We start from the raw sequence: 127,708 nt of genomic DNA, 5'->3' as shown, positions 1-127,708 counted from the left end.
CAGAATCTGAACGGCTTAGACATTGAATATTACAAACGTCCTCAGATAGTTATGGAGTTTGAAGAGTGTATTCAACGTGCGATCGAGAAGTCCCTGATTGATAGCATACATGCAAGTGACGTCATCGGTATAATGTTGGATGAGACTTGTGTTGTGACATTTCATTCATAAGAAACTTGCAATATATGTTCGATATATTCAGAATGGCGAGGCGAATTTTTCTTTCCTCTGTAACCAGCAAATTACAGATGCCACTGCTGCAGAGATTGAAAACGCCTTGATTGAATTTTGACTAGGAAAGAAATCTGTGACGCAGCCGTAGACAAAATATATGGACTAGGAACAGACGGGGCGGCCGTAATGACCGGCCGTTTGAACGGGTTGGGTGCAAAATTAAAAGCCAGAAATCCCAACCTTGTTCAAGTGCATTGTGTTGCACATTGATTGAATCTTGCTGCTTCCCAAGCAGGCAGAGATATTGAATATTGCAAAGAATATCATAATATAATCCATTCATTGTATAAATACTTCATGACTCTAGTGTGAGATATGACAAACTTAGGGAAATTCAAACTCTGTTGAATGGAAAGCAAAACAAATTACTGAGCTACATCTGTTCGCTGGCTGTCGGTCGAATCAGCTGTCAAGATGTTTTCATCAGTTTTGAGCCAATTGCCTTGGCACTTGCAAGTGACAAAAAAGGGGGAAAGGCTGATGAGCTGTTGAAATTATCTCTAATTCATTGTGTCTGCTATTCACTGCCTTATTGATTGATGTTCTTACTGTCATTGGAATTTTGAGCCTTACATTTCAGAAAGATTCTGTCACCTCTTATATCAAAAAAAGTGTTCAGTCTACTAGGGACACATTGAATAGAATGACTAATGATTCACACACTGTCAGAGACGTCTTTAATGATTTGGGTGATGTTCCTGGCAATGGTCAGAAAAACACATACAAAAACATTCAAAATACTGACAATCAGCCACTCAGACAGAGGTTCTGTGATGCAAGAGAAAATTATATCAACAAACTGCTGCAGAATTTAGATAGCAGATTTCCAGATGATGAGATGAATATTCTGGAGTGTTTTGATGTGATTCTCAACCCACACAGATATCCTGAAATGTGGCCAACCTACCTGACTATGGGGTCAACCAGCTTGATCAACTGTTGATTCATTATAACAATACACCAGGTATTGATGCTGATAGAGCTAGGGCACACTTCCTTGTTTACAAACACTTCACAAGATCTCATAGGGAGGCACTGAATTTTGATATGTATATCAAGCTGTTGCTAACTGATTTTACAGAGGAGTATCCTGATTTTGCCATTCTTGCTAAAATTGCTCTTGTCATACCAGTGTCCTCTGCCCCATGTGAAAGGGGCTTTTCAGTACAAAATGCCATCAAACAGAGGGCACGAAATAGACTCAATCCTCAAAGGCTTAATAGACTAATGTTCATCAAACTGGTTGGCCCCATCATAGATGATTTTGACTTCATGAACACTGCTACTGTAGGTTATTTGCTGAAGGAGCTGCTGGCAGAGTGTGAACTCAACCTACTGGACTTGCTAGGTGTATGCCATTTCAGAGTATGAAATTACTTAGCTTCTTGTCAATTTGACAAATTTGAATATTTGTTCAAATTTCACGTTGTGAACTTGTCATTAAAGTTATGAGATAATATCATGAATAATGTTCTTTGAATTGATCAATGAGGGCCCTCAGTATGAACCAGAATTTTCATGTACGAATTATTTAAGAAATATGCAACTATTTGCTGTGTGTTTTAATACTAATTGAACACAGTGAAGACCATGGCATTGATAAACTATAAAATATTTTTGTGAAATAAATTGGGACCCCCATATTTTGATGTAGGACTCCCATTTTCTAACACCAGGAGTCCCAGGGACTCTCAAAAGTAAAAGTGATGTAAAACCCTGATTTTTGTCAAAAAAATTGTATTGCTAAGTTATCCCTATATACCAAAAATCAGACCTCTAGCTCTATTGGCTCGCTCAAAATTAGATATGCGCATAATTAATGAGGTACAATATGTGGCGTCATAAGGTGTCCCATATACCATACATGAAGGCTGTAGCACTTGTGGTTACTGAGTTATGGACAAATATGTATATTTGAGGTCAAAGGTCACCGAGGTCACGTGACATTTTGTCAAAAAAATTGTATTGCTAAGTTATCCCTATATACCAAAAATCAGACCTCTAGCTCTATTGGCTCGCTCAAAATTAGATATGTGCATAATTAATGAGGTACAAATCCGAGATATATGCGTGAACGGATGGACTCACGGATGGACGAACAGACGGACATGACCCAATCTATAAGCTCACTGGACTTCATCCATGGGGACTAAAAATTGTGTCACTGCATCCTTTTTGCAATATGAATACGATGAGAAACTAAATTTTTATTTTTCGTGGCCTTATACATGGGAGTCTATGGAGATCTGCCTTATACATGGGAGTCTATGGACGTGTAAACTAAAAATATGCAAATTTCACCACGATTTGCCCAAATTTGGGAAAGGTCACTCCTATGCACTTCCATACCAAGTTTCAAATCAATCGGACTTGTGGTTTCAGAGCAGGAGATTTTTGACCAAAAATGGGAGAAATTACAAAAAAATTCATGAAAAATAGCAAGTCCAAGATACTGACTGACCCAAGATGTGCACAATCATTTCATGTCAGCCCAAAGTACTTACATGCTAATTTTTCATGTAATCTGCTCAGTGGTTATTGAGTTTTTTCAATTTTGACTGTTTTTTACATTTTTTCACTTAATTTGCATATTTTTGGCAATGACAACTTCATTTGAACAAAATCTCATCTACAGCCCATCATCCATGTACACACCAAATATCAAGATGAAATGTACAGCGGTTTTGGAGTTTTTGATGTTGACGGACAGACATACAGACATACAGACATACAGACATAGACACACAGACATACAGACATACATACATACATACAGACATTTCCCTAGCCTATAAGAATAGCTTCCCTTGCCATATATACATATGGCTATGGGAGCTAAAAAATGAGGAAACTGCATAGGAATGTTTTGTTGAATTTCCATGGTTAGTGTTTGACAATGAGAAGAAAGTTTTCATAAAGAAGAGTCAGGCGGCCAGACAGGACAATATATAGGCCTATATATATTTACATCCGGTTGGCGATCAGACATTCCAAAGAAGGACAATTTCACGAACCTGAGAAAACATCAGGACATGACTTGCCATGAATGCACTGCAAGCAGCCGAGATATGAGTCAGTTCAATTTGATAAACATCCTTGACAAATAAACGTAAGACAGAAAACGTTGACACACTGTTGAGAATAGCTAGAGAAGGCCCATCCATAGAGCAGTTTTATTTTGAAATAAATGATAGTAAATGTTTGGACTACCAATAGAGCCAGGAGGCTGTTTACACCTAGTTACAAAATGTAATAACAGTACACTTCTCAAAGTGAACAATCGGTACAGAAATTAAACTCTGTGATTGGAGAAGTAAAAGCACTTGATGGCTATCATGTGGCAGAGGCAATGGATCTTTCAAGTTGATATCTGAAGTTAATTGCTGCAACACTTGTGATACAGAAGTTACATAAGTGTGAAACAACAGGGAAATAAAGTTTGTTGTGAATGTTGCAAGTGATAAAGAAAGCAGTTTGTTAAGTAAAAGTTGTTCTTAACTTGTTTTGTAATTTTTGCTACAGTACTATAGCAGCTGATAGGACCCACCTGAGTGGGTCATTAAATATTCAACTGTCAGTGGTCCAAAATCACACATGCCGAACATGTAAATTTTGATGGCTAGTTCTGGCTAATCAATTTTGGTCCCAATTAGCCAGAATGGCTAACAGGTAATTTTAGCCAGAGGAAACACTGCTTAGTAAGGATGTACTAAATTTTTACAGTTAAGGTAGCGGTAAAGGCTAGAGCGTCAGTTATAAACTTCAATAAAACTATTAAAACATGAAAGAAGTCAACATTCTCTGTGGAATAAAAAAAACTAGACATTTGGGGTCATAAGCATTGCAGAGTTATAGCCCATTGAAACTTCTGAAAAACTGACTAAATAAGAGGAAGTTGGGGAGTCCTTAGTGTATTAAGTATGGTAGAGGTCCCCTAGCTTTTAAAAAAATGTTTGAAAAGGGAAAGTCATTTTTTACTGTTTTTAGGAAAGTTTGACAAGGCAGTGCTTGCATTCAGAATGCGTGACTGCTATTATAAATGCATTTTTAGATTCTTTGAGTGTCAAAGAGGTGTCAAAAGTGAGATTAACCAAAAAGACTGCTCTTTGACTTCAAAAGAGGGGTGCAAATATGGCTTGTTTTCAACAATTTTAACAGAATAACAGTTTTCCTACATAATTTTATACCAATTAAATCCAACCTTTGAAATGAGATATGGACATGGAATTTTTACAGCCTATTAACAAGGTTACAGATAAGATTTGTACGGCATAATTTTCCTGTATCTGAAGTACTTTTTGAAAAATCACATTTTGAAATTTCAAAGAATTTTTAATAATTTTTTGATATATAAACCCATGTAAAATCATAAAAACAAATTTTTTTACAAATCCTGCCGTACAAATCTTACAATTAATAGTGTCAACATATTTATAACTAATTTGGTAATATTAATTTATTATCAAATTCAAAGATGTAAAAAAATATGAAAAATTAAATTTTAATATTGATTGGTATCATATTTCAAAATCCTGGCTACAAACATACAATTTTTATATTCTTTGGAGAAAGTATTAACTAAGGGAGTTATCCTGAAAATTTGAACTAAATATCTTGATTCTAACACTTTGAAACTTGACATTAACTCTGAGAAAAGAATTGGTGCAAAAATAGCCTTTACCGCTACCTTAAACTGTAGTGCATAGTGTGTTATTAGCAATATTTGGTCAAAATATGTAAATATTATGCAAATGATTATGTAAATATACTGCAAATGATTATGTAAATTAGCCACCCACTTAATTTTTTTATTTGTGGAGAACACTGCAAATACATGCTAAGGGTCAGAAAAATACAGAAATAATAGCCTTGAAAATGTACCGATGAAAATTTCAGTCATCAAAAACAAGTCATCCCTTGGAAAGTACTTGGTGCAGGTCGGAGGTATGTGACCAGTTGTGAAGAAATAGTGAACTCTACAGCATGTGGAGGGGTCGCAGTCAAAAAAATTGCAACAACTATAAGCATGGTTATTGAACCAATCTTTTTTGAGAGTGGGGATTTTGAAGGGTGGTTTAGTCTGTGGCTTCTCCACTAGGTGACTGGGTGCCGTGCGTGGTGGATTTGAGCCCGATTGAAAACACTGTATTACCACATTTAAGAAACAGTCGGTATACAAGAAAGCAAATACTGCTCACAATGAACAATTCACATTTAGATTACCTGATATATCAACAAACTACCAAAGCAATTTTGTAGTTTTAGTAACTTTTAAACTTTTGCCTCAATTTGCCACAATTATTGGTTTTCACAAAGCCACTTGTCACATATACAGTGCACAGCTTGGACCCTTTGGCATTACATGAACTTGACATGTATTGTCAAAATTGAGGTGTTGCCAACACTGTCAGGTGTAATTATCAGCTAAGCGGTAATACTAGTCAATCACAGAGAAATCAACTCTGCCACAGTCAAAACATTGTCTTGCAAGAGGTCAGACATAGTCCCAACAACTACACCTGAAAGAAAGTGATAAGTCTTGGACAGTTAGTGGGCTGTATGTGGAAGTGTGTGGTGGTCTTGTTTTGACTACGTCTGACCTCTTGCTAGACGAAGTTCAAACTTTCGCACAGTTGAATGCCTTGTGTCTGATATTACCGATTAGCTGACAGTTACACCTGGCAGTGTTGACAACGCCTCAATTTAGACAGTATGTTCAGTTCCGTCTATTGCCAATAGGTTCACGCAAACCACTGTAATACACTTTCATACCAAACACTAAGGTCATACAAAACTCTTCAGTGCAATGGACAAACATCAATTCACATAATAAACTAGAAATGATCAGAACAACATATACATTACTACATGGTGTGTACAACAGACTTACCATTTAAATCTGAACTTTCTATTCTAAGAAGAGCCATATCTGACCAGAATATTTTCTCAGTATGGTAATCAATTGCCAAGGCTCCAGGATTACCAAGTCCAGTGGCTACAATAACTTGTCTGTCACCCCCATCCATTGCAGCTTTCTCAATGCGTGGATTCTCAACAAGATTAGTCCAGTACATGTACCTACATCAAAAATACAAAATAATCAATATATGTAATATCACTAGGCAATGTTTATGATCTCCACTTATCTAGAAATCACGAATAAAGGCAGCAATTGTCTTTTCAATGTTATTTAGAGAATTTTGTTAGAGGGCGCCATAAAAACTGCTGATCACGACGACTGGAAGAAAAATGCTGTCATTCACCACAGTACACTTTTAGACAATATTTGATCAATCAGTAACAGATTTCACTTTTGCCATGTAGTAATTTAGTGATCTTCTACGATATTGTAATTATTTCATCACTTTTCTTTTATTTACTTAAAGAACTATTTGTTATTGTTATCATGAGCCCCCTTTGCTAACTCTGTTTTTTCAGACAAGCTACCATGACGGGGTTTGGGCTAGACTAGCTGTAAGCTATTTCCCGACTCCCCATTTACCCTCTACTTTGTTATTTTCTCCCTCTCGAGTTCATGTGTCATGTAATTGACTTTTTTTTCAAATCAGGTAAATAATTCAATTTTTTTACACAGAGGTCGCGCTAGGAGTTTTGGCTGCGCGTATTTTTGACGCATCCATAGAAAATGTTGCATCAAAACATCAAAATCATGCGTCAACTGGAGTAATTCATTTGGACACTGACCTCACTCTTATTGGTTCACATGTCAGTCACTACACACCTCACTCTCATTGGTTCACATGTCAGTCATCACTGACCTCACTCTCATTGGTTCACATGTCAGTAATCACTGACCTCACTCTCATTGGTTCATATGTCAGTCATCACTGACCTCACTCTCATTGGCTCACGTCAGTCATCACTGACCTCACCTCATTGGTTCATATGTCAGTCATCACTGACCTCACTCTCATTGGTTCAATTGTCAGTCATCACTGACCTCACTCTCATTGGTTCATACGTCAGTCATCACTGACCTCACTCTCATTGGTTCACATGTCAGTCATCATTGACCTCACACCTCATTGGTTCACATGTCAGTCGTCACAGACCTCGCTCTCATTGGTTCACATGTCAGTCATCACTGACCTCACTCTCATTGGTTCACATGTCAGTCATCACTGACCTCACTCTCATTGGTTCATATGTCAGTCATCACTGACCTCACTCTCATTGGTTCATATGTCAGTCATCACTGACCTCACTCTCATTGGTTCACATGTCAGTCATCACTGACCTCACTCTCATTGGTTCACATGTCAGTCATCACTGACCTCACTCTCATTGGTTCACATGTCAGTCATCACTGACCTCACTCTCATTGGTTCATATGTCAGTCATCACTGACCTCACTCTCATTGGTTCAATTGTCAGTCATCACTGACCTCACTCTCATTGGTTCACATGTCAGTCATCACTGACCTACACTCTCATTGGTTCACATGTCAGTCATCACTGACCTCACTCTCATTGGTTCACATGTCAGTCATCACTGACCTCACTCTCATTGGTTCACATGTCAGTCATCACTGACCTCACTCTCATTGGTTCACATGTCAGTCATTACTGACCTCACTCTCATTGGTTCACATGTCAGTCATCACTGACCTCACTCTCATTGGTTCACATGTCAGTCATCACTGACCTCACTCTCATTGGTTCACATGTCAGTCATCACTGACCTCACTCTCATTGGTTCACATGTCAGTCATCACTGACCTCACTCTCATTGGTTCACATGTCATTCATCACTGACCTCACTCTCATTGGTTCACATGTCAGTCATCACTGTCCTCACTCTCATTGGTTCACATGTCAGTCATCACTGTCCTCACTCTCATTGGTTCACATGTCAGTCATCACTGTACCTCACTCTCATTGGTTCACATGTCAGTCATCACTGACCTACTCTCATTGGTTCACATGTCAGTCATCACTGACCTCACTCTCATTGGTTCACATGTCAGTCATCACTGACCTCACTCTCATTGGTTCACATGTCAGTCATCACTGACCTCACTCTCATTGGTTCAATGTCAGTCATCACTGACCTCACTCTCATTGGTTCACATGTCAGTCATCACTGACCTCACTCTCATTGGTTCACATGTCAGTCATCACTGCCTCACTCTCATTGGTTCATATGTCAGTCATCACTGACCTCACTCTCATTGGTTCACATGTCAGTCATCACTGACCTCACTCTCATTGGCTCACATGTCAGTCATCACTGACCTCACTCTCATTGGTTCACATGTCAGTCATCACTGACCTCACTCTCATTGGTTCACTTTTCAAAATCCAAAACACAGGCAAAATCAACATTTGCAGACAATGTGTTGTCTGGAACTGCCAACCTAGTAATGTTAGTCATAGAACAAAAGATATGTACATACACAGTCACTTACCCTTTGGCTGGATGAAGTACAATAGATCTCGGTTTTTCATTATCACCATCAACAACTACACCTATTGATGTCATGTCCAACCTTGTTACATTGATAACATTGTTTTGTGAACATGTCCAGTACAAATGACGACTATATGCATCAATTGCAATGTCATAGGGATGAATCTGGTTACCACTGGGATTAGTCAGAAATGTCTCCGGCTGTTGGCATAAACACCAAAATGAAAAGTTATTCACAATGTAAATACCTTTGGCTAATTTTTGTATCATCAACCTGAACAATGATCAAACTATTCATCATCAAGCAACTAGGTATACATCATTTTAAACATGACAACATGTCAATACATCTAGAATGATATGGCGACTGAGAGTAAATTGCATGTGTACACTATTAGGAATCAGTCAAACCGGCAGAGACATATGCAAATCATCTTGTATTTGATTTGCAACCCAAATCTATAACAACATTACAATAACTAGTAACACTAGAATGATGATTCAAAGTCGTTGACTGTATCTGGAAATATAAAAAGATAACTACAATATTGAACAAGGTAACTGATAGCGGCATGAACCTGAACTATAATAAACAATGCCATAGGCAAGCCAACATGCATTGTGACACATGACTGATCACGTGCTTGTCTTTTTTCGATAGCTGGGCCACGGAGGGCGGGTTGCATTATGTCTCTGTTTGATTGATTCCTATTATACTAACATTTATCAGTTGATACAGGCATAGCCCTATGCAATATGGAGAAAAGTCATACAAATTTTCTTGCATGTGTGCACTTATTTTTGTACTTTGAATAGGGGGGTCGCGCGCTCAACTAAATTTCCTTCACTGGGTGTGCTCATTGAATACGTATGAAAAAGTGCCATCATGAAGAAGGTGAAGTCGTCGTTCAAGAAAAAAAAAAACGTGTAATAAAATAAAACTATTTACAAACTTTGTGTGTGTTCTTTTCTGTTCTTTAATTTTTATTTTGAGCAATGGTTTTCTCCGCTGAAAAGTCAGCGAAATTTGGTTCAGGCTGGCGCGCGCTAAAAAACGGCGCGTTGCCGTAACTTTGAGACAAAACCCGGAGGCCGTCTTTCTAGGTAGAAAAATCCTATATGTGTCATTTTATAGACCAGAATTCGACCTATATGATGGTGGTTACGTATCGAAAATCGGCCAAATGACAGCAAAAATACACCAAAATAAAGATTTAAAACTTAATTTTCCTTTTTTTCTTCCGTATGATTCATATTATACGGAGCCAGTTCATAAATATTTGAAATTTCAGCTTTCTAATGATATGAAAATTGTACGGATTCGAGTGAACATGGTCTCCGGAAATTACAAATACTTTCTGTGACAGAGCGTATATAGCGCAAGCTGTCATCATGGGGGGTCATCTGAACAATGACGCCGACCCGGCGCTCAAGAGTTTACTATGGAGCTTCTAACGGATTCATATGCAAATATTTCAAGTTCTCACAAAGATAAAATTTCGGGAAAGTTTTCAGGTAAGTCAAAATAAGCCTTTTGAAGTTGTTTTTGTGTCGATCTGATTTTTAGTCGAAATTAGAATGTTCATTCTTTTCTGTACTTGTTGCCATGTTACGATCTTTTTCAGTTTGTTGACGTCGCGTTGTCGATCGAATCGAACGATTTTAAATTCTCCCTACTTGTGGTGGTGTGCTGAAGTCCCGGGACTTCGATCAGCGTACAAATGATCGTCATACATGTTTGAAAGTTATAAAATGTTCAATAAATTGTTGTGTCCAATTTCCGTTGTAGCTGTTGTGTGTTCGTCCACTAGACGGCAAAATTTGCGATTCGCGTTTCCCGTGTACCGTCAATTTGATCCCGGAAGTACCGGTACACAGGTTGCGGTCCGAGCGAGCGTTCAGAATAGGGAATGTAAAATCTATGTAACTGCGATTTTCGTCATGATTTCACTTTAAAAGGAGTTCCAATCGGCAAAAATACTATTGAAGAATTTGAAATTCTCGTTTGCTAAACCGCGAAAATGAAATTTACCGTGACTGAATTATGAATGAGAATGTAAACATGAATGATTGATGGCACGGCCTTGTCGCAATACAGTTTAGGGACCGTGGTTTACATTGTGGACGGTAACATCGCAACTGCAGATTTACTTTCTGGAACTAAATTTCCAGTACCGAGCAGTTCAGTTTACACTTCTTACCGTTTATTAAATTCCGTCGATGTCAGATAAACGTACGTAAAGCTACTAAATTTCGGAGCTGGAAGACAGATCAAGTTAGCATGAATCAGCTGAGCGATCTAAAAATAGCTACTGTAGACGTCTGTGCGGAACTTCCGGTTTATACATCCGTGGTGTTGCAATGCGAACGCTCGGTGTTTTTTCATTTCTAAATGATAAAATTCAACACTATGAAGCAGTAACGAAATGATCGAGCAGTATTTAATATTTTGCTGACGTAAAATCGAATTCATGACGATCTTGTATCGCTTATAACATGAAGACAGACCATTGGTCATGCTTGCATTGTGCTTATGCCCTCTGTGGGTCATTGAGTTTTAGTGTTTACTATGTATTGCGTCTATTACTCACTGCTGTACTGATGAATATGAAGTTAGCATTCAGATTTTTTATTTGTAATAGTTATCCTGTTTGTAAATACTACTACTACCACTACTACTAATAATAATAACAATGATGATGATGAATTGTGATGATGATGATGATGATGATGATGATGATGATGACAACAAAAAATATTCATTTCTATAAAAAAAGTCTGGTAATTTCTGATTATTACCAATCTCTGATGGCATGATGCAATCTACAAAATGACTTCATTTGAAATATAGTAATCATTAAGAGTTTTGAAAGATAAAAATATGATCTATTTTTTATTTTTGCTTTAAGGTCATGACAAAGATAAATCAAGAAAAATATATGTAATTGGAGAAGAGTGTGACCGAAAGGGGATAACAAGAGAGATACTGGAAGGAAATGGTGTTTATGCTGTAGAAAATATAACTGAAATGGTTGTAGCTGAGCTAGAAATTTATAGAGCCAAACAAGGGATAGAGTGGAAGAGAATCTGCAATTGGATTGACAATTTGTATGGAGAGAGAAACATCCTTCAACAGTCACTGCGAACTTCTTTCCAAAGTATGACGGCAAAAAGAGACAAAGCAAAAAGAAACCATAATATTGCATGTATAGAGCAGATGAAACAACAAAAATACTGTCTACCAATTAAAAGAGATATGTCATCCACGCAAGAAACATGTACTGTACAATAATTTGTTTATTTTATTACACTGTCATACTTCTTGGACAAGTTTCATGTATTTTCAAAAGAACTTCATGATGGCTGACCCAGTAAAGGAACTTTGAAAATCTTCACAGCTTCTTGTTTATTAGCGCAACACACGTGTAGGTCACACAGAATACTGAAAAGAAATACTGTCAGAGCACCATTAACTAATCTTTTAAGGTTTTGTTTCACTATTTTGATTGAGTGTGTGTCAGTTGTTCGATCTTGTTCTACTTCCAAAGCATGTTGACGCAAACACTAATTATCTTATCAGTCAGACACACTGTTATTGTTGACATTTCAATTGTAGTCTCTACTAGAATTCACTGTAAACAAAAACAACACAGATAACACTCTCACATGATAAATAGATAATGTGAACCTGTGCAACTTACCATGCTTTAGGGAGTAGTTAAAGAATCTACAATAGGTAAAACGGGGAATTCTAAGGCGCGCATGCTTACAGTAACCATTGTACAAACAAACCTATGTGGCCTAAAGTGACCATAGAAATATGTGTATTCCTGTGTACATGCTCACTCACAATGTTTTTTGTTTGTACTCTATCACATGACTTATTCCACGTTCATTTTCCATGGAACACTACAGTAGTCTGCACACAACATTTTTATTCCAGAGTAGGCCCACTGACACTCACAACAACAGTTAAGAAATCACTGACAAATGGCAAATACTATGGCTTTCTAATAATGTCATTTCTGTTGTCATGGTGATAAGAAACACCTATAATTACATAAAAATATTCTCTCAATGATATTCAAGCAAAATAACTTAATTGAACATTGTTTTTGCTTTTAATATGGATATTTGAAAGTTTTACGTCAAACCAGTATTTGTTGCCATGGAAACCAATTCATAATATAACGTTTCCATAGAAATCATATAATTTGGCATTTTTGACAAATTCTGATACCACCAGTGTAAAGAGCACCCTAAGAAACCTATTTGTGTGGAAAATCTTCTGTTTTGGTTTAAATATGAAGAAACTATAAAGAATTTTAAATTGACCAATGGCAAGTCACCATATCCTAAGTTTTCAGCATTTGACCATGGTGGGGTTTTATCAATTTTTATGAATTTAACAGTTTTTTAACGAGAAAACTGTGTCTCATTGAACAAATTTCATTTTGGAAAGTGATAGTATGGAGAAAATTGAATGTAATTTTTATGTTAAATCAGAAATTTTTAAATTCCTTTCAAAACGAGAGCGGCCTAAATATGTTAATTTATGCAAATTGGCATTTTTACTACACTTTACTCAAAATAATTCACAAATTTTTTCACTTTCAATTGGCGATATCTCGGCCATTTCTGGGTCAATTTTGATCAAACAAAAAGCTTTCTGTTTCTTTTTGTAAGATCTAACAGGAAATACCATTGCAATATGCACATCTAACTTCATGTGACCCCCTACTTGGAATGGACACTGAAGAACTCATGCAGACTACAAAAGCTATATTCAATACAGCAATTTTAATCTCTATATCTCACCTCTATATCCATTGTCTTTTGATCTTTTGACTGTTTTTGTTTTCCATCCACCCAGTATGACTTTTTTGGTTCTGTAGTCATAGTCAATATCTCTGATATTTCTGAGTCCATGGATTGGTAAAATCACATCAGGACAGTCCGTCAAAGCTGACAGTCATACGACTCACAGATTCTTTTGACTGAACAACAAGAAAGATTCTGGAGCTGAGGGAAGAAACAAACAACAGAAATGGTCTGTGACATTAATATTTCTACAAGTTGTTCTACATCAGCAGTAAATTGTACGTAACTAATGACATTCCAGATTTTGTGCAAAATCAGAACGTTTCAAATGTGTATCCAAGGACTGACGTCACTTTATGCAGGATACCTTTAAAAGTGATTTTCCTGATTTTAATCTTCACTTTTGAATCACTATGGCAGTGATCTTTCAGCCATGTGGACTTTCTATGGGGATATTTCAAGTTGAAGTTTTAACTACATTATTCATATAAATTACAATGTCAATTACTGTGTGTGCCAATTCTCCCTTATCTTAACAGTAATCACTTTGGCTGACAATTTTGTAAGACCTAAGTGGACACCAAGTGCATAAAGAGTCGGATTTCTTGTTCACAGAAAAGACTTTACCATGGACTAAGAGTATTCAAAGGCTTGAAAAAAATACCAATGTTTTGATTGTTACCCGTAAACACTATGAAGTACCAAATGACATAAAACCTTAACAATTAACTGTATCTGTTGTTGACAACATACACATGATTGACATATTAATTTTGTGCCTTGAGATACAGCCAACTGTACAAATTCATTAATTATGCAAATTACCATTCATTAAATGATTCATTAATGAAGATCAAATCAGATCTTGATCTTCCCATGATTATGCTACATACCAAATTGCATAACATGCTGACCAATGGTTTAAATTGTGACTGGTACAAAATCTTACCAATGATCGATGGACACACACACACAAAGACATGGTAGCAACATTGGACACCGTTGAGGTCTGCAGCCTACATGTTCAAAAAGGCGTGCACAAAAACATTATAACAACTAAAATCAATCAGTAGACAACAGAGAAATATTTGACATACCAGTGCAAGTTTTACCATCACTGTTCAGAGTGTAGTGTGTTGGACATGAACAGTGAGATCTACTTTCCTCCTCCACTGGTTCTGGATCAGCAAAACACAGGTATTCACAGCCACCATTGGACACTGCACATGGATTCCAACCTGAAAAAATAAAATATATTTCATGTCATAAAACACAGACATACCACTATTTTGACTTTGCTATATTTGACCATTTCAGCAAAAAAAAAAGGGGCAGGATACAGTTTAAGTTTTAAGATTCACTAGGCTTTACAGATATTGACAAAAATGGTAAAATGGATATTTGTTGACATGAAAATAAAAATATCTAGAAAGTAATATGTGTATTACAATAACACTAACCTGATTGTCTTGAAGCATGAAAAACTAAGATATCCATGACATACTGTAGATCACCCTGTATTCTAGTTCTGTTTTCACCGCTGGTTTTATTGGCTCTTTCAATGCTATGTGTATTCCAATCTGCCCAGTATATGTAATCTTGATACTGTGTTAGACCAAACGGATTCGGCAGCTTATCCTCTATCACTGGTCGCCGATTACCACCTGGTTACAGATGTTACAAAAATTAACACAAGCAATAAACTGGAAAGTTGCAAGTATATTTGTTTCAAACACATTTGACAGATGTACATCAATAATTTTTCCGTGGGGACTAACAAGCTCCCCAATCCAGCTAGGTATACTACATGCTGAGGTAGGGGACTTAGTTCCAGTAAGGTATAACAAAGAAAATAAATGGAAGTGGTAGAGTTGTCTATGAAGTCATCACTTGTATATACTGACTTCCCACTTAAAAGCCCAATAGCTGTATCTTACAGCATTAAAGTGATTTTACTTCCAAACTAAAGCAAGTTCGTGGGAATGTACTCATTGAGCGGTGTTTATACAAGTATAATAAACTGTCCACTGGAACTGCATGTGAAACTTTGATCAAGATAAATAATAAACGTTTTCCCCAAATGTAAAATGGTGCCCTCATGCAAATAAAGCAAAAACACTATACATCTTGCATATCTGCATTGGAATCTTCACAGAAACAACAGAGCAGTAATTCAATATAATGCATAGTGCTGAATGTTTTCAACTGGGACATCATATGGTTTGTTTTCTTTGTAATATTACCAGTTTTTAAAAATGGCGGGAAATCAAAATAACGGTTAAAATTTAAATTTACTTGTCTAATTTTTCAGTAGTAAAAGACTATATCCTTTAAATTTGTAGAAAGAAAAGAAAAAAATGAAATGATTCACCTTATAAGCTCTCTTTGGTGTACCAAATGAGAGCTAAAAATAGAAAGCCTTTTCCAGGTCAACAAATTTCAAGAGTTACAGCTACAGGGGCTTTAAGGGAAAGCTGCATGGTGTAGAATCCTTGATTAATTTGTGGGAAAGAGTTATTGTGTCTGGAAGAAGGTTCTTTATCCATACGGAAAGAGCTGTGGTGTCTGGAAGAAGGTGATTAATCTACAGGAAAAGGGCCATGGTGTCTGGAAAAAGGTGATTTTATTATGCTATAAACCCAGGTGGTTCAATACACACAAACTTTCTTATTATTATTGAATCTGCTTACCTAACAAATCAGCTGATTCGATCATATTTGTGTCTAGATCTGCCCAATACATCCTCCTTTCTTTGTAGTCTATGGTAAGGTCCATTGGCACGTTCCGATATCTTTGATCAATGTCTTTCTATTTGAACCATCTAAATTTGCTCTTTCTATCATCGGCCTGTCTTTCCAATCACTCCAGTACATGTACCTGAAAGCAGAAAATCTGTCTGATCAGAACTGTGGGCTTCGTTTGAGAACAGTGACAGGATATATTTGATAAAGAACTGTGATACATTGCAGACTTTACAATGAAGTAAGGGATCATTTTTGGGTTCCCTCTATCACTATTTCATTGTGGGACTTACACAAAGAGCACAGCATTTTGAGATAATTTTACTCAAACTTTATCCTGCCGAACAGTATCACTTTCGCATCTGTTTAAGTCCATAAAAATTGTACGATCAAAACCACGCATTTCAACTTCTTGGCATGGTATTATGTAGACTTGGTTCAAGTCTGTGATTTGTGAATGTTTGAGTGGAGTGAACGCAATGATTTGTATTCTGCTTTCATGTGAAACGCGCGCGTGAGTGGACGCGATGAGTAGGGTGAACGCGATGAGTGGAGTGAACGCTATACAGCGGAGTTTCACCCGGAATCACAGACTTGGCTTTCTTGCACGATCTGCGTTGCTATAAATTATTCATGAGATGACGTTTTCTTTACTCATATATTATTCATAAGATGACATCACTAAATTTTACACATTGGGAGGAGTTACCAATTGACCCAAACGAGACGTGCATAAAACTCACATGGCGTTGTTGACAAAATGTCGAGTGCGATCACTCCCACAAAAGTCAGCACGACCTCTGTTGTATCACCGAAAACGCGTGAAAATATCTGTGTTGTTTGTGGGGCCCATGTTGCAAAATGCGAAAATCGTCGCCGGTTATTCAAGGATGGAAAAAGACACCGTCCTTACAGTTGTAGCCTGTTCTCTTACGTGCCCAAAAGCGATGGAAATCAAAACAATGTGGGGCGACTTCGTATGTCAGTGATTTTCCGCTGCCGGTTGGTGCGCAGACGAACACATCTTTTCCCTCAATGTAACTCTCAACAAGCTTTCTTTGGTAATCTCGCATGATTAGCGATGGTCGACCGATCAGTTGTAAAACGCGGTTGATGTACGAACTTGATGCCATTATTCGCCCAGATATAAAACGTACTCGATGTCTAGCTTTGCACGGAGATGACAACAAACTTTTAATGCATGCAGAGGTTATTAGCGGTTCTTCTTATTGGCCAGAATAACGGCGGGGCTGTCAATCATTTTGTATTTGCTCTACGTCACTGTGTACACAGTCCGTCTCACCGCCTGTACTTTGCAAGAAGTCCAAGTCGGTGAATCCGGCAGAAACTAACTCACTACTGCGCAGACTCAAACGTGACGCATTCAATCGCTGGGAAAACCTGGCGTGAGCTGCCAAATTCCGGATAGGTTTGTACGAAATAGGAGAGACACAAGAGAAACTATTATAAATGATTTTATTTTTTTTTTAATTCACCGACTTGAACCAAGTCTAGGTATTTGTAGTAGTTTACCAGTGAAATCTTTGTACAAGTGTTATTGAAGGTCAACAAATGGGCCATGTTATGTGCTTCACTAGTTTTAGACAACTTAACTTGATGGTGACATTTGAACTTGACAGGACAAAAGTCAATGTCAACAAGACAAAATACCGTCAAGGACAAACTGCTCACATTTGGTTTGAATTGGTTCATTCAAGAAATATTTAAACCAGAAAAACAAGAATGACAAAAGCAAATAAGGTCTCCAACTTAGGTACTGGAGGTCATCTTTAGGAACATGCATATCAACTTCTATAGCATAGGACAAGCAGATCCTAAATACATAAGCAAATGTAAACACAAAAAATTAGCCAGAGAAGGCTTGATAAAAAGAAAAGGTGGGAGTGGGGAAAAAAATGTACAAGGGATCTGGTAAAAAAGTAATGCTACCTCATCAATCTTCTAGACCCTACCCCCTCCTGAATATCAAATGTTCCACCCCTTGGTACTGACCCATGTTATACAATGGCCAGACGGCAGGAAATGTAAAGTATATGTACTATTTACAACCTTGGATTTTTTAATATGCTATGAGTGTTATCATTCTAATGTAAACAGCACTTAAGTTAGTTACAGATAGTGAAATGCCTTCCACTGTGGTGGGTGATTACGACATCTGGAATTATCCTGGATCCAAATTTCTCATCAGTTCTTGTGTGTCTTACATAGAAAAGTTGCAAAAATTGGTCTGCAATGAAAAAATTAACCTAGCTTGTTTTCTGGATCAATTTTACTACAAATTGATACAAATATGACAAAATTATGTTCACAGCCTTCAAAACGTCTCACAACATATCCTGGGTTGGTAGTAGGTCATTTAAGGTCACAACTGAGAAAATTACCTAAAATATACAAATTTGGGGTTTTCCAACACTTTGAGCAGAAATTTATCTAATAACATCCTCGGGACTTTTATACCAAATTACAAAGCTATCAAACAAGTATTTTTGAGAACAAGTTTTCTTGACCAAAAATGACAATATTGTCTTAAAAATACAAATTTGTATATTTCAGGACAATTTCCACATATCTAACTATTGTCATCCTGTGGCATCTGTACCAAATATAAAAGCTGTCTGTCCAGGATTTTAAAGAAAGAATTACTGTTTAAGATTTTTTGACCAAAAATGCAAAAATTGCCCAAAACAGTAATTTTTCCAATTTTGTCATAATTTCAACAAATTAGAAGGGTAACACCCTTGCAAACATCCAACCCAAATTTGAGAGCAATTGGGCTGGCGTTTCAGAGAAGAAATTTTACTGAACATGAGAAAATAATCAAAAAATTCAGCAAAAATACAAAATTCAAGATATCTTCACATATACATACAACTGTATAAGGTCCACCTAAGGTACTTGCACACTAATTTTCAAAGCAATCAAAATAGCAGTTCTTGAGTTATTAATTTTTGACCATTTTCACATTTTTAAAGCTCATTTGCATAATTTGGGCAATGCAAACTTCATCTGAACAAAATCCCATCTATAGCCAGGATGCATCCACACACCAAATACCAAGCTAAAAGTGCAGCGGTTTGCGAGTTTTGATGTTGACGGACATACTATATGTACATACATACAAACATAGATATAGAAGCGCCACGACTTCAGCTTATACGATACCTCACATTGGTACACCAATATGAGCTAAAAACTACGATGACTACACTGGCTACATCTCTAACCTCTTTCTTTACAAAACTGCAGGCAATACAATAACACAATGAGAATTTTAAATTACTTTGGTCCTTGTTAAAATCACAGCAATAGAGTTTGTCTGTACACTGTGTCATTTCTGAAAAATATGCAGAATTTGACACTTTTTTTGTGACACCATACTAGTCTGGTTATTTTCAGTACAAGCATGGAGGTTTTTAAAAGAGAGGGAATCACAACCTTCCTCAGTAATATTAGGAGTTTTTCTTTGTAGTCAAATGATTCAGATCAATTCCTCCTGCCTTTGTGATCAGATCCTTTGGTAGAGAATGTGTTACTGCTGGCAATAGAGGGCGCTTGCCTACGTCAGATTGGTAGACTTTGACCCTGTCAGAAATCCGATGTTTAGTCAAGGTCAAAAGTAATAAGACATGCAAACACCATCCATTAATGAGAATATATTTCCTACACACCTGTACAACTGAATTTACAAGATTATTTCTTCATGAAAATAAGCTTACCCCTCCTTGGGATCCAACACCAGGGCTCTTGGGTTTTCAATGTTTTGCCACAGCAACACTCTCCTTGCTGAGCCATCTAACTTGGCAACTTCAATTCGACGTGTTCCTGAATCTCCCCAATAAATGTTATGAGCAACCCAATCTACTGCCATACCTTCTGGATATTCAAGACCAAATTCTATCACATGCTCCAAAGCACTGCCATTCATAAAGGCACGACTTATTGACTGAAACAAAACAGCAAATCATTGCAGTGGTCAGCTATTGTGTAATTATTAGACACAAATAGTAACTGTCTTGATCAGATGGTTGCTGTAAAATATAAATTACATACCAAGTGTTGTCCTTAGTTTTTAAAGTAGGAGTGTAAATGACAAAAGTATAAGTGGGTATTGCTACAGCGAGCAAGCAACGAGTTAGTGCAGCAAAAGAGGGGAGAGCATGAAAGGGAGTGTTCTCATCTTTCGTATGATGAAAATTGAGATTCACAAGTGACAATGGAGTTCTCTGGTGACAGCTGAGTGTAAATTTTACTGACACTCAGTGGGAATATCTTCTAAGGTAATGAGAATACACAAAGTATCTGAAGACTGAACTGATAAATCAACCTAAAGCCAGTTTCATGTAGCTATGAGTCCATAGCTGTGGTGTTTTACGACTTTTAACCCCTCTATTTTATGAGCACACAAGATATTAAAGAAATAATGGAAATACTTAGAGATACACTTAAATCTTGTTTATTCTGGAAGACACTGTGCTCCAGACTGTACAACATGTCACAAGGTCAACAATTCAGAATAATCTGCAAAATGTAAATGTTGTTAACAAAACCCATGACAATTATGCGTTTCTCAATGTCAAAGTTTACTTCACATGACTATCGACTTTCAATAGCTAATAGCTTAAAAATCAACAATTAAATTTAGATGTTTGTCAAAATCCTCATAAATTTCTCCATCTCCTGTGTTGTTAGCGAAAAAAATATGACTTCTCAAAAAGTAAATCCAGTTCTAAACTGTGCGTGAGCAAATCATTGGTTGTGTACAAATACATATTCAGACATGGCATTTAGTGCAGGTTTGGTGTGTACGAATATATTGTAGGCACAGTGCCATTAAGGGTTTAGTTATTCCACATTTATAATGTGCTTTGAGAATTTAAGAAATAAGCCAGTGATATTTACGACAGAGACTTGTTTTTTGTGTGTCCCTCTATTGTCAAGTCTGAAACTGCATATCCTCCTGCTGATGTGTAACATTGAATAAGCTCTTTCTCTGAATAGTCCATTGTCACTATTCACAGAGACTTAGGGAGTCTATTTGTATTGTTTTAATTATATTGGTAAGATTCAGCTACCCAATTGGATAACAGCTTATTCAACACTGCACATTAGCCCATATCCTGTGCTGTTCACTATCAAATTTAATGCACATTATATGCAAATTGTATGCAAATTGGCTGAACTCTTATTTTCTCTGCTGATGCGCAACATGCTAATAAGGTTATCTCTGAATGGTCCATTGTCACTATTCACAGCGACTTAGGGAGTCTATTTATATTGTTTTAATTATATTGGTAAGATTCAGCTACCAAATTGGATAACAGCTTATTCACAATGCTGCACATTAGCCCTATTTTCTCTATCCATTGAGAACTCTACAGGTTCTGACAACTCATTCACAGTCAAACCTGACTCATCTTAAGGTTCAGACTAACAATAACCCTTTACAAACAACCCTGAACCTTCTTCACTGTTTTGACTTCTTTATCAAATGCTTTATTCTTCTCAGTTAGATAGATAAATTCACATAATGGACTTACCTTGACAGATGTATCTGACCAATAAATTCTGTTATCATTAATATCAAAGTCCAAAGCATGAGCAGCTTTGACACCAGACAGTGGAATTACCACATCATTATTGTTCGTTTCCAGGGAAATCCGCCGTATATCATCACGTCTTGAAAATAAAAGAAATGCCTCTGGAACAATGCATGTTTTCTGATCCTGAATCAGTTCCAAGCCAATAGGACAGGCACAAAGTACTCCATTTGGTCGATACAGGCAGAGATGACTACAGCCTCCATTGTCTTCGACACAAGGATTATAACCTTGGATAAAATAGAATACATGACAGTTATAGACTATACTTTATAAACAAATAAACAAACTATAGGCAACATACATCTTGCAATACTATTATTTTTACAAATTAAGAAGTTGTTACTTGAGTGTCATGTTACAGGCAAGATTTACTGCCATCGCGATAATTGTTGGTACACCCAAGCCCCAATATACTTAGGGAAACCGCTGGGAATATCCCTATATCGCAAATTAATTAGCCAACAGTATTGCTAGTGCATCAGATCATCTTGCAGTTTGTTTATCGAAAACACTGCGGGGTGCGTATGCGGTGTCCCCTAGACAAAACACTATAGCAGAGGCCGTTCATTTAGCGTGAACGATGGTACAATAAAGGATTAACTTTTACAAGTAAAGTTACATTGCTTTTGCCAGTTTTTGTTGAATTGCTGTGGTAAATTCCATTGCCTAGGGAACATGTTGAAGCAACCAAATTCGACAGACTTTCCCTGAAGAAAAAGTGCAGGAGAGAAAACGGTAGGTACTGTCATGAAGGTATAAATGCTATCGTTTGACCTCGTTTCGTTGTACAGGCGTTGTCATCATAAATGCCGTCATTACCACTGTCTCACAAAAACTGTAATTTGCGTCCAGCATTGAGGTGAAATCCGTATTTTTAACTGTTATTTTTATAAAGTGATCGGTTTACGTCGAGGTTTACAATGTGCGTAGTTTTTCTATATGATGTACAACATGAACCTTTTCACGTTTTACACCCATCGCGCGATATGTCATCTTACCTCAAGCATGTACTTCGACAATTTTCCATCAAACGGACGGCTTCCTTGAGTGAAATTCAAAGTCTCTAAATTTATAATCTCGTTTCGGAGAAACCGATTTGCCGACCGCTTTAAAGTAGATGCGTATTCTTACCGGTAGAGTGACAGTGAGAATAGACAGTTGTGTAAATAACCCGTATTTTATCGGCCGTGCACCGATGTAGTTTCTAAAAAGTTACTACTTGTAAAACTTCCAGGCTTCGAGGTTCTGTTATCCGACATGTCGTAGCGAAATTCTGTGAGAACTACAAGTAATACAGACAAAGTTTGGGTTTCTGACGGTTTCCGTGTATGAGCTGATTATCAAGTTGAAATTACTGCGTGAATAGTCGTTGCTGCTGGGAATTTGTCACGTACAAACATTCTTAAACTGTCAGCCATAACCTCTACAGTTTTCATCGACGGCTTTCGTGGTTTTGAAGAAGACCTTTTTTTCTCGGATATATTTCTGACAACCTCGGCTTAGAGGCAAAGTCGCTGTCGTCTCGTACACCCTGTACGAGTCTCGGCCTTGACATGACACAAGCAGACATATTCACTGTTTAGTCACATTTATTTGGGTGCGTCATACGGATAATATCATTATTCATAGGGGTATCAGACTAAAGTGGGCACATAGTAGAGTTTTCTCAAGAAATGTAAAACGGAAAAGGACAGTCATATCATCAATTTCAAAGAATGCTGAAATGCATAGTTTTTAATCGTTAATCGATGGCAAAGTTTGTATTTTGACCTCAACGTATCCAATCGAGAAAGTAAACTTGGCATGACCCAAAGTTTGAAAATGTGTTGTCTTGTCTCCCGCGGCCTGGCATGGCCCGGAGGCAGTGACGTTTCGTACTTCGAATTCTGAGAGCTATCAAATCGTCACGATCAGCGGACACGAAATTACTATTTTCAAATTGCCATCACTGAAAAAATACAGAGAAATGAGAAAACACGGTGAGAAAAAGGCATTTCATCGATGCTGTTGATAACCTTCCTTTCGCTTCTAATCTACCCAGTGCAAAACGGGTACCTTTTCAAACCACTCGTGACTCAGAACCCAACTCATTCCAACTGGCCCGATACAACTGGCCCGAATTCAATTTGTTGGGAAGGCAACAATAGCTTTTCCTGCAAACGTAGACAGACCTGCAGTGTGCACTGAAAGGAATAGTTGGCGACATCTTTTCGAAACTCTGAAAATATAGCTAAAGAAGGAGCCATCTCTCAGTCAGTACGGCTGAGGCAAACCTTAGCGTTCACACCGACTATGGGGACAGAGCATTTTCAAACGAAACGGAAATGTCAAGGAAAGGCGATGACTTATTTTCTAAAGTTGAAGAAAATGCTTAAAATTTGACTGTGTTAGTCAATCAATCGAAATATTTTTGTTCCAATAAAATCAAACAGTCTCGATTCTACCCTCTACTAGACTAAATCGACAACGGAGGGTGCATAGGTACGCGGTAGAACGTGTAAATCTCAAACAACGGGCGAATTGGTTTCGGGCGAGTTGATTCTGGGCTGTTCAAGTTGGAGAAAGTGCGAGTTAATTGTCATTCGTGCAAAACGGTCAAGAAAACTTCAGGAAAATAGGAAATCAATGAAATTTACCGCAGACGTGGTGATACACACAGGCAAAAGCAATTTACTAGTAACTTCATAGAAAGTCAATGCTTTTCTTCAGTAATTTATCGGTCATGCAAAATGAACGGCCTCTACCTTATGAGACACCCAACGGTGTTTTCATAATCAGACTGAAAGATGATCTGCCAAACTTCATGCACATAGCGATAGTGCTGCCAGCTAATCTCTTTGCGATGTAAGTATATTCCCAGCGGTTTCCCTAAGTATATTGGGGCCTGGGTGTACCAGAAATTATCGCGATGGCAATAAAAGTCTGCTTTGTTTTCATCAGATTGTCCTCACATCAAAAGTACACAACATTTGAAGTCATTAAGCATGAACACATAGCAGACAACAGGTAGATAAATGTTGTCAGTACACATCTTTGCAGAGAATTTCAGTACTTCTTCTATTTTTTGGCGTACCGTCCCATGAGCTGATGTATCAGGGAAAGTCACATCTACAAATGCATAAGATATCATGCTCTACAATCACACGGCAATTCCTGATGCTTCTAACTCTCACGAGTTACGCAGTTTTCTCCACAACAAAATCATGTATGAGGGTTCTTAACTTGATTAACTTCAGCTTTTTTCAACTCTTTGATGCTTTGATCCTATCTACATCTGTAAACTCCACTAATGGTAACTGTTCGGTAAATACAACGGGCAAAAGGCTGACTTACCTTGTATTTGTTTAACATTAATTGCTTTAAGTCCCATTAAGTCTGGCAATTGATCAATGATGACTTCTCTATCTTGTCCATTGTATTTATTTACTCTTTCGATAGATCTCCGTTGCCAGTCTGTCCAGTAAATGTAATCACCTGTAATGGTCATTAAAATATTGACACCAGAATTAACATTAAACAGCAATTCATGGCCTAAATCAAACTCAGAGGTCTGTATGTCAAGCATCATTTGAGCGATCTACTAGTCGACATTCATTAACCCTTTCAGTGCCAAAGTCATATTTTTGTTGGCAGTATAAAATATGACCCTAACAATTTTTTTCAAATTTTTACCAAAAGTTTGTTCAAAACTTTTTGAAAGCCTACTTTAATCTTTTGAAGTTTTATTGGAAATGTACAAAACAAAATACAGTTTTAGAATAGTTTTTGAATACTATAAGTTAATTTATAGAACTCTACATTATAAGTAAACAGAAGTATTATCAATTCTGCAGCAAAAGTTGTAGGACTCACTCAATGTGTTACATATCTCTATGTATGACAAAGTGAATCCCTATCCCAAAAGAGGCTCAGATAATCTACAATCCACTGTACCAGCATCTAAGTAGCCTTTACCAATCAAAGGTAGCAAAATCTCAAACAAGGGTTGACCTAGCCTAAAAACCTGGTATCATTACCAGATTTCTCTGATAATAGGCCCACCCACACATTAACCCAAGAGCGATTATTTTGGAGTGAGCACTTATTTTGGATTTTACTTTTGCTTGATCTTTACCAGTGACATCTCAATTTGCCTCACCCGTACAATAAATTATCAATGGGCAGTCATAAAATGACTGTTGTGTGGCAAAAAAATAAAAACATTGCGGTTTCTGACTTCCTGACTGCAGCCATTTACATCAGACACCCCTACTGTACTGAAAATAACTGCAAATGGAATGATCCTGAGATACACATTGAGACATTACCCCTTTTCCTGCCAAGTCCATATTTCACCATCAGGTCAAGATGGTTAAAATTAATGAAACACAACATATTCCATGGGGTGTATTTTAACATAATACTGTATATTTGAAAGCTGTTGAAAACATAAATACTGTAAACTCGATTTTTTTGGACTAAAGATACTATAACAGACCAGGCCAAGTGGGTGAAAATACGTTATGTTTAGGCTCAATACCGCTTTTTACTGACTTGGCTGATGGGGAAGTGATACTGTCTGGCAGGAAAAGGGCTAAAGCAGTTTATCACTAGACATCTTTTTGTATTGTACTGTAGGTTCAGTTGTTCTTTTATGGGTGCGTGTATGTGTAGCAGTGTTCTCCCGGAAATTTTTGTCAGAGTGGAGGCTAATTAGCATAATAATTTGCATATTAATTTACATATGTTAACTTATGACCTGCAGTAGGTTGAAAGATTACTGTCAATACTTTCAAAATGCAGCATAATACAGTGTTATCAGTAACATGCAACAGCCTTCCACATATCCATAGACTAAAGGCCAGTTCGATGGAATCATGTTAATAAAGTAGTTGCCTTTCTGTCAGAACAAGTCATCGTTGATGACACAGTCCCCACTTGTTAATGGGTGCTTTGATTACAGGTCCTCAGAGAGGATAGAGTCCTCTTCATTAGGTCTGTGATAAAAATACTTTTGAATAAATTCGCTTGATACATGTCTGAGTTGTAGTTCAGGAGATGAAAAAATCGTAATAAAATGGCCACATGGTGGCCATATTGGATCGAATCACAAAACAAATCAATGTGCATATGTATGACATAGGTCAATGTCCTTGTACCAAGTTTGAATAAAATTGGTTGAGATATGCCTGAGTTATGGCTCTGTACATGAAAAAATCGTAACAAAATGGCCGCATGGCGGCCATATTGGATCGTATCACAAAACAAATTGATGTGTATAGCTATGACATTGGTCAATGTCCTTGTACCAACTTTGAATAAAATCTGTAGAAACATGCCTGAGTTATGACTCTGTACATGAAAAAATCGTAATAAAATGGCCGCCTGCTGGCGGCCATATTGGATCGTATCACAAAACAAATCAATGTGCATATGTATGACATAGGTCAATGTCCTTGTACCAATTTTGAATGAAATTGGTTGAGATATGCCTGAGTTATGGCTCTGTACATGAAACAATCGTAACAAAATGGCCGCCTGGCGGCCATATTGGATCGTATCACAAAACAAATTGATGTGCATAGCTATGACATTGGTCAATGTCCTTGTACCAACTTTGAATAAAATCTGTAGAAACATGCCTGAGTTATGGCTCTGTACATGAAAAAATCGTAATAAAATGGCCGCCTGGCGGCCATATTGGATCGTATCACAAAACAAATTGACGTGCATATGTATGACATAGGTCAATGTCCTTGTACCAATTTTGAATGAAATTGGTTGAGATATGCCTGAGTTATGGCTCTGTACATGAAACAATCGTAACAAAATGGCCGCCTGGCGGCCATATTGGATCGTATCACAAAACAAATTGATGTGCTTAGCTATGACATTGGTCAATATCCTTGTACCAACTTTGAATAAAATCTGTAGAAACATGCCTGAGTTATGGCTCTGTACATGAAAAATCGTAATAAAATGGCCGCCTGGCAGCCATATTGGATCGTATCACAAAACAAATTGATGTGCATATGTATGACATAGGTCAATGTCCTTGTACCAATTTTGAATGAAATTGGTTGAGATATACCTGAGTTATGGCTCTGTACATGAAAAAATCTTAACAAAATGGCCGCACGGCGGCCATATTGGATCGTATCACAAAAAGAATCGACGTGCATATCTATGACACTGGTAATGTCCTTGTACCAACTTTGAATAAAATCAGTTGAAACATGCCTGAATTATGGCTCTGTACATGAAAAAATCGTAATAAAATGGCCGCCTGGCAGCCATATTGGATCGTATCACAAAACAAATCGACGTGCATCTGTATGACATATGAAGTAATCCTTGTACCAAGTTTGAATGAAATCGCTTCAGGCATCTCTGAGATATCTGCGTGAACGGACGGACGGACGCACGCACGCACACACGCACGCACGCACGGACGCACGCACACACGCACGGACATGACCAAACCTATAAGTCCCCCCGGACGGTGTCCGTGGGGAGCTAAAAAATCAGGTAAAAAGGGACCCCACCACCAGAACCAATGTTGGTAAGATTATTCAGATGTTGTTATCAGGATGAATGAGGACTGCAAATTACTTCAAAACAATCATCTTTATTTTTTTTAATGTATTCTCTAACAATTGAACAAAGACATAAGTAATATCTTTCTCTCAACTTGCTGAGTCCGCTTGACTGTTTATGATCAAAGACAAATGAACCTTCCGATCTTCAAAGTCTGAGCGTGGACGTACGGTAGACCATGGACGTCCATGGGTAGACAAACGCATGTACCCCGGGCATGTATCCCATCGTCGGCCGATTTGCAAACAGTTGGAAAGAGTAATGGAAAGGGCTATATGTACAGCTAAAACCATCTTTATACAATTCTGGTCACTGTATCATGGAGCTTATACCGAGTGAGAGTTGAATTGTGGTACCGGTGAACTCCTACATCGCAAATGTAGTATACGGAGCTGTGCACAACTTTCCAACACGGAAACCATATCTCCCGCCCCACACATGGTTATTCAGAAAAGCCTACAGCGATTTCACAGTTTTGCATGCATTAGCATTTCAAACCACACCATCTCCTACCTAGTCTGCGTAAGCTGAATATCTAGTGCTAAACAATATGCACGGATCGGACCGCTATCGATAGCCGCGACGGCAGCTAACTTGAAACAGCCGCCATTTTTGACATCTCTGTACAGCTTATAGGGAGAGTACCTTTGTCCGATAGAAAGGTATATTTCATAGCGGAAGTACGCTCAGCAACGAAGCCTTAGCATAATGAGCATAGACAAATATTTCCGTATAGTATAAGATTGCTGATTGGCTAAAACTGGAAGATTCCTTTTAGGAGGGACTGCTGGAGTCAAAGCGAGACCCAGTAATAACTTTCGATTGATCATGGATAGCATGGCAGTTCGCTGTGAGAGTTTCGTGTACGCTGTAGAAAAACTTTGTTGTGCACCAGCAAATTGCGTCTATATTAACACCTTCGAAGTTCAAATCCTTTGAAATTGCACTACTGTAGACTTTGCTGAGTCCCCCAGCGTGCACGTAGCAGAACAGGACATAAGCAATGATTTTTTGGATACACGTGTTTGATAAGATCAGTACTTTGACAGACTCCTGCTTCAAAAAAATACCGCAATTATACAGTGTCGCTCAAATTTGATCGGAATTGGTACATACCAAAGATCAACAATAAGTGTTGTTTCTATCTGTTCAGTGCAGGAAAATTTTACGTTGCTGTTATGACAATGATTTCTGCACAGTACAACCAAAAAAAAACAAGAAATATTTAAACCAGAAAAACAAGAAGACAAAAGTAACACAGTCATCGTTGATGACACAGTCCCCACTTGTTAATGGGTATTTTGATTACAGGTCCTCAGAGAGGATAGAGTCCTCTTCATTTAGGTCTGTGATAAAAATACTTTTGAATGATTCGCTTGATTACATGTCTGAGTTATGGTTCAGGACATGAAAAAATCGTAACAATGGCCGCCGTGCGCCATATTGGATCGTATCACAAAACAAATTGACGTGCATATCTATGACATTGGTCATGTCCTTGTACCAACTTTGAATAAAATCAGTTGAAACATGCCTGAGTTATGGCTCTGTACATGAAAAATAGCGTCAATGACACTGTAGCTCCCATCCTGGACTATTTAGTGTTTGTTCTCTGGTCAGATATTTGAACATGTGTGAAAGGGATAAAGTGCATGAAGTGAAAATACTTAAATGAAATGTACTGGAGACAGTGAAATATGTTTAATGTAATTATTCAGAATATAAAATGGAAAAATACAGAATTAGATATATCGAATACTGTGATACAACCATTAACTCAACAAGTCATTTACAATGACATAGTCCCCACTTGTAATAGGAGTATTAGTCTTGATGGGGCAGGAAAATGTGGTCATTAAGAAGTATCACTGGAGTGTATATGTTGAGATCTATGGGCACATAGGTCTATGTCGTTGTTCCCAATTTGAAACACATGAGGCATGTCTAAGTTATGGTTCTAAATCGGGAAAAAAGATCAGACCTCTAGCAGTATTGGCCAGCCAAGAATACATATGCGCATTATAAATGAGGTACAAGATGTGACATCTTAAGGTCTAATATCCTATCAAAATTGGAGGGTATAGAACTTGTGGTTACTGAAATATGCATATATATATATATAATCAAGGTCAAAGGTCATCGAGGTCACATGACATTTTGAAAAAAAAAATTATATTGCTAATTAATCCCTATATGCCAAAAAATCAGATCTCTAGCTCTATTCGCTTGCCCAGAATTAGATGTGTACATAATTAATGAGGTAAAGCGTGTGTTGTCATAAGGTCTCCCATCCTACTAAATACAAAGGACATAGCACTTGTGGTTACTTATTTATTGACATAAACATATATTTTAGGTAAAAGGTCATCGAGGTCACATGACATTTGGTCAAAAAATTTCTCTCCTATAGTTATCCCTATATACCAAAAATCAGACATCCAGCTCTATTGGCTCGCTCAGAATGAGATATGCGCATAATATTGAGGTACAGTATGTGGCCTCATAAGGTGTCCAATCATACCAAACATGAAGGTGTAGCACTTGTGGTTACCGAGTTATGGAAAAATATGTATATTTGAGGTCAAAGGTCACCGAGGTCACGTGACATTTTGTCAAAAAATTGTATTGCTAAGTTATCCCTATATACCAAAAATCAGACCTCTAGCTCTATTGGCTCGCTCAAAATTAGATATGTGCATAATTAATGAGGTACAATATGTGGCGTCATAAGGTGTCCCATCATACCATACATGAAGGCTGTAGCACTTGTGGTTACTGAGTTATGGACAAATATGTATATTTGAGGTCAAAGGTCACCGAGGTCACGTGACATTTGTCAAAAAAATTGTTTTGCTAAGTTATCCCTATATACCAAAAATCAGACCTCTAGCTCTATTGGCTCGCTCAAAATTAGATATGTGCATAATTAATGAGGTACAATATGTGGCGTCATAAGGTGTCCCATCATACCATACATGAAGGCTGTAGCACTTGTGGTTACTGAGTTATGGACAAATATGTATATTTGAGGTCAAAGGTCACCGAGGTCACGTGACATTTTGTCAAAAAAATTGTTTTGCTAAGTTATCCCTATATACCAAAAATCAGACCTCTAGCTCTATTGGCTCGCCTCAAAATTAGATATGTGCATAATTAATGAGGTACAATATGTGGCGTCACAAGCTGTCCCATCATACCATATATGAAGGGTGGTAGCACTTGTGGTTACTGAGTTATGGACAAATATGTATATTTGAGATCAAAGGTCATCAAGGTCACATGACATTTTGTCAAAATATCCGAGATATCTGCGTGAACGGATGGACTCACGGATGGACGAACAGACGGACATGACCCAATCTATAAGCTCACTGGACTTCATCCGTGGGGACTAAAAATTGTGTCACTGCATCCTTTTTGCAATATGAATACGATGAGAAACTAAATTTTTATTTTTCGTGGCCTTATACATGGGAGTCTATGGAGATCTGCCTTATACATGGGAGTCTATGGACGTGTAAACTAAAATATGCAAATTTCACCACGATTTGCCCAAATTTGGGAAAGGTCACTCCTATGCACTTCCATACCAAGTTTCAAATCAATCGGACTTGTGGTTTCAGAGCAGAGATTTTTTGACCAAAAATGGGAGAAAATTACAAAAAAATTCATGAAAAATAGCAAGTCCAAGATACTGACCCAAGATGTGCACAATCATTTCATGTCAGCCCAAAGTACTTACATGCTAATTTTTCATGTAATCTGCTCAGTGGTTATTGAGTTTTTTCAATTTTGACTGTTTTTTACATTTTTTCACTTAATTTGCATATTTTTGGCAATGACAACTTCATTTGAACAAAATCTCATCTACAGCCCATCATCCATGTACACACCAAATATCAAGATGAAATGTACAGCGGTTTTGGAGTTTTTGATGTTGACGGACAGACAACATACAGACATACAGACATACAGACACACAGACATACAGACATACATACATACAGACATTTCCCTAGCCTATAAGAATAGCTTCCATTGCCATATATACATATGGCTATGGGAGCTAAAAAATGTAATAAAATGGCCGCCTGGCGGCCATATTGGATCGTATCACAAAACAAATTGACGTGCATATCTATGACATTGGTCAATGTCCTTGTACCAACTTTGAATAAAATCGGTTGAAACATGCCTGAGTTATGGCTCTGTACATGAAAAAATCGTAATAAAATGGCCGCCTGGCGGCCATATTGGATCGTATCACAAAACAAATCGACGTGCATCTGTATGACATATGAAGTAATCCTTGTACCAAGTTTGAATGAAATCGCTTCGGGCATCTCTGAGATATCTGCGTGAACGGAACGTACGCACGGACGCACCACGGACCATGACCAAACCTATAAGTCCCCCCGGACGGTCCGTGGGGACTAATAAGGTCTGAAACTTTAGGTACTGGAGGTCAACTTTAGCAACACGCATAGCAGAGAATGTTTCAACCATGGATGTACAAAAATAGACATCCATGGTTTGAGCAGGTCTGTTAAGGTTCCAAGACAAGAAATTTGACCTTTTTAAATCTAATAATTCTCTAACGGTTAATAAGCTCAGAACCCCCGTAAAGTATACATTTTCTGAAAGCCTAGATATAGGGGAACAATTTGGTAACCACAGTGTCACCATTGTTTACATAACAATCACGTGACAAGGTAATTTGCATAACCTTTCAAAAATCGGTTTTCCCTATGTTTTGTCTCAATACTTCAAAATATCCGACTCAAACTTGCTGGAATGCAACCAAACTTTTCAAAACTGTGTCTCAGATTTTTTATATCTTGCTTACTTTTTTTGGAGCACAATTTTAAAGAAATCAACTACGGTTAAATTCACTGCTCTGGAAGTTTTTCTGGCATAAAAACTGTTTAAGAAGGTTTAAAAAAGTTCTGAGACACACTTTTAAAGACCTTTAGGACAGCTTGCACTCACACAAATTTCAGCAACATATCTCAAAGCATTGAAACAAAACATAAGGAAAACCGATTTTTGAAAGGTTATGCAAATTACCTGTCACGTGATAGTTATGTAAACAATGGTGACACAATGGTTACAAAAGTGTTCCCCTATATCTAGGCTTTCCGAAAATATACAACTTACGGGGGTTCTGAGCTTATTAAACACTAGAGAATTGTTAGTTTAAAATGGTCAATTTCTTGTCTTGGAACCTTAATATGTCTCAGTTCATAAACAATGACAGAAAATGACTAATAAGCTGTTTCACTTACTGCCACCACTCCCACACATAATAGGTACCCTGCATACAAATAGGTTAAAGGTCAAAACAGCTTACTCAGATGTGTGGGCTGTTTCAGGTACTACCACCACTCGTGCACATTTACAGGATTTCCCCTTTTTCTTACCTCATTTGCATATTTTTGACACTGACATGTTCATTTGAACAACGTCACATCTCAACCCCTGCATCTACCTGTACACCAAATACTGAGATGGTAGCTTTGGCGGTATGGGAGCCTTTGGATGTGACGGACATACATCCGCACATACATACCCACATACAGACGCCATTGACTCACCATATAAGCTTCTTTTTGGTATTTATATACATACCAAATATGAGCAAAAAGTGTGAAACAATTTCCATTTGCCATGACCAAGTGTCACCGTCAAGATTACGAAGTGTGAACGACCTACCATTTGTATTGTACATTTTAATCACGGCAAGTACGCAAGTTGCTCGCTAACAATTGACAACTACGAGTTTCGTTCCCATCAAAAACAAAGGGGCAGTGTTTCCAATTGCAGGGGCGGCACATTAGCTAGAGGGGCGGTCACCAAAAACAGAGGGGCGGGCCGCCCCTCGAAAACCCCCCGTGGAGAATCCTGCTACGTCTTTCACAGATCAGAGAAAGTGTAACATTGTGTCTTTCTGAAGCACAGGTGGATTTGTCAGAATTTGTCCAGGAAAGATTTGTCAGAATTTGTCCAGGGAAAGATAAAAAAAGAAAAGAACAATCAAGAAGAGCTATTCTGCAACATCTTACTCTTTCTTTGTCACTGTATGAGCTTCAACTCAAATACAAGCTTTTGTGAGTATTTAGTTAGTGGGTGTTGGTTACTCTACCAAATTAACGCTCTGGGCATTTATTAGGCTTCAAGTGTGCCCCTGACAATTTACTGATTTCCTGAATAAAGGCCCTTGGCCCATTATCAGAAATCTCCGGTAAGAGGTGGCATCAAGTTCACTTGAAAAACCATCCAAATCTAAATTAACACATCTTACCAAGTAAACTGAATCCAAAGATATGAGGGAGCTCTTCAGAAACCAGGACTTGTCTTCCAGTGCCATTCATATTTGCCATTTCAATTTTATCAGTTTTGGCATCACCCCAATAGATTTTCCTGTATGTGAAATCAAGGGCCAGTCCATTGGGCCATCCAAGCGACTCACTAATGAGTGTAACTCTACCAGTACCATCTAAATGTGCTCTCTCTATCTTTGGTTGCTTTCCCCAATCCGTCCAGTACATGTATCTGATGAAAGAAGTCAATAATTAACAAGTTGGGAACTTGCTGTCTTAACGCAGTGATGGGATGCTGTGTTACGATTGTTAAAAGACAAAACCCAACAAAATATATCTAAGGCAAGACCAAATCATTCAAAATGACTGGGGATGGATCCAAAGTTATGAAAATTGTCCCCTTTATTTAAAACATACTAAATTTCATTGTCAGGAATCCATTTATCCTGAATTTTGTGTCTTTGTGACCTGATATAGTGACCTTCTCTAATTGTGGAGACTCTAGATATGTAACAATTACTTAAAGCTCCAGTCTACTAGCACATTCCATTGTTTGGCTCATGGCTTGAAGGGTTTTGTAAGTGTAACCACAAACACAAACTCTATAAACATCACACTGGGCCTTATAATCAAGCAATGTGATCAAACTTATAAGGTTATTTACACTAATGTTCAGCAATTCTTGAATATAGGTGGTTTATGGCTGCATTTTGGATCAACATCAATCAATCAATCTATTGATCTACAGATCTATCCAGTTTACTGGATGCCTACATCACCACTGACTCTTTCAGTTCTGCTACAAACTGAAAACATCAAGGGATTTAGATGATCAGTTAGTAAAAATGTAGAAACAAATATATGAGATATTCTCACACTTGACAACTGCCATCAATCTATCTGATGAGCTGTGTTGTTCCCCAGAATTTAAAATATCCTTACTAACTAAATAGTTAACAGAGTCGATGTAAACCATTGGATGGCTAGTTGGAAAGCGTTACCTACTAGATCTCTAGTTGCAAAGATTTACCAACCAGATAGTTAGTTGCAAAGGTTTACCTACCAGAAGGCTAGTTGGAAAGTGTTACCTACCAGATGGTTAGTAGATTGGAAGTGGATTACCCACAAGATGGAATAGACTTACTCAATTCTTGTCTATTAGAACAGACTTAGCCACTAGATAGCTATTAGAACAGACTTACCCACTAGATAGCTGTTGGAACAGACTTACCCACTAGATATTAGAATAGACCTACCCACTAGATAGCTATTAGAATAGACTTACCCACCAGATAGCTGTTGGAATAGACCTACCCACTAGATAGCTGTTGGAACAGACTTACCCACTAGATAGCTGTTGAACAGACTTACCCACTAGAGTATTAGAATAGACCTACCCACTAGATAGCTATTAGAATAGACCTACCCACTAGATAGCTATTAGAACAGACTTACCCACTAGATAGCTGTTAGAACAGACTTACCCACTAGATAGCTATTAGAACAGACTTACCCACTAGATAGCTATTAGAATAGACTTACCCACTAGATAGCTATTAGAATAGACTTACCCACTAGATAGCTGTTGGAACAGACTTACCCACTAGATAGCTGTTGGAACAGACTTACCCACTAGATATTAGAATAGACCTACCCACTAGATAGCTATTAGAATAGACTTACCCACCAGATAGCTGTCAGAATAGACCTACCCACTAGATAGCGGTTGGAACAGACTTACCCACTAGATAGCTGTTGGAACAGACTTACCCACTAGATATTAGAATAGACCTACCCACTAGATAGTTATTAGAATAGACCTATCCACTAGATAGCTATTAGAATAGACCTATCCACTAGATAGCTATTAGAATAGACCTATCCACTAGATAGCTGTCAGAATAGACCTATCCACTGGATAGCTATCAGAATAGTCTTACCCATTAGATAGCTATTAGTATAGACTTACCCACTAGATAACAATTAGAATAGACTCGCCTACTACATAGTTATTAGAATACAGTAGACTTACCCACTAGATGATCTAATGCATGGCACCGCGGTTCATCAAGATCCTCTGATATGAGAAATTTCCGGATGTTCCATTCAGCCTTGCTACTTTCAATCGAATCTGTTCCTGTGTCTGTCCAGTACAAATTTCGACTTATCCAATCCACGCTAAGCCATCTGGATGGTCAACTTCTCTTGAACATGTACTCACCACCTACAAAATGGCAGTAAACATACATGAAAGACGTTACATACAGTGACGTCATACACGAGCGTTCGATCCGCGTAGAGCCATTAACATTCTAATCAATGCTGAAAGCGTACGTGATCGGCAATGCATTGTGGGAAATAGCGCCCCCATTCCTTGGGTGGCGAGAAAAAAATTCAAGTGTGTATCACGTGATTCCTTTGTTATACTGCACTTTGAACCCTTCCCATAGTCACCTGATCACTCCAATGGCGCTATAACAGTGTAACCATCATGCGTGACCTCGCGATCTTTCAAATGACGCAAACCGTTTCAAAATCGGGTAATTACTCGCAGATCTAGACTTTTTTGAACAATTGACCGTTATTTTTTGTAATTTTGACAACATATACAAGAAATTTTGTTGAAAATCTTCAGTTAGGCGGTCAAGTTACGCATGTTTTCGCCTATGTTAGGAAGCAGCTGGTCACACTCTATGAATGGAATGTAAACAACACGTACGTTGCGTTAGTTTTTGATAGTTGTTCGCTGTCTACAGGTACGGTATTGTTTTTCACGTTAAAGACCCCGCCCATCTTTAGAATATTACGTAATATGTTCTGAAAGTCGTATTTTTCAAATTATTTCCCTTATTTTAATGTTCTTCAGTTGTCTTATACGGTACATTACATCAGCGGGTAGCCATTTGCAATACATGTTCTATGATAGGATTGACATACCGATCTTGTAGTATCAAAATCGACCGTATACTTTTCTTGGCATGCACTTCCTGTTTACATAGACTGTGAGTACCTATTTGCTCAACTTAGTTCATAAGTGAATTTTAATAAAAAATGCTTCAAATTTTTGTGTTCATTATTGACTTGACTTTCAAAATTAACTAGAATTTTCTCCATTTCCATTAGTTTTCATTCCAAAAGCTTGGTCTAAAAATACACCTTGAACTAATTTGCATATTGACATGTATTACGTAATGATGGATAGTGTTTCACTCATGATGGCATCAGCAGAAGGGATTCAAGTCTGACAAACGGGAACTGCAACAAACCTTTCTTTTATTGAAATTTACTGATCTGTAGTTATTCTAGCATATTTTGAGCATGTGTTGATGTTTTGTTTAAATGCAAATAAATTTAACAAGGGCAAGAACAAAAATCTGATTGACCAAAACATTCACCAGTACACTCATCAAGTTAGTTTCAAATTTGGGAATTTTTTTGCGTTGAACACAGAAGACAAGACTGTGTAGAAATAGTTTGTCAAATTGTTAAAATTATGTGTACTGGGTACCACACCTGACATCATTTCAAGGGGACACGTACTTGGCCAATTTGCAAGGGGCAGGCCGGGGTAGCCAATAGGTACTAGGTCAACAAAAAGGTGAACTGTCCACGGTCACCTCCTTTATGTGAAACACTGACATCAACAAGCCAATCTTCAAAGTTTAAAATAAATCATACTGCGCACACAAACACACAAGAAAATAACTTTATACACACACACTATATATAATATAAAATATTATATTTCTTTCTGTCTTACCAATTCAGAACATTTCCAAGCAGTTACAGAAACAAACAATCATTTGTTTATTACTCATTGATTGCTGTAGCATAACTCGCTATTGGAGAAAAAGGGACTAGAACGGGTTTTACAAACAAAACACTGTTTTTAGGGCATCTGCAGTGCTAATCTACCTCCCTGGCACTGTCTCGAATTTTGAGAACGAGCGATGAATGCATGTGAAATTGAATCGTATAGACAACGGCGCGTCTGCCCCCCGGCGTCTGCTATGCCAAGCCTGCTGGCGGGTCCTACTAATTACTGCCCGTAACCTTCCAATTACTGTAATCAATCCATATCTCAACACCAAAGACCACTACCCTTTACCACTACTCTTTGTCACAACAAACGAAACAATATTTTCAGATCCGAAAAATGTTGATTTTCGAACGAGTAGCAACGCTAATCGTGTGATCGTGTACATAGATCACCACTGCCACATGGTATGCCCGTCGACGTCCGACCACTGCCCGTAAGGAAATTTACCTTCTGATTACTGTAATCAGTTGATATCTCATATCAAAATCATTACTCGCTCTAGAACAAAACAAAATTGTCGTCCCAGCCCCAAAAAACGTTGATTTGCGAATGAGTTGCAACGCTGATCGTATTGAATGTGCGAACGCTGCCTGTCATAGCTACAGGCCAGGTCGATCACGTTCTACAATTTACTCTACCGCGTTCGATTGTTTGTAACAACTTCCGTTCCTTTCCTCCAATTATTAGATTTCCGAGGCCAACGCTCGTGCATATGGGTTTACATGTGTTGGAGCTTCATCCTCTAATAATGCATATAAGATTACACAAACATAAATTTTTTCCACATTTCAGAATAATTTTGAGTCAAACATGTACACAGGATTTTGCGTTAACAGAATCTCTGATATTAGCTTAAAATAGAATAATCGTGGTAATATTCCAAGCAGACAACTTTCTAACCTGAACCATCCATTGCAGCCCTTCTAATGGCTCTCACTTCATCATCTGTCCAGTATATGTAGCCATCAACAGGATCATAATCTACAGCAATAGTATGGCGGATATCATCTAGTTGTAACACAACATCTGTATAATCTGGTGTGTCCAATGAGATTCGTCTCAGATCAATACGTCTTGCTAATAACAGAATCTCCTCCGCTCCTAAATATGGGCAGAAACAGTAAGGTAAGTTTGACATTTACAGTTGAGCAGAACATTCACTGTTATTATACCATGAACGTTTTGCTGGTCACACTAAAGTCTTTAAGATTCTTTGCTAAATATTTGCAAGATTTCCTTACTTGATAAAGTTGGCACATTCCTATGAGAGTTTGCAGTGTGATCCCCCACTGAGTTCTACGCAAGCACTGGGGCTGGAAAGCTACAATTACAAGGCACAGTGACTGGGTATTGTCAAATACTTGTCTCCTGGTGTATAGTGAGATCCTACACCCCAATGAATTCAATTGAAGTACTGGGCTTGAATGCTATAATGGATCTACTCCGGAATAAAGAGGACACACAGTGTCCTACACATTGTTCATCAAACAGATCAAGTGACAGAAGTGCAAACAAATCAATGGGTACAAAATGCATATGGAAATATACACATTTCTGTGCATGTTTGTCAACATGGTTTTGTTTGGACCTTGATCCATTTGAATTGCTATTGCCAAGGACATTGACGATTTCCAGTATCCCTTTTCCTGCCAAGCGCCCTTGTCCTTTATCCTGCAAAGTCCGTAGAAAACGGCCCCATAATATGTGCCTGCAAAAGATTGGCTCTCCTGCACGTTATCCTGCCAGGCATTTTGGTAGAAACCGCCCATTTTCAAGGTAGTTTTAGCCCTACTTATACGTGTTAGACTTCGATAATTTCTACATGCCCGTAGACAGGGGAAGGTGCTCAAGGGTTACTGCAGAAAAAATTGAGGTCACCGGCTTTGTTTGCCCCAGGGGGTGCGTCATTTTATTGCCGTTTCATGCTTATTTTTTCGGAAATAAACTCCTTCATAATAAACTCCTTCCGCTAGGCACAAACATCACCTACCTCGCTCATCTGTTAGTAAGAGACCCTGGGGGTCGTGCTAGGGTGCAGCAGCACTGGAAAACGTTTCCTGTTTCCCCAGGGTAGGGTCCATTGAATACTACCACCTTCAACGACTTGGCAATGTAGCACAAAAACTACGTTTTTGCGTTGTATTAACCCTTTCCTGCCGAGCGCCCTTGTCCGTTATTCTCCCAAGTCAGTAGAAAACCGCCCCATAATATGTGCCTGCAAAAGATTGGCTCTCCTGCATGTTATCCTGCCAGGCATTTTGGCAGAAATCGCCCATTTTCAGGGTAGTTTTAGCCGTACTTATACGTGTTAGACTTCGATAATTTCTACATGCCCGTAGACAGGGGAAGGAGCTCAAGGGTTGCTGCAGAAAAAAATTGAGGTCACCGGCTTGTTTGCCCTGGGAGTGCGTCATTTTATTGCCGTTTCATGTTTATTTTTTCGGAAATAAACTCCTTCAGTATTACGTACGTCCGCTAGGCACAAACATCACCTCACTCGTCTGTTAGTCAGAGACCCTGAGGGTCGTGCTAGGGGTGCAGAAGCACCGTCAAACCTGTCCTGTTTCCCCAGGGTAGGGTCAATTGAATACGTACCTCCAACGACTTGGCAGTGTAGCACAAAAACTACGTTTTTGCCGTTGTATTAACGACATGGCTGAGCCATTGAAGCACAGCTTTACGTAGTTTTGCCAGCTCAGTTGGGAGTTGGCTTACGAGTGTTACCGTTCATTACTGACTTAATCGAGTGGTCCTCAGTCAGGTACGGGTTTGTACCGACATGGCTTGGGCTGCAGCTAACCAGTGATAACCAGTCACTACGCCCAAGTCTTCAGTTCACTTTTGCGATGCATGGGTGCAACGCAATATGCTTCCATTGTTCTAGCCATCGACGTGTCCACATGCTGGCAGCCATATTGTACTGCTAGCTGGTTTGCATAACAAAAGCAGTCCCTGCAAAATGCAGGCAGTATCCCCGTACATGTAGCATATTGACCTCATGTCACCTTTTGAATTCTCTGTACGCAAACAGCGTACGTAGTTACCAATGCGTCGGCAAGAGGATACGTTTGCCTGCAAACCAGAGCCAATACTTCGGACGATGGAATAAATAAAAATCCAACTTAGCTACGTCCATTGAATGGCACGGCCAAGGCGGTGAAGGACGTTGCCTGGCTTGAACTTGCAGAGCTGAAGCCCAGCTTAGTACGTCGGACACCAGTTTGTAATGGTATTTCCGAGTCGTTCATATCCGTTCCATGGGAGGAACAAGTCGAGCCGTCCCGTCAAAAATACGTTCTCATTTTCAGTCACGCACAACTGAATAAGTGACTTTCGTCTCGCACCATCGGCATATCTGCCAAGTCGTTTGCAAGAGGTAGCCTTCTAGATTAGCATTGCCGAGTTGGTCAAGTTCGGCAGCAATCTCTATAGTGCCAGGCAGCCAAGTACGTCCAACTCCGCCAGAAAACGTCACCATGCTATCCTGCCAAGTCCGCTAAAAAGCGGTAAAAAAAAACCAGCCCCCCTCGGGTGTGGGGGACTGGCGGACAGGTTTCTGCACCTTTCCCTGTCTATCGACTCCCTGCGAACCCATTTCGAGGGGAAAAGGCGTTCCTTGTCAGAAAACCTGTCCTCGGATGACCCCTAAACGCACAGGGGATAGCAAAACGTAGTTCCGTCGACTAGGCAGGAAAGGGGGTACCAAAAAGTAGCCCGATTTCCACCGCCTTAGGAGAATAACGGCCGTGGCTACTCAGCTTCTAGCTACACCGAATTTCAAGCGGATTTTCACCGACTTGGCAGGAAAAGGGTTAACGGCATGGCTGAGCCATGGAAGCACAGCTTTCCACGTAGTTTAGCCAGCTCGTTTGGGAGTTGGCTTACGAGTGTTACCGTTCATTGCCGACTTAATCGAGCAGTCCTCAGTCAGGTACGGGTTTGTACCGACATGGCTTGGGCTGCAGCTAACCAGTGATAAACAGTCACTACCACCCAAAGTCGTCAGTTCACTTTTGCGATGCACGGTACAACGCAATATGCTTCCATTGTTCTAGCCATCAACGTCTCCACATGCCTGGCGGCCATTTTACAGCTAGCTGGTTTGCATAACAAAAGCAGTCCCTGCAGCATTGACCTCATGTCCCCTTTTGAATTCTCCAGTACGCAACAGCGTACGTAGTTACCAATGTGTCGGCAAGAGGATACGTTTGCCTGCAAACCAGAGCCAATACTTCGGATGATGGAATAAATAAAAAAATAGTGACAATATCACTGTTTGCTACCATATAGTTATCAAAACAAGCCAACAATTGTATGAAACAGGACATACATGTACAGACAGACTGACATACACAGACTGGCACAGAGTGATGACATTGACCCCAAGTGTGCCTTGGCCCATGGAGAGTGATAAAGATATAACAAACAGCTGAATGTAATGATAAAATAGTTAAGTATAGGCCTATACAGGCACTGAGAGTGAATATGTTACAGCAATTTGATTAGTTTCTTTTCCTTTTCTACTTCTGTGATAATATTTAAGACAATCAATCTGCAAGGCAGTTTATGTATTGACAAATATGTTATCTTTTACAAGCACACAGTAAACTGTTCTTGATTTTTCATTTACAATATTTGACATAGACTGAAATACATAATATGCAACCAATGTTTACACTTTGCCCATACACCAGATACATGGAGAAATTTCAACATACAATCATCAACTCAGAAACCCTACAGGGAAAAGTAAACATTGTTTTCTTCCAGAACAGCTGGTGCATCCACATCTGGAACAACTTACAAACTTACCCAATTACACAAGGATGATGACACAAGAGATAAAGTTAAACTGTGGTGAACTTGACTATTCCTTTCAAATCCTTACCTAACTTGACATCTTAAACTAAAATACACTGCATGGTTAATTGTGCACAAAAATACATCGGGGTGGACCATTTGATAAGGGATGGTGTCTGGAAGATCGATGAGGTACATTATCTTTTTTATCCGATCCATTGTACATTCTTTTTTCCCCACTCTCCCACCTTTTCTTTTTGTCAAACCTTCTCTGGCTGAATTTTTTATTGGCATTTGTTTGGAATTTTTTCAAAATCTGCCAGGATTTTTTTACCACATTTCAACACCAAATACAGTTTACCATATCAAATGCTTACTAAATCACCACATTATATACTCTTAGTTCTAGTAGGTATAAAATTACAAAAAAAATCTTTAAAATACAAAATGAAAGATATCCCAGTAAAACTGAAAGTTTCGCAAAGTTGCCCCAAAAATTCAAAATTCTGGATTTCAACTTAAATTTCAATATATCTTATTAACAAAAACCCTAAGGACCCGTTTACTAAATATCAAGCGATCAGACTGGTAAATTTTGAGAAACAAATTTTTTGACCAAAAATGAGAAAAATTGCCCCCAAAATACAAAATTGCAGATTTCATCCTAATTTTAAATATATCTAATTAACATAAACCCTAGGAACCTGTACACTAGATATCAAAGCTACCAGATCAGAAGTTTTAGGAGAAAAATTTTTGACCAAAAAAGGCAAAAATTGCCCCAAAAATAAAAAAAAATTGCCAGTTTCAACATACTGTCAATACATTATATTGAGATTAATCTTAGATACCTGTATACCAAATACATGTATCAAAGCTATCATATCATAGTTTTTGGATTAAAAAAGTTTTTATCAAAATTGGGAAAATTGCCCCAAAATTACAAATATGACAATATCAATACAATTTGTACAAGCATGACTGAGGTCATTCTGAGGAACATGAATATTAAGTTTCATAGCAATCAGACGAGCGATTTCAGAAAACAAGATTTTTTGACTAAAAACGGAAAAAATACCCTAAAAATACAAACATGCAAATTTCATCCCAATTTTTGCACACATAATTTAGAATACCTAAAGAAATCTGCATACCAAGTTTCAACCAAATCTGACCAATGCTTACTGAGTATTAGCCATTTGCAGGATTTTTCCTTTTTTCCCCCTCATTTGCATATTTTTGGCACTGACAAGTTCATTTGAACAATTTCAAATCACATCTCCACCCCTAGGTGCACCTGTACACCAAATACTAAGACAGTAGGTGCTACAGTTTAGGAGTTTTTGATGTGGACGGACATACACACCTACAGACGAAATTTTTCCACCTTATACGAATACCTCCTATTTGCATATATACATATGCATCTATGGGAGCGTAAAAATCCAAAGCCACGTCCATTGAATGGCACGGCCAAGGCGGTGAAGGATGTTGCCTGGCTTGAACTTGCAGAGCTGAAGCCCAGCTTAATACGTCGGACACCAGTTTGTAATGGTATTTCTGAGTCGTTCATATCCGTTCCACCGAGGAACAAGACGAGCCGTCCCGTCAAATACGTTCTCATTTTCAGTCACGCACAACTGAAAAAGTGACTTTCATCTCGCACCTCGGCACCATCTGCCAAGTCGTTTTCAAGAGGTAGCCTTCTAGATTAGCATTGCCGAGTTGGTCAAGTTCGGCAGCAATCTCTATAGTGCCAGGCAGCCAAGTAAGTCCAACTCCGCCAGAAAACGTCACCATGCTATCCTGCCAAGTCCGCTAAAAAGCGGTAAAAAAACCCAGCCCCCCTCGGCAGGGTTCGACATTCACGCTGGCCCACTATCCCGAGTCTAGTAACTTTTTTTAAGGACTAGTAAAATTATTTTGTTGCAAGTCCGACGGGATAGTGACTTTTCGATAAGTAGCTTTTGGTTTAAACTGCAAATAAACACGATCTACTGATCGTCAGCAACATCGAAGTGCGCGGCCATTGAAAAACTACTGCGCCGGTGTTTTCACGCAGGTAGTGTACATGGCCGGTGGCAATGCCGGTGGCGCTGTATGGGGTGCGCACTATGCAATGCGCATAGTTCAATGGCGTCGTCCATTCCGTTTGCTCGCAACTACTCGCACGATCTATTTTCAGCTCTGATTTTTTACTAATGATGGAACGTTTTTTGGTTGGCTATACTCCCCCGGCTGTCAAAAAGGCACGATCTACAGTATAGCAGTGCTACGATGATAACGTCCGGGTAGGTGAATTTCAGGAGGCATGGAAAACGAAATACACTTGGCTGTCCTATTTTGTCAGTAATGCCTAATGGTATAAAGGGGAAACTGTACTGCGAGGTTTGTCGAAAATTTGACGCTGTGGGCACCTTTGTGACGGGATGTTCGAATTTTACACTAGATTCTGTTAAGGCACATGCCATCTCAGTTACTCATAGCAGGAATGTTGGTAAGCTGGAAGCCAAGCAGGGAAACCTGGCAAGACTCGGGCCGATAAAATTATTCTATCTTTGAATAAAGAGGTTGTCAGCAGACTGGTTGTTCTCTTCAAAACGTCACATGCTCTCGCTAAACATGGCAGACCATTTTCCGATTTTCCTTGGTTGTGTGACTTAGATGAAGCAAAAGGTTTGAATGTCGGGTCTACGTATAGAAATGACAAAAGGGCACGATAATTTGTTTCTGCTATAGCCGATTGTGAGCGCAGCAAACTATCTTCTATGATTAATTACAGACTTAACCATGCACAGAAAGCATATGCAATGTTTCAGCAAATTTCTATGTCTGATGACTAGTGAACAGTACTGTGGAAACCACAGTTCTACCATGTTTGACATTGACTTTCTTCAGTGGCTAGGATACTAGTCAGCAACAGTTGACTCCTAAATGTAAATGATATGTTTCTGTAAGTGCTGAGAGTTTTGCTTTAATGTGAAATAAAACATTTTTCGAACAACAAGTTATTGCCTATTTATGTCATGAGACTTTCAGACGGACTACCAAATCTTTTGCAGGACCACTGAATTGAACATTTTACTGGTCCTGCGGGATAGTGATCATTTTACACTAATGTCGAACCCTGCTCGGGTGTGGGGGACTGGCGGACAGATTTCTGCACCTTTCCCTGTCTATCGACTCCCTGCGAACCCATTTCGAGGGGAAAAGGTGTTCCTTGTCAGAAAACCTCTCCTCGGATGACCCTAAACGCACAGGGGATAGCAAAACGTAGTGCCGTCGACTTGGCAGGAAAGGGGGTACCCAAAAAGGTTTCTGCACCTTTCCCTGTCTATCTACTCCCTATGAACCCATTTCGAGAGCATACGCCGTTCCTCGCCCGAAACCTGTCCTTGAATGACCCCTAGCGTGAGCAAGGGTTTGCTACACGTAGTGCCATCGACTAGGCAGGGAGGGGGGTACCGAAAAGTAGCCTGATTTCCACCGCCTTGGCAGGATAACGGCCGTGGCTGCTCAGATTCTGGCTACACCGAATTCCGAGCGGATTTTCACTGACTTGGCAGGAAAGCGTTAAACTTGTGTCCAGGGATGCAGCACAAACTCTGTTGAATGTCTACAGGTACATGTGATTTTGGTATGCCATGGTTTGATACCGCTATGCCATAGTTTGATACCGCTATGCCATAGTTTGATACCGCTATGCCATAGTTTGATACCGCTATGCCATAGTTTGATACCGCTATGCCATAGTTTGATACCGCTATGCCATAGTTTGATACCGCTATGCCATAGTTTGATACCGCTATGCCATAGTTTGATACCGCTATGCCATAGTTTTGATACCGCTATGGCATAGTTTGATACCGCTATGGCATGGTTTGATACCGCTATGCCACAGTTTGATACCGCTATGGCATGTTTGATACCGCTATGGCATGGTTTGATACCGCTATGCCACAGTTTGATACCGCTATGCCATAGTTTGATACCGCTATGGCATGGTTTGATCCGCTATGGCATAGTTTGATACCGCTATGGCATAGTTTGATACCGCTATGGCATGGTTTGATACCGCTATGCCATAGTTTGATACCGCTATGGCATAGTTTGATACCGCTATGCATGGTTTGATACCGCTATGCCACAGTTTGATACCGCTATGGCATAGTTTGATACCGCTATGAATAGTTTGATACCGCTATGCCATAGTTTGATACCGCTATGCCACAGTTTGATACCGCTATGCCATAGTTTGATACCGCTATGCCATAGTTTGATACAGGTATGCCATAGTTTGATACAAGTATGCCATAGTTTGATACCGCTATGCCATAGTTTGATACCGCTATGAAATAGTTTGATACAGGTATGCCATAGTTTAATACAAGTATGCCATACTTTGATACAAATTGCCATAAATACATTTGATACAGATATATCCATACTTACCATCTGCACACGTGGCTCCATCCTTTAATAATCTAACACCTGTTGGACAAGCACAAGAATATCCTGGTGGTGTTGGCGACATCAAACATAAATGTGAACATCCTCCATTGTTGGCACCACAAGGACTCACTCCTGAAATATACATTGTTGCATCATTTCATTACAATCACACATTAATCATATGGCATATTCTCCATGGATGGTTAAACTATTTTAAATTGCAGAATAGCAACATCTATACATCGTGCTGTCTCAATTACATGTCGGTTCTTGACAATTCACAAACTAATTAAATTGCTACAAAACTTTTTTCATCAACAGGAGCAAGCAGTACTGTACATTATAAAGACTGGTTGATGGACAGACTTCGCTATTCTACTAAATTTTCAGTAACATGTACTCCATTCCCAAAATCTCCTATAAAAATAGAGTCTATGGATGCTAAAACAGTAACGTGGCAGGTTTCAAGTATGAAGGTCATGATAACTTTGACAGGCAACTGTCCTGATCAGTGCAGTGACTCGGTGAATAACTCATACGTCAGTGCTTATATGTGTACATTGAGTGGTAAAGATGACCAAAAGAAGTATCTTTCACAACACTGTGAGAATGTTACAGGCAGATGTCAACTTTTTTGCCTATTTCAGAATAATTATATGTCAAATACACTGGATTTTGCATGAACAGAACCTCTGGTGCAGTGTGCCCACTAAGCTGATATAACGCGTCATGACACAGGGCAAACCTGCCTGATGCATTCAACTTACAAGTAATTTGGTGCGTCACTGATGCACCTTTAAAAAGCCTATCAATGTAAAGAAATGCTCAGCAGATTCATAATTTACACAGATAACATGTTTCCCTGAAGTTTTTGGTCAAAAAATGGTGATACTATGTGCCTATAATAACTTGCTTTGCCATTCAATCAATGGGGAAGGAAGCAGTCTTGTTGTTTTCATTGCCTTCTTGCAAACTGATGCGAGAGTATGAGGAATCGAGAAAGACATTCGACGACAGAGAGCGCTATACTTACAACTTGCATATCGTTTTGTGCCATGCATTTGGTGATGCACAGCAAGGTTTGTTCAATTTGACTTGATTTCCCCCCCCCCCACCCCCTTGGAGGACACACTTCTCTGATGCTCTACAGCAACCCCACAATTACTTGGTTGATCAATGAAAGTCAAGTGATGTCATGTGTTACTTGAGTACGTAAACTACTGTCAGCATCAGTCAAGGCCAAAAAAGTCTGCATTTCACAATGTCTTGGCAGGATATGGCGTAATACGCCCGAAAGAAAACAAGACATGAAGAACTCACCTGTTGGTTGTCTCACTGATGAAAACACATGGATATCCATCGGCGAAAAAATGTCCTCATGAATATTTTTTTGTCATTTCCTGTCAGTTTATGACAAGAATGAATTGATCTGGTATGCCAGTCAGTCCAAAATAATGTCTCTCCAAAGAGAGTCAATGCAAAAGGATGTGGTAATGATCCTTCTAGAACAGACTGTCTATCAGTTCCATTAAAATTTGAATGATGAATAAAGCTAAGTTTGGCGTCTGCCCAGTAGATTCTCTTAGCTTCATAGTCAATAGTAAGTCCGTTTGGCCAATAAATATTTTCATTTACAATAACTCGTCTCTCAGTTCCATCCATGCCGGCTCTTTCTATTTTGGGAGTTTCTCCCCAATCTGTCCAGTACATCAATCTGAAAGCAAAAGTAAACATTTTTGTTGAGAAAGTGAAAAACTCAGGGGTTATTTAATCTTTACTACAAATTGTTAAATCTGACAAATGTACACTATGCATAACAATTTTGTAATACCTGTGTTAATATTGGTTTGACAACACTTACATCACACACTAAATTGCCAGAGACTAATCTTCAGCATAGTAGAGTGTTGCAAAATCTTAAAATTTCAGTAAGCAGCCAAAAGCCATGGTTCACACTTTGTGTACACCCTTTTGACGATTTTCAATTTCAAATATTCAGGGCTCGACGCAAGGTCAAATCATCCACTAGCCCGAAGGACTAGTAGCAGTTCATTTTTAGTAGTCCTAAATGAAATCTACTAGTCCTGTTCAAGCAAAGCCAAATGTTGCTCTCATGTTGTAAAGAGGTGTATATATGACCATTCTCATATTTTTTGTCACAAAGGTTTTTAAACCCAATAACTAATTTTCATGCAAGACTAGCACATTTGCTTACTGCAAAATGTTTAACTTTGAATCATATATAAACCACAAAAATAACCTGAATGAAATGTCCTGTGTAGGAGGAGAGGTCATGAAAATAGCCTATTACCATCAAGAACAAGTCATTGTCAATGACATAGTCCCCACTTGTAATAGGAGTATTAGTCTTGATGGGGCAGGGAAATGAGGTCATTAAGAAGTATCACTGGAGTGTATATGTTCAGATCTATGGACACATAGGTCTATGTCATTGTTCCCAATTTGAAACAAGAGGCATGTATAAGTTATGGTTCTAAATCAGGAAAAAAGATCAGACCTCTAGTTGTATTGGCCAGCAAGAAATACATATGTGCATAATAAATGAGGTACAAGATGTGACATCTTAAGGTCTATTATCCTATCAAATCAAAGCGTAAAGAACTTGTGGTTACTGAGATATGCATATATATGCATATTGAAGGTCAAAGGTCATCAAGGTCACGTGACATTTTGAAAAAAAAACAAACATTGTATTGCTAATTAATCCATATATGCCAAAATTGAGACCTCCAGCTCTATTGGCTTGGCCACAATTATATATGGGCATAATTAACGAGGTTAAGCATGTGTTGTCATAAGTTCTTCCAACCTACTCAATATAAAGAACATAGCACTTGTGGTTACTTATTTATTGACATTATCGTGTATTAGACATCTTGTACCTCATTTATTATGCACATATGTATTTCTTGGCTGGCCAATACAACTAGAGGTCTGATCTTTTTTCCTGATTTAGAACCATAACTTATACATGCCTCTTGTTTCAAATTGGGAACAATGACATAGACCTATGTGTCCATAGGTTATAGAGGTCACATGACATTTTGTCAAAAAATTTCTATCCTATAGTCTATCCCTATATACTAAATCGTACATTTACCTCTATTGGCTTGCTGAAAATAAGATATGCACATAATTAATGAGGTACAATATGTGGCGTCATAAGGTGTCCCATCATACCAAATATGAAGGGTGTAGCATTAATGGTTCCTGAGTTATGGACAAATATGTATATTTGAGGTCAAAGGTCACCGAGGTCACATGACATTTTGTCAAAAAAATTGTATTGCTAAGTTATCCCTTCATACCAAAAATCATACCTCTAGCTCTATTGGCTCGCTCAAAGTTAGATATGCGCATAATTAATGAGGTACAATATGTGGCGTCATAAGCTGTCCCATCATACCAAATATGAAGGGTCTAGCACTTGTGGTTACTGAGTTATGGACAAATATGTATATTTGAGGTCAAAGGTCACCAAGGTCACGTGACATTTTGTCAAAAAAATTGTATTGCTAAGTTATCCATATATACCAAAAATCAGACCTCTAGCTCTATCGGCTCGCTCAAAATTAGATATGCGCATAATTAATGAGGTACAATATGTGGCGTCATAAGGTGTCCCATCATACCAAATATGAAGGGTGTAGCATTAGTGATTACTGAGTTATGGACAAATATGTATATTTGAGGTCAAAGGTCACCAAGGTCACGTGACATTTGTCAAAGTGTCTGAGATATCTGCGTGAACGGATGGACTCACATGGATGGACTCACGGACTGACATGACCCAATCTATGAGCCCCCTGGACTTTATCTGTGGGGACTAAAAACTGTGTCACTGCATCCTTTTTGCAATATGAATACTATGAGAAACTAAATTTTTATTTTTCTTGGCCTTATACATGGGAGTCTATGGACTGCCTTATACATGGGAGTCTATGGACTGCCTTATACATGGGAGTCTATGGACTTCCTTATACATGGGAGTCTATGGACTGCCTTATACATGGGAGTCTATAGACTGCCTTATACATGGGAGTCTATGGACTGCCTTATACATGGGAGTCTATGGACTGCCTTATACATGGGAGTCTATGGACTGCCTTATACATGGGAGTCTATAGACCGCCTTATACATGGGAGTCTATGGACTGCCTTATACATGGGAGTCTATGGACTGCCTTATACATGGGAGTCTATGGACTGCCTTATACATGGGAGGCTATGGACTGCCTTATACATGGGAGTCTATGGACTGCCTTATACATGGGAGTCTATGGACCGCCTTATACATGGGAGTCTATGGACTGCCTTATACATGGGAGTCTATGGACTTCCTTATACATGGGAGTCTATGGACTGCCTTATACATGGGAGTCTATGCATGGGAGTCTATGGACTGCCTTATACATGGGAGTCTATGGACTTCCTTATACATGGGAGTCTATGGACTTCCTTATACATGGGAGTCTATGGACGGCCTTATACATGGAGTCTATGGACGGCCTTATACATGGGAGTCTATGGACTGACTGCCTTATACATGGGAGTCTATGGAGGTGAAAACTAAAAAGTCCTCTAACACCGCCAAATTTGATCGCATTGTGAAACAAATCGACGTGCATCTGTATGAGGTAGGGTACTATCCTTGTACCAAGTTTGAACGAAATCGCTCCAGGCGTCTCTGAGATATCTGCGTGAACGGACGGACGCACGGACGGACGCACGGACGGACGCACGGACGACGACGCACGGACATGACCAAACCTATAAGTCCCCCCGGACGGTGTCCGTGGGGACTAATAAAATCAGACGTAGGAATGAATTTGTTGGAAAAATTCTTCATAGCTCAGGTAGTGCGCCATTAATTTGCAAAGAACATGTTTGTTCATAATGGGGACAGATTTGTTTCTCCAGATTTGTTAACATGATTTTCTGACAGTCGGCTTCGCTGTGATGTCTTTAGTCTGTTCTGGGCGCTGAAACCACGCTCACATGGCCGCTAGAAACAGGAACAATAGTCGCGATCGAAGCCAGGGTCTTGAAGGCTGGGAAAATATTTCCGTATTCGCAAATGATGATCCGGCAGGCATCAGCCAGGGTGCGTACTCCAGCGATACCGACTATCATTTCTTTAACCATTGGAAATGACTGTAACAACTCGTTGCCATCTAACATCGGCAGAAACTTTTCATCTCCAACTGTTTTTGGCTGTCCGTAAAAGTTGGCGAGTTGTTCAATTGCCGCGATTCCATGGTTACGCAATGCTGCTGCGTCATTTGGATAGTTGTTTGGATTTAAAACAGTGTCTAGACAGTTCAGAATACTGAGAGCGTCATCCCGAAAATGGTCATGTAAACTGTCGATTAGGTGGCTAATGAATGATCGGTGGACAGAGCAGTACGCTGTGACATTTGTCTCCCCAGCGAATGACAAGTGATGACCCCTGAAATGTTGATTATTTTGACGAAACTCAGCCATAAACCGGCGTTCATTGTGGCCAGACATATCCTCATTTCGAAGATTTTCCAAGGAAGCAATTGTCGCGCTGACCATGGGCTTAATCTGAGATAGATTTACGTCATCACGCTGAAAAACCATGTTGAGTCTGTCCATACATGGTAGGACGTCAAGAAGAGTGTGCGTTGTAGCGATAAAGGCAAAAGTCTTTATTTGCTTAAGTAAGCCATCAGCTGTTGCGTTTTTTCGTAAACTGGCGTCTTCATCAAGTTCAAGGACAAGAGCTGGCCAGTTACACCCGATGGATTGTACTGCACGAGAGAGCGACAGCCATCTAACAGCACACGGTTGTTTCAAACTTAGGAAGTCGGAATTGTCAAGCGCTTTGTTCAGTTCTCTCAATCTTTCGTACCTCGACGCAGAATACTCGAAATACAGATACACAGAATTCACAACACTGCGATACTTGGCAATTTCTACCACACCCTTTGTAGCATCTGACGCAGCCAAGGCAACACGGTGTGCAGCACAGTGTACATGAACCACATATGGATTTAGACGCTGTAGACGGACTCCGACACCATTATGACGACCTGTCATAACGCTTGCGCCATCTGACCCTAAACCGACGACTTTGCGAACGTCAATATTTCGCGACTGTAGGGAGGCAAGAACAGCATCAGTAACAGTTTCAGCGTCCCCGGCAACAATCGTCACATTTCCAGCAAAAACGGTTTTGTGACAACCTCCTTTCAAAACACGTAGATAAATTATTAATTTCTTCTGAATGGTGATGTTGACAGTTTCGTCAATGATGATGGATATTACCGAACTATTTTTGATGTCGTCAGCGATATCATCTTTGATAACTTCACACAGCGCATTCTGCATCTCTTCAATGCTGTCATGATGAGTGTACGTATTGGCATCAATGAGAGGAGAACACTGATTGAGCTGTTGCAGCTGAATTAGATTTGCGAATTTGTGGTCGGCAATTTCCGACTTGGCCATGAAATACACGGTTCTCAGCATAGCTGCTTGAGATGACAGCGTTTTGGCGTTTGATTGGCGAACGGCTTCCTCTAAACATCTTTTTTTTGGATGAAATTGGACTGCGGCTTTGTGATCTTCACTGTCTATATGGCATGTGAGAGCAGATCGTTGTAAATCGCCACATCCATTTCAAGTAAACACATTTATTTACCAGAACTCAAACAAATACAACAAAACATTCGCTCAACTTTCTTTGAATCGACAACAACCCATCGTTTCTCCAACCACGGAAAAGCAGCTTCCCATTCTGGCTTGTACTTTCGTGCAATCTTTCGTTTTTCGCTATCAACAGTACCTGCAATCTGAGTTTCCTGCTGACGTGACGGCTCCGCTTGAGTTTCTCCACACACTGCAACCTCCTAAGCATTTCCAGCTATCCGCACACGTGTTGAATTGGGCGATAATCGGCCCGTTTGCTGGTTGCGATTACCATTATGAATAAATTTAAATATACTAGTTTGACGAGACATTTCAATGAGAGTTCAGAAGGTAGAAAGGTTATCGCCAAGAGGTCACTGGACTGGTTTCTCACTGGGCACACTGAATTTTCTCATTCAAACATTCAAACTGAAATCACCAATGGCAACCAAGAAAACATACCCACAAATATACAGACACAGACGCCACTCAGACTCATCATATAAGCTCTTTTTGGTATTTATATATAAAACCAATATGAGCTAAAAAATAACTACAGGAGACTGATATTCTGTCACTCAAAGTAACGTGGTATACAATTAGACTTTTATTATCAACTTTCAACCAATCACACGAATCACAGTGTCATGACTGTGTTGTTTCCATCAAGAGCGTCGAAAATTACCTACTTTGTTGCAACTATTTTTTTAGTCTGTAGTCTGTACTTGGCTACATTTTGTTCAAAGGCTACGGTCGGCTTTCTTCAGTGATGACAATTTCACTTCACCGGCCGGCCTCAAACCTTGTCTCAGAGGGCGCGCAGGCCGAGTTATTTTTAGCACAATGACACTTCTATGAAATACCACTGCGTACGCCTTGCACGTAGTTGTTGGCAATGTTGCCTTGATGTACGCGTCGATTTTGACGCAGTCCATTTATTTTTTGCGTCAAAACAGCTACATTTGCGTCAAATACGCATGAATTTTGCGTTAACGCGACCTCTGGAAAGCCTCTCTTCTTAAATGCAAATCAGTCTAGAAGGTTCAATGTATCTGTTTACATCATAATTCACATTAGTGTAAATAGCAATGGAAGATGCAATGTATCTGTTTTTATCATGATAAATAGCACACAATTGAGATTGAACTTACCTGAAATATGCTAATGTTTTGCTATTTTTGATATAATTGAATATGGATATCGAAAAGAAGGTGAGGTGTAAGACCGGTGGAATAAGAGAGAACAATGTTTTGACCACACAATGGGTACATTTGGGCTAGAGTATTTGCATATGCAATTTCAACATCATTGGAAAAGATTAACCCTTTTCCTGCCAAGTCCATATTTCACCATCAGGTCAAGATGGTTAAAATTAATGAAACACAACATATTCCATACAGTGTATTTTAACATGATATTGAACTTTTGAAGACTGTTGAAACATAAATACTGTAAACTTGATATTTTTGGACAAATGATGCTATAATAGACCAAGCTAAGTGGGTGAAAATACATCATGTTTTGTCTCAATACAGCTTTTTACTGACTTGGCTGATGGTGAAGTGATACTGTCTTGCAGCAAAAGGGTTAACAGTTCACATTCAGGCTATTGAGTTGCACTGATCTGATGACTTGTCACATCAAACAGCATGAATATATGTTTTGCATTCTGCAATTCTATTTGACTTTATTAGTTTTTGAAGTTTTACAAAGTTTGACATTAATCATCATTAGCATGCATAAATTAGCATAATAGTTTGAAACTGATTTGGCTTATGACTTGCTTGATTTGCAACTTATGCAATGCAACTTGTGGAGGAGTTGATTTCCCAACTCATCACAAACTGACCATTCATCTTAATGCAACATGATATTGTAGACTTACCCTACATGAGGATCCAATGCAATCGCTCTCGGCTGATCTAACTCCTTCCAGAATAATACTTTTCGTGAAGTTCCGTCTAAATTACTAACTTCAATGCGATTAGTTTCAGAATCTGTCCAATAAAGTTTCTTTCCAAGCCAATCACAGGCAAGTCCATCGGGTGACACAAGACCTGTTGTGATAATACTTTCCACAATTTTGGGTCCATTTACAAATGTTCTTTTGATCATTTCTTGGCTGACATCTGTCCAAAATACAATTTTTTCCTGGTGAAAAAAGTCTAAAGCAGCAGCATCTTCCAGACCATTAATTACAACTGTATCATTTGGTGGAGTTGTTCCCGCATCTACAATCCGAACATCTCGGCGGTTGGCAAATAGCAATAGGGGATCAGCTGGAAAAATACAGAAAAACTAATTATTAGAGATACATGTACATTTTTCTCTAAGATAAAAACAGTCAAAGATCATGTTGTTACAATCTGTTAATCCTTTCAGGGTGTGATTGTTTCCCACCAAAAATTTAGTGCACAATATTTTCCAATTTTAATGATTTTTCTTTTTTTTTTTGACAATTTTGGACCAAATGGACATCGCTTTTCATTGTTTATAGTTTTTGATCAAAATTTTGGGGAAAATCTTAAAAACATTGTTGAGTTTATATTTGATACAGGTGAGAAAAACTGACTTGGGCGCCTAAATGGGTTAATCAGTGTGCCTCCTTGCTTAAAGGGGAAGGTTACCCAGCAATTATGTGTTCAGCAATACGAAATATATGAAAAACTGGTGCGAAATCTGTCTTTGTTATTAATTTTCACTTACTGATAGCGCAATAGCACCCATTTGAAAACCTTTAATTATAGGTAGAAGTGACATGAGAGCCTAGAGCAGCACTGACACTTGTTGGGCTTCCTCGGCTGTAGACTATGGGGAAGCCCTATAAGTGTCAGTGCAGTCCTTGGTTCTCACGTCACTTCTACCTATAACCTGTGGTTTTCAAATGGGTGCCATCGCGCTATCGGTAAGTGAAAGTTAGTAACAAAGACAGATTTCGCACCATTTTTTCATAGATTTTTTTAATGCTGAACACACAATCCGTGGGTAACCTTCCCCTTTAACCCTTTTCCTGCCAAGTCGGTGAAAATCCGCTTGAAATTCGGTGTAGCCAGAATCTAAGCACTGGTGACCGTTATTCTCCCAACCCGGTGGAAATCGGGCCCTTTTTGGGTACCCCCTTTCCTGCCAAGTCGACGGTACTACGTTTTGCTATCCCCTGTGCGTTTAGGGGTCATCCGAGGAGAGGTTTTCTGACAAGGAACGCCTTTTCCCCTCGAAATGGGTTCGCAGGGAGTCGATAGACAGGGAAAGGTGCAGAAACCTGTCTGCCAGTCCCCCACACCCGAGGGGGGCTGGGTTTTTTTTACCGCTTTTTAGCGGACTTGGCAGGATAGCATGGTGACGTTTTCTGGCGGAGTTGGACGTACTTGGCTGCCTGGCACTATAGAGATTGCTGCCGAACTTGACCAACTCGGCAATGCTAATCTAGAAGGCTACCTCTTGCAAACGACTTGGCAGATATGCCGATGGTGCGAGACGAAAGTCACTTATTCAGTTGTGCGTGACTGAAAATGAGAACGTATTTTTGACGGGACGGCTCGACTTGTTCCTCCGATGGAACGGATATGAACGACTCGGAAATACCATTACAAACTGGTGTCCGAGTACTAAGCTGGGCTTCAGCTCTGCAAGTTCAAGCCAGGTAACGTCCTTCACCGCCTTGGCCGTGCCATTCAATGGACGTAGCTTTGGATTTTTTATTTATTCCATCGTCCGAAGTATTGGCTCTGGTTTGCAGGCAAACGTATCCTCTTGCCGACGCATTAGTAACTACGTACGCTGTTTGCGTACAGAGAATTCAAAAGGTGACATAAGGTCAATATGCTACGGGGATACCGCCTGCAGTTAGCAGGGACTGCTTTTGTTATGCAAACCAGCTAGCAGTACAATATGGCTGCAAGGCATGTGGACACGTCGATGGCTAGAACAATGGAAGCATATTGCGTTGCACCCGTGCATCGCAAAAGTGAACTGAAGACTTGGGTGTAGTGACTGGTTATCACTGGTTGGCTGCAGCCCAAGCCATGTCGGTACAAACCCGTACCTGACTGAGGACCACTCGATTAAGTCAGTAATGAACGGTAACACTCGTAAGCCAACTCCCATATGAGCTGGCTAAACTACGTTGAGCTGTGCTTCAATGGCTCAGCCATGTCGTTAATACAACGGCAAAAACGTAGTTTTTGTGCTACACTGCCAAGTCGTTGAAGGTACGTATTCAATTGACCCTACCCTGGGGAAACAGGACAGGTTTGACGGTGCTTCTGCACCCCTAGCACGACACGACCCTCAGGGTCTCTGACTAACAGACGAGTGAGGTGATGTTTGTGCCTAGCGGACGTGCGTAATACTGAAGGAGTTTATTTCCGAAAAAATAAACATGAAACGGCAATAAAATGACGCACTCCCAGGGGCAAACAAAGCCGGTGACCTCAATTTTTTTCTGCAGCAACCCTTGAGCTCCTTCCCCTGTCTACGGGCATGTAGAAATTATCGAAGTCTAACACGTATAAGTACAGCTAAAACTACCCTGAAAATGGGCGATTTCTGCCAAAATGCCTGGCAGGATAACATGCAGGAGAGCCAATCTTTTGCAGGCACATATTATGGGGCGGTTTTCTACTGACTTGGGAGGATAACGGACAAGGGCGCTCGGCAGGAAAAGGGTTTAAGTGAACATATTTCTCTGCAAGCATGCTCCTCTGACTACGAATTGTAAGTGCAATATTCAGTCCCGTATGAACTTGTCCGTGTGACTGATTTGCCATGGACGTTTTAAAAAAGACATCCATGGTTTTAGAATAGCAATCTGGCTACAGAAAAACATGTACCGGTAGTAACAGAGGATCACATAAAACGTCTGATTTTGAATGTTATCCTAGAAAGAACTGGAAGACTTTGAATGAAAATATGGATGTAATATATGAAGTGCTTAAAGTGCATGAAAGATCTTACTTTATCCTTTTATTGTGGGATTTTTTCTGATGCTATGAAGTGACGTTTGCATTGCATAATTAACATAAAATTTACATAGTTATTGTTATGCAAATTAGCCGATCCTGTTTCAGAAATTTCTGGGGAGAACACTGATATTTCACTAAAGAACACATTAAGACAAGGAACGGTCGATATAGCTCCGCTGTGTTATGTACAAGTAGAGAATATCTATTTGTGACACTTGTTGATAAGCAAGGTGAAATCTTTGGATAGCTCATTTCGGTCACCTGACAAAAAATGGCATAAATAGCTGTACTTACACAATTGAAGATTTATCATAATTTGAACATATCACATTAAGATCATCCCTTAGAACATGTCTACCAAATATCAAAGCTATCAGAATAGCAGTTTTTGAGAAAAAAAAACTTTTGACCAAAATGGCCAAAATTGCCCCCTAAATACAAAATTGTAGATTTCATCACAATTTGAATGAATCACATTTTGATCATCCATATGAACCTGTATATAAAATATCAAATCTATCAGACAAACGGATTTGGTAAAAAAAATTACTAAAAATGATTAAAATTGCCTTAAAATACAAATTCTAATATTTCTGCACAATTTGAACAAATCTGAAAGAGGTCATTCTAAGGACCTATATCCCAAATATCAGAGCTATTTGACCGGCCTCTTCAAAGATTTTCAAAGATTTTTTGACTGAAGATGACAAAATTGCATTAACAATACAAATTTGCATATTTCATCATAATTTGAACAAATCTGAATGAGGTCATCTCTAAGGGTCTGTATACCAAATATTAATAAATATTAAAGCTTTCTGAATAGCTCTTAGGGAGAGGATTTTTGCCCCAAAATAGCAAACAAAGCCCAAGACCTCGTTATTTTTCCTGCACAACCCCACGAGCAGGTGCCCCTCTATACAGGCATGTAAAAATTTTGGAAGTCTAACACGTGTATAGACGGCTAATTGTACCCCGAAAATGCAGTATTTTCCCGCCAAATGCCTGGCAGGAAAGCGTGCAGGAGAGCCAATTTTCCGCAGGCGCCGCAAACGGGCCAGTTTCCAACAACTTGGCAGGACGGCTTGCAGGGAGCTTGGCAGGAAAAGGGTTAAAGACCATGGAGGGCAATCTACGATGCCATATACTTCACTGTTTATTACAGACTGTGGACTAAAATTTACCAAGCTCAGGTTTCACTGTCTATTACAGATCACAAACAGAAATCACTCTCTATTACACTATTATGGGTCACTTTCAGCACACCTCCTGATGGTGAGTTGTGGCTTTTGGTGATTAATTTGCATCAGAGTTGCTACCCCTGAAGTCTGTCACAATGTCTATAACATAGTTTTGTATGCCCCTCTCCATCCTGTCAAGTCTATGAAAATTGCATTGATTTGGAGGGTGTCCAGAAGCTGGCATTCAGACATCGTTATCCTGCACTCCATTCCATCGACTTGGCAGGTTGACATACCATGTATATCATGTAGGCAATGGGATAGGTCATTGACAGGCCAAAGGGGAGCAAGATGTACTGGTATTAAATTCTTCTCAGAAAGAATTATCAGAATTTCAATATTTTTATAAAATTTATTACATGACTTTAGATGAATGAAAATAATGCCGTTTCAGAAGTTTTTGTTTTCATGAGAAATTTATTTTTATGCAAGATAGTTGATACACTGATTTGCATGTAATTGCTCTGAAGGATCCTATATGATTAAAACATGTATCTCACTGTGCTTAACTACTACATACTCCTCTGAATAAAAGAGCCAGGGAAAGAAAATCTGGCAAAATATCATGATTTGAACTTTACAAAACATAAATAATTGCTGGAACAGGTTGATGGCAATTCAATTAACCCTTTTCCTGCCAGACAGAAATAACTGTATCACTTCCCCATCAGCCAAGTCAGTAAAAAGCGGTATCGAGCCAAAACATAATGTATTTTCACCCACTTGGCTTGGTATGTTATAGCATCTTTTGTCCAAAAAAAATCAACTTTACAGTATTCAAAAGCCTTCAAATGTACAGTATTATGTTAAAATACATCATATGGAATATGTTGTGTTTCATTAATTTTAACCATCTTTTTAACCATCAGGAAAAAAGGACTAGATGTACACATCACATCCTGAATCACTTTTCCATCGTGCCTGGATATTTTTCCTCTTACAAACCATGAAGTTTTTGTATTTTCAATACAGTCTTGTAGCATATAAATAAGTACATTTTTTTAACCTGGTGGTGAAATATGGACATGGCAGGAAAAGGGTTAAACAACTGGTAGGTTTTGTGAACACCAAGGACTTTTAAGCAAAAATCAGAACAGTGATTTATATAACAAACAGTGTTCTCCCTGAATAGGTAACAGGGGCGTGGCGCCCTCTTGTAAATTCCGAGCGCCCCCTTGCCAGAAATGAAAAAGATTTATTTTTTTGAAAAATAAAACAATAAAATGTACGGGAAAAAAGTTGACAGTGATTTACAAGCAAAATGCGAGCGTGAGCGTCGATCCTGCAGACTGCAAACGTAATTCTCATCGACCTTGCAAATCTCGCGAGTTTGTGATGTCATCCGAGATCATAAGCCATGTGCAACTCATCGAAGGCAGCCATATTTGCATGGCTCAGTCCGCAACGTTACGTTAGCCACGGTCACTCCATAGGGACCGTGCATTAGGTAACCGACTTGGCTGAGTAAACATGGCAAGGAGCTGGAGGGTAACCAAGGACAGCAGAGTACACTGAAGTTTTATAGGAGGTTAGAATTTCGTTTGTGTATTCCTTCCCAAAGCAAAACAACCTAATTTTAGGCTCGGTCGGACGTGTATCGGGATGAGAACACGTGAGTGTTAATGTGTTATGGTGATAATTTTGACATCGATGATAAATGTATGTCTCTAGACACGCTATGTTTTCGTTTTCAAAAAATGTAATCTTCATTGAAATCCGTGAACTGTAATAAAAGTTATGGAACACTGTTTCAGATCTCTTTTCCTTTGAGTTTTTTATACGAAAAAAAATCTGAAAAAATTCTCCCCAAGCCTGAGTTTTATGGTCACCGTGATAATTTTGACATCGATGATAAATGTATGTCTCTCGCTATGTTTTCGTTTTCAAAAAATGGAATCTTCATAATTGAAATCAGTGAACTGTAATAAAAGTTATGAAACACTGTCTCAGATCTCCTTTCCTTTGAGTTTTTTATACGAAAAAAATACTCCCCAAGTGCCACCAAATAACACAATTTTAATCTCTGTTTTTCAAAAGCTCCAACGGCAGGAGGGGGGACACCCCCCTCCTGACCTCCCCCGCCTGCCGCTAAAGCGGCTGCTTGTGGTGCTTCGCACCACGTCTTCGCCCTCTTCTAAAAAATCCTGGGGAGAACACTGACAAATTTAATAGTTGCGATGTCTATTGTCAACCATGGTATACATTTTATGCAAATTTGCAAAAGATAATTTAAATAGAGCTGATCTCCTTCTTTCCAACATGCAAGGAGGTCAATTTGTCACATACGTCTCAATTATCTACCATCCATAAAGATGTTTAGATCAAGACACTTAATTAAACCCCCTGATGTTGACAGCAGTATGTCTACTATATAGCCTAACTTATGAGTGACAAACATTAACAAGTTAAACTTTTACACCTATCAAAATTTATGGTACAGGTCTTCACAAAGCCGGCACTCAAAATTTGGGTTGCACTTATCTCAGTGCTGGTAGATGACATCAAACATATTCTGAACTCTACCTCCTAAATATGCTATATTATCCTCTTATTCATCATTTTGAATAGTTAAACTTGTAATATTCAACAGTTTGTTGAAAATTACAATGCATTCACTCAAAAATGAACATTAAGTCAGAAGTAGGATATAATTTTCCTGGGTATTAAATTGAGATGATGAAGGGCGACTTGGAAATTACTGATAAAGCATGATAACTGAGTTACTGAACACATACTAAGGAAGTCTGTAACTGTTATTGCATAGTGAGCCCACGGACAAAATCAATTTCCACCAGTCATACAATATTATCCCTTTTCCTGCCGAGCGCCCTTGTCCGTTATTCTCCCAAGTCAGTAGAAAACCGCCCCATAATATGTGCCTGCAAAAGATTGGCTCTCCTGCATGTTATCCTGCAGGCATTTTGGCTGAAATCGCCCATTTTCAGGGTAGTTTTAGCCGTACTTATACGTGTTAGACTTCGATAATTTCTACATGCCCGTAGACAGGGGAAGGAGCTCAAGGGTTGCTGCAGAAAAAAATTGAGGTCACCGGCTTTGTTTGCCCCTGGGAGTGCGTCATTTTATTGCCGTTTCATGTTTATTTTTTCGGAAATAAACTCCTTCAGTATTACGTACGTCCGCTAGGCACAAACATCACCTCACTCGTCTGTTAGTCAGAGACCCTGAGGGTCGTGCTAGGGGTGCAGCAGCACCGTCAAACCTGTCCTGTTTCCCCAGGGTAGGGTCAATTGAATACGTACCTCCAACGACTTGGCAGTGTAGCACAAAAACTACGTTTTTGCCGTTGTATTAACGACATGGCTGAGCCATTGAAGCACAGCTTTACGTAGTTTTGCCAGCTCAGTTGGGAGTTGGCTTACGAGTGTTACCGTTCATTACTGACTTAATCGAGTGGTCCTCAGTCAGGTACGGGTTTGTACCGACATGGCTTGGGCTGCAGCTAACCAGTGATAACCAGTCACTACCCCCAGTCTTCAGTTCACTTTTGCGATGCACGGGTGCAACGCAATATGCTTCCATTGTTCTAGCCATCGACGTGTCCACATGCGGCAGCCATATTGTACTGCTAGCTGGTTTGCATAACAAAAGCAGTCCCTGCTAACTGCAGACGGCATCCCCGTACATGTAGCATATTGACCTCATGTCACCTTTTGAATTCTCTGTACGCAAACAGCGTACGTAGTTACCAATGCGTCGGCAAGAGGATACGTTTGCCTGCAAACCAGAGCCATACTTCGGACGATGGAATAAATAAAAATCCAAAGCTACGTCCATTGAATGGCATGGCCAAGGCGGTGAAGGACGTTGCCTGGCTTGAACTTGCAGAGCTGAAGCCCAGCTTAGTACGTCGGACACCAGTTTGTAATGGTATTTCCGAGTCGTTCATATCCGTTCCATCGGAGGAACAAGTCGAGCCGTCCCGTCAAAAATACGTTCTCATTTTCAGTCACGCACAACTGAATAAGTGACTTTCGTCTCGCACCATCGGCATATCTGCCAAGTCGTTTGCAAGAGGTAGCCTTCTAGATTAGCATTGCCGAGTTGGTCAAGTTCGGCAGCAATCTCTATAGTGCCAGGCAGCCAAGTACGTCCAACTCCGCCAGAAAACGTCACCATGCTATCCTGCCAAGTCCGCTAAAAAGCGGTAAAAAAAAACCAGCCCCCCTCGGGTGTGGGGGACTGGCGGACAGGTTTCTGCACCTTTCCCTGTCTATCGACTCCCTGCGAACCCATTTCGAGGGGAAAAGGCGTTCCTTGTCAGAAAACCTGTCCTCGGATGACCCCTAAACGCACAGGGGTTTGCTACACGTAGTTCCGTCGACTAGGCAGGAAAGGGGGTACCAAAAAGTAGCCCGATTTCCACCGCCTTAGGAGAATAACGGCCGTGGCTGCTCAGCTTCTAGCTACACCGAATTTCAAGCGGATTTTCACCGACTTGGCAGGAAAAGGGTTAAGGATATAAATGCTAGATATAAGAAAGCCCATTACAGCAGTCTTGACTGTGATGTCTTCACTAGGTTACTGGGTGTGAACATAAGGTTGTGAGTTTGAATCCTATAAAATGTAGTCAAGAGTTTACTGAATACACAAATCAAGGCAGGAGTGACTCTTGGCCCGAACCCCTGGAAATCACTTTAATCGCACACTTTCCTTGGAAAAAGTATATAAAATACAACTTTTGGAGGGTTTAGAAAGAGGGTTAGTGTTTAAGTTTTAGGATTAGCATACTTAAATTGTACATCCTACCTAGTAAAAAAAAAGTTTGGGATAGGGAGCCTTAACCCTTTCACCACCATGGTTTGTCCCAAATCCATTGTTTTCTATGGTAAAGTTGGACCTGTATACAGGGAACTGGGGGTGAAAGCCTTAAGGAACTCTTTCCCAAATTACTACACACACAGACACAACTTTTAGCATCTAGATTCAGGAAAAATGCTAATGTACAGACATTTTAGTGGCAGAGCCACATTAATAATCACTAAATTATTTGTTACAGCAACACTAACAGTCCAAATTCAGCATCCTTTGCTATTAACTCAAGGTTCCCATCAAAGTTCACAGTCACATTTTTCGTTTCTTAAAGATCATACTTTACAATTACTACTGATGTAATAACTTGACTTACTCTACAATGCTGCATTTGTAGAGCACACCCTTTTCCATGTAGCACAAGTGTTACAAGTGTTCTGAGAATGTGTGTACATCCCTACCTCCGCACAGGTATCACCGTGCATCATGCCATCGATGGGGCCGTCTCAATACTATTATCATGGTTTCTTTTGACTTGCTCACGGTAAACGAAGATTAAATCGGATCAGAAGTTTAGAATTATTTAACATCTCTATGTGCGTTTTCTACAATTTCATTTAATATCTCTTTGAAAATCAAAAATAGACAATGACACCAAAGAACTGCCTCCATTATCACACCCAAACATTTCTTATGTTGTTGTTTTCGCAGTGAGGTCACGTGACTAACCAGACCTTACATTACATAGAGTACCCCTATAGCAGTCCCTGATTTCTTCGTATAAGCAACCGTAATGTTGATAAGTGACACAACCGATTAAGTATTTTTGACCTATGTCAGTGAAGACGAAAAGGGTTAGGTATTCTGTCGAAGCAGACAGCCTAATTAGGTGACATTCGTGACGAACTGCATGCTAAGAAATTTCCAACATGGCTGACTATCAATTACACAGGCTGTCGGAAACAGAGTTAAATCATGCTCGCAGTTTCAAGTAAATGCTACATTGGAACCCCTAAAGCGACCCTACAGATTCTAGGTACGTTCGGAGAAGACGATGGTCGGATAATTACTAACTGATCGATCTCGGGTGTACTTTGACAGGGTTAAATAGGAAGACTACACTACATATCGACACACAATACAAGATAGACAGCGAGCTTACCCCGAATCACGGTTAAAATACAGCCCAGCGTTAGATACCGCGACAATGCCACCATGTTGACTCGAAATGGGGCCTTCACCGTCCAGACATCAACTATGTAAATTCATGAAGGCGTTTTGGATAAACCCACAAATCCAGAAACTGGTCGATATAACTCCTGATTGTATATTCGTACTATGTAAATTGCTTCGACTCTATTGCACCTGGCGAACTATATATCATAGGAGTTCAACTTATATCAATGCGCGGTCGTTAAATTCTATTCCCACCAAAGACAAGCGGACATTGATCAAAATTGCGTACTTCATAAAATAAGTATCATAAAATGTAACACATACATATTTTTCCTCGTACAATTGTGCAAATAAAGGGGGAAAATAGTGGGACCTTTTACTTGTGGCACCGGCAGAAAAAATCTCTGTTTGTTAGCAGTCGACTTCATGGGTGGCAGTAGAAACCACCTCCTGTGTCAATACTTACCAATTATGCGCCAGTATTTCAGTCACGTGACTAGATCTTTTCAAAGTGATTGACTCTCAGCAACAAAAGCAAGATCTGCTGGGACAGGGGTGCGCTGAGGTTCGCTGGCTGTCACTACATGGCCACAGTCATCCATCCTACAGCGTAGATCGTGTATAAAGACCGTGCACACACAGACCTTAAGGGATGACGTCACCATAGTCTCACTTGATAATTATTCTCGTAGTTTTGTTTTGGTATTGTTTTGTTTTTAAGGCAAGTCTAGAAAAAAGACCGAGGGAATATGAACTTTTCCGTGATTCTGAGTAGGCCTAGGCTACTGCAAAAGTATTAAAACCAGGGTCATCATTTTATGCGTACCGTCCCGGAACAGAACAAGAATTTAGGGAGCCGTCATCGTTCACGTCCCGGAGTCGGAGGAATGTGAGGGGTCACTCAAAGTATTGAAAACTTCAAGAGGGTTGCTCAAAATGTGGAGAGGAAGAAGGTGGCACTCAGTTTTTTGTGCGAAATAAATTGAAACAGCTCTCCGACTGCACCATTGCACACATCAATTTTCTCAAAATTTTCGATGCGAGAGGGGAGTACCTCTCGTACCCCCCTTAGTGCATTCTAACAGTTTTACTAGTAAAAGACAAATTGAAAACACCTCTCAGACTGCACCATTGCACACATCAATTTCTCAAATTTTTCACAGGATCTAGGACAAACTGAACTGTTGTGAATTCACCCTATATTATCACAGAAACATATATTTAATATTCAGGCTGTTCATTAAAAACTGAACGCTGGAGAAATGACACAAGACGTTCACAGATTTTCCATTCCTGCATATTCTTTGGTCTTCAATCTCTAGCAAACTGAGAACTGTTTTTTACAAAATGTATTGCCATTGTTCGGTTGTTTAATATTGTGACTCAAACACTGATCATGCAAAAAATGTAATAAAAATATCAGTGTTCGATGTCATTTTCAAACAGTTTTACTGAGTGCAAAATCAATTGAAACACCTCTCAGATTGCACCATTACACACGTACATCAATATCTCAACATTTTCGATACAAAAGGGGGACCCCCTCTTGTACTCTCCGCCCTTGGGGTGTTCTAACAATTTTACTCAGGAAAAATACAAATAAAAAAACCTCTCAGATTGCACCAGACTGACAATTGCACACAGTTTCTCAAAATCCTCCATGCAAGATAGGAAACAGCCCCCTCTGACACTTTCTCTCAGCCTCTCGCGTGTTCTCCCTGTACTTGGGCCTTTACTTTTTCAATATATGTAAACGATGCAATCAGCAGTTTTGCTAATGATTCAGCTCTTCTTGTGTCTGGCAGAGATGTTGATGAACATATTCAAACAGAACTTAGTAAGGAATTGGGGTATCTCAATGAACTTGGCTTATTGATTATCGATTATCTCTTCACATCGGTAAAACAGAATCCATTTTGTTTGGTTCAAGTCGAAAATTAAAAGTGTTCGGAAATCCAGGTTTTGTGTGGGCATGTCAACATCGCTGCAAAACAGTGTGTGCAATATTTTGCTACTGACTTGGTTCAATCCTTGTCTGGTGAAACAGTAGCATCTAAGGTTATTAAAAGACATGCTCTCATCTCAGATTTTTATATCGTAATAAGAAGATTTTAGATTTTCATACGAGAAAACTGTTGGCTACCTGTTTGATACACTGCCATTTTTTATTATGGAAGCTCTTACTGTGCCCTGACTTTAAAAAACAAACAAAAACTTCAATTTTCCCAAAATAAAGTTACACGGTTTGTCCTTGGTATGTCAGCAAGAGCACACCTTGAATCTGCTCACTTCAAACAAATGGGATGGGCTACCTGTTAACCACAGAGTCGCATATATAAAACTCAATTATGTTCATAGAGTTACATTAGGATTAGCACCGAAATATTTGTCAGATAATTTTGTTTTTAACAGTCATGTACATAGTGCGAGATCCGGACCCTATTCTGTTTTTATTCCAGGTGGGGCTCGGTTTTATCAGAATAGTTTTGTTTATACAGCTAGTGTTGAATGGAACAAAGTTCCAAGAAGTATACAGAGTATTACTTCAAATTCTCTTTTTAAAAGAAAGTTAAGGAAGTGTGAATCAACGTGAGAAAAATGATTTTGTTTTTTAGTGCTTGTGATTTTGTTTTTCGTGGGGCCACAGTGGAAATAAGTTTTTAACTTTTCTGTGTTATCCCAGCACTTTCGTGTTTGTTTTTTCCTTGTTTGTATTGTATGTCTTTTTTAAAGTGCTAAATCAATCAATCAATCAATCAATCAAACTCCCCCTATACTTTCAAATTCTGTCCAGTCAGATACCCTTGTGAAAACCCTGTCATGATACCATGCAAATTAAACAATATGCTATATGGTTAGATACTAGTTATAACGTGAGCTTTTATATCTGTATTTTGTTGTGACTTTTAATTTCATTTTGATAGTTTCACCTTTTTCAACCGCCATGAGATAACGATGATAATCTAGCAGGGTAAACCAGGAATTTGAAAGGTCTTTACTATTGCTGTATTTTGTAAATTTCACAAATACCGTTGTATTTGGTATTTAACTTTTCTGAGTGAGGGGGGGTGTCAGTCAAAATTTCTTAGTTAAGTTAGAGAGGAGGGTTACTCAAAGTTCATCATGGTTGGCAGGGGGTTACTCGAAATTTCGGGGTTTCCGATGAAATTCCTTCGACCCCCAGGACGTAAATAATGACGGCTCCCTTAGAATATTTCGCGAGCAATCAATACAAGAGGATGAGGAATTTAGTTTCCTTTCAGGCAAAGCTGGCTTTATCAGCCTTACGAGACAAGTGACAATAGATAATACAATCAATCATTTTATTGCTAATCAACACACTCAAGGAGTAATACTGTGACGGTGAATCACATCATATGCGGTTGAATATGACCTCAGGGGACCCAGAGATCTGGTTGTTGTTGTTTGCACTAGTATTTTGTTTATGTTTACATTAGTCCAAACTAAATGGTAATCTAATCCTGATCGCAACCAAATTGATCCTTTGCAAGTTGCCCACTGAGAGAGAGAATGAAATTCCCCACTCGCTAAAGAGGACTAATATTGCCTGCCTGCCCGTCAAGAAACTGTCGACGAACAATTATTTGCGAGGACATTTTCGGGTTGTTATTAGTTTCCCTGATGCATGGTTTTACGTTGGATTGTATACAGCGTGTATCAAACAGCGAAACCTTGGATTCACGTTAACATTTTTGAATGGTAATACATTCATTGAAATTACAGACTTTCACACAAAAATTTCAATTATCAAAATGTGTATATGACACCGCGGTTTACTTCGCATACTTACCATGGCAGCTAGCCTATCATCTCCGAGTCCTTGGTGACAAAGGTGGCCCAGACGTACGATGGAGATCTGTCGCATTCTGAAATGTACGCAGTTTGTCCAAATGGAAATGACCTTACAATGGAGAAGATCGGATCAATATGCTGCAATAAGCTATGGAATAAACTTCCAGATCGTATAAAAAAAACAAGTGAAGGAAACAAATTTAAATGTCAGTTAAAAGATTGGCTACTTACTCGTTGATATTACTTTTTCCCCAAAAGTCGTGTTTGTTTTTGTCATGTTATCTTGTTTTCTGAACTGTGTTTCATCATTTTTTGTCATTATCTAGTTTACTACAGCTTTTTCTGTCGATATCCACAAATACACATCCTTTACAATTTACATACTATAAATACCAGGGGCTACAACTAGACAAGTTCAGAAGAACAATATTGTGGTCGCCGCCAGGAATACTTGCTAAATTTTTGAAGATTAATTTCACAATTGTGCCGATTTCTTCTATTATAGTTTTTGAGTGAGTGTAACTATATATATTTCCATAAACTCATACTGATACTTAAACATGACTACGCCTAGACCGTGTGTTTTACTGCGGCTCGGCTCACGTTGTCATTTACGGCCATGGTGGTCATTATTTGCGGGGGAGGGGGCATGCCCTTTTACAATGCACAAAGGGTTACTTGTTAAAAAAATGGACACCTTTATCCAAAATTTCGTTTTACGTTTGCAAAATATAAAAGAATTAATTAGATGTGATTCCCCTGGATCTTCTAACATTTCATTCTCTGGACGTCAGTACTCTGACGTCAGTACTCTGACGTCAGTACTCTGTCGACAGTATACAAACTCTACTCTACAGCAAATCATATGTATTTTGAATTTTTCGAGATAAAAGTCATGAAATGTGACAAAATGCTTCTAGATTTTGTTTAATTATTACTAACATTAGAATATTTGGATTACATAATGTTATTTATGTGTATTAATTTTTCATCGAATTACCAGTCAAAAATTGTATTTGGAAAATATAAAGGTAAAGGTAATCAAAAGTGTTCAAGTCACCACACCTATACAGGCAGTGCAAAACTTTCAAGCCCCCCCCCCCACTACCCCAAATTCTTCGAATCCCCCCTGAATTTCCCCAGCTCCCTCAAGGTTTTTTTTTTAACGCAGTCTTAATATATTATATACAGACTGTGATGCCAAACCAAATATTCCTGGTTGGAAATACGTATTATCAAAGGCAAAGTAACGATGACAACTCAGGTTTATATTGCATGTGTCATCAAAAATTTATAAGTCTACTTCCCACAGTGTGTTGAAATACCCAATACTTTGTGTGTGTGTGCGTGCGTGCGTGTGTGTGTCACGGTGTGTGTGTGTGTGTGTGTGTGTGTATGGTGGAGATTAATGTTGATAATCACATTAAGGCCCGAACTTGAATTCAATTATCAACAACGCATGCTGTACACTGAAAAGGGCTATTTTACAATGCTGTACCAAGCAGAAAAATAGTGACATCTCAAAATTTGAAAAAAAAATGCTCTGGCAATGGCGTGCGAAAGATCATGAAATTTGTATATCACTTCAATTTTGTTGTTTTGAGGAGGGGCTTCACTTGTAATACCTGTTTGTTTGTTTTTTAAAACATAAATACAGAACTGCTTTTATAACGTAACTAGTTTATTATATCCTGTCGTTTATTTTTCAATTTTTCACTATTTACAGAGCAAGGCTACTACAGCTCCCTTTAAATACTGATTTTGTGAATGCTCATTGTAAATAAACCGTGTTTTCCAGTGTCTATCATTGCAATGAGAACACTGCGTGAAATTAATAAATTCAAATCAGATTTTCGTTTTATAACCTTAAGTGCTTGCTAAAATCACAGGGCTTGCTAGGAAATATTGAAAATAAGCTTATTAATGCTTGCTGTAAAACGACGCGACTCCAGCGAATATGAGACAATCGGATTTTCGGGTTTATTGATTTCAACACATTGCGCCAATATTATTTTTTCCACTTCTGTACATTCTTCCTAAGTCATTAGGACCTAAAGAACCAACTTTTCCCGTTCACCTGCTGACATTTTCTCTCCCTCCCCCCCCCCCCGCCCCTACTCCTCAGCCCCTCTCACGAAACAAATGGCTCTCTCCTTATATGGAGCTTGGGGTGTATAAAAAACTACTAGTAACCGAAATTGGGCCAGCGTCGTATACTGTCTTCCTAACCACTGGTAGGGCATGCCCCCTGCCTGAAAAAAAGCACCCATGTGCCTTGCATACAACTTGCAAACGTGCAGTACGTGGTAAAGTAACCGTGATACAAGCTTTAGTTGTGGTCCCACTATTCGTAACCCGTGTTTACATTACTTTATTATTTTTCTTGTTTTGGACTGTCCCGATGTTTTTAATAGAGAACCCGTAAAACATTAGCAATTATGGCTAAAGTTGATCTTAACCCTCTTTCATCAAAGATTAAATCAAACTATAAAATTAGTACTTATTGTTGATTGTTCATTTGTTTCAATATTACCCATGTGGCATTGCAAATGCAAAATGGCGACTGCCATGTGAACAAAACGTGATCTACCGTAGATTCTACGCATTCGGCATTCGGCTTTCCTCTGTGTTGATAATGGAGGGAGCAGAAACGGCTGAAACTGACAGTGACATGCTTAACCACATCATGTACTCAACAGTCACTTTTATTTTCGGCGTTGCTGTTCTCATAAAATATTTCCGTAATGAACTTCGAGTGGGTGTTCGAAGCATAGCTGCAATGTTTGTACTTTTTGTAGGTGAACCTATGTGCCAGTTTGGTATCGGTGGTCACAATGGCCTGGCAATATACGTTTGTTGGTGTTTAATTACATACATCGCACTTCCGGCCAATCATATTGACATCGATGGCAAGGCTGTTCTCATTACAGGTGAGGTCATTGTTAATTCAACATGGACCCCGTCAACTTGCTGCGAAAACTTGCTGCAGATCCGTAGCCCTACCACTCCCTTTGCTGGTTGTGTTGGGGGAGTGGGGTTAGTGGTGCCCCACTCCCCCAACACAACCAGCAAAGGGAGTGGTAGGGCTACGGATCCGCAGCAATGCGAAAACGAGCCCTGCCACTCCTTGACATGTTCTTTTGGGAGTGGGGCAATGACCAAGCTACCCGAGTGGCAAAGGCTACGGAATCGCAGCAACCCGTCAACTAGACGGTCAACGACCCTAAAATATTTTTCACCAATGCATCCTGGCCCGCAGGCAACACCGTAGTTGCATGATAGCGCTTTTATCCCTTTCTACCACACTAAAAGCGCTATCAACTACGGCGGTGCCTGTGCCCTGGCCCTGATCAATTTCATACGAAAGGTTTATTTTGGAGGTTATGCTCTCTACTACTTGTGGTGACATTCTGGGACGTCGTGAATGCAAAGCAGAAAACCAGCCCCTAAGAACTCTTCAGTCCCTTGACTTTCATCGCACAGGCAAACAGACTTAAATACATACAAACATGATAAATCTGTGAAACTTGTGTAATTGAATATAAGGGACTTCAGGGATGTATAAAATAGCCAGCAACTGGCAAAATCAACTGGCTATCAGCTAAAATTTACCAGCTGTGAAAATTTAGATTTGGTTAAAACATCAGGACATTTTCACAAACTTTATGTGCACATACACTACTAGTAACTGCCTGTACTTTTATTTTTGCCGCCTGTAACCAAAATTTTTACATCCCTGAATGAGCTTTTTACCCGAACTAATGTGATCTTAAAGGGCTTTTTCTTTATTATCAGATAATATCGTCGAAGATGTGTATGTTTAATGGGCGTCCACAGATTAGAGAGTTCCAGGAGGATGAGACCAAAGAGGTCTAACATGGATAATATTATTGATATATCTGTCAAACGTTGCAAATTTGAACATTTTCTACCAACCCACTTTTAATATAGAATCTAAACTTAGAAACGTCAAAGGATATAAATATTATCAATTTTATGTGATATTATCTGATTAAACAGCATGCTGTGTGTTCCCAGTGTTATACGGCCTCCCACCACAGCCCAGCTAAGGTCCATAGAAAAAGCTGGCGACATGCAGTCCCAAGCACACAAAAAACTACTTTTCTGACTATTTTCGGCTGCAATTAACTCAATTCCAATCTATACATACCCCAATAACTCAGTCGCTCACAGACTGCAAAATAATGTGCTGTCGTGACGCCCCAAACCATTAGTTTGCCGGGGATGAACTGTCAGGGTCCAGTGGCTGGCCATAATGTATCTAATAATGGTCAGCCCACTGGGCCCTTGAACATGCATCATCGGCAAACTAACAGTTTTGGGCGTCACGAGAGCAAATGTTTTTGCAGTCTGTGAGCATCTGAGTGAGAGATTCAGGTAGACAGAGATCAGAATCATGTTTATTTCGGCCGAAAATAGTCAGAAAAGTAGTTTTCCATGTGCAGTCCAAATTGGGACTGCATGTCGCTGGTTTTGACTATGGACCTTAGCAAGCCTGTGGTGGGAGGCCGTATAACGCCGGAAACACACAGCATTGTACACAGGGGTAGTCGGGCATCGGCCACATCCTCATCCTTCTAATATCAGACTCTTACATAGAAGTTAGACAATATTATTGATTTTATCCTATAGTATCCAATGCATATTGGGCATCTGCCACTACCCCAATCTAATATTGGACTCTAACTTAGATGGTAGACAATGTTATTGATTTATCAGATGATATCTAATGAAACATTTACATCCATCACATGATATCCGATGAAACATTACATCCAAATTGTTATTGATTTTATCAGATGATATCCGATGAAAGAGTATGGTACATGCAAATTGCAAACGGAAGAGAGATACCAATGTAAGTTTTACAAAATGGAAGCATGTACGTAAGACGACTAATTATTTTGTAATTTTTGTGATCAGGTTGTGACAGTGGGCTTGGTAATGCATTAACTCAATATTTGGATGAGAGAGGTTTTCAAGTCTTTGCTGGATGTCTTGATAAGGAGAGGAAAGGTGCAATTCAATTGGCCAGTCTATGCTCTGACAAATTAACACTATTACAATTAGACGTTACAAATGAAGAAGAAATCCAGCAAGCTCTTCAAGTTGTTCAAGAAAAATTACAAGGACAAGGTGAGTTACAGTAATCTAAAATTCAAGAGCTGATGTGACAGTACCATGTGTCAAGCATAAGTTATACTTCATGATGAAGAAATTAACTAGCAAGTACTGGTATTATAGTTAGCAACGAAAAATGTTTTACCAATCCGTTGTCATTTGCATTATTGAAAAGTAAAACCATTAAATTATGACACATTCAAGAGTCTTACCCATTCAAAAATAATTGCAACTTTCACACTATGATAATATCACATCCATTATTTTTTCATCCATATATGAATGAAATCCCTTGTTTGACACTATTGATTTATGATACAAACACAGCATTGTTTACAGAAGTTGTCGGTCACTTATCTACCCAGACTACTTCCTGACAATGACAACAAGCATGTGAAATCATCATTTATTGTTTACCTCTGACAGGTTTGTGGGGCTTGGTGAACAATGCTGGTGTGTTTTCATTCATGGACATAGAGTTAACACCGATGTGCAAGTACAGAGATCTGCTAGAAGTGAATTGTCTTGGAGTGGTGAGAATGGTTCAAGTTTTCTTACCATTGATAAGACAAACAAAAGGCAGAATTGTCAACATATCAAGCACATACGGTGAGTGAAGATTTTTCTATGAGCAGTATAGTTGTATATCGATAAATATCAGTGTGATTCAAATATAAAATTTATACGTACATATGGTGAGTGTAAATTTTTCTATGAGCAGTATAGTTGTATATCGATAAATATCAGTGTGATTCAAATATAAAATTTATACGTACATATGGTGAGTGTAGATTATTCTATGAGCAGTATAGTTGTATATCGATAAATATCAGTGTGATTCAAATATAAAATTTATATGTACATATGTAGAGTGTAGATTATTCTGTTGTAGTGTCAAAACGTATTGTATTAACGTACTCTCAAAATTCAATCTTACAAAGGGACCGACAAATATTTTGTAGGAGTGCCCCATATTTATATAAATTACACAGATCCGTCACTTTGATTGTTGTTTGATTTTGACCATTTTTGTGTTCAAAATAGCTCTGTGTTTTATCATTTTGGACACCTAAACATGATCCAAAACATGCATGAGTAAACTTAATGGCAAATTCACCTCAGTGATGCTAATCATTGAGAGAGGCTCCGTGGGGCAATGGTTAGTGTACCAGTCTCACTATCAGGGGATGGTGAGTTCTAGACCCGATAAATCAAGATTAATTGACTCACTGTCAGAGGATGGTGAGTTCCAGACCCTATAAGTCCAGAGTAACGGACTAACTGTTAGAGGACAGTGAGTTTAAGACTCCAGAACAGTACCGTAGTTGTGCCCTTGAGCGTGGCACTTTACTCCTCATTGCTCCATTGGGTAGTGGGTTCTAGGTACCTTATCCTGTAACTGGACGTTGCCTGTTGGATGATGGATTAATAAATAAATAAAAAAATAATTATGATGCAGTAGGTAATTTAGATTGAGTAGTGGCATAAAACTGCTACAAATCTATTTTTTCTGAATAAAAGAGATATTTCAACTTTAATACCGCCAACAATTTAGATGTAGAAACTTGTAGGTGCTGTCCCCATTCCCTTATTATCAGTACCAATTACAGTCAAACCAGTGTAATGTGGTCAAGCGCTGGTCCCACAAAATAGTGGCCATTATGTGCAGGTGCGCTTTCTGTAGAGGGTTGGCTGGTATTACATGTACCGGTAGTGTAGTGTCGGTTTTGGCATCACATGTAGGGTAGGGTTGCTGGGTTGTGGCATTACATGTAGGGTAGATTGTGTTACGGCATTACATGTGGGCTCTCAGTCGAGGTCCAGCATTTACAGATCTGCATTGTACATCATGAACACCAAAAACATGAGTGGTCGAGATTGACCACCAAAAAATGGTGGTCAAAATGAGAAAATTGGTGGTCTAGTTATTTCAAACCCTGCATGTAAGGTAGGGTTGGTTGTGGCATTGGATGGAGGATTGGTTATGGCATATCATGTGGGGTAGGGTTGATTGTGGCATCACATGTAGGGTAGGGTTGATTGTGGCATCACATGTAGGGTAAGGTTGATTATGGCATAACATGTAGGGTAAAGTTGATTGTGGCATTACTTGTACGGTAAGGTTGATTGTGGGTATCACATGTAGGGTAAGGTTGATTGTGGGTATCACATGTAGGGTAAGGTGATTGTGGGTATCACATGTAGGGTAAGGTTGATTATGGCATAACATGTAGGGTAGAGTTGATTGTGGTATCACATGTAGGGTAAGGTTGATTGTGGATATCACATGTAGGGTAGAGTTGATTGTGGGTATCACATGTAGGGTAAGGTTGATTGTGGGTATCACATGTAGGGTAAGGTTGATTATGGCATAACATGTAGGGTAGAGTTGATTGTGGGTATCACATGTAGGGTAAGGTTGATTGTGGTATCACATGTAGGGTAAGGTTGATTATGGCATCACATGTAGGGTAAGGTTGATTATGGCATAACATGTAGGGTAGAGTTGATTGTGGGTATCACATGTAGGGTAAGGTTGATTGTGGGTATCACATGTAGGGTAAGGTTGATTATGGCATAACATGTAGGGTAGAGTTGATTGTGGGTATCACATGTGGGTAAGGTTGATTGTGGGTATCACATGTAGGGTAAGGTTGATTATGTCATCACATGTAGGGTAAGGTTGATTATGGCATAACATGTAGGGTAGAGTTGATTGTGGGTATCACATGTAGGGTAAGGTTGATTGTGGATATCACATGTAGGGTAGAGTTGATTGTGGGTATCACATGTAGGGTAGGTTGATTGTGGGTATCACATGTAGGGTAAGGTTGATTATGGCATAACATGTAGGGTAGAGTTGATTGTGGGTATCACATGTAGGGTAGAGTTGATTGTGGGTATCACATGTAGGGTAAGGTTGATTGTGGGTATCACATGTAGGGTAAGGTTGATTGTGGGTATCACATGTAGGGTAAGGTTGATTATGGCATAACATGTAGGGTAGAGTTGATTGTGGGTATCACATGTAGGGTAAGGTTGATTGTGGGTATCACATGTAGGGTAAGGTTGATTATGGCATAACATGTAGGGTAGAGTTGATTGTGGCATTACATGTATGGTGGGGTCAGTTATGGCATAACATGAACATGATCATTGTATGAGATCAGTGTAATAGGGCATTTATCTAATCGTCTCAAAACGGACGAACTACGAGCAGACCTACGAGCTCGTACGAGCGAAGTACGAGTGACGTAATGTGCCGTACTTTCAAAGTACGAGTGACGTAATGCAGTCCCAAAATCGACAAAGTGAGTGTCAAGCTGAGCTTGGAAAAACAAAAACAGCGTCGAACCACAGTCCCTCTGTGGATAGAGGGACTGTGGTCGAACTGAGCGTTGAAAAAAAAAAGACAAAGTAGGATTCAAAATGAACGTAGAAACATGCCAAACAGAATGTCAAAGAGGGGTTCTGAGTACAGGTGCTAAAATATAGCAAATATGCGAAATAAACACGTAATGACTTGACTGATTTCAACTTGAATATAGCAAGTACGGGAACGAGTTCAAAACGTCTTTCACGTGGGTAGGCCCTACTACTGACTTTGCAGCACTATATTTATAACACTGTTGACAAAATCTCATCAACAATAAATTGTGGTTCATCGTAATTGGTATTGCATGCATTAGTGAATTTCAAAAATGACATTCATAATTGCATATATTCAACTTGGGTAGCAAGAAAACCGACGACTCTGAGTGACTGGCATTGGGCGTTGGTTTGTGTGCAAACATCGCGTGCAAGTTACAGACGATGGGCGGTACGGTGGGAGTAGGCAATAAGAGGTTTAGTTACACGTAATTACGTGTACGTCATGTACGGCGCGCAGTGGCGTACGCGTATCCGTGCTCATGTGTGAATAGAGAGGTTTAGTTGTGCGTTCCAGATTGTTTTGCTGCATATTTTTCTCAGAAACATGCGAAATTCGTGTAATTTTTAAGAATCATGAATTTCGATAGGTGAGAACCACTCTTATAGAAGCTCGTTCTACCCTCAAACTACCTTAAATTGGCCGATTGTCTTTGATACAGTTATTTATGTGGTTTAGAGAATTCTTTTTGGAGGCGTCAGACAAAAAGTGGAATGCGACTACAACATTTCGTTCATGTAAGGAAATTATGGCAAGTACTCCTTGTACAGTTGCAAACTCTACGAAATATTCTGATATCAAAGATGTTTCCTAATTTACAATGATACCTTTTGGGTTTGCTTGTCTAAATTCGTCGAAATCATTGAGAAAATCTCAAAAATACTATAGAATTATGACTACGTGTAGAAGTGTTGTTTGACTTTCGGACGTCTGTGCTACACGTACGCGACATCTGGTTATCACGTGCAAAGACGCTACGCGTACTGATCGAACGTAATTACGTGTAACTAACCTCTCTAATAGCGATAAAAAAACGGCCAGTTTAGCCTACCGGGATATTGTAATACATACGTCATCCACCCTCTGATGTGATTTTCCTCTAATTAACGCCAAATAAATAAATATATTTGTAAAAATACATTATTACGTCGACGCCGACTTCATTGACGTCGACAAATCGACGTCAGCATTTATACTACGACTGATGCCTGGAACTTATCTACCAAACTGAGTGTAGCTAGGTAAGTTTGGATGTGATGAGTTGGTTTTGAGTGATGTTTTTTTTGTTGTTCAGGAGCGCGAACGAACGAATTGAATATAGAAGTATCGAGCATCGATATCTTGTATGGCTTCTGCAAGTTCCGCGATGACAAACAGGAATATTGACCCCACAGTGACCTGACTATACCATTATTCAATAGGCGGGGCCGTATTCTCAACAATACACACCAATAATAGTGTGGTTCCGATAATGTGCTTTTTCAAAACTTGAAGTTGAATGCGAGGTCAGAAAAATGTTAGTCTTTAAAATCATTGTTGAGTAGAGGTCATTTTCAAATAGACTGTACAACATGAGGTACACACGGGTGCCACAAAAACACCCGCCAACTCATAAAATCCTTCATATTATTCATTGTACACTGTGATTAACATAATGTGGTGATCAGATTATTTCGAGGTCATAAGCTGACTCGCGAGCCACGCAGGTTTTATGTCTGTGAAATCATTGCACTTTCGAATTCGAGAAAGTAAAAAAGATTTACAACGGCGGTGGGTTCAAGTGCATTACAACCAGTCGAGGTCTCTTCCTTGATGTTCGGGACATTGCAACCTCTTCTTGGTTCTTCTTTAACAGCTTAATGTTACCATGGATGTAAAAAATATTTTTTACATCCATGATGTTACAATCGACGTCTGCAAAAAAGTCTACCATCGTGGCGTATAATAAGTCAGAGAGTGTCGCGTCGTCTCCAGTCTTGACCCGTACGTACAGACTCGTCCGAAAGTCAAAGCCTAAAAGTATTCCTCCGCACTGCACTGAACCCGCTCTCACGACCAAAAAAATAATCATACGAAGTTCACACCCGCTCCTACTTCCGAGTTTCGAATATACACAGAAAATGTGTCTAAGCGTTCGTTTGTCGTAAAATCCTTTCACATAAACAAAATCTTTCATCCATGGAATACAACATAGTCCTAGGCGTATTCATAAAAAATTAGGTCAAAAGGCATGTGTGACTTATAGCTTGCATACGTCACTCGTAATATGAAAGTACGAGCCATTACTTCTGCTCGTACAATGTCAGTTTCGAGACAATTACATACCTCAATAGGCGCCCCCTAGTGGTGCCACGTACCACTTTCTGTTTTGGTACAATTTTTCAGACTCTAGAGTTGAAGATGGTCTTTTGGCAAGCTTTATGTTGTTCTCTGCTATTTGCTATTTGTCCAAGATACCTCAGTTGTTATTGTTTGGTAAGCTATTCATTTACTCTGAAACATTTCAATATATCCTAAACTTGATCTGCTCTTTGCCCCACATAGATCATTTACATGGATGATTTTGTGACTGTAAAAGTCCATTTAGTATGTATATATAATGAAATTCCAGCTTTAGAATACAACTGAAAACCTATGTTTTCAGTGTTAGTTTCTTAATGTTATTAAATGACAGGAACCGTTAGCAACTTAAAGCACAAACATGTGGCTACTGATCAACTGGTAATCCGAGAGGTAGCTGCTCCACAGACAACTTCCGACATGTAAAATCTCCCTGGGACTGCCTGAAAATGACCACTGAGATAGGTGTGACTGTACATCATTGAGAACAATAGCATTGATCACTGGGACTGAATGAAAGTGACCACTGAGATAGGTGTGACTGTACATTATTGAGAACTGTACATCATTGAGAACAATAGCATTGATCACTGGGACTGAATGAAAGTGACCACTGGAGACAGGTGTGACTGTACATTATTGAGAACCGTACATCATTGAGAACAATAGCATTGATCACTGGGACTGAATGAAAGTGACCACTGAGATAGGTGTGACTGTACATTATTGAGAACTGTACATCATTGAGAACAATAGCATTGATCACTGGGACTGAATGAAAGTGACCACTGAGATAGGTGTGACTGTACATTATTGAGAACTGTACATCATTGAGAACAATAGCATTGATCACTGGGACTGAATGAAAGTGACCACTGGAGACAGGTGTGACTGTACATTATTACATATGTACCACAGTTTACTTGCCTCGAAGCGTGCGCATACATTATTCCATACCTGCATGCAAATGAATAGAATAGCATGTGATCCTTGTCTTTCAATGTGTGTCGCGTAAACTATTTAAAATGTGTTTGCTTGTGTTTTTAGTTCCTTTGTTTTCTCGATAAAATAAACAGGGGAAACGTATGTAATAATAACAGAACCCATGGCGAGCGAGCAAGCTTGCCGTACCTGGGGTATTTGCACTCGTGTTTGCGTTGAATCCGGCTGTCCTTTCACTCGCTGCGCTTGTGAAAGCACGACCACCGGATCCCCCGCAAACACTCGTGCAAATACCGCTGGTACGGTGCGCTTGCACTCTCTCGCCATGGGGTTCTGTCATATTATTGACAACAATAACATTGATACTATGGATTGGTATTTCACTGGGACTGACATAGAAAATACTTTTTGAATTCCTTCAGTAGTTTTTCCTTGTTATTTTCGACTTTTCAAGAAATTTTAAAAATTTTCATTCACTACAATGTAGACAACTGTAGAAAGTTTTGCAAATAACAGCAGGTTGATATTGTACATAGATCAGAATCTTTCAGCGTGATGTTACATTTTTAGACCATTAATTATTGACATGACTTTTTGTTTCTAGGGAGAGTTCCATTGATGGGTATGAGTGCATATAATATTTCTAAAGCTGGTGTAGAGATCTTTACCGATGTACTGCGACAAGAAATGAAAAAATGGCAAATCAAGGTATCAGTTGTCCAGCCATATGGGTTTTTAACAGGTGAGAATTAACATGAATATGTCAGCCCTTTTAGTACTTGTGTTAGTAATGGTATTTTTATGGAAATACAATTTTAGGAAAATGGTTAAAATGATATACAGGTTTATTTTGGCTGAGAATGACCATGACAGATTTTTTCATCAAGGACATTTTATTTGGTGTACTGCAGTCTGAATGCACTAAGTACTTTCATACACTCAGACATGTTAGCTGCCATCGGAAATTTTCTGCTAACGCTACTTCAGACGAAAATTTTTAATTGTGAGTGTCTGTTGAAAAAATCCCTTTTAGCTCACTTTTGATGTATGCAATATGATATGCTCAGTAAACAGCGTCCATATATATGTATGTATGTCTGTCTGTGTGCATGTATCAGTATGTACCTGTATGTCCCTCCACATCAAAATCTTGAAAACCGCAGCACCATTGTAGTATGTATGTATGTATGTATGTATGTAGGTATGTATGTATGTATGTTTGTATGTACGTATGTATGTACGTACGTATGTATGTATGTACGTACGGTATGTATCCACATATGTACCTATGTACATATGCATGCATGTATGTACACTCAGTTTTCTCAGAAACAGTGGTACTTGTCAGCTAGAAATTTGGTGTGTTCATGTATGCTTGGTCAAGGATAGGGTTTCTAATATCTTAATGTCATGGCTCCAAAAATATGCAAATGAGCTCAATAGATGCAGAAATGATAAACAATTCTAAATGCTAAACCTACCAAACCTTGACCTATGAAATTTTGCAAAATTAGTTTTACTTCAAGCCAAGTTGATCACATGACTGATATGGAAATGAGTGAAATAAAAGTAAATATTTGTCAAAAATTGTTAACTTAGAAACTACTTTCTCTATGACTTTGAAGTTGTTTGGAAAGCATTCTATTTTGATGCAGATTTACGTTGGTTCAAACCAATTTGATCTCATGACCACTAAGCAAATAAACAAATATTATAATAAAAATGGTGAAAAATTACATACATTGTACTCCGAAAATACTTTCCCAGTGACTGTTACATTTGCATCATAATATTGCAAACTAAGCTGGGGAATGTTTAAATACAGGTGTATAAAAACCTCCATTGCAATGGCTTTGGATGATAAGCACCCTTTAAAATTGGCAAATCTCAAATTTTAAGTCCCTAGACCCTGAAATAATTTAAAAAGATCATTTTATATGTTTTAGTAGTAGGACTTTAGTTGGTGTTAATTTTTGGATAGATTTAAAGTTCACTTGCAAGTAACGAGAGTGATTGTACACCAGTGGTCAATACATGTTGATAAGCCAAGAACAGGGTGTTTATACCGGATGATGAAAATCATTGTGCGTGACGTTGAAAGAAAAGTCATATTTACTGATGCTTTAAGCAAATAAACCTTGCATCAATGTGTCAGTGAAACAGATCACTAAAGAGACATTGTTTATTGTTTATAAATTTTATTGTGTATGTTTTTCCCTTGACAGCTTGCACGGCACGTGACAAAATGGAGACAGCATACCAAGCCATGATGAATGACCTCTCACCCCAAATGAAGCAACTTTATGGAACTCAGTACTTTAAGATGTATTACAGGGAAATAGTACAACAAGAAGGCCGTACTCTGCGATCTACAGAATCGCTTTCTGAAGATAGTCGTTTTCTGTGTCGATGTGTTCGTGATGCGTTATTATCAAAACGCCCCCAAGCTAGGTATCCCGAAGGACCAGGGGCTAGACTAGCAATGATTTTAGCAGATCATCTCCCAGATACAGTCTTGGATTTTTGTTTACCATACCTTTTACCAGCCTGGGCTAGAATACAGCCATCCAGACTTTGATGTAGGTTTAGGAACTCAAAGTGGAGAGTGACAGAAACACATTGGAAACTTTGAAAATCCATTCATTGCAAAAACAAGTTAGAAGTGTTCAGACTAGTGTTGTTTCCTATTTCATACATTTCTCTATTTGAAAACTAATTTATTATCTTCAGTGGTACAGACACTTACTCACTGTTATTCGCTATGGACCAAAAAAACTGGTAAATGTTAGTTGGAATGGCCAGGCTGTTTAGTGTAATTGACATACACTGTGGCCCTGCTGATCTATCAGTACAAATTAACTCTATCCTGCCTTTCATAACAAACAAATACAAATATACCCCAAGGCTAGGGGGTGTGTTTGCATTTATTCATTGTAAAAGGCACTCTTAAACAAACTGTAATTTATACCATTAGGAAAATGGGGCCCAGTTTTGTTAATGTGTCTGAGGTATTTTACCGGAGTTCCCTTGTAAAGTCCATAGGAGCTTTCAAAATACATACTACCTATTTGGCTCACCATAGCAAGAACAGTCAAATTCATCTGTATTTCGCAGATTGATGATATTACTTGCATTTGTGTCACAATGTTTCCTCTGATCCTAATTTCAGTGTAAACTTGCAGCTTTACTATTGAAAGTAATTCAGTGTTTTCTCCAGAATGTGTATTTGTGTGAATCTCCAATCTAATGAAATCTCCCTTAAAATAATCACAACATGTGTCATGCCCCCAATATTGATATCCACAGAGTATTGATTGTGGCAATCTGTGCAATTATTGCTGCCTATGATGTACATATAACATCACATTGTTGATTTAACCCATTAAGTAATCTGCTGACAAGTGTCTTCAAGTGAAAAACAGTGTTTGAACTTATGTGAATGAAGTCTGAATGATTTGTGTACGCTGAAAATGTAACAAACGTTAACAGGACTGAAAAGAGCAAGAAATGGTATGCTGTCTGTAATTTGATATTTGATCAACACAATGACCTGACTTTACTAATACCTTGAAAAACTAATTTGCATAACCTTAATTTGCATAATTCATCATGGTCACCTTTCATCAGAATCATCCCAAATTTTCAATATACCTCCACACCCTTTGAGAGAAACCTGGAGAAAACACTGATGTATTTATTGTGGAGAAAGGAATTACAGTGGGTTTCAATTTGGTACCATAACTCTGTATGTGAGACAGATACATTTTATGTACAATGTAATTGATTACCTTGGGTATCACCACATATTTCAAGTCACTGACTCATTGATTAGTTACAGTAAACAAGCATGGGGCAACTCCGTCTGGACTGATAGCTGATCAGTTGATTGCATTTAATTTACATTGTATTTAGTAACATTTGCAGAAGAAATTTATAAGATGTTTTTGAAGCTAAAACTCGATCTCTCACACACACAGTAGTTGCACCCAATTGAAACCCACTGTAATACGAGGTAACATTATAATGAAAGTGTGAATAATGAGATGAACACTGTCTCTATGCATTGGATATTAATATTCATTGACTTCTAAATCATACTCAATTTGCCACAGTGAATGACAATTACAATAAAATTAACTGGTAACAATGTATTGGCCTGCCACTTTGTTCTTGTGTGTCACAAGCTGTAATGATATGTAACAACTTGTTACAATTTGTGGCAATTCGTGACTTGTTGTAGTTTGTGACAACTTGATACAGTTTGTGACAACTTGTTACAATTTGTGACAACTGGTTACAATTTGTAACAACTTGTTACAATTTTTGACTACTTACAATTTGTGACAGCCTGTCCAGAAACAGGATTCTGCTTTCAGCTTGATTTAATGTTAAAAAACGCAGAACGTGCAATCATCAAAAATGCTGTAAAACCACCCTGACCATGACAATTTTAAAAAGCATAAGATAGTCTTCACAGTGGGCAGCTTACCTTGTACTCATCAATTGTATGTGAGAAACAACTTCATTCAATTTTCAGTAATTTATAAAATGTATTCCACTGATGTGTAAAGTTACGCCATCAGGTAAATCCTTGACGTTTTCCAAAGAGATCAATAAATGATACTTCATTTTCATCTCTACGTTATGATATGATCTTTTCTGTTTCACTTCAAAATCTCAATAGCACAATAAAATTATAGTTTTTGTTGAATTTAAGACAAATGCACAGGATCAGAGCATACTAAATCCAAGTAGATTTTTCTATTTCCATAGTAACCATGGCAAATGGACATTGTCAAGATCACAACTCCAAAGATTCCAGCAAGGCTCATCCTAAAAAAATTCATGAGGAAAACAACTTGAGGTACTTTCTGACATTACACTTTTTCATTCTTTGGCAAGCCAATCCAACATAATGTTTTAGCATTAGACAATTTCGATTCTTGTTCACTGTTGGGGATCATCATGATCGTTGTGTTTTATGAATGCAGAACACAAAGGACTGGAAATGTACCGGTAAATGACAAATTTTAAATATTTTTGCTGGGTTCTAGGCTATTTTCTTCCTTTCATTAAAGTCTGTCAAAATGCCCAGTTAGTATGACATGTAGACAGCCTTTCTACAGCTATATATTCTGAACTGTGTTTGGAAAAATCACAAATTTCTTGACATATACAACCTTCCTTAATCCTTGCCCATAATGCAAGTGTGTATGCTATGTATCCTTTATGTTGATAATACTTGGTCCTGGACGCAATTCATGTTTGACTACGATTCCTTAATATTTGATTCTGCTTCATCCTCTTTTCATGCTGCAACTGTGGAGGAAATACCTATTAATGGCATTAACACTTATTAATGGCATAAACACAAATGTTGATGTAATTAATAGCGTAATGGCAATAATTACCCCTGCAGATGGGTATACCGTACACGCAGTTTTGGTACAATTTGCTCCATGTAGCATCATTTTCAGAAAATGACTCCGAAAACTCCAAGAGATGACAAATCTATGGCTTTCAGCTTTGCCTTCTATGTGTACACATGTACACATTCATTGCTTCGCGTCGATAAAGTTTGTGTGCAATGTGTGATAGTGAGCATACGAGCATGAGTGCTTTGCGAACTCTACAGTGTGTGGAGGGGTCGCAGTCTGAAAAATTGGAAAGACTTAGTTTGGTTATTGAACCATCTTTTTGAGAGTGGGGATTTGGCTGAGTGGCTTTGTCTGTTGCTTCTCCGCTAGGTGACTGGGTACCGTTTGTTGTGCGTTTGAACATGATTGAAACCACCGTATTTCATATGGTTCACTACCATGACAAATTACCATATACACTCACTACTGGGCATTGATAGTCTTTAGAAATATTACATCATTATCATATAATTATGAAATATGAATACTTTTAATAAAACCATTTTGGTATTTCACTAAACAAAAATAGCAAACCGTTCTGGAAGTATATAAAATAAAAAAAATGAGATAGTATTGGTACGGCTCCACTAAAGCAGAAAGGTCGTTTGATCAGTGATAATACATCGAAAGCCAAAAAATTTATCAAGTAATTTAGCTCAATCTTCACTACGGATTCTCAAGACATACAATCAATGATAAATAGGATGAAATCATCCCTACCAGATTTGTTTATATAAAAAAGGTGTGGAGAAACTTCTGAAAAACATAAATAACATCTAAACTACTTGAACCACAGGGCACTCAGGAAAGAAACAAACAAATAAACCCCAAAAAATAAACATACAAACATACAAATACAAAAATAAATAATAAACAGAGACAAACATAAACAAATAGATAAACAAATAAACAAACATACAATATCACAGAACGTTGGATAAATAAACATACAAACAAATAAACAGACAAATGTATACACTCATGCATATATATACATGTATATACATTCAGATTCAGATTCACTAGAGTGGAGCTTCTTTCCGCTCTGCAATACTTTATTATGGGATCCAGGGGCAGCAAAATTCTTTTAATTTTGCATGTCACAATTTTAGACAGAAATAATATGGTTGCGCTAAAAATGAACCACACTATAATTTGTGGAAGAGGTGAAAGTCACTTTGGTTTTGGTACACTGTACATTTAATTTATCACATATCTGTCGTCTTTATTTGCCTAACTGCCAATATATGTTGCCTAACTAAGCCACCAATACATGCATGCTAACATCAATTTTTTTTCCTAACTTTGCTAAACCTTAACCAGATTATTATTAAAAAGTAGTACAGGAAATGTATCGATCAACACAAAATGAACACTTCTGAATACATCTCAATTCAAGGAACAGACATGCCAAACATCAAAGTGATCAAAAAAGTGGTTTTGAGGAAAAGTTTAAAGGGATACAGGCGTCGGAACTGCGCTCGAAGGTCGTATGGGACCCATACGACCAATGTAAATACTGTATCCAAGGTACGATGGTGATTGATGAAACATGTCTGTCATAATCTACATCGTATAATTTAAAAGTTGCAGCTATTATGATGAGGTGCATCTTGATATCGTGCACGAAATACATTGTTTGTAAACAAGAAACTCGTACAGGCGCAGTTCTGACGACCGTTTCCCTTTAAAATATTGATTTTGACCAAAACGTCAAAAAGGAATCGTCTGGAGATTCTTGCCTGACTGAACATCCGATCCATCAAATTTTTAAAAAGTTACTGAACGGGTTTTTGATATTCTTCTACGTATACAGGATACAGCATATGCAAAGTAACGGCATTAGTCTGTTGGACCTGTACTCCCCTTGAAAGTGAAAGATTCAAACTTTTGCCGAAACTTTTCTCAATAAGCTTTCGACTGCTCTCTTATAAAATATGGAATAAAAATTAGGAGTCACCGGGCAACTTTAGTATTTAAACAATACACCTATAATATGCATCGATATTTGAAACTTAAAAGGATAGCCACAAAATAACAATTTTGAATGTGAAAAAACTAAGACAGTGCGTTTTCTTACTCCAAGAGCCTTAAAATGAACCTCCCAAATGGTAGATCAGAAAAGAATTGTAAAAGTTTGAGTCCCTAATACCTTTCCCCTAGACGCATTCAACTTGAAAAAGTACCAGGGACTAAAAATTACTGGATGGGGCGCTCATAAAGCCATATGCGACGCGTACAATATAAATAACGTGGCTTTGCACAGACACAGCATTAAGACGTGACAAATAAAGCCCTAAAGACACTCTATTGTTTGATAATGGATGACTATATGTTCACTGAACATCAACATTTCATTTCGATCAATGTGTACCTTGTTGGTACCACACGTAAGAGTGCAGAACTAAAATATTGTCATGTGCAAAATTCTGTACTGTCATTCGACCAATAACGATGGGATAAACACTGAAATGTTCAAAATTAATACATCTATAAGCATAGTCCGTGTATTTATAGGTCCTGGTAGAAACACCATGGAGAAATCATGAAATCTCTCGTAGCTATGCGGCTCTCGGATTGGTTTGCAGAACAATATTAGTTTCTTGGTCCGTCATTGTACACCTTTGTTTTTACATGTGACCGTATGTTGGTCCACCTTCCTGCAAACTGCATCCCTAAGGGACTGGTCAGTTTCTTCGGCCTGGGGGGGCGGTGGATTCATGGGGGGGAGGGGTCACCCTGTTTTTGACTTTGGTGATAGGGGGGGGGGGGTCACCATGTTTTTGAAATGCCCAATAGGGGGGTCAGTGTGTTTTTTAATTTTGACACAGGCTCATCATTGCCTAAAATGCATTGTGTCAGCCACAAATTTCATCCAGTTGCATTTTTCGGCGCGCCCTTCGGGCGCGTAACTTTAATAATCAGACATATTTTTCAGCACGCCCAACTTTAACATATCAGGCATACATATATCAGAGATATATGTATGTTCAATATTTTTCAGCATGCTCTTCAAGCGCATTACTTTAATATATCAGACATTTTTCGGCACGCCCTTCCTGTACATTACTTTAATATACAAGACATATATATCAGAGATATCAGGATGTTCTATTTTTTCTCCGCGCCCTTCGGGCGCCATACTTTAATAAATCAGAGATATATGCCAGAGATATCTTGATGTTTGCTAAGTGAAAGTGTACTATTATGAAATCTGCATTTCATATGAAAAGCATGACAAAGTCCTGATACTTTCTGTTCTCTCTATGAGAATTCAGTATGAGAAGCAACATGCACAAATATCAATGTTACAAGAAAAGGTCATCTCAGACTCTGCACATATCAGATTTGGCTAAAATGCCTCTCTATTGTTCCTCAGGAGATTTAATTGGATGGCTGGCAAGTCTTAACACCCATCAAAGTTTTTGATTTACTGCTTTTTCCTGTTTGATATTAATGATTGACATCCATTTCTGTACAACAGTTCAGGACATCTGGTTAAGCATAGAAAGTGTGAAATACATTCACAGCTCATTCAAAATGTACTGTATTCAAACTTTAAGATTGACACTTTGAAATTCCTGTCTTACAACTGACATGCCAACAATTTCATTAAAACACAGAATGACTTAAAATATAAATGTATGTAAAATATAAAATATATATTTACACACACACACACATATATATATATATATATATATATATATATATATATATATATATATATATATATATATATATATATATATATATATATATATATATATATATATATATATATATATATATATATATATATACAGTATTATATTATTACATATTACAGTTGTCGCGTACAGGGGGGGGTCACCCTGTTTTCAAAATTTGGAATAGGGGGGGTCAGCCACTTTTTGACGTCGGCAAAAAATAATCCACCCCCCAGGCCGAAGAAACTGACCAGTCCCTAAAACCTACACAGATACACTGTCTAGTAACTCTCGCCTTAGACTGAATCTGGACAATGGTGTCACGCGTATGTTTTTCGTGTATCATGAACTAAATATGGGTTTCCAGAGGGTTGTTTACGTAAGCAGAGATTACAATGTGTAAAGTATGAATTTATTATTCAGAATCATAATTTATTAATAATCATAATTATATAAACAATGGGGTTTCAAATGGTGTTTACACAAAGTAGACGACATTGTTTGTAAAAAAGGCTTTTAATATTCTGTAACATTCATATTAATAATGTATTAATATTCATGATTCATTTTTGATAATAGTAGGAAAAATCATCACAAATAATGTCTAATTGGCCGTTGACTGTTCCAGCGACCTCGCTAGCTCCACAGCCTGTGGTTGCAACCTCTGTAGAGGCCCACAGACTTGCGATGGCTAATTGTGTGTCTAATGACTCAGCGCCAGTACCTCAACAGCCTCTAACGAGAGATGCTCCTCATGATGCCAGGAATGTCCAACCCGTTAGTAAACCAGCTGCTGGTGAGGTAAGCATATTCCCGTACATAGTTTGGTTTTTATATGATTGAGCAACCCCCTGCAGTTTTTTATTACATTTGGTATTGCCCAAATTGATAAACGTGTGTGTCCAACTTGTAAAGCTAACGAGATTCAAAGTTTTTTTTCTCTCGCCGTCTATGGAACACTGTGTGTCGAAACGTAGTCAAGGCGTTTATTTTACCGCCTATGGAAGACTGTGGATATATTAAAAAAACCACATAAAACAAACGAAAAAGAAATCAAAAAGAGAAGAAAGAAACTAAAAACAAAACAAAACTGAGATTCTTACAGAAGACATATGATGACTTGAAAAAATCTGCAGTAGTTGCATCAGTTGAGGAAGCATTGCAAAAAGTGATGGAGCTAGCCAGCACGGCATCCTTGGCATCCAGAACACAGTTGCTACCTGCTCTCAACATTTTGGTCGACAGGGCGACGAAAGTAGCTCAACCAAAACTTCCCCGGTTCAGAGCGGTCTCAGTCTAATTCGAAACAAAATGATTTCGGTGCGAGAGCTGGTCATCTGATTGCGCTACTATTGGGAAATAAGGAGGAAGAAGAAATGTCTTCTAAAGTTACTAAATTCCTCGACCGTACTTCCACCTCAAACCTCTATTTTCCTTATCGTCCCCGACGCAACCGTAATATGGCAGATATGAAATGTTTTGTGTGTGGACAACCCGGACACTTTGCAAAAGATTGCCCTGAGAACAAGTGATTTGTGTATTGTACTTTATTTTGTGAAAGCAGAATCTTTACAATAAAGCAGCAGCAGTACTTATATAAGTCTTCTTATATGTTTTGATATTACGGTCACAACTAGAGTTCCTCTAGACGGGGAGGGTGATTATCAAAGCCCTTTGCCTTATGGCACCCTGACGTTCACAGGTCCTGTCTCAGGTGCAGCCAAAGGAGCTATTCATCGAAAAAGCTATTCCGACAGCAATTTTTGAGGGCAGGGGAAATTTTAATTTTGCTAGGGCAGGGGACATATTTTTAGCTGGCAGGGGAGCAAATTTTAGTTTTTATGTCGTGCAGGGCAGATATCGGTTGATTGTCCTGGGGACAGGGCTTGGCGAAAAACGAGGAGAGTGGAAGCTACTTTTAAAACGGGGACAGGGGAATTTCAGCCATGGTGTTTCCGGGGATGGGGACACATGGCAAGTACTTATACCTTTTAAAGGTTACCCAGACTACTTAGCCTATCGATTGACCTCACATCTCACTCTATGTACTGCGAGATGGAAACCAAATACAAGGCCACTGCAGTATGTGTCTGCATAGGAATGTTAATTTTCAGGGGAAATTTTTTCTCAGGGCAGGAGAAAATCGACAGTTTGTTTTTTCATCACAGGGTAGGGTAGCTTCATGTCTGCAGGGGAAATGGAATGACAAAATTTTGAGGGGAATGTTTTCCATGGCAGGGGAAATCGGCAAGTTTTTTTCGCTACAGGGCAGGGGAGCTTCAAACATTCACAGTGGGAGGGAAACAGGCGAAAATATGTGGGGAGCGGGTAAAAATGAAATTTGAGTGCGGCAGGGTAAGTCGAAAAATTTTTAGTGGGAGGGCAAATTATGAACAGCTAATTAATTACCCTCTAGACTTAAAATTAGTTTACACAGACATAATGAGCTGCGTCATGAACAGAGGAACGAGCACAGGCTATTTTGGTATACACAGGGGAGTAAGACAGGGTGACCCTATCTCTCCGATGCTCTTCATCCTCGCTCTTGAAATTTTTCTTATCACAATGCGTTCTGATAATTTTGTTACTGGAATGACCCTGGGGGACGAGATTCTTAAAAATATTTCATATTCAGATGATTTGACCTGTTTTCTGAATGATCTTACCTCTGCCACTAATGTATTCAAACTGTTGAATGAGTTTAAATCAGTTTCTGGGTTAACAGTAAATAAGGACAAATGTGAGGCATTATGGTTGGGCTGCTGGCGTAAACGTAAAACTAAACCTCTGCATGTAAAATGGCCTGATGGATGCATCAAGATATGTGGCATCTTTATTTCGTATGATAAAAATTATGCTACTAAACTAAATTTTGCTGGTCCAACAGAAAATCTAAGTAAATCACTTAATTTCTGGAAAATGAGAGATCTTACATTACATGGCAAAGTCCAGGTTGTGAAAACTCTGGGAATTTCACGCTTGATTTATGTGCTAAATCTAACAGAGCCTCACACAGACCTCTTAAAGCAAATAGAACGACTTCTCTTTTCATTTTTGTGGAAGGGAACAGAGAAAATTTCTAGAAAAACTATGATAGGTACAGTGGCAGAGGGAGGACTTGGAATGCCAGATATTTTTTCCATACACAAAGCACAGAGGATTAACTGGGTTCGACGTCTTTTTGATAAGGATATTACACATCCATGGAAAAGAATTTTTCAAGACAAACTAAAACCTGTGGGTAAAATTGATCTTCTTTAAAATGTAACTTCAGAGTGAACTCCCTTCCTGTACAATTGTCAATCTTTGAGAAAAGTTTGCGTAACAATCGGTTAGAAATCAATAGCTTTTCAGAAACTGATACACATTACTTGAACCAATGCATTTGGAACAATCAAAAAATTCTCATTGGTGGAAAAAGTATTTTCTATAAAGAATTTGCAGATGCTGGATTCAAGTACATAGGTCAAATGTTTGACAGAAGAGGTCATCTCTTAAATTGGCAAGACATTACTGACTCTGGTGTACCACAACATTCATTTTTGAAATGGTATGGGATTGTGCACTCCATTCCTATGGAATGGAAAACAAATGTGAATCCAAATGACTTTACAGCTTTGCAACGTGATGATGACGAGTTCAATATTTTGTTCCCTGGTACTTCATATAACCTATTACAGTGTAAGACGAATGTCATAACACCAAAGTTAGTTGACAAACGTTTTATACCACCAAAAGCCAAACTGTACTTCAATAGCATCCTTAATACTAATGTGCACGCCTGGGAAACACTTTATTTACTGCCGCACAGAAACGTACAATTGATACTAAACTGAGAGACTTTCGGTGGAAGGTTTTACTCAACATTTTACCAACAAATATTAAATTACACAAAATGTTTCCTGCAATGGTGGTATCTCTTGCCTGCACATTTTGTGGTGTAGAAAATGAGACTTTATTACATCTGTTTTGTAATTGTGTGATGATCACTCAGTTTTGGCAAACCATTCACCGTAGATGGGGTAAGTATTTGAAATGTAGATTTCCTATACCTGCAGAGACTATTCTATTGAGAGACCCCATGTTGACTACATTATCAAACTTTCTTCTTCTAGCTGCAAAACGGTACATTTATCCATGTAGATGTGATAAAACAGACCTACATTTATTGCTTTTAGACCATTCATAAGTAACCTACAAAGAATTGAACTGTACATTGCCAAACGAAAGGGGGCCGTCAGAAAACATGAAAAGAAATGGGGTGACATCACCCAGCTTCTAGACCCATAAGAGGATATTTCTTTATGCCAACAATTTTACTAGAATAGACTTTTCACTTTTACAGAGATGTAAACTAAAAGTTTTTCTTTTCAACTTTGACAGCAATAAAACAACATTAAATACAAAAGAAAAAAGAAAAAAAAGTGCATTGTTCGTTGGCTGCACCTGCTGTCTGGGGGTGCCCTCTGATGCACACAAGGTTGATGCACACGTAATGTTTTGCTTGACTTCAGTCCCCGACACACTTTCACATGGGTTACGTTAGAGGGTGCCTCCGGACCTAAGCCTGCCAAAGCCCCGAATGTCCTTGAAGTGGCTAGTGGAAACTTAAAAGAGTCCCCTCGGCACCTTAGCTTCAGGAACCCTGAACAATTTAGATCTGGGATAATTCACAATCATCTAGATGTATGGCGAAATATGACTTTCTCCCTTGATAATGGACATATGATCATGAACTGCCTAACAAATGGTGTAAGCGCCTCTCAACATTTTACCCACTTCAAGGGCTAATTTAAACGGTTGAGTTATGACCACGAAATCCCACAACCGAGAATTTTTCAGAACAATCAGAGTTGTGCACAATTTGGAAAATTTATATCCACTACCTTGTAGCAGAGATTAGAATCTGGCGCAATTTCAATTGGAACACGATTGGAAGTAAATTGGATAATTGGATTTTCATATTTTTCAAATTCTCAAAAGTGTTAGGTGGGTGCCGTATAGCTGAATGTTGCAATATTGCAAATTACTCATAAAAACAATTGTGTAACGTAAAAAGAAATGCAGATGAGATTACGTTTTTTGTAGATGAAATCGACATTACTTCACCATCCAATTATCCCAAATTAGTTTCAATCCGTGTTTGGGGCTAAAAGTTGGTGTAGATCCCCCTCCAACCCTTCAATGCCAATTACCATTTGTGGACTCGGGCAAGTACCCTTTCAATTGGATCCTCTGATTGAAGTTACTAAATATCTCAGATAGGGTGACCTACATTATAAATGCGATGATAAAAAGGCAATCCACAGTCACTTGTGATCGGTCTATTCCGCTCGGCGTCTATGCCCCCATAGACGTGTGTACATATGCATGATTTTTCTCGGGCATATGTACACACGTTTATGGGGGCATAGACGCCGAGCGGAATAGACCGATCACAAGTGACTGTGGGCAATCGGCTGTAAGTCCACGGAGTTGAACGAAACAATAAAAAAATCTTTAGACTGTATGGACATTGTACCACGTCGAGTCTGCTAAAATCTTGCCGATGCCCCCTCTCGAGATTTGAGTCATACAAAGTCATCATTGTCACGTTAGGCATGGAAACACATCGAGCAAAAATTTGGTCCATACAATACCGATGCTATGGCATGTAGTTCAAACGCCAAACTTACAAGAATTGTGTCTCCATTTCCTCAAACTGTTTCCGTTGTTTCAGTCACAAATTTAACCCAGACGGTGTGCTGTATGTATATCCCCAATTTCGACTTGTTCATCCTGTTATAAAACACGCAGTGGAATACAAAGATGCTAATGTTGTTGTACCGAAACGGGTGTTTCTAGACCCTTTCTGGATATCTATCCAGCGTCAGACAAGATAAGTCGAACCAGTTGGTTTGAAAGGACAGAGTGGAATAATTCTTGTACCATCACGCTATGGATATGCTGACTTTACGCCACAGGCGTGATGTTTTCTGGGTAGTTTCTATAAGTGTAGTTTATGCTACGTTCCGATGTTCTCTTCCGTAGCCTAATCACTACAGAAGAGAACGACAGAACGTAGCATAAACTACACTTATAGAAACTACCCAGAAAACATCACGCCTGTGCTTTACGCTGCCATTTGAACTGCATGCTGTAAAATTTTAACCAAATTTGCATATAAAATTTTGTCAAGAATTTTATTGGATATTTCAGGTGTGTGCCATATTTACTGCATTTACCCCTCTAGTTTCAGACACTTTGCTGGATATGCGGTTACAATAATCTAGAGGGATGTCCCGAGTGTCAGCTATGTCAAGCGAAATTTGTTAAAGCTGTTACAACAACAACAAAACCACTAGTAGGAGGTGTACAGACACATTTGGAAGCAATTGATGAACGTTTGCACAGTGTGTTTGGAACAAAATCAGTATATGAAAGACAAAATTATCGTTTGATACATCAATTTAAGCAATTTCTAACCTCGCTGTCTACACCAAAGCAAGTCCTTGGCGAGCCCCAAAGATGTTCGTCTTTTAATACACAAGGATACAGATGTCAAAACGTATTAAGTACATGTCGATACCTGCTCGTACTTTGGACGTCCTGGCATATCTAACTGTCAATGCCCAAAAAGATTGAGAGCTACCACACTAAAAGTATGACTTCTAAATTGAAAACCTTTTCCACGTCGTATATAATGAATATTCGATCAGAATCCAGCCAACGAATTTATGGTGGAACAGGATAAAGCTCACGTGACGCCTAGACAAGCACAGCTACTTTTCTTACAGAAGTTACACTCGTTGTTTCACCACATTCTTACATGTAATAAGATGCAGCACTCTCCGTCTCCAGTCCAGTTACACATTTTTGCCAAGGATCTAGCTTTTTTCAAAGTGTTATTCTTCTCAGGCGATATAGAGCCGGGGATGTGGGGAATGTTAAAACGCAGGAGATTTTGCGTTTCCCAGACAATTCAGAATTATTACAACACGTTTGGCAAGACGCTCAGAGGGGTCTCATCAAACATGTTTCTACAACGTGCTGTACCGCGCGTGCAGACATCACAGTCGTTTGGTGGGCTATTCAGCTCTGGGACTATCCCACCCATAGACGAGTGTACAGAAGCGAGAAACACCTCGTGTTGTTTCTCGCTTCTGTACACTCGTCTATGGGGCGAATAGTCCCAGAGCTGAATAGCCCACCAAACGACTGTGGTATATCATTTTTTTTCGGAGTAGAACCATTGACACAGATTTAATCTATCTTGAAGGGTGACAGAGCAACACCCAGACGTAACACATTGTTACAGACACTCCTCACCCTTCCATAACATTATTTCGATTGCATCCCTCACACTGGCGTTATCGAGAATGAAAGACCAGTGTCACATAGTTTTCACTCTCAAGCCATTCAAATGCTTTTAGATCACACTTCACATTTCTTGCTTTGTTTTAGCTGGGCTTTGAGGTAATCGTCAGATTTTATTTAACTCCTGCTATTTTAATACATACATACAGGTGCACGATGTGCACGTTTATTTGCATTTCAAGGCCTCCTGCCCATATACAAAGGGGTTTTTGTAGCAATATACACTGTCGAAAGTATTAAAGAATGATACAAAAGCAAGCAAAACAAAGGTACTAAACAATATGTACAATAACACAGATTGCAGAATTAAATAGAAAAAATAGAAATAACAACAGCAGAAAAGATGGAGTATGTCATGTGATGTTACGGGACTTCAATACTGATTCTCTTAGTTTAAAAGCTTTGTAAACAAACTTACAAAGATTGAGTAATTTTGTTGAGTCCTTCTCATTCATAATTTTTACAAACTTATGAAAATTTGGTTCTTTAATAACATCACTTGGTAAATAATCAATTCTCAATTGAGCATATAGAGGACAAAGCAGTAAAAAGTGATACTCGTCTTCAACACTCTCAGAAGAACAAAGCTTACAGACTCTTCTCAAAGGTTCAATATTACTATGTCTCCCTTCCTCTACTGCGAGAGGAAGAACAGAACACCTGAAGCAAGCAAACATTTGTAAGATATGGCGGTTACAGATAAGTGTTAAATATTTTTCAGGTTCAAGTAAACTCTTGAACTGTACGTATGTACGTAATTTTGGTTTTAAACCAAGCTGCCCATTCCACTGTTGTTTTAAAATATCTGTAATTCTTAACTCAAACGTTGAAAAGAATATTTGTGTATTACCTATTTCCTGAGAAATCCATACGTGTCCAAAACCATATGAGAATAAAATATGTTTGATTGATGTAACCCAAGTATGCCTACCAAGAGCGTCAGGGAGCCTTTCATCCGGCATCTCAATAAGTTTTACCCAAAAACGAATACAGCGTTTTAATGTATGGAAATAAATTGGCAGACGGCCACATTCACCAATCACAGCTTCGATCATTTACCGAACAGTGCGTTGGGACACCTAGAAGTTTTCTACACCATGTTCTTTGAACTTTCTCAATGATGTCATAGAACTGAAAGCCCCATATCTCAGAACCATAGCAGAGAATGGTAATATCATGGCATCAAATAACTTAAAGTGTGAATGGAACGAAAAGTGATTGAGTTTGTATCTGGCAATGGAGAGTACATTAAGAGCCTTGCTAGCTTGATTTGCTAAATTGTGAACTGCTTTAGACCATGTATTACGTGAGGAAAGAAGTAAACCTAAATACTTGTAATAGGATACTACACTAATCAGTGTGTTCCCAAAATACCACCTTTCATAGCTGGCTCTATGTCCTCCTTTGCGAAATACAATAATCTTTGTTTTATCTAGATTTACTTTCATCAACCATTTATTGCAGAACTTAGAGAGAATGTCTATTAAATTCTGCAAGTTTCTAACAGAGTCAGCAAATATTACTATATCATCTGCATATAATAATGCAAACAGATCGTACATTTCTTGAGTTAATTGGATACCAATTTGTCGTGATGACATTAACATTACATTCAGTTCTTCAATGAAAAAACTAAATAGCAAAGGGCTCAGAATGCAGCCCTGTCTGACACCTGCAGGACATTCAAAATATTCTGATGTTATATTACCCCTTCTAACACATGATTTAATATTACTGTACATCGAAGATAATATTTTATACATATTTCCCTTCACCCCTAGTAACATAAGTTTATACAAAAGCAGAGAATGGTTCACTCTGTCAAAGGCTTTCGAGAAATCTACGAATAAACAATAAAATTTACCACGTCTGATACTTAAATATTTTTGAATATGCAGCAAGACGGGAACAATGATTATCAATAGTGCTGTGGTTTTTTCTGAACCCAGCTTGACAATCTGAAATCACATTTGATTTTTCAGACCACTTTGTCAATCTGTTATTCAAAATTGAAGTAAACATTTTTCCTAGTGAATTAAGAAGAGAAATGCCCCTATAATTATTTACATCACCCTTGTCACCTTTTTTAAGAAGAGGAATTACAATCGCTGTGGTCCATTCTGAAGGGAAAATACCAGAATTAAATAAGCAGTTGATATTTTAATATATTTATATTAAATGTATGTTATTTCAGTGTTTCTCATAATTTGTTTAATTCTTTTAAATATCGAGTGTCTTTTATGATCTGTATATATTTTTCACTGTCTGTTTTTATGTGTATTCTAGACTACATTTCCTATTGTATTATTTAATGGCAATAAAACGGAGCACAATCGTATATTCTCTTAAGGGAGCCTTCAGTTACTACGACAGGGTGGGTTGGCGGAATCTTGGGGAGAGTAACATTTTAAAAACCTGTTCCAGGGGAGAATCACATTTTACAAACTTAGCCCGGGGATTACATTGCTAAGTTTATGATGAATGAAAACAAACTAAATGAGTTGTGTGAAGAAACTCCATAAAAATCCTTGAGAATTTATATATACAGCATCCTCGGTATCCTGCTACGATTCCGACGCGAACAGACAGCAGTACTGGGTGACATTATGAACAAAATGTTTCACAGCTTCCACGTCAACAAAGAACACAGAGACTGCGCTTCTTTGTTCAAAGACAACGACCCCACGAACGTATACCTGTTTGGCAATGTCTCCTCACCAACCATTGCTACCTTTGGACTGAGAAAGATCGCTGAAGACGGAGTATCTACATACGGAGAAGACGTGAAAGAGTTCAAAGACAAGAACGTATATTGATATTGATGCAATGTTTTATGCAATGTATAGATGTTCTTGCTATAGTATTGAATATAGTATATTATATATTATGATCGGAATAGCTTGTAATTGTGTAGAATTAGCATCTACAAACGTCTCCTCCGCTAAGTGACATTGTAAAAGCAACCTTTCTGTTGGGAGTTTCTGAAAGCGATCTCCCACTTACTAGTAACCCCCCCCCCCCCCTAGTAATTTCTAAAAGGATAATCCCACTTAGGGGTCGTGGATAATAAAAGACGCGCACGGCAACGCAACTTTAGCAACTTCTACGTTCAGGGGTTGGAGGTTGGCTGTATTTCGATTACTGTGCGCAAAAACAGTTCTACATGTTTTTGTATCAACATCTCGCTCCACGTTTTACTGTATATCAAAATCTCGCCCCATACTTTTTGGCGTGTACTAGGCCAGCGGTACGGCACCTGCGCACTGGCACCAGCGCCTACACCCCCGGGGCTGCACCATCATCACAGGCGTCATGTTGACCGGGTAGTTTGTAAAAGTGTAGTTTATGCTACGTTTCGGAGTACTGATACGTAGCCTTACCACATTTGCAGGCCAGACAAGACTGTGGTAAGGCTACGTATCAGTACGTCGGAACGTAGCATAAACTCACAGCATAAACTACTTTTACAAACTACCCAAATATGACACCTCGGTCACTCAAATGATTACTGTCGTATGCAGATAAGAATGAACAGTGAAATTGATCTAAATGTTATCACACTTGTGTAATTGGTTTGTAAAGTTGTTTCAAAATTTACTACAGGATCGGTAACTTTAGTTGAGTTGCAGCAAACAACAGACGGATGATAGTGTTGTTTCACAGTAGGCTTCTGCTGTAATTGTTGATATAAAGCAATAAAGTAGACACTGAATAGTGTCTGTGTGTGTAGGGTAAAGATTTGCTGACTTTCTATCCCTGCACATTTCGACAACTTTCTCACTTATTCGTACCTCTTTTCCTGTAAATCATGATTTTTTTTGCAAAAGAACTTCTACAATGTAAATTAAGGCAACAAGATTCTAATGACAACTAGACTCTGACTTGTAACTAAAATCAGCTTATAGGAATGTAATATGAGTCTGTGTATGTGCAGTGCACTTCAAAGTGTACTCCCTGGTGTGTGTTTATTATGGGTCCATAAAAGCTCTTTGATTTTCACCGCAGTTATAACAAGTCAGTTTAACTTCTGAGGTAGTTTTGGAATAACTTTACAAACCAATTACACAAGTGTGGCAATATTTAGCTCAATTTCACTGTCCATTCTTATCTGCATACCAGTGTAACGACAGCATTCCCGGCTTTGACTTATTACAGTGATTCATATCCTGTATCTTTTCATACAATATTTAGACAATTTTGGGACCAATCCTGACGGGTGTAGCATGCTAGCAGGGTACGCTTACCCATTCCGGACACCTGGTACCACCACTAACTATCAGTGGTTCAGGATGATCCTACTTGAATTTGTAAATCACAATTGTCCCATGGACCTGGTAGTATAAATGTACAAACTACCCGGTCCACAAACGTCTGTGGACTGGATGCTGTATGTTGTGGGTTCGAACCCGATCGAAAACACCGTGTATTCATAGCGACGTAATAACCGATTGTAGGGATGATAGAGAATGAAGGTGGGCACTTCCAAACTTTCGTTTAGAGGTGGTGGGGTGGGGGTTTGAGGCCAAAGGCACTTAGTTGCGGTTATACCGTGCGCATGCTGTAATTATCCACGACCCCTTAAGTAGACGGCCAACAAACATAAAGTTTTTCTACCGCCGCTCCAAGTTTTAAAAAAGTTCGTTTTTCCCCGTGCCTTGCACAATTAGTATAAGGGGTAAAATGCACGCGGTTTATATACTGTATATACGTGACACTGAATTTGTAAGGCAGCCATTTTAATGAGTTTGCATTTATTTAATGAAAATAGAGATTTCTCCGCGGCGGATTGATATTGGCATGACCTAAAGTTCGCACCGTGCGGTGGGGGTTAAGTACATCGTATATGAGAGCTTCGACCGACCGTGTATTGAAGGTTCCATTTCCAGTCAACATGGTGATGGTGGCATTGTCGCGGTATCTCACGCTGGGCTGTATTTTAACCGTGATTCGGGGTACGTAAGCTAGCTGTCTATATCTTAAGTACTGTGTATCACACAGGCTCTTGACTCAATGCAGGCGAACCGCTAGCCGTCACTGTATTGCATCAGTGACAGCTAGCGGTTCGCCTGCATCGAGTCGAGAGCCTGTGCTGTATCATATGTGGTGTAGTCTTCAAGTTCCTTCTCGCGATTGAGAGGAGGCGACCAGTCCCCGGAAATAAAGACAGAGACAGAGAACACAATAACTAGTGTTGAAGACCAATCTATCTTCACTGGGGTATATCCGATTTTATTGATTGCCTATCAAAGTATTATCATATGATTCTTCCACCAACTTTTACATATCAGTCTTCCAATGTCTTCGGACACACCAGTTGACAGTTATGTGAATCGTCCAGGTATTTGCGAACGAGAAAGAAAGTTGTGGTGGCGTTTCCGATCCGTGTTCCGATCACGATATATTTGGTAGAATTTCATGTAATTGACATTTTGCCGCACAAATGCAGAAAGATGGTTGAATGTATTTTATCACGTACTGTTATTCGCCGTTGTTATATTCTAGAATTGCTTCGCGTCTCTAAAATGGCAATAAAAGGTCAAAGGTCAGCCAAGGTCATCAACTTTGTCAAACAATTTTGGTGTCACACGTTTGAGTTGAAACGATCTAGTCGTTCTTATAAAGGCGGTATTTCAATATTATTTCATGGTTACTGTAATTTTCTCGGAAATGGTAGTATGGCCACCAAACCATGTCACCAATTGAAACGCCCTTTGCAAACTTTTTCACACTAATGATGATATGAGCAAAATCAATGATCCACTGGTTCTGCAGAAGATAATTTTTGTAGATCAACTTGTCCTAGCTTCACAAGAACTATGTAGCCAATTAACTCAAAATTTGGCATGTTCCATGCAGGCCCTATGCCCTTGAAGTTTGCACTCAATGTGGCAAGTTGTCACCTGCTGTTTTGTTTTGTCATTTAAAACAAGAAATAAAAGTCTCAGTTGGTATAAATTAGTGTGAATTATGGGATACATGGATAGAAATTAAGTAATACTTTGGCATTTCTGGTGGTAAACTTTTACCAACAGAAATAAAATTGACACCAGCACTATCCTTAAAATTTGGAAAACTTCGACAATTGTACCGGTTCCCAAAATTTCATCACCTTCACAATTAAATCACTTGAGACAAGTTGCCCTCACATCTCTCATTATGAAATGTTTTGAAAGGTTGATCTTGTCAAATCTCCTCCCCCACGTTCAATCAAAACTGGACCCAAATCAATTTGCATATCAACGCAAAAGAGGTACAGATGACGCAGTCGCTTGCCTTCTCCTTAAATTGTTAGAACATCTTGATAAAGCTGGTAACTATGCCAAGATTCTATTCATTGATTTCAGTTCTGCTTTTAACACTATTCAGCGACATATTATGATAGATAAATTAATGAAGTTCAATGTTCCATCTTCAATCATTCACTGGGTCTATAATTTCCTAACTGACAGACCACAATGTGTAAGGGTTGGACAGTCCAAATGTACGATGATTTCCACAAACATTGGTGCCCCAAAAGGATGTGTTTTAAGTCCGTTCTTGTTTATTTTGTATACAAATGATGGCCAAAGTTGTTCCCCAACTAGTCCATTTTTCAAATTTTCAGATTATGCAGCTGTACTTGCTCTTCTTAGTGACTTAACTTCGAAAATTGATTACATAAATTCGGTTAAATATTTTTCTGATTGGTGTAGCTCGAATTTCCTAGAGCTAAATGCATCAAAGACGAAAGAGCTTACGATCGACTTTCGTCAGGTCCCTGATCAAAATGACCCAATTTGTATTGACGGAGAACCTGTTGAACAGGTGACCTAAGTACCTTGGCGTAATTCTCGACAATAAACTTTCATTTAGTCATCACACAACAGCCCTTCAAAAGAAATGTCAGCAGAGGTTGCACGTGCTTAGGAGGCTGCGTTCCTTTGATGTGGATTCACATCTGTTACTCTTACTATATCGGAGTATTATTGAACCACTTCTGACTTATTGCAATGTCTGCTACTTTTCGTTGCTCTCTACCGTAAATCGCATAAAGTTGTCAAAAATCTTGCAAACAGCTGCTAAGATAATTGGTAGACCCACTCCGTCTCTTCCAGTGCTCATGGATAATGCAATACTGCGCAAAGCACGAGCAATCACTGCCAACGTAAAGCATCCTTTGTATTCCTCTTTTGAATTATTGCCTTCAGGAAGGAGATTTTGCTGCTTGAAGTGTTACAAATTAAGGTACAGCAAGAGCTTTGTTCAAACAGCCATTAAGAGACTCAATCTCTGAAGTGTAGTTTTCATGTGTTTGCTGACATAGTCTGTGTTTTTTATGTCTGTCTGTGTGTAAGTCCCTACGCACACCGTCCGGGGGGACTTATAGGTTTGGTCATGTCCTTGCGTGCGTGTGTCCATGTGTGCGTCTGTCCGTCCGTTCACGCAGATATCTCAGAGATGCCTGGAGCGATTTCATTCAAACTTGGTACAAGTATTCCTTTATATGTCATACATATGCACGTCGATTTGTTTTAAGATACGATCCAATATGGTCGCCAGGCGGCCATTTTATTACGATTTTTTCATGTACAGAGCCATAACTCAGACATGTTTCAACCGATTTTATTCAAAGTTGGTACAAGGACATTGACCTATGTCATACATATGCATGTCGATTTGTTTTGTGATACGATCCAATATGGCCACCAGGCGGCCATTTTATTGCGATTTTTTCATGTACAGAGCCATAACTCAGACATGTTTCAACGGATTTTATTCAAAGTTGGTACAAGGACATTGACCAAAGTCATAGATATGCACGTCAATTTGTTTTGTGATACAATCCAATATGGCTGCCATGCGGCCATTTTGTTACGATTTTTTCATGTACAAAGCCATAACTCGGGCATATCTCAACCGATTTTATTCAAAGTTGGTACAAGGACATTGACCTATGTCATACATATGCACGTTGATTTGTTTTGTGATATGATCCAATGAATTAAATTAATTGCTAATTTACATTTACATTATGAACTTTTGTTTTTAGGGTGAATGTCCAGAAGCACTGCATCAAACTTTATAAAATATGGTACCAGTGATAATCTATCAGTGTTATGATAGGATACAAAAATGTTTTGCAACATCCTGTTGATTAATTCCTAGTTGACTCATTTAATTGACCTTTAGAATGGTAGCCTACATTGGTTTTATGTTTTCATCACCATGGAACTCATTCTTGGCCATTGAGTGCCATCTGTATCAAAGTATTTTTATCACAGACCTAATTAATGAAGAGGACTCTATCCTCTCTGAGGACTTGTAATCAAAGTACCCATTAACAAGTGGGGACTGTGTCATCAACGATGACTTGTTTTTTTATCCTCTGAGCTGTAAAGTGATTATCCTTTTTAGGACAATAAAGTATAATAATAATAATAATAATAATAATAATAATAATAATAATAATTACGTGACAATTCTAGAAATCTGGTAGCAATGTGAAGTGTACATTACCACGGATACGTGGCATTTCTGCAGCATTTACTCTGTGTTCACAGTATGATAGCTTTTCATAAGCTTCTGCCTTAATTGCAAAGAAGTACAATCTCTCAACATTTCAACCATGTCATTTATTTAGAATTTCTTCCAAACTTGTAAACCCAAACAACAACAAGCTATATAAACTTTAGGCCAAATAAAATATTAGAAAAATAAAAAGTTTGTTTCTCACCCTCGTGCACGTCAATTCAAACCCGCTGTGTCAACCTTTTTAGCTCATATTTGGTTTTATATATAAATACCAAAAAGAGCTTATATGATGAGTCTAAGTGGCGTCTATGTCTGTATATTTGTGGGTATGTGCGGATGTATGTCCGTCACACACAAAGGCTCCCATACCGCCAAAGCTACCGTCTCAGTATTTGGTGTACAGGTAGATGTAGGGGTTGAGATGTGAATTTGTTCAAATGAACACATCAGTGTCAAAAATGTGCAAATGAGGTAAGAAAAAGCAAAATTCTGAAAAAGGCTTGAAATGGGCTTACCGGTACTCCACTGACTTGAGTCATTTCCTGTCATTGTCATTGAACTGTTACATATTAACAGACCTGCTCAAACTATATGCAGTAGAGGGGAGGAAGACCGTCAGTAGAGGGGAGGAAGACCGTCTATGGTCAAACTAAGGGGGCTAGCTGCCTTTCTGCTATGCATGTTGCTAAAGTTGACCTCCAGTACCTAAAGTTTCAGACCTTAACTACTTTTGTCATTCATGTTTTTCTGGTTTAAATATTTCTTGTTGTTTTTGTGGTTGTACTGTGCAGAAATCATTGTCATAACATCAACGTAGAATTTTCCTGCACTGAACAGATAGAAACAACATTTATTGTTGATCTTTGGTACCCATACTGGTATGTACCAATTCTGATCAAATTTGAGCGACACTGTATAATTGCGGTATTTTTTTTTCTGCTCATGAGGTTATAAAATGAAAAAACCTGCAAAAATACACTTAGTGCATAACACAGTGCTGTATGAAACAGAATTGTAAACAAAATAACTGACACTTAAACATTCCATTCAGAACTGTACACACATGTCACTGTTATATTAAGCTGTAAAAAATGTGCATTGCTGCACTAAAAGTCAATCTGTGGAATGTTGCTATACAAAAATACTAAAGCAATACTGCTGTGCATTAATCTCTGCGTGCATTCCTATGTTGTTTTCATGTTTTTTGCGTGTTCTTGTTGGTTGAAGAATAAAGAAAAAATTGAAAAAAAAACAACGCGTCACTGCATCATTTATGTTTTGTTTTCCTCGGCCTTACAAATAAAACTTTCTCCAGAGTTTTACATCTTTGATATTCAAATGTAGAGTGAGCAATTCAAATGCAAATTTTCAGTGGAGGAAAGAACTGTTCTTTTCTCCATACTATACAAGCTTCTCATGTGGCAAATAGCTATTTTAGTTGTGACCAAAATGTTTGAGCCACACAAATATTTTACATGTAGAAGAAGCATTTATTTGCATAGTGGTAGCCTTAGTACAATTATTGTGGTAAGGCCCTGGTATTTTATCATAGTTGTGGTCAAGCAGGGATAAGTATTTTTCTTGAGAGGAAAAGGGTTTGGCCAAATACAAATTCCTGTAAAACAAGACATTCTGCTGTATGTACATTTTTAATACCCACTGTGTGTGAGTAATCATTGTTTCATTTTGCTACGCCCAGAAATATTTTCATTTGATATTGTGATATCAATGAGAATTAAATGTCTTGTATTCTTAACTTCTATCCCTGATTGGTGGAACATGCAAAATGTTATAATCGTTCATAATCATATTATTTCTTGAATAAGTTAGAGCAATTTGAAATAGGCCAAATGGACAGTTTTAATAGTTCTCCTTCTTTTGAATTATTGCTTCGATATTAAAATGGAAAACTACAGTTCTCAAATGTTATGATTTGAAAATTGCTATACTTACTACATTTACTGTTGGCAATTATTCTTTCCCATGTCTCTTAAAATTTAATTTAGTCAAGCTGAATGCCAAGGCACCAAAATGACCTTTCACCATAAGGTTGTACTATGACTCACCCTAGGTGGTTTCATTTGAACTATAATTGTGTACTTAGGGGGACTTCATGCATGACATCATATGATGACATGACCTAGATTAAAAATTAACAGTCCCCAGAGAACCCCATGTTTTCTCGTTTTCCTTTGTATTATGACTCTGTGAAAGGTCCCTTTGAAATGATTTTTTTCTTGAGTTGTTGCAAGCCAAATTTTGATTCTGGCAAAATACATTAAACTTTTGACAGACTCGAGGGAGCCGTCATTATTTATGACGTGGGGGTTGGAGGAATCTGAGAGGGGTTGCTAAAAAAATTGAAAGCTACAAAAGGGGGGGGGGTTGCTGAAAAAGTGGAGATAAAGAAGGGGGGTTACTCAGTTGTTGGTGTAAAATAAATTGAAACACCTCTCAGATTGCACCATTGCACACATCAATTTCTCAAAATTTTCTAAAGCAAGAGAGGGGACACACCTCTGATGCTTTCCCTTTCAGCCTCTCACTCGTTCTCCTCACTGTACTTTCAAATTCTGCCCAGTCAGATATCCTAGTGATAACCCTGTCATGATACCCATCCAAATTAAACAGTAGTACGGTATAGGGTTGGATACTGGTTCTAGGATGAGCTTTTATATCCACCTTTTGTTGTGACTTTGTTTGCTTCACCTTTTCCAACTGTCCTGACATAACTGATGATAGTCTAGCAGGGTACACCAGGATTTGAGAGGTCTTTCTATCGCTCTATTTTTAGCTCACATTTGGTACAAAGAGAACTTATATGGTAGGTCAGGGGGTCTGTATGTCTGTATGTATTTATGTATGTATGTGCATATGTGTGTATATATGTATGCATGTGTATATGTATGTATCCCGGTATGTATGTATGTAATGTATGTATGTATGTATGTATGTGTGTGTGTGCGTGTGTGTGTGTGTGTGTGAATCTATGTCCGTCCACATCAAAAACTCAGAAACCGCAGCACCTGCTGTCTTAGTATTTGGTGTATGTGCGTAGAGGGTTGGAGATGTGAATTTGTTCTAATGAACATGTCAGTGTCAAAAATATGCAAATGGGGTAGAAAAAGGGAAAATCCTGCAAATTGCCAAAACTTTGTAACCAGATGCCAGATTTGGTGGAAACTTGTTATGCAGATCGTTTATGATGACTTTAGTTTGATTTATTCTAGTTGTGGTGAATTTTCATATTTGTATTTTTGGAGAAATTTTTCCAATTTTTGGTCAAAAATCATTTTCTCCTAAAGTTCTTGTTGGATTGCTTTGAACCGTGATACTCTTCAGGGCTCGAAATTAACTTTTTTGCTTGGTAGTCCCATTGGGCTACCATTTTCTGAAGTTGGTAGCCCAGTGAAAAGGTCTGGCAGCCCCTGCATGAATGAAGAGGGTTTTTAGCTCCCATAGCCATATGTATATATGGCAATGGAAGCTATTCTTATAGGCTAGGGAAATGTCTGTATGTATGTATGTCTGTATGTCTGTACGTCTGTATGTCTGTATGTCTGTATGTCTGTATGTCTGTATGTCTGTATGTCTGTCCGTCAACATCAAAAACTCCAAAACCGCTGTACATTTCATCTTGATATTTGGTGTGTACATGGATGATGGGCTGTAGATGAGAGATTTTGTTCAAATGAAGTTGTCATTGCCAAAAATATGCAAATTAAGTGAAAAAATGTAAAAACAGTCAAAATTGAAAAAACTCAATAACCATTGAGCAGATTACATGAAAAATTAGCATGTAAGTACTTTGGGCTGACATGAAATGATTGTGCGCATCTTGGGTCAGTATCTTGGACTTGCTATTTTTCATGAATTTTTTTGTAATTTTCTCCCATTTTTGGTCAAAAAATCTCCTGCTCTGAAACCACAAGTCCGATTGATTTGAAACTTGGTATGGAAGTGCATAGGAGTGACCTTTCCCATATTTGGGCAAATTGTGGTGAAATTTGCATATTTTTAGTTTACACGTCCATAGACTCCCATGTATAAGGCAGATCTCCATAGACTCCCATGTATAAGGCCACAAAAATAAAAATTTAGTTTCTCATCGTATTCATATTGCAAAAAGGATGCAGTGACACAATTTTTAGTCCCCAAGGATGAAGTCCAGTGAGCTTATAGATTTGGTCATGTCCGTCTGTTCGTCCATCCGTGAGTCCATCAGTTCACGCAGATATCTCGGATATTTTGACAAAATGTCATGTGACCTTGATGACCTTTGATCTCAAATATACATATTTGCCCATAACTCAGTAACCACAAGTGCTACCACCCTTCATATATGGTATGATGGGACAGCTTATGACGCCACATATTGTACCTCATTAATTATGCACATATCTAATTTGAGCGAGCCAATAGAGCTGGAGGTCTGATTTTGGTATATAGGGATAACTTAGCAAAACAATTTTTTTGACAAAATGTCACGTGACCTCGGTGACCTTTGACCTCAAATGTACATATTTGTCCATAACTCAGTAACCACAAGTGCTACAGCCTTCATGTATGGTATGATGGGACACCTTATGACGCCACATATTGTACCTCATTACTTATGCGCATATCTAATTTTGAGCGAGCCAATAGAGCTAGGTCTGATTTTTGGTATATAGGGATAACTTAGCAATACAATTTTTTTGACAAAAAGTCACGTGACCTCGGTGACCTTTGACCTCAAATATACATATTTGTCCATAACTCAGTAACCACAAGTGCTACACCCTTCATGTATGGTATGATGGGACACCTTATGACGCCACATATTGTACCTCATGAATTATGCGCATATCTAATTTTGAGCGAGCCAATAGAGCTAGAGGTCTGATTTTTGGTATATAGGGATAACTTAGCAAAACAATTTTTTTGACAAAATGTCACGTGACCTCGGTGACCTTTGACCTCAAATATACATATTTTTCCATAACTCGGTAATCACAAGTGCTACAGCCTTCATGTTTGGTATGATTGGACACCTTATGACGCCACATACTGTACCTCAATAATTATGTGCATATCTCATTCTGAGCGAGCCAATAGAGCTGGATGTCTGATTTTTGGTATATAGGGATAACTATAGGAGAGAAATTTTTGACCAAATGTCATGTGATCTCGATGACCTTTTACCTAAAATATATGTTTATGTCAATAAATAAGTAACAACAAGTGCTATGTCCTTTGTATTTAGCAGGATGGGAGACCTTATGACAACACACGCTTTACCTCATTAATTATGTACACATCTAATTCTGGGCAAGCGAATAGAGCTAGAGATCTGATTTTTTGGCATAAAGGGATTAATTAGCAATAAAATTTTTTTTTTCAAAATGTCATGTGACCTCGATGACCTTTGACCTTGATTATACATATATATGCATATTTCAGTAACCACAAGTTCTATACCCTGCAATTTTGATAGGATATTAGACCTTAAGATGTCACATCTTGTACCTCATTTATAATGCGCATATGTATTCTTGGCTGGCCAATACTGCTAGAGATCTGATCTTTTTTCCCGATTTAGAACCATAACTTAGACATGCCTCATGTGTTTCAAATTGGGAACAACGACATAGACCTATGTGCCCATAGATCTCAACATATACACTCAGTGATACTTCTCAATGACCACATTTTCCTGCCCCATCAAGACTAATACTCCTATTACAAGTGGGGACTATGTCATTGTAAATGACTTGTTGAGTTAATGGTTGTATCACAGTATTCGATATATCTAATTCTGTATTTTTTCCATTTATATTCTGAATAATTACATTAAACATATTTCACTGTCTCCAGTACATTTCATTTAAGTATTTCACTTCATGCACTTTATCCCTTTCACACATGTTCAAATATCTGACCAGAGAACAAACACCAAATAGTCCAGGATGGGAGCTACAGTGTCATTGACGCTATTTTTTTGTAAAGGGTATTTTTATTTATATCTAGACAATGAAAAATTTGTTTTGCATGATTCTATCCCGGAAGTGAATTTTCTAGTCATTTGACATCATTACCTGCAGATCATAGCCCTAGGAGAACGGTATAGCATGTGTAGTGGACAACGGTGACACCTCAAAGTTTGACGACCTATTCACACATACGCAGACTCAGCTTATATGCAAAGTTTGTTGTTCGCCATGACAACGACTTTTCACTCAGCACTTGTAAACATAACATGGCTAAAAATAGATTGGCTATCAATTTCACGATGACAACTCGGTATAGTCATGTTCCAAATACTTTCGTGGCTATTTTGGCAATTTTGTATATATTTCTCCACGATAGTACACTATCATGGGATGATCTCGTACACTTCGAAAAGCGTAATTTGTGGATGGCCTGACAGCTTTTTCTTTGCACTTTGAATAATTTTGTGTTTAATTGTGATTGTTGCATTGTGATTAAATAACTATGGAAATGAATTTTCATTGGCCATCATTTCCCGAGCCTGTCATCCTGGTACATCAGTTCAGATAATGATATTTTATTGAAAGTTTGTCGCAAAAAACTTGACTGCATTGTCGCCTCTTAATTTGCATAATAAAGTCATATTATGGCCTTTTTATGTCTAGCTGGGTTGACTGTATGAGTGTCGGTCATCTCATAGCGATCAACATCATGTCGCCCACTAAGTAATTTCATGTCCCGGGCTTTGGTAGTCCGTGTGGGCTACCATTTCATAGGTTTGGTAGCCCAAGGGAAAAGTTGGTAGTCTGTGGACGCGGGACTACCGCTAATTTCGAGCCCTGCTCTTGATCCTAGGGTTGTCTTCTGTCGGATTTGTTAAATTGCGGTGAAATTCTCATATTTGTATTTTTGGGCAATTTTTCGCATCTTTTCGTTAAAAAATCATTTTATCTGAATTAACCATTCTGACTGCTTTGTTGGATTGCTTTGAAACGTGATACTCTTGATCCTAGGGTTGTCTTCTGTTGGATTTGTTAAATTGCGGTGAAATTCTCATATTTGTATTTTTGGGCAATTTTTCACATTTTTTCGTTAAAAATCATTTTATCTGAATTAACCATTCTGACTGCTTTAAAAACATGGTATGCATGTACCTAGAGGCAACCTATCTTGAAATTGTTGTGAATTTTTCATATTTGTAGTTTTGGGGCAATCTTTCCTGTTTTTGGTCAAAGAACATTTTCTCTGAAATCGCTGGTCTGATTGCTTTGAAACTTGATTTGCATATTCCCAGGGGTTAACTTAGTTATATTCACTCATTCTGGCCTGCAACATTGAACCAAATGTGAGTGTCATGAACGCTATGTTTGTAAAGTTTGCAATTACATGTATTGATATTTAACTTTTCTAAGGTGGGGGTGGGGGTCAGTCAAAATTTATGTATTGTTAGGGAGGTTACTTAAATTCATCATGGTTGGTTGGGGGAGGTACTTGAAATTTTGAAGTTTCAGATGAAATTCCTCTGTCCGAGGAGGAAATTTGGCTCCTTGTTTTTGAACCACATTTCAACTATCCCTGAACAGATTTCGTTCAAACTTAGCACACAGGCATTGTATTGTAGCATGTGCATGTCAATTAATGGTGTGAGCAGGGACTGTGTCATCAGCGATGACTTGTTAGGATTGAAGGAAGACTGTTTCAACATCTTACAACTTTTTGTTGTTAGTTTGCAAAATACTGTGTATTATATTACCATGCCCTGTCCATAGTGTTTTAATTGGTCGAGTTGAACCACGTGACTGCCCATAAATACACAGTAATGGTTTGTTTTCATGCCCTTGAATATGAATAATATCGTAAACATAGTAACTTTACAGCTATATCGAAAATTGTGATTTGTACAAAATTCATAATCAACCACAAATAAAAAAATGGAGCACTTGTGGGCCAAGTTTAGACACTTTTTTCCAAAAAATCTCCGGATTTGCAAATTTTTTGCAGCTCACGAACTACTCAGTGACAGGTTCTGGGGCCCTGTTGTTGTTCGCAAGGGAAATTTTCAGAAATTTTGACAGTTTTTTGGGTTCGTTGATAATATAATGGAAATAACAAACTCCACGCTGACCATTAACGTTTATTTATGGGCTGGGCGAGAGGAAAGCCAAATTAACGGGCTCGGCAAGCTTCGCCCATTAATTTTTGGCTTTCCTCTCGCCCTTGCCCATAAATAAACGTTAATGGTCAGCACGTCGTCTGTTATTTCTATAATGTTTTTGTTTGTTTTTAATGCAACCTCAAAGGCCTGGTGAAAATTAGTGCCAAAAAATTACCGTGCCAGCTAGAATTTTTGGTGGCAAATTGATGAATTTGATGGCAATTGCCACCATTGCCACAGATTATTTCAAACACTGGGATATTTCTAGCACTGTTGCGTAATGGCTTTCTCATAGTCCATCCATCATGGAGGGACTGTGGCTTTCCTTACTTACAAAAGCTAAAAAGCATCAACAGTACTGACTGTGCATGTATTTAAATCTGATTGCTGTGTTATCCCAATTTTAGATGTCTTGAGTATAGCAGAGAGCAGATTGAGTCTGTTCACATCATAATCTATGATGTCACATTGTGTGGTAAACATTTTACCATCAGTGATTCTAATCTGGTGTGTTACATCACAGTCCCTCCATATATTGAGCAAAAAAACTCATAGCAGAGTAACATTGACCATTGTACTCACTATATTTGGTATTATGCTATATATGTCTTCTGTACCATTCACGTCCATGGTATAGTAGCTTCAGGGACATTTGAAACATGTTTCAAATTGTGATGAAATTTGCAAATTTGTATTTTTTAAGGTAATTTTGTCATTTTTGGTCAAAAAATGTTTAAAATTCTTCTTCAAAACTGCTTGTCAGACAGCTTTGATATTTAGGATATAGGTCCCTAAGGATGACCCATTTCAGATTTTTCAAATTGTGCAGAAATTTGTTTGTTATTTAAAAGCAATTTTTAGCTCTGCTGTCAGCGACGTGGAGATTATAACTTGGTGGATATGTAGTGCAGCATCTGTCGTTCCTGGTTCATTGTCTGTCGTATGGCATCCGTCGTTTGACAGCCATCAACTTTTTATATTCCAAGCTTCTTCAAAACTGCCAGTCAAAGAGGTCCCCAAGGATGACCTTAATCAGATTTGTACAAATATTGTGATGAAATATGCAAATTTGTCTTTTTTAAGGCTAAGTTGTTTTTGCAAAAATCTTCTTCTCATTAATGACTGTTCTGACAGCTTTAATATTTGATATGGGGTCCCAAGGAATGATTTATTTAGATTTTTAGCTCATATTTGGTATGTACATAAATGCCAAAAGAGCTTATATGGTGAGTCGATGGCGTCTGTATGTACCGGTATGTATGTATGTATGTATGTACGTACCGGTATGTATGTATGTGCGGATGTATGTCCGTCACACGCAAAAGCTCCCAAACCGCCACACCTACCATCACAATATTTGGTGTACAGGTAGACCCAGGGGTTGAGATGTTACATTGTTCAAATGAACATGTCAGTGTCAAAAATATGCAAATGAGGTAAGAAAAAGGGGAAATCCTCCAAATGTGTGGGAGTGGTGGCATTAACTGAAACAGCCCACACATCTGAGTTGGAGACACTGTAATCTCTAACCTATTTGTATGCAGTGTACCTATTATGTGTAGGAGTGGTGGCAATGATTTAAACAGGCCACTCCACTGACCTTGAGTCATTTCCTGTCATTCATGAACTGATGTATATTGGCAGACTTGCTGAAACCATGAAGGACTGTGTTGAAACTTTCCTCTGCTAAGCCTGTTCCTAAAGTTGACCTCCAGTACCTAAAGTTTCAGACCTTATTTACTTTTGTCATTCTTGTTTCTCTGGTTTAAATATTTCTTGATGGAACAATTCACACCAAATATGAGCACACTGTCCTTGACGGTATTTTTCATATTATGATGAAATATGCAAATTTATTTCAAGGCAATTTTAGTGTTTCCCCTGGGTTCCAAAATCTTGTAGCAAATTTGGCTAGAAGCCCTAAAAAATTATTCGCCAAACCAGATATTCAATTAACCAAGCCGAAACCACTGATCACCAATGACGTCATTTCTTTCTCATTAATATGCAAAATTAAATGTTTGCTTGCATTTTCCGTAAGAATGACGGAAATAAATCCTGTTAGTACTACTATGGATACTAAAAGTAACTGACACCAATTTTTAGTTCGTCCGCGGGGACTTATAGATTCGGTCCCGTCCGTGTGTGCGTCCGTCTGCCCTTCCGTCCGTCTGTCATCAACAGTTTCTCAGACACTGCTGAACCAATTTTGTTCAAACTTGGCACAAAGGCATAGCACTATGACGTACAGATGCACATTGATTTATTTTGGGATACGATCCAATATGGCAGCCAGGCGGCCATTTTATTACGATTTTTTCATGTACAGAGCCATAACTCAGGCATGTTTCAACTGATTTTAATCAAAGTTGGTACAAGGACAATGACCAATGTCATACATGTGCACATTGATTTGTTTTGTGATACGATCCAATATGGCCGCCAGACGGCCATTTTGTTTTGATTTTATTATTATTATTATTAAAACTTGTTTAAAATGCACTACACATACGTCTCAGCACATTGTACATAGCTGTATAAAATAATTTAAAAATACAACCACACTAAAAAACTAAAACAGAAAATTACAAATAAACTGAGTAAAAAGGTAGGTTTTCAAACTGCGCTTAAAACTATCTACACTTCTGGCGGTCTTAATTTCAAATGGCAAATCATTCCATAGTAAGGGTGAACATACTGAAAATGCTCTCTAAGATTTTTTCATGTACAGAGCCGTAACTCAGGCATATCTCAACCGATTTTATTGAAAGTTGGTACAAGGACATTGACCTAGTATGTCATATATATGCATGTCGATTTGTTTTGTGATACGATCCAATATGGCCACCAGGCGGCCATTTTATTACGATTTTTTTCATGTACAGCGCCATCCCTTACGATTTATATCAGTTTGGGGCAAACTTGGCTCAAGGTTCCTGTCCAATCTTGCAACCAAGGATGGAGATAAAAGAGGCTTTAAACTCTGTCAAAGCTTGTGGGAGCTTTGTCTGGCAAGCTTGCCAGCCAAGCTTAAAATGTAAATGTTAAAAGCTTGGTTGAAAGTTTAGTATTGCACACTTGTAAGAAGGTTTAACAAAGTTGTGCATTTAAACTTTGTATGCTCCATATTAACTCCTCATTTTCAAGCCTCAAAGGTTGTGTCAAAGTTGTAGTTTTCCCATCATTCCTTGCTGGTTGTAGTTTTATCAGTATGTTGCCATGGAGACTTCATTTTACCTACCCTGATGGGTTCACTGCTCATACTTTTGTTCATTTTATCCTGCCAAAATTCCTGTAAAAGTTGGCATAACCCCAGAGCAGTAAGCTCTCGAATAAATGCATTTACCAATTTACAAGGGAAAATAATTCCAAACAGTTAAATAGAAAACTAAATATGTTGTAGATACTGAAACCAAAGAAAACTAACACACTTTAGTGACAGCAAAATTTGTGCATTTGTAGTTGTACCACACTTGAATGTTTTAACATTTTGAAAGTTCAGATATGTACACCAAGTAGTGAAATCAGCTGTCTAAACATGACTAATAACATAATTGCAGACTGTAAATCAGCGCAGATGTATTTCTGAAATACTAAGAAACAGTAAAAAAAAGTAAAACAGAGAAACGAAAGGTTAAGTTAATTTAGGGTACGATTTATTTTACCGTATATGCCAATGTTTTTTCATGCGACATAAATGTCTTCACAAAGCTTTGACTTGAGAGAAGGTTCATGTGAAATTTACATTACTCTCAAAGGCAGTGATTCAGCTTCTGTTTTCTGAATTTCTCGTCCATTTACACTGCAGTAACAGCAAAGAATTCTGAAAAATACTAATGGTTGAGGGAAGAGTGTACGTCTTTACTGTTTGACCGCAATTTGATGAATGAAATCAATAAAAATTATTAGTTGAACATGAGACAATAGTTATTTGAAAAGCATAGAAACCAACTGCATAAACATTTATAATCATATATTAATAATATTTAAAATGGACAGCGGTGACAAACGGTCTGTAAAAATCTCGTAATTATTTTCCATTTACTACCGGTATTTTCTAGCATAGTTGTGAATTGAAAGTGAATTCCGTATTTCCGTACGAATCATTACTCAACGAAACTTATCTGTGTTTAAATAGAGCGATACCAAGGTTGCAGAATAAGTAATTTAATGGCAATGCAAGGTACAAATGTACGTTATCAGGTTCTAGCTCCATGCGGCTATATCGACTTACCTGCATTCGTGAATGGCTCGCAGACGCTAGACGCTAAACGGTTCCCGGCTCCAGGTCTCTTCATGCTGCACGCACAGCACATCGGTAAGCTTACAAGTTACTGGGAAAATATAGTCGGCATCTTTAACTTCTTTTCGCGTTCACAAATTTATAACTTTGTCTGTCCCTGGTACTCTATACACATTTCTGCGAAAGTTTGATGCCATTTGGCTAGTGATTCCATACAAAGATCGCGAAACTTTCCGCCAGATAACCCCTGATCACAAATACCAAGTCGGCGGTACAGAAATCTTATTTCGCGCCGTTCGAGCCTTGTGACGTTCACGGAAGTGAGATCAATAAATTATTACACGATGGATAACGTAGTCCCGTTTTGAACGTCAGATTTTGACTTTCTGTCGACCCTAATCCAGTACATTTCAAACTCAAAATAGTAATTTATTTTATTAAATTATGAAAATAATCATATACTAATGATTGGAAATACTCAAAAGAGTGTACAGTTCTTTCAGCATGAAGATTCAATATCAATGCGTGAACTTTACTTGGTAAACCGTAACCAGCTGACGACCTCTGCGTAAACAAGTCGGCTGCTTCCAGCCGGCTTCGGCTCTCGCTTTGGCAAAGTAGCTAGCGTATTGGATATTCGTACAGCTAGTCAGCTTAGGATGGAGTGCATCTTACAACCTTCACTGAACGAAGTATGGAAAACTAAACCTTGTAAGAAAATTGTATCTGCCAACCGTGCATGAAAATTGAACAAAAGTTGTACAAGTGTATTAATTTTAGTTCGAATACTTTCCAAGCTTGCCCAACCTTGATACAAGTTACCAGCTGGGCTTCCAAGATTGCAGAAAGCTTACAGCAATGTTGTACAAACTTGGCCCAAGCTGACATAAATCGTAAGGACGTAACTCAGACATGTTTCAACTGATTTTATTCAAAGTTGGTACAAGGACATTGACCAATATCATAGATATGCACGTCAATTTGTTTTGTGATATGATCCAATATGGCTGCTGTGCAGCCATTTTGTTATGATTTTTTCGTGTACAGAGCCATAATTCAGGCATATCTCAACTGATTTTATTCAAAATTGGTACAAGGACATTGACCTATGTCATACATATGCACATTGATTTGTTTTGTGATACGATCCAATATGGCCGCCTTGTGGCCATTTCTTTTACAATTTTCCATGTCCTGAACCGTAACTCGGACATGTATAAAGCAAATTTATTCAAAGTTGGTACAAGGACATTGACTTATACGGTAGTATACATATGTACTTCGATATAAATATGTACTTTGATTTGTTTCTCGATATGGTCCGATATGGCCACATGGTGGCAATTTTGTTATGGTTTTTTTCATGTCGAGAGCCATAACTCTGGCAAGTTTCAACTGATTTTATTCAAAGTTTGTACCTGGACATTGACTTATGTTATACATATACATGTTGATTTTTTAAACAGTAAGATCAAATATCGCTGCGTGGCGGCGATTTTGTTACGATTTTCTCATGTACTGAGCCATAGCTCAGACATATTTCCACCAGTATCATTCAAAGTTGGTACAAGGACATTGACATATTTCATACATGCTCGTCAATTTGTTTCACGTCATGTAGCAGTATCATATCTCAATTATTGAAGTTTCATAATTAGGCTGAAATGTCAAGAAATACTGCATCAAATTTCATGAAACTTTGTACAGATATTAAGCTCACATTGCTTTAACAGTGAAAAAGACATTTAATATCAGTGTCATTTTAATTAATTTGTAATTGCATATGTAATGAACTTTCCTAATTAGAGTGATATATCCACAAATACAACATCAAATTTGATGAAACTTAAACAGATGTTGATCTCATAGTGTTGTAAATACTGCATTAAACTTTATGAAATATGGTACCGGTGATAATCTATTAGTGTTAGGATAGTATGAAAAAATGTTTTGCAACATCCTGTCAACTAATTCCCAGTTTACTCATTTAATGACCTTTAGGATAGTGGCCTACATTGGTTTTATGTTTTTCATCACCATGGAACTCATTCTTGGCCATTGAGTGCCATCTGTATCAAAGTATTTTTATCACAGAACCTGTAATCAAAGTACCCATTAGCAAGCGGGAACTGTGTCATCAATGATGACTTGTTGATTCAGATTACCAGGTGCCAACATCAGCCACGCATACAACAAATTTCAAGCGACACTTGTCCAAAGTTAGGCGTATGCAACTATATTCAGTAACAAACCTGAAATCGCTATCGTGTGATACTGTACATATCGATACAGACAACGGCACGAAACCTGGTTCAGCATACTGGTTTTTTCAAACGAATCAGATATCCATTCTCGTAGCAGTAGAATACTCTCAGACTTGAGAAATATGTGCATTTTAGACTTCCAATATACATTTGCTTTACGCTTGAAGTTTAGCATGCGAAGCTCGGACAGCGCACAGCGTATCGATGACACTTGGGTCAGGGGTCATCATCAAAGACATCAGTGTGTATTCACAGCCAGCTTGAATCATGCCGTGGATCGCGGAAATCACGGATCATAAATCCAAATGTTCTCGTCTATTATGTAAACAGAACCGTAAAATATCAAATATGTACCCTTTTGATATGGAGAAACATCTTTATGTTTCACTGACGATCAACTTAAATGCTCAAATATCGCTACAAGACTTTGCGTATTTATTTGCATGATATGAATGTGGAACTAGGCTGACTCAGCGGACGAGTGAGCGCCTTCTCTGAAAGTCTGTTTACGATGTCACGTCACAATACACCACGGTCTGTGATACACTGAATATTGTCGTGAATTTATATTTAAGGAAGCCAATTCACACAAGTTTCTAATGCCAGTAAAGGTATTTTCTTGTTGGCAGCAATACACCATGAACATTTTATGATGCTGAAGTTAGACTCGGTTTCGGATTCGGTTTCGGATTCAGTTTTGGATTCGGTTTCGGATTAGAGTGACTGAAAGAAATTTTATATTTTCAGCTGATTTTGTTATACTGTGGAATACTTTATTTTCACTTGGAATATATTTTCGTTACTTTCCTTGGCCTTTTATCAGCTAAAATAAAATCCAATCAGACTAGACGAAATGAAAATAAGATCACAGTGAAACAATGAAAATCTATTTTCAGCTCATATAAATTCCAGTGAAAATAAAATAGTCACAGTACTTTTGTGTGCAAAGATAAATACTTGTCAAGAACAAGTTTTAATGGATTACCTGTCGGCAGATGTAGTATATATGTCACAGCATAAATTGTGTGCATATATTCACAATTAAAATGGTAGACTCTCCACAGTCGCTGTGCCTTGTTTTGTGCGCGCCAAAGTTGGGCCTGCATTTCGAAGGCTACGCTGTGCAGCTGTGAGCACGCGCTACATTACAGGAAACTTCAAAGCACTTTAATTTGAAATTGAAAGGAAGTGTCAAGCAAGGAAAATGGCATTTACAAAAACATTTATACTTTAATTTGTTTATATGTCACAATATGTGTCACATGGTGTAATGCTAATGAGTTGTATTAATTTGATGTTTTGATTGATGTTGTTCTACATAGATTACATTTTGAATGTGTCATACTAAACTCCCAGACTAAACTATCAGTTAATATGTTGTCTAATAAAAGATTACATTGAATGCATTTCTTTGTATTGTGCGTACTACTGTTAGCTTGAATAGTCCAAACTGCATAATGCCCATAATTGCTCATAAGTTGTAAATTTTGACTAATTTTCAGCAGTTTTGTCTAGTGTAATAATGCCTAAAGTTTCTTGCACTACTGCCTTTCTTGCACTATTTGGGTTTCCTGACTTCCCTTCTGCATGGTGAATTGCCTACATTCACTCCACCTAACATCATGCATATCTCATGATTTACAATTGATTTTGACAAGCTGAGAAGCTGTTTGCAAAATATAGTGAAATTTGCATATTTGTGTTTTTAGGGCAATTTTTGCCCTTTTTTGATCAAAACATCTATTCCTCTGTAGCAGCATGTCCAAATTGATTGGATGTGTATAGATGTGGTGAAATTTCAATATTCAAAAAATCTGTATTCTCTGAAAGGGCTTATCCAATTTCTTTGAAATTTGCTATACCGGTATAAGTCCCTTAAGATTTTTTAAAATCATGCGCTTTTTTGTGGTGGAAAAATTTTCATTCAGCATTTGCTACACACAAATGATTATTCATGCAGATTTATTCAGTATTTGCTATAGAGAAACCTTCAAAGTTCAACCCATTTGTGTTTTTTTGTGTTGGGATTGTTGGATAGATGGCATTCTACGTAGTGTATTGTTGAATGTTAAAAAATGTGTTGCTGTTGTTTTTAAGGCTGTTTTTTGAGAAAAAAGAATTGAAAGTGCCTTTTTAAAAGCAAAATAATACATGATGACTTGATATGTTGTTTTATCATTATTGACGTGTTTCTACTTGTTCATCCATTCTTGCATTCATCATTGCAATAAAATGCTGTGAAAAAAGTGAACCTGATGTGGCCTGCATCTGTCCACCTTGATCTTAAAAGGCAAATATAACTTTCTGTCTTGACAACCATACCATAGTTTCAATGTTTTACCTATTGTACCTGCTTGGAAACAAGTAGAAAACAGGCTCTATAATTTTATAATTTTCAAGTGATCAGAATACAAAAGTCCTGAAAAGATAAGATAATCGCAACTCCCAGTATAAGGGATACACTCACTCTAAATGTATAAGTTAAAATTAAAAATGTGCCTTGAGGATGTACTAAAAATACAGAAAGTTGCTTCCTGTCGGTAAAATCTAAAAAAATTCAAGATTTTAAAGACTTTTGCAGATTTTTTTTTACGCATTTGTACTCTTATTTTTTTTTATTTTGCAAACTAGTTTGAAGATTTTTTTTTCCTGTTTTTGACCACCCCCCAATCCCAAGATCTAATGGTTTGTCCCTAAATGCATTGAAAATAAAATGGCTTGAAGTTTGCGCCAGCCAAATCAGGTAGCATTACATCTTATCTCATATAAAAAACAAACAAGCGTATACCAGTACCCTATATTCTTTTTAGCTCACGTGTGTAAACACGTGGTGGGCTAATGTCATAGCGATGTCTGTCTGTCTGTCCGTGTGTGTGTGTGTGTGTCTGTCTGTCTGTTTACACGATAACTCAAAAACGCCTGAACGGATTCAAGTCAGATTTGGTACACATGTACCATATGCTACTTGCAAGAACTGATTAGATTTTGGTTAGTGTGGCTTGCATAGTAATGAAGTTATGCAATATCGTTTTTTTCAGTACAATGTTTCCCTATGGAGACGGTAATGACAGTGTAGACATATATCAAGAAATACTGCACAAAATTTCATGAAACTTTTCACAGATGACAATCTAAGAACATTATGATGATACTGTGAATGTCATGTCAATTATCTTCTCATTTGCATATTTAATGAACTTTTGTTATTAGTGAGATAACTCTGAAATTCCTGCACCAAACTTGATGATACGTGCAACAAATATTGATCTGATATATATCTAATTATACTTTGAAGCATTAAGCAGTGTCAAGTTAATAAATATCTCATTTGCATATTTTATGAAGGTTTGTAATTAGTCATATAACTCCGATATAACTTCACCAAATGTGATGAAATCTGCTGCAGATACTGATCCGACTGATATCTAACTGCAGTGTAAAGCATTTAGTAGTGTGAAATTAATTATGGGTTCATTTGCATATTTAATGAATTTTGTAATTAGGTATATAACTCTGAAATTACGGCACCCAAGTCAGTGAAATTTGGTACAGATATTGTTTTGATAAATATCTAATTGTACTGAGAAGCATTTGGCAGTGTCAAGTTAACAAATAGGTCATTTGCATATTTTATGAAGTTTTGTAATCAGTGATATAACTCCAAAATAACTGCACCAAATGTGATGAAATCTGCTGCAGATACTGATCCCACTGATAGCTAATTGTGGTGTAGAGCATTTAGTTGTGTGAAGATAATTAAGGGTTCATTTGCATATTTAATGAACTTTGTAATTAGTGACATTACTCTAAAATTACAGCATTAAATTAAATAAAACGTGCTACAAATGTTGATCTGATAGATATCTAATTGTCCCATAAAGCATTGAGCAGTGTCAAAATAATGAACAGCTCATTTGCACATTAAATAAAGTTTTGTAATTAGTGATTAAACTCTGAGAGTACTGTGCGAAGTTGAAAAAAACCTGTTACATATAGTAATAACATATATCTCATTGTTCTGTGAAGCGTACTACTATTAATGAACCTGTTGTAAAACACGTGAGCATATTCAGTTCATATCTGGTTTCAGTTGCAATGGGTACATGTAATTTGTATATGCCATAAGAGTCAATGCAGACATATGTAGACACTGTTGAGATATGTATTATTGTTACAGTATATGACAGCTATGTGTCGCAAACATTGACCTTGATCATGTGATATATTTGATGTATCTGAAAGGGGCAAAGTCGTTCTTTTGTCTTTTTGTGATATCAAGAATACTGACAATACTTGTACCCATAAAATCACTCAGGTTACAAATTGACAACAGTACATCAGTGGAAAAGGTCAAAAATAACCCTATGTTGGATGCAAAAAAGTGATTTTTGTTTGTGCCACTTGGACAAGATGGGGTTTTTCTTTGCTTTCCTATGACAAATAGACATTGCCACAATTGTAAGGAAAGACTTCTTTTTATATCAAACAAAATTCAAGAAAAACAGTCAGAAAAGAGCGACATTGCCCCTGTAACAAACCAAGGCATCTGCCACTCATGTTGTGAAGTTACGATCTGATTGATACTTTTATAGCCATATTATGAATGTAATAAAACGTGTAAAATTTTTGTAGTTCACTCTATTTATTACTGTTTTCACTTTGGTATCTCTAACTGTAATTCTTGTTATTTTTCCAGCTGATCCCCTATTGCTATTTGCCAACCGCCGAGATGTTCGGATTGTTGATGCGGGAACAACTCCACCAAATGATACAGTTGTAATTAATGGTCTGGAAGATGCTGCTGCTTTAGACTTTTTTCACCAGGAAAAAATTGTATTTTGGACAGATGTCAGCCAAGAAATGATCAAAAGAACATTTGTAAATGGATCCAAAATTGTGGAAAGTATTATCACAACAGGTCTTGTGTCACCCGATGGACTTGCCTGTGATTGGCTTGGGAAGAAACTTTATTGGACAGATTCTGAAACTCATCGCATTGAAGTTAGTAATTTAGATGGAACTTCACGAAAAGTATTATTCTGGAAGGAGTTAGATAAGCCGAGAGCGATTGCATTGGAACCCCATTTGGGGTAAGTCTGTACATTGTTCATCACTTTCATTCTAGGCCTCATCACTTTTAATCCTGCTTATGGTACAAAGCAGTTGTAAGTCATTATCAAAGTGCAATTTCTCATTATTTTCAAGAATGTATCATTATCCATGCTCAAGTTGGCAGTCAGTGAATGCCTAAAATGCCAATGTCATTAACAATGACTTGTTTTTAGCTCTCATTTGGTATACCAAAGAGAGCTTATCGTATAAAGTGAATCATTTCATTTGCATCTCATTTACATGTCATCTGTGTGTATGTATGAATGTATGTATGTATGTATGTATGTATGTAAGTATGTATGTATGTATGTATGTATGTATGTATGTATGTATGTAAGTATGTATGTATGTCTGTTAGTCCGTCCAGATCAAAAACTCCTAAACCGCCGCGGGATGAGATGTGAATTTGTTCAAATGAACATGTCAGTGTCAAAAATATGCAAATGAGCTAAAAAAAGAAAAATCCTGCAAACTGCTAAAACTCAGTAACTATTGGTCAGATTTATTTGAAACTTGATATTTAGGTTCCTTTAAGTATTCTAAATTAGGTATGTACAACTGTGGATGATATTTGAGTGTTTGTATTTTTGGGTAATTTTTTTCAGTTTTTAGTAAAAAAATCTTTTTTTCTGAAACAGCTTGTCCTATTGCTTTGAAAGTTGGTATCCATGTTCCTTGGAAT

General features: G+C 38.3%; 2 protein-coding genes and 1 pseudogene across 2 annotated transcripts in view; 2 read left to right on the top strand and 1 right to left on the bottom strand.

Moving 5' to 3' along the window:
• Nucleotides 1–6,098: 6,098 nt before the first annotated feature.
• On the bottom strand, nucleotides 6,099–66,811 carry LOC139148300 (low-density lipoprotein receptor-related protein 6-like; annotated as a pseudogene).
• Nucleotides 66,812–73,002: 6,191 nt separating this feature from the next.
• Nucleotides 73,003–86,949, top strand: LOC139142448 (retinol dehydrogenase 7-like). The gene is made up of 5 exons (XM_070712390.1): nucleotides 73,003–73,385; nucleotides 75,400–75,612; nucleotides 76,024–76,206; nucleotides 82,914–83,051; nucleotides 84,535–86,949. Exons 1-5 carry the CDS (start codon nucleotides 73,091–73,093, stop codon nucleotides 84,885–84,887), a joined length of 1,182 nt encoding a protein of 393 aa, XP_070568491.1. The 5' UTR covers nucleotides 73,003–73,090; the 3' UTR covers nucleotides 84,888–86,949.
• Nucleotides 86,950–103,581: 16,632 nt separating this feature from the next.
• Nucleotides 103,582–127,708, top strand: part of LOC139142491 (low-density lipoprotein receptor-related protein 6-like) — a 216,571-nt gene continuing 192,444 nt past the window's right edge. Inside the window, exons 1-2 of the mRNA XM_070712437.1 lie at nucleotides 103,582–103,723; nucleotides 126,611–127,004. Coding sequence (XP_070568538.1) covers nucleotides 103,615–103,723; nucleotides 126,611–127,004 — 503 coding nt within the window. The 5' untranslated portion in view covers nucleotides 103,582–103,614. The remainder of the gene's footprint in view (nucleotides 103,724–126,610; nucleotides 127,005–127,708) is intronic.

The sequence above is a fragment of the Ptychodera flava genome, chromosome 1 (assembly GCF_041260155.1).
Source record: "Ptychodera flava strain L36383 chromosome 1, AS_Pfla_20210202, whole genome shotgun sequence".
Classification (NCBI taxonomy): domain Eukaryota; kingdom Metazoa; phylum Hemichordata; class Enteropneusta; family Ptychoderidae; genus Ptychodera; species Ptychodera flava.
The sequence above is the reverse complement of the archived record's forward strand: the minus strand, read 5'-3'. Positions and strand labels throughout refer to the sequence as shown.

What these genes read in the sequence shown, in the direction of transcription:
- LOC139142448 (XM_070712390.1), top strand. Translation starts at nt 73,091, where the DNA reads ATGGAGGGAGCAGAAACGGCTGAAACTGACAGTGACATGCTTAACCAC. An exon ending in AGAAAAATTACAAGGACAAG is followed by an intron (nt 75,613 to 76,023) that starts GTGAGTTACAGT and finishes TACCTCTGACAG; the next exon opens with GTTTGTGGGGCTTGGTGAAC. An exon ending in GCCATATGGGTTTTTAACAG is followed by an intron (nt 83,052 to 84,534) that starts GTGAGAATTAAC and finishes TTCCCTTGACAG; the next exon opens with CTTGCACGGCACGTGACAAA.